At 35.9% G+C, this 144,179-nt stretch overlaps 4 protein-coding genes and 2 long non-coding RNA genes across 15 annotated transcripts; 3 read left to right on the top strand and 3 right to left on the bottom strand.

The window, feature by feature from the left end:
• Positions 1 to 23,771: 23,771 nt before the first annotated feature.
• LOC110816223 (DNAse I-like superfamily protein) lies at positions 23,772 to 28,263 on the top strand. 3 transcript variants are annotated; one of them, XM_022044333.2, is made up of 12 exons: positions 23,773 to 24,200; positions 24,296 to 24,383; positions 24,785 to 24,853; positions 25,003 to 25,090; positions 25,175 to 25,279; positions 25,356 to 25,983; positions 26,077 to 26,270; positions 26,397 to 26,505; positions 26,627 to 26,775; positions 26,939 to 27,235; positions 27,335 to 27,404; positions 27,752 to 28,263. In XM_022044333.2, exons 1-10 carry the CDS (start codon positions 24,171 to 24,173, stop codon positions 27,162 to 27,164), a joined length of 1,686 nt encoding a protein of 561 aa, XP_021900025.2. In that variant the 5' UTR covers positions 23,773 to 24,170; the 3' UTR covers positions 27,165 to 27,235; positions 27,335 to 27,404; positions 27,752 to 28,263. The 3 variants fall into 3 exon arrangements, with proteins under 3 accessions (XP_021900028.2, XP_021900025.2, XP_021900026.2); XM_022044334.2 differs by having other exon boundaries at positions 27,332 to 27,404; XM_022044336.2 differs by lacking the exons at positions 27,335 to 27,404; positions 27,752 to 28,263 and having other exon boundaries at positions 23,772 to 24,200; positions 26,907 to 27,043.
• Positions 28,264 to 44,582: 16,319 nt separating this feature from the next.
• LOC110816211 (serine/threonine-protein kinase 54) lies at positions 44,583 to 63,742 on the bottom strand. Of its 4 annotated transcripts, XM_088220841.1 has the most exons (8): positions 63,538 to 63,742; positions 57,077 to 57,256; positions 54,938 to 55,247; positions 46,627 to 46,748; positions 46,077 to 46,285; positions 45,749 to 45,923; positions 45,399 to 45,533; positions 44,583 to 45,089 (listed from the first exon to the last, which is right to left on the bottom strand). In XM_088220841.1, the coding sequence occupies exons 3-8, from the start codon at positions 55,176 to 55,178 to the stop codon at positions 44,883 to 44,885; spliced, it is 1,089 nt and encodes a 362-aa protein (XP_088076967.1). In that variant the 5' UTR covers positions 55,179 to 55,247; positions 57,077 to 57,256; positions 63,538 to 63,742; the 3' UTR covers positions 44,583 to 44,882. The 4 variants fall into 4 exon arrangements, with proteins under 4 accessions (XP_088076967.1, XP_088076966.1, XP_088076965.1 ...); XM_088220840.1 differs by lacking the exon at positions 57,077 to 57,256 and having other exon boundaries at positions 54,938 to 55,280; XM_088220839.1 differs by lacking the exon at positions 57,077 to 57,256 and having other exon boundaries at positions 54,938 to 55,277.
• A 1,266-nt stretch (positions 63,743 to 65,008) lies between these two features.
• On the bottom strand, positions 65,009 to 92,754 carry MCCA (methylcrotonyl-CoA carboxylase alpha chain). 4 transcript variants are annotated; one of them, XR_015819253.1, is made up of 17 exons: positions 92,351 to 92,754; positions 91,774 to 91,895; positions 91,535 to 91,682; positions 91,128 to 91,265; positions 90,754 to 90,849; positions 90,615 to 90,674; positions 90,091 to 90,183; positions 89,899 to 90,010; positions 69,389 to 69,493; positions 68,915 to 69,051; positions 68,044 to 68,278; positions 67,793 to 67,959; positions 67,425 to 67,541; positions 66,628 to 66,867; positions 66,420 to 66,515; positions 66,127 to 66,220; positions 65,009 to 65,244 (listed from the first exon to the last, which is right to left on the bottom strand). XR_015819253.1 is itself a non-coding variant. In XM_088220332.1 (16 exons), exons 1-16 carry the CDS (start codon positions 92,696 to 92,698, stop codon positions 66,212 to 66,214), a joined length of 2,223 nt encoding a protein of 740 aa, XP_088076458.1. In that variant the 5' UTR covers positions 92,699 to 92,754; the 3' UTR covers positions 66,008 to 66,211. The 4 variants fall into 4 exon arrangements, 3 of the variants coding, with proteins under 3 accessions (XP_088076458.1, XP_088076459.1, XP_088076460.1); XM_088220332.1 differs by lacking the exon at positions 65,009 to 65,244 and having other exon boundaries at positions 66,008 to 66,220; XM_088220333.1 differs by lacking the exon at positions 65,009 to 65,244 and having other exon boundaries at positions 66,008 to 66,220; positions 91,774 to 91,935; positions 92,351 to 92,490.
• A 15,143-nt stretch (positions 92,755 to 107,897) lies between these two features.
• On the top strand, positions 107,898 to 110,446 carry LOC110824983 (uncharacterized). Its single transcript, XR_002541686.2, has 2 exons — positions 107,898 to 108,229; positions 109,857 to 110,446. It is a non-coding gene; the product is annotated as an uncharacterized LOC110824983 (long non-coding RNA).
• Positions 110,447 to 114,030: 3,584 nt separating this feature from the next.
• Positions 114,031 to 116,383, top strand: LOC148253771 (uncharacterized). Its single transcript, XR_015819207.1, has 3 exons — positions 114,031 to 114,877; positions 115,081 to 115,176; positions 116,138 to 116,383. It is a non-coding gene; the product is annotated as an uncharacterized LOC148253771 (long non-coding RNA).
• Positions 116,384 to 116,671: 288 nt separating this feature from the next.
• On the bottom strand, positions 116,672 to 130,613 carry NET1D (kinase interacting (KIP1-like) family protein). 2 transcript variants are annotated; one of them, XM_088221219.1, is made up of 5 exons: positions 130,415 to 130,613; positions 130,012 to 130,090; positions 129,641 to 129,911; positions 123,958 to 128,186; positions 116,672 to 117,988 (listed from the first exon to the last, which is right to left on the bottom strand). In XM_088221219.1, exons 3-5 carry the CDS (start codon positions 129,735 to 129,737, stop codon positions 116,852 to 116,854), a joined length of 5,463 nt encoding a protein of 1,820 aa, XP_088077345.1. In that variant the 5' UTR covers positions 129,738 to 129,911; positions 130,012 to 130,090; positions 130,415 to 130,613; the 3' UTR covers positions 116,672 to 116,851. The 2 variants fall into 2 exon arrangements, with proteins under 2 accessions (XP_088077345.1, XP_088077346.1); XM_088221220.1 differs by lacking the exon at positions 130,012 to 130,090.
• Positions 130,614 to 144,179: the final 13,566 nt, after the last annotated feature.

Here is a 144,179-nt window from a genome sequence, read left to right as displayed (position 1 = left end):
AAAAGTTTTTCAATACCGATTTTGGTCTTTTGGGGTATTTTTGGGTATATGACGAGCATTTTAATTTTCACAGGGAAAATTTAAAAAACCCAGGGACTATTAAGAGGCGCAGTAAATAGTACAGTGTTTCAAAACTCGATCTGGGTAAGGATCTCTCACCCTATTCCCTGTTACGGTAAATTGAGACTTAAATAATCAAAAGTCTTGTGTTTTGTGAAAATTAAAAAAACTCTAAAAATAATTATAGGTCACTAGTGGAGTCAGAACTGGTCAGTTCATATTAGCCTTGATTCACTGTTTATTTTTCTGTACTGCTTAGATTGCTTACTATTATATTATGCGTACTAAATTGATAGTTTTAATTATTTTATCGGTTGTTTGGTTTACCTCATTACACATTCTTTTTTTTTGTCTTGTAATAAATGTCTCAATTATGTTCTTGATGTATGTATCGCCTATTTGCATGGTTTATCATTAATCTGAAAAATATAAGATACTAGCACATAGATGGTAATTAGTTTGTGGTGTGATTCCATGTAAGAAAAGCTTACTGAATACTCTAGGAAAATGTGGACAGACCTAGTACATAAGGAACCCTACTGTGGGCTTTATCTCAGTCGGACATGACATAAAAATCCCATGCCAAAAGGGTTTGTGAGATATAATTGACCCTCATATCGGACGGGACATCAAGGCGATGGTATGTTTGGTGCCCATTACCGGATGAGGTATAGAAAATGACCGAGTTAATTGATAAATCTAGGTGTTGGGTTCATGAGTAGGGGAATATCCCTATGGACTCCCAGTAGTTCTAGTAAGCAAGTAAAAATAAGAATTGTTGATCTCGTTCACTTGTACAAAAATCATAATGTTATATGAGTATTTGTCATATTAGGTTGATTTTGGTAAACTTGTAGTGGAAAGTATGAAATAAATGTTTTAATGTTAAATGAAGTTACTTAAAATAATGGCTCCATTAGTTGTTTTGTGATTTTTACCAATCTTCGATTTTCCGTATAAGTGATTAGTGTGATATTCTTATTAAAGTAGTGTAACTCACCCTTATATTAAAAAATTTAGATAAAAAAGATCAAGATCTAGATCCTAATTAGTAAGAAGTGTGAGTAGTTTACCTCATGAACTCCATCAAGTGATAGTAGTGGTTAACCTCTTAGGATATTTATTTAGCTGTTTTCAATCATTTATTTGTTTTTTTATGAACCACTGTAGAAGGGATGTTCTAGTAGCTCTATTGAGCATTTTAATTTACCGTGTAAGGAATGTAAATATTAAATTTATTGTTTATTTCCATATTTAGAATTATTCATTTTCTTTAAGTTCTGGGCCTTTACATATATATGCATATATATAAAATATTAGTATAATAATATATTAATACATACATATATATATAATTGTCAATGTAATAATATATATAAATTGTTTGTGCAATAATATATATATAGAAACTTTTAATACAATAATATATAAATAAACTGTTAAAGTAATAATATATATATATAAACTGTTAGTGTAAAATTATATATATATATATAAAAAAAATTGTTAGTATAATATATAAATAAACTGTTAGAACAATAATATATATATATAAAAACTGTTAGTGTAAAAGTATATATGTATATAAACTATTAGTAATAATATATATAAATATAAACTTTAGTATAAAAGTATATATGTATATAAACTGTTAGTAATATATATGTATATAAACTGTTAGTAATAATATATATAAATATAAACTGTTAGTATAATATATATAAACTGTTAGTAATAATATATATATATATATATAATGTTAGTATAATAATATATATATATATAAACTGTTAGTATAATTTTAAGATGTGTGAATTCAAGATTGCTTTGATACCAAATGTGAGAAATTTTTATGCTGACATTATCTTTTTATAGAATTTCACACATCTTAAGAAAAGAAAGACAACAGAAAGTTAGAGCTACATATCCTTATGAGATGATGTAGTCATAACGTGATTGAGAGACTCATTGAAAAAAATCTTAATTCTCTGATTCGCTTCTTCTCTCTATCTAATTATTACGCACAAAACTTTATAACTTTAGCTGATAGAAGAAACTTTGAAGTAAGAATTTGTGCTCTTTTTATAAATGATATGAGATACCAAAATATATTCAAGATAATTGAATGTGTTGATAACCGTTTCTATTATTGTAGATTAATACCCATAAAATACAATAATTGTATAATTTATTTTAAAATTACCCACTCCATAAAGGTATATATATATTTTTTATAATGGTTATCTATTATTTTGGATGTCTTTTAAGTTGACTTTAATCATTATAAGTAGATGAGAAAATAAAATATTATATTAGTAGATCATCTATTTAATTGCTGAAATTAACATATTTTAGTTGTAGCGCCCGGGGAAATTGAAGAGGAAAAAAAAAAAAAAAAAAAAACGTGCGTGCCACGTCAGCAGACCCAGTCAGCAGGCCTGGCCAACCAGGACCTGCCACGTGGCAAAACTACGTCGACCGGGGACGGGCCACGTTGGCGATCCGCGTGCGCGCGATCGGACGGCCCAGATCAATCGCGCGCACGGACGGCCCAGATTTAATCGCACGGACGACCCATATTTAATAAAAAACGGACGGCCCAGATTAAATCAAAATGGACGGCTGAGATCAAAGGGCAAAAGGGTATAAATAAGACCCCCACACTAGACCCCAAACCCTAGCCGCCTGCCATCGCCGGAGAAGACGAACCAGAAGCCGGCCGCCGCCACCCGCCGCCGCACCGGAGGAATTTCCGACCGCTGATCGAGGTAAATTTCATACCCCCGACTCGTTTTTCCACGCTGATTTCTCCAGTGGCCAAATCGGAGCCAAAATCCCGGCAAAACGGCCGGAAAACAAGGTCAAAAGCCAGCGGCGCCGCTGCGTCCCTTCTCGATTTTTGCCTCCGATGAGGCCCTTCCCGGCCTCCGTTTAATGCAATTTTTATATCACCGTGATCGCCATTCTTTTCTCTACAGGTTGATCGGAGCTGAATCACCAAAACACGAACTTCACCGGAGAGCCGCCGCACCCGAGAGCACCACCGCCGGTAAGCTTCGGTTTTTCGTAAATTTTCGGCCCCCTGAGGGCCGTAGGGTTGTTTTATCGCAGGAACCAATGCGAGTGTGGCCGAATTCGGCTAGAAACGGCCGAAAACGGCCAACCCGAGGCGAACCGCCGCCGCAAGCGGCGGTGGCGTCGCCGGAACACGCCGGAGCCGCCGTGCCGGAGTTGCGATATTGGCCGAAAGGGGCCCTGGGCTTAATTTGGGATTTTTTGGAACACGTGCAGGTACCAGTAGTGCGTTTCAGTTCCCCAAGAAAAATTCAGGGAAAATTAGAGACAGCCTGCAAGCGCACCGTGAAGCCGTGTTCGGACCCCGAAACGGGTAAGGACCCCTCACCCTATTTCCTATCACGGTTTTAAAGTTCAATAAATAATAAACGGTATTTCATGAATCAACGAATGTGTGAAATTGCTTAAGGTCGCTAATGGAGCCCGAGTCTAGTGTGTTTGTCGGTTAATTATTTTTTGGCCTGTTTTACAGTTTTAAATGCAGTATGAGGTTTGATGTTTTCATTTTATAGTTTCGTGTGCATATTGTACTTTTTTATTGATTATTGGTTGAATGACTGGGATATTGATACTGTATGTTGTCTGTTTGGCATAAATTACTGTTTTGCTTGTTCGTATGTGGATTAATGATGCTGACTGAGGAAAAAGAGAATGAAAAATTATGTAAATGGGTAATGGTATAATGTGGTCAGCCTGACTAGATATCCTGGGAGATGGTGGACGGACCGGGTCCGTAGGGAACCCTACCGGGATTGTGGTCTCTCATATCGAACGGGGTATGGAGATCTTATGTGTTTTGGCGCCCATACCGGACGGGGTATGGGGACGGCCCGTTTCACCCTCATACCGGACGGGGTAATGAGGTCTATGTTTTGGCGCCCATACCGGACGGGGTATGGGGACGGCCCTGAAATATGATTTCAAGTGTTAAGGGTTAACGGGTAGTGGGATCCCTATGGATCCCCATGGATACTAGTGGACTGGTAAATGAGGAAAATATGTTGTGTAACGATTGAATTACGAAAAGTTTTATAGGTATTATGTTATACAGTTCATATATATGTTTTCATGATGATGATGATGTTTTTGCTTTCGTATATTGTTTTATGAATTTCACCGAGGTAAGTGAGTGGTAAAGGTTTTATTATTAATAAAAGGATTTGTTGTAAATTATGCTCTATTGGTCTTTTTGTATTTTCTACCCACCTTTACCTCCGTGACGGTGAGATATCGTGATGTCTTTACTGGGCTAGTGTAGCTCATTCCTTATTTAATCATTTCATATCAAGAGGACATCGTTCCTGAGCCGGTTCCGCAGGAGGACGACGAAGGGGATGCCTAAAGACTCCATAGTCATATTCGTACCTTTTACTTTCAAGTTTTTCCTTTAGGTAGTTTGATATTTTATATTTTGTGAGCACGTTTTTGGTTTTAGTGTAAGGGATGTTATTCAAATTTTGACTTCGCTTCCGCATTTGATATTTATAATATAAATTCCATTTTAAATTTCCGAGACTGCTACAGTTGGTATCAGAGCCGCATTTCCTCGGACCCATCCCTTACACTAATGTGCCTTAGAGAAATACTCACCGATATATTGTTACTCAATCATTCCTTGTGAATGCAGGTACACGGGAATGAGGAGAGGAAGGCCCCCACTAAACCGAGCGGCCCTAGATAATTCACTTCGGGAGGATTTAGATAGACTATTCAAGATGGTGGAGGCTCTCGCAGATGCCCAGCGAAGGCAAGAGGAGAGAAGGGAGTTACCGGGACCTCCTCCGCTAGCGCAGGTTGAGCCCCTGCTACAGCAGGCTGATCCCGAGCCACCCCGGCAGGAGCCTGTTCCTCCACGGTACCACCCGGCACCAGAGCCGCGGTACGATCCGGTACCACAGCCACAGTACCAACAGGTGCCGCCACAGCACATTCCAGTGCCCCCACCACATCAGCAGGCGCCACCACAGGGTCCCCCAGTTCACCCTCAGCCGGCCCCAGTCCCTCTACCTCGGGACCCCGCTCCCTCCTTGATCGACCCCGGCTTCATAGAGAGGTATAGGAGACTGAACCCTTCTACTTTTTCAGGGGGATCCTCTTTCGAAGAGGCCCAATACTGGCTGGCAGAGACTGAGAGAGCTTTTGAGACCTCGGGAGTAGTTCCTGAGCAGAGGGCTGCCATTGCCTCCTACATACTGGTAGGGGAAGCAGTACGCTGGTGGGAGCTCAAGCGGGCCACCCTGCCTGTACCAGTTACTTGGGAGCAGTTCCTAGCGGCCTTCCATGCGGAGTATCTCCCTAAACACATCCAACATTTAAAGGAAATGGAATTTGCTCAATTGGTCCAGGGTAATATGACAGTGTCGGAGTATGCCCGCAAGTTCTTGGAGCTGGGCCGACATGCCCCGGAGACATTGTTGGATGAGGGCCGAAAGGCCAGGAAATTCCAGTGGGGTCTCCGCCCGGCGATCAGACAGCACTTATTGGTGATGGAGCTCGAGACATATTCGGCAGTCCTGGCAAAGACACAGATCATAGAAAGGAGCTTCGACACCCGCCCTCAGCTAGCGGGAAGTTCCCGACCCTCAGCCCCGCTCCGCAGGCCAGCGCCTACCATGCCTGTCCAACCCAGTAAGAGGCCCAGACCTGCCGTCCAGGCCCCTCCTCAGGCTATGAGGGCAGCACGTGGGAAGATCTGCCAGTACTGCGGCAGGGATCATGGGGACCGACCCTGCTACCGCCTCAACAACACCTGTCGCATATGCGGCAGTGCCCAACACTATGCGAGGGAGTGCCCTAGGAACCAGAATCAAGGGAGGCCTCCAATCCAGGGCAGAGTTTACAACCTTACCCAGAAGGATGCCGACGCAGACCCGGACGTGGTACATGGTATGTATACTATCTCTGGCCACATTACTCATGTTTTATTTGATACTGGTGCATCACATTCTTTTATTTCACATGTTCTTGCTTCCAAAATTTGTGTATCACCTAATAGACTTGATTCATTATTGCTTGTATCTACTGCTGGGGGGGGAACATTGCTAGGAGAGGTTGTCTACAGGGCATGTGCCGTGGAGATAGCAGATAGAAAATTGAGGGTAGACCTGATAGGGTTAGACACAGGGAATTTTGATGTAATCCTAGGAATGGATTGGCTAGCGGCGTATCACGCCACCATAGACTGCTTTAACAAAAAGATTGTATTTAATCCTCCCAACGAGGAGCCATTTACAAGTTAATAAAATTATTCGGTACTGATTTCCCCTAATGGCAAATTCTTTTCTTCTTAATTCCCAGTGCCTTAATATTGTATTTTCTCTAACTAGGTAAACCCAAGAAAGAAGTTTGTATCCAAGAGATTCCAGTAGTCCGAGACTTTTCAGACGTATTTCCGGATGAACTGCCCGGTCTACCAGGGGACAGAGAGGTCGAGTTCACCATAGACTTACAGCCAGGAACCCAGCCCATCTCGGTAGCTCCTTACCGAATGAGCCGCATCGAGATGGAAGAGCTAAGGAAACAAATCACTGAGCTACAAAACAGTGGCTTCATTAGACACAGCATTTCCCCATTGGGTGCCGGGGTTACTTTTGCAAAGAAAGGGGATGGAACGTTGAGACTGTGTATTGATTATAGAAGGATAAACAAGGTAACAATTAAGAACAAGTACCCTCTTTCCCGGATTGATGACCTTTTCGATCAGTTGCAGGGTGCACAGGTCTTTTTCAAAATAGATCTACGATCAGGTTACCATTAGGTAAAAGTGAGAGCCGAAGACATCCCCAAGACGGCATTCCGAACTAGGTACGGACACTATGAGTTCTTGGTTATGCCATTTGGGCTAACCAACGCCCCGGCCATCTTTATGGATCTAATGAACAGAATCTTCAGAGAATTCTTGGATCAATTTGTCATCGTGTTCATCGATGATATCTTAGTCTACTCAAAAAGTAGGGAATAACATGCTCATCATCTTGCCCAAGTCCTACAGGTATTCAGGGAAAAGAAGTTGTATGCGAAGTTGAGCAAGTGTGGATTTTGGCTCGAGCAAACCGCCTTCCTAGGACATGTTATATCGAAGGAAGGGGTGTCGGTGAACCCTGAAAAGGTTGAAGTGGTACTTGGTTGGGAAAGGCTGACAACAGTTAAGGAAATTCGCAGTTTCCTAGGGATGGCAGGTTATTACCGCCGGTTTGTCGAATGGTTCTCTAGTCTAGCAGCTCCTCTGACCCGACTCACAAAGAAGAATGCAAGGTTTGAATGGAATGAGAACTGCGAAAAGAGTTTTTCAGAGTTGAAAAAGCGACTGACTACTGCACCAGTGCTGGCTCTACCGAGTGGATCAAGAGGGTACACGGTTTACAGTGATGCCTCCTATCTGGGTCTGGGTTGTGTCCTAATGCAGCATGGAAATGTTATAGCATATGGGTCTAGACAGCTAAAGAATCATGAGAAGAACTATCCTACCCATGACTTGGAGCTTGCCGCAATCATACACGCCTTAAAAACCTGGCGCCATTATTTGTATGGAGAGACCTTTCAGATCTACACCGATCATAAGAGTTTGAAGCATATCTTCACTCAGAAGGATCTCAACATGCGTCAGAGAAGGTGGATGGAACTCCTCAAGGACTATGATTGTGACATCCTATACCATCCAGGTAAGGGCAACGTAGTGGCCGATGCCCTTAGCAGGAAAAGTGCAGGCACCCTAGCCCATCTGATGGTTTCAGAATGTAGGTCCATTGGGGCCACACAGCAGGTTCGCCTGCGAGATCTGAAGAGAGTCACATGTTTGGGCCACCTAGCCGTCCAACCCGAATTAATCCAAAGAATAAAGGAAGCCCAGTTAGTCGACCCTGCCCTAGTAATCCGCAAGAAGGATGCAGAACAGGGAGTGAGCTCAGAATTTCAGATCTCTGCCGACGGTTTGATTCGTTTCAAGGACAGAATGTGTGTCCCAGACGATAGTGAGTTAAAAAGAGACATCATGACAGAGTCCCATAGTTCAAGGTTCGCCATGCATCCAGGAAGTACGAAAATGTATCAAACTATGCGACCTCGTTTCTGGTGGAATGGGATGAAGAGAGATGTAGCCGACTTTGTATCTAAGTGCTTGGTATGTCAGCAAGTCAAAGCAGAACATCAACGCCCGAGTGGGTTACTTCAGCCTTTACCGATTCCAGAGTGGAAGTGGGAACACATCACCATGGACTTCGTATCGGGACTACCCAAGGCACGATCGGGACATGATGCTATATGGGTAATTGTTGACCGACTCACTAAGTCTTCCCACTTCCTGGCCATCAGAATGACTGATCCTTTGGACAAGTTGGCAAGAATGTATATCCGGGAGGTAGTCAGACTGCATGGAGTTCCAGTGATAGTAGTATCCGACAGGGATCCCAGATTCACTTCTCGGTTTTGGAATAGTTTCTAGCAAGCTATGGGAACAAAGCTGTCTCTTAGTACTGCTTTCCACCCCCAAACCGATGGACAATCAGAGAGGACAATTCGTACGCTGGAGGATATGCTCCGAGCTTGTGTCCTTGACTCCGGGGGCCATTGGGACGACCACCTACCCCAAATAGAGTTTGCTTACAACAACAGTTACCAAGCAAGCATCGGCATGGCCCCATACGAGGCGCTATACGGGCGTCCGTGCAGGTCACCGATCTGTTGGAAAGAAGTGGGCGATAGAAGATTGTTTGGCCCGGATTTGGTAGAAGAAACCACGTCCAAGATAGTTAAGATCAAGAAGAACATCCAGACAGCTCAGAGTAGGCAGAAGAGTTATGCTGATACCCGGAGGAGAGACCTGGCCTTTGAAAAAGGCGACCGGGTGTTTCTTAAAGTCACCCCCTTCAAGGAAATTAGTAGGTTCGGCAAGAGGGGAAAATTAAACCCCAGATATATTGGACCCATTGAAATCTTAGACAAGATTGGTACCACTGCCTACAGACTTGCACTGCCTCCTGAGCTCTCCCGGGTTCATAATGTGTTTCACGTATCTATGCTACGCAAGTACTATCCGGACCCTTCTCATGTCTTGGCTCATGAACCGCTTCCACTCCGAGAGGACTTGTCTTATGAAGAAGTACCGGTCGGTATCACGGACCGAGAGAGCAGAATACTCCGCAACCGGAAAATATCATTTGTAAAAGTCTGTGGCAGAACCACACGTCCAGGGAGGCCACCTGGGAACTGGAATCAGAATTTAGGGCTCAATATCCTCATCTGTTCGATCAAGAGTAACGAGGCAAATTTGGGGACCAAATTTCTTTAAGGGGGGGAGAGTTGTAGCGCCCGGGGAAATTGAAGAGGGAAAAAAAAAACGTGTGTGCCACGTCAGCAGCCACGTCAGCAGACCCAGTCAGCAGGCCTGGCCAACCAGGACCTGCCACGTGGTAAAACCACGTCAACCGGGGACGGACCACGTTGGCGATCCGCGTGCGCGCGATTGGACGACCTAGATCAATCGCGCGCACGGACAGCCCAGATTTAATCGCACGGACGGCCCATATTTAATCAAAAACGGACGGCCTAGATTAAATCAAAATGGACGGCTGAGATCAAAGGGCAAAAGGGTATAAATAAGACCCCCACACCAGACCCTAAACCCTAGCCGCCTGCCCTCGCCGGAGAAGACGAACCAGAAGCCGGCCGCCGCCACCCGCCGCCGCACCGGAGGAATTTTCGACCGCCGATCGAGGTAAATTTCATACCCCCGACTCGTTTTTCCATGCTGATTTCTCCAGTGGCCAAATCGGAGCCAAAATCCAGGCCAAACGGCCAAAAAACAGGGCCGAAAGCCAGCGGCGCCGCCGCGCCCCTTCTCGATTTTTGCCTCTGATGAGGCCCTTCCCGGCCTCCGTTTAATGCAATTTTTATATCACCGTTCTTTTCTCTACAGGTTGATCGGAGCTGAATCACAAAAACACGAACTTCACTGGAGAGCCGCCCCACCCGAGAGCACCGCCGCCGGTAAGCTTCGGTTTTCCGTAAATTTTCGGCCCCCCGAGGGCCGTAGGGTTGTTTTATCGCAGGAACCAATGCGAGTGTGGCCGAATTCGGCCGGAAACGGTCGAAAACGGCCAACTCGAGGCGAACCGCCGCCGGAGCACGGCGGAGCCGTCGTGCCGGAGTTGCAATATTGGCCGAAAGGGGCCCTGGGCCTAATTTGGGATTTTTTGGAACACGTGCAGGTACCAGTAGTGCGTTTCAGTTCCCCGAGAAAAATTCAGGGAAAATTGGGGACAGCCTGCAAGTGCACCGTGAAGCCGTGTTCGGACCCTGAAACGGGTAAGGACCCCTCACCCTATTTCCTATCACGGTTTTAAAGTTCAATAAATAATAAAACGGTATTTCATGAATCAACGAATGTGTGAAATTGCTTAAGGTCGCTAATGGAGCCCGAGTCTAGTGTGTTTGTCGGTTAATTATTTTTTGGCCTGTTTTACAGTTTTAAATGCAGTATGAGGTTTGATGTTTTCATTTTATAGTTTCGTGTGCATATTGTACTGTTTTATTGATTATTGGTTGAATGACTGGGATATTGATACTGTATGTTGTCTGTTTGGCATAAATTACTGTTTTGCTTATTCGTATGTGGATTAATGATGCTGACTGAGGAAAAAGAGAATGAAAAATTATGTAAATGGGTAATGGTATAATGTGGTCAGCCTGACTAGATATCCTGGGAGATGGTGGACGGACCGGGTCCGTAGGGAACCCTACCGGGATTGTGGTCTCTCATATCGGACGGGGTATGGAGATCTTATGTGTTTTGACGCCCATACCGGACGGGGTATGGGGACGGCCCGTTTCACCCTCATACCGGACGGGGTAATGAGGTCTATGTTTTGGCGCCCATACCGGACGGGGTATGGGGACGGTCCTGAAATATGATTTCAAGTGTTAAGGGTTAACGGGTAGTGGGATCCCTATGGATCCCCATGGATACTAGTGGGCTGGTAAATGAGGAAAATATGTTGTGTAACGATTGAATTACGAAAAGTTTTATAGGTATTATGTTATACAGTTCATATATATGTTTTCATGATGATGATGATGATGTTATTACTTTCGTATATTGTTTTATGAATTTCACCGAGATAAGTGAATGGTAAAGGTTTTATTATTAATAAAATGATTTGTTGTAAATTATGCTCCATTGGTCTTTTTGTGTTTTCTACCCACCTTTACCTCCGTGATGGTGAGATATCGTGATGTCTTTACTGGGCTAGTGTAGCTCATTCCTTATTTAATCATTTTAGATCAAGAGGACATCGTTCCCGAGCCGGTTCCGCAGGAGGACGACGAAGGGGATGCCTAAAGACTCCATAGTCATATTCGTAGCTTTTACTTTCAAGTTTTTCCTTTAGGTAGTTTGATATTTTATATTTTGTGAGCACGTTTTTGGTTTTAGTGTAAGGGATGTTATTCAAATTTTGATTTCGCTTCCGCATTTGATATTTATAATATAAATTCCATTTTAAATTTCTGGGGCTGCTACATTAGTATACTCGACTTTGGTTTTTTTAAAAAAAAATGTTTTAGTTCAAACCAAACAATATCCAAAAATACTGATTTGAGCAATAATTAAAATAGTTTGGTATTTGCCCCATTAAACTAATTCTTGATCCTGTTTGATTACAGACTTATAAACACCCATATTTTATATAGAACGTATTTATAAATTTATATTTAGTCTAAGTAAAAATAAAAGCTTCATCTAAAATGATAAAAATTAAGATGATATAGAATCTAAGATAAATTGAAAAAGTATAGTTCAAATTGAATCAATTTTAATAAATTTCGGAATATGTGTTCTGATTCTGCATAATATTCTTTGTACGTCAAATATTTGTTATCTTGATACAGTTTACATATTCTACTAATTAAACCAATATTATGTTCAAAATAAATTTAAAAATTACACGAAATTTATTTACACGTCTGCATTCAATTTAACTAGAAGAATAAGTAAAGTGTATTAGGGCAAGTAAAAATTTAAATATATATATATATATATATAATGTCGTGTGAAATTAAGACAAAATATTCTCAATTCTATCAATTTTGACAAAAACTAGAGTATAATTTTTAATTCCTAAAATTCACTTTATCAGCTTAAGTAAAATTATCATGAGTTTAAAGTTAAAATAAGCATGAATTTGTAAATAAATTATATAAAAATTCTGAATATCTTCTAAATTCAGCTTTTAAGCATGAATTTGCATATGAATAACACATTGGTTTTAACTTTATTACACAATTTAGCCATAATGAACAGTTTTAACAAAAAAAAAGTTGAAATGTTTTTTATGTTTAAATATTTTTTTAATAGGGGAAACAAACAAGTAGATGAAGACATTTGTTATATGCTTATATATATATTTATTATATTTTATTTTTTAAAAGATTTGAATTACAAACTTAATTTTTAGATCTTCGAAAATCGAGAAAATGGTTAATAATTATTAAAAGAAAGACATCCCTTGTGAAACTTAAAACATGGAAAGTTAGTGTTGTGGTAATTGATAAATTAAAAGTATGCAGCATCAACAGAAATTGGGAGCCCTCATGAAAATGGGGTGGCTTGTCCCATAACGAGTTAAAAAGAAATGTTTCCATAAGCCTATAATATGGTAGCTCTTGTTTTCATAAATTATAGCTGTAAAATTAAGTTATATATTATGAACAAAATGATATAATAGTTAAAATTTTTATATTTTATTTGTATTCAAGAATTATAAATTTAAATTTTTAATGATAATATAAAGTTTATTACTTTATAAATATATTATGAATTAACAGCAAACGATTTATAATATTTAATTTAATAAAATTAAAAATTTTAACTCATTAATATTTTAATGTGTTAATGAGATTGTAGTAATTAAGTTGACTTCCAATAAATCATAATGTATGTAGATAAATAAAATATTCTGTAATAACAAAGTGAAAAATTCAATCTAACATTTTTATTCTTTTTTAAAAAAACAAACTGCAAGAGGCATATTGTTGAATTTATAATGGGATATTGAGTAGTAATATAACGACCTCGGAAATTCCAAATGAAATAAACCATAAATTAAGTGCGGAAACAAAATAATCAGTTAGGGTTTACATTCCTTACATAATAACTTAAAGTCCCAAATAGTATTACGAGAACTACCCTTTTAAGGAAATACAAAAAAATAAGGAAATAAATGAAAAATAAATAAAACTGACATCCTACTCGCAACCATCTTGTGGATTGGGCTCTAGATCTTGATTCTCTTAATATGAAATTGTTAATAAAGAAATGAGTTACACTAGCCCAGTAAGAATATCACGCTACTCACCGACACAGAAATAACGTTTGGTAGAAAAATTAAAATAACATAACACATATCATGATTGCATATTCAATTAACCAAAACAACAACTTCCCCTTTTTTGATGCCTACTTGTATCTATTGGAGTTCATAGGGATATATATCCCCACAACGCGTGAACATTTTTCTTCAACATTTTTAATTAACCAGCTATCCCCATAACTCGTCCGGTATGAGTGCCAAATTACAAAACCTCAATACCTCATCCAATATGAGGGTGAAACAGGCCGTTCCAATACCCTATATGGTATGAACACCAAATTATAAAGCCTCGATACCCCGTCCGGTATGAGAAAACATTCACGGTAGGGTTCCCCATTCACCCGATTCGTCCACCATCTCCTAGGATATCCAGTAAGAGTGTTGTTTCATCCATTCTCTTAATCACACAGTTCTCATTTACCTTTAATCTCTAGTTTTCCAATTCAACCGTAATCACATAAAACAAACAAAACATGCATAAGAGAATGCAATCACATCTCAGTTTCTCAATTTAACAGTAATCACATAACACAACAATACATACATTCAAAATTATATAATTAATCAATCAGATATTATCTTGCACTTAAATTGTAAAATAAATCAATATAAATAGTACTATAAGAATTACCATTTGAAGTAAATACAAAAAAATAAGAAAATAAACGAAAAATAAATAAAACTGGTATCCTACTCGCAACTCTCTTGTGGATCAGACTCTGGATCCTGATCGTCTTGATATGAAATTGTTAATAAAGAAATAAGCTACACTAGCCCAGTAAGAATATTATGCTACTCACCGACACATAAATGAAGGTTGGTAAAAAAATAAAAATAACATAACACATATCATGATTGCATATTCAATTAACCAAAACAACAATTTTTCCTTTTTTGATGCCTACTTATATCCATTAGGGTTCATAGAGATATCCCAACAACGTGTGAATCCTTTTCTTTAACATTTTCAATTAACGGACTATTCCCATACCCCGTCCGGTATAAGGGTGAAACGGGCCGTCCCCATACCCCGTCCGGTATGAGTGCCAAATTACAAAATCTCGATACCCTGTCCGGTATGAGGCAACATTCATAGTAGGATTTTCTATGCACCCGATCTATCCACCATCTCCCAAGATATCCAGTAAGGTTGTCGTTTCATCCATTCACTTAATCACACAGTTCTCATTTACCTTTAATCTCTAGTTTTCTAATTTAACTGTAATAACATAAAACAAACAAAATATGCATCAGAGAATGCAATCACATCTCAATTTCTCAATTTAACAGTAGTCACATAACATAGTAATACATACATTCAAAACTATAAAATCGATCAATTAGATATTATCTTGCACTCAAACTGTAAAATAAATCAACAGAAATCAACATGGAATAATTTCTGGTTTTGTCTCCATTAGTAACCCATAATTAATTATAGATATTTTTTAAATTGCACAAAACACTGTGTTAATATTAATTTGACTTCAATTCTATAACAGAGAATAGGGTGAGAGATTCTTACTCAAGTCGATGTTTGAAAAGTTAAACTTGTTAACTGCACCTACTGGCGGTCCTCGGGTTCTCTGAATTTTTTTTTCGAGGATTAAAATGAGTTACAAATACCTACAAATATCTTAAAAATCCAAAATCGGTGTCAGCACCTCTTTTTGGCCAATTTTGGAATTTTGGCACGGCACCTCCGCCATGCTCCAGTGACGGCACCGTTGCCCGCATCGGTGATTTACCTTGGGTCGGCTGTTTTCGATCATTTTCAGCCGAATTCGTCCGGTTTTGCATCAATCCCTGTAAGAAAACAAGTTAAGGAGCATCGGTTGGTAAAAAAATGAAAAACCAAAACTCACCAACAACAGAGTTCTCCGGTGCGGTAGCTCCGCTGGTTCACCTTTGTGGTTGGGTGTTTTGCTTCGGTTAACCTGTAGAGAAGAAAACGGTGGTTAAAATGGTGAAAGAATTACACAGAACGGGAATTCGAAAGGACCTCAACGGATGCATTTTTTTGTAATTTCCGGCGTTAGTGTCTCCGAGCTTTGCCAGCGGTTTTTGACCAATCTGCCGGTCTTTTGGTTTTGATTTGATCATAGGGGTGTTTAAAATTGAATTCCAAGCAAATGAGAAATTTTTTACCTCTTTTGGCAGTCAGAAGTTGCTCTGGACTGTTGATCACATTTAAATCTGACCGTCCAATCACGTTTGGAGAGGTAACGCATCCGGGTCGTCCGTGCACGCGAGAGTGAATCTAGGCCATTCGATCGCAGGCATGCGGACCGCCCGTATGGCCTCCCGCATGGCACTACGTCAGCATCCGTTGCCACGCGGCGCATTCTGGTTTGTCAGGGCTGCTGACTGGGCATCCTACATGGCACAACTTTTTTAAATTATATTTTGACCCCCAGTTTTCGATTTTTCTTTCAAAAATATCCCAAGAACCCAAATTTTTACTCATTCTTCCCAAATTTATTTTTAATTTCATTCCCCTCCTATTTTTCTTCATTTTTACATTAAATTAAAATTCAAAAAATTCAAAAATTATATTTATAGATTAATTTAAATTACAATTAAATTAATTTGGGTATTATAACTCTCCCCTCTTAAAAGAAATTTGGTCCCTCAAATTTATCTCTCTCTCACTCATTCAAACAGTTGGGGGTTAGGCTTTGAAGTCTGATTCTAACTCCCATGTGACTTCTCTTAGTGTATGATTCTGTCATAGGAACTTAACAAAGGAAATTTTTTGGTTGTGGAGTAATATGCTCTTTCAGTCTACAATACAGACCGATACTTTCTCATAGGACATATATTCTTGGAGTGAAAGAGGCTCGTGGGCAAAGACGTGAGAGAGGTTCAGGTTGTACTTACGTAGCATGGACACATGAAACACATTACGGACTCTGAAAAGTTCTGGAGGCAATGCCAGCCTATAGGTGGCGGTACCAATTTTGTATAAGATTTTAAATGGCCCAATAAATCGGGGATTCAACTTTTTCCTCTTGCTAAATCTACAAATTCTCTTGAAAGCGGTGACTTTAAGGAACACCCGATCGCTTTTCTCAAATTTTAAATCTCTCCTCCGGGTGTTCGCATAACTCTTATGCTTGCTCTGAACCGTTTGAATGTTCTTCATGATTTTATCTATTTTGGTTGTAGTCTCCTCTATAAGATTTGGGCCGAATAGTTTCATATCACCCACTTCTTCCCAACATATCGACGACCTGCATGGCTGGTTATACAACGCCTCATATAGAGCCATGTCAATACTTGTTTAGTAGCTGTTGTTGTAGGCGAACTCTATTAAGGGTAGATGGTCATCCCAATGGCCCCCAAAGTTAAGAACACAAGCTTAGAGCACATCCTCAAGTGTGGGGATCGTCCTTTCTAACTGTCCATCGATTTGAGGGTGGAATGCAGTACTAAGGAATAGTTTTGTTCCCATGACTTGTTGAAATCTAGACCAGAACCGAGAAGTGAACTTGGGGTCCCTATTAGACACTACTATTACTAGTACTCCATGTAATTTAACTATCTCCCGGATATATATTATTACTAACTTATTCAAGGGATCAGTCATCCTGATGGCCAAGAAATGGAAAAACTTGGTAAGCCGGTCAATAATTATCCAGATGACATCATATCTTGAGCGTATCCTAAGCAATCCTGTCACGAAATCCATGGTGATATGTTCTCACTTCCACTCCAGAATTGGTAATGGCTGAAGTAGCCCACCTGGGCATTGATGCTTTGCCTTGACCTGCTGACATACCAAACACTTAAAAAATAAAGTCAGGCACATCTCTTTTCATCTCGTTCCACCAAAATCGGGGTTGCATACTTTGATACATCTTAGCGCTTCTGGGATACATGGAAAACTTTGAGGTATGGGCCTCTGTCATGATATCCCTTTTTAACTCATTGTCACCTGAAATACACACATTGTTTTAGAATCTGAGCAACTCATCGGTAGAGACTCAAAATTCTGAGTTAACTCTTTATTCTGCATCTTTCATGAGGTCTGCTTAGGTGGAATCGACAGACTGAACTTCCTTTATTCTCTAGATTAACTCAGGTTGAATGGTCAGGTGGGCCAAACATATGACTCTTTTCAGGTCCTGAAGTCGTACGTGTTGTGTGGCCCCTATTACTCTACATTCTGAAACCATCAAATGAGCTAATATACCAGTACTTTTCATGCTGAGTGTGTCAGCTACCACGTTGTCCTTACCCTAGTGATATAAGATATTGCAATCATAGTCCTTGAGGAGTTCTATCTACATTCTCTGATGCATGTTGAGATCATTTTGAGTGAATATGTGTTTCAAGCTCTTATGATCAGTATAGATCTGAGAAGTCTTTCCATACAAGTAATGGCGCCAAGTCTTCAATGTGTGGATAATTGCGGCCAATTCTAAATCATGAGTGAGGTAGTTTTTCTTATGACTCTTCAACTGCCTAAACCCACAGGCTATGACCTTTCCATGCTGTATCAAAACACAACCCAACCCCAGGTAGGAGGAATCACTATAAACTGTATATCTACTCGATCCGCTCGACAAGGCTAACACATGTACGGTAGTCAATCGTCTCTTTAGTTCTGAAAAATTTCTTTTACAGTTCTCGTTCTACTCAAACTTAAGGTTCTTCTTTGTGAGCCGAGTTAGAGGAGCAGCTAGGCTAGAAAACTCTTCCACAGATCTGCGGTAATAACCTGTCATCCCCAGAAAGCTACAGATCTCCTTAATCGATGTCAATTTTTTTCAGCCAAACACTGCTTCAACTTTTTTGAGGTTCACCAACACTCTATCTTTTGATATGATGTGTCATAATAAGATAGTTTATTCAAGTTAGAAGGCACACATACTCAATTTTGCATACAACTTCTTCTCTCTAAGAACCTGCAAAATCTGAGTCAGATAGTGAGCGTGTTCCTTTCTGCTTTTTGAATAAACTAATATATCATCGATGAACATAATGACGAAATGATCTAAAAATTGTCTGAAAATCCTGTTCATCAAGTCCGTGAAGATGGCTAGAACATTGGTTAGTCTAAATGGCATGACCAAGAACTTATAGTGTCCGTACCTGGTTCAAAAAACTATTTTGGGAATGTTTTCTGCCATGATCTTTACTTGATGGTAACCTAAATGCAACTCTATCTTGTAGAAGACTTGGGCACCTGCAACTCATCAAAAAGATCATCGATCCTGAGGAGGGGGTACTTGTTCTTGATCGTGACCTTGTTCAGGCCTTTATAGTCAATACATAACCTCAACGTCCCATATTTCTTTCTTGTAAATATGACTCCGGCACCCCAAGGAGACACACTATGTTGGATGAATCCACTATCCTACAATTTAGTGATTTGTTCCCTCAGTTCCTCCATCTCAACACGACTCATGCGATAAGGAGCAACCGAAATAGGCTGGGTGCTTGGCTGAAGGTCTATGGTGAATTTGACTTCTCTATCCACTGACAGTCCAGGTAGTTCAACCGGGAACACATATGGAAAGTCTCAGATTATCGAAATCTCTTGAATACAAATTTCTTTCTTGGGTTTGCCTAGTTAGAAAAAACAGTCGGGTTAAAATACTTGATAATAAAATAATTTGCCATGAGGGAAACAAATGTTAAAGAATTTTATTAATTTATAAATGACTCCTCATTAGGAGGGTTGAATACAACATTCTTGTGAAAATAATTTACAGTGGCGTGATATGCCGTTAGCTAATTCATTCCTAAAATTACATCAAAGTTCTCCATGTCAATCTATATTTGGTCAACATTCAATTTCTTATCTACTATATCTATGACACAGACTTTGTATATAACTTTTTCCAATAGTGTCCTACTCCCAAGATTAGCCACAAAGAACATAGAATTAAGTTCTTTAGGTAATATAATTAATTTTGATGTAAAAATATGTGAAACAAATGAATGCGATGCACCAATATCAATCAAAGCATGAGCAGAATGGTTATAGATAGTGTATGTTCTGTACCACATCCGGGTCGGCTTCTGCATCCTACTGAGTGAGATTGTAAGCTCTGCCCTAGATAAGAGGTCTGGCCTGGTTCTAGTTCCTCGGGCACTCCCTTGCATAATGTTGGGCACTACCGCATATGCGGCAGGTATTATTGAGACAATAGCAGGGTCGGTCCCCATGATCCTTACCATAGTGCTGACAGGGCTTACCGCGCCCTGCTGCTAGAACTTGAGGAGGAGCCTGAGTCATTAGCTTGGGTCTCTTATTATGTTGAACAGGTGCAGTAGGTGCTGGTTTGCGGTATGGAGCCGAGGGCCTGAGGTTCCCTACTGCTAGGGGGAAGGTGCGAAGGTTACTCTCCACTAATTGTGCCTTGGCCAAAACAGGCGAATAGGTTCTGAGCTCAAGCACAAACAACTACTGTTTGATCTCAGGATAGAAACCCCACTTGAACCTTCTAGCCTTCCTGCCTTCATCTGTCATGCTCTACGGGGAATACTGGCCCAACTCTAGGAACTTGCAAGCATATTCTGATACAGTCATGTCTCCTGGACCAAGTGTGCAAACTCCATCTCCTTTAGATATCGGAGATGCTTTGAAAGGTACTCTGCATGAAAGGCCGTCAGGAACTATTCCCAAGTGACTGGAACGAGCAGGTTGGCCTACTTGAGTTGTCACCAGCGGCTTACTTCTCCCACCAGCATGTAGGTAACAATGATGACTTTCTGTTCGGGAGTCAACCCAAGTGTCATGAAGGCTTTCTCTGTCTCAGCTAACCAGTACTCGGCCTCTTCAAAGGAGGATCCTCTTACAAAAGTAGATGGATTTAGTCTTTTATACCTCTCGACGTAGTCTGGGTCCATCATGGGAGGAGTTGAGTCACGTGAAAAAAGGGACTGGACTGTGCTGAGGATGTACTAGATGGCCCTGTGATGGTATTGGATGATACAGTGGGGGCACCAGATTGTACTGTAGTGGTACCGGGTGATGCAGTTGAGGCACCGGGCCATATTGTGGTGGTGCCGGGTAATGCGGTTGGGGCACCGGGCCATATTGTGGTAGTGTCGGGTGATACTGTAGTTGGAGCACCGGATCATACTAGGGTGACATCGGGTGGTACTGTGGAGGAGCAAGGTCGTACGGGGGTAGCTCGGGATCCTCTCGCTGCAGAGGTGGCTTAACATGTGGTAGCGGAGGAGGGTCAAGTAGCTCCATCCTTTTCTCCCGGGCCTGCTGGGCATCGATGAGTCTCTCCAGTATCTCAAATAACCGGTCAACATCCTCTCATAGCAAATCCTCCCGGGCTACTTAGTTTAGTGGGGGTCTTCCTCTCTTCATCTATCTGTACTTATATTGCACAATGAACAGTTGAGTGATAATTCATTGTTTTTGGTGTTTCCTAAGGATTTTGTGTAAGGAATGGGTCCGATGAACGTGGCTCTGATACCAACTGCAACGACATCAGAAATTTCAAATGAAATAAATCATAAATTAAGTGCAAAAACAAAATAATTAGTTAGGGTTTACATTCCTTACACAATAACTTAAGGTCCTAAATAGTACTACGGGAATTACTCTTTGAAGGAAATACAAAAAATAAGGAAATAAATAGAAAATAAATAAAACTGGCAACCTACTCGCAACTCTCTTGTGGATCGGGCTTTGGATCCTGATCCTCTTGATTTAGCTACAATACCCCAGTAAAAATATCACACTACTCACCGGCACAGAAATAAAGGTTAGTAGAAAAATCAAAACAACTAATTGAGTTCTTAATTAAACAAATTCATTTATTATGGACAAAATCATTTACCGCCTACTTACCGTAGCGAGATTTACCAAAACAAATTGTAGAATCAATAACATAACATATATCATGATCGCATATTCAATTAATCAGAACAACAACTTTTCTTTTTTATCAACCTACTAGTATCCATAGGGGTTCATAGGGATGTCCCCATAACGTGTGAACCCTTTCCTTTAACATTTTCAATTAACGAGCCATCCCCATACCCCGTCTGGTATGAGTACCAAATTACAAAACCTCAATACCTCGTCTGATATGAGGGTGAAACGGGCCATCCCCATACCTCGTCCGGTATGAGTGCCAAATTAAAAAGCCTCGATACCCCGTCCGGTATGAGGCAACGTTCACGGTAGGATTCCTTATGCACCCGACCATCTCATAGGATATCTAGTAAGGCTACCATTTCATCCATTTACTTAATCACACAGTTCCCATTTACCTTTAATCTCCAGTTTTCCAATTCAACCATAATCACATAAAATAAACAAAATATGCATAAGAGAATACAATCACATTTTAGTTTCCTAATTTAACAGTAGTCACATAAGGTAGCAATACATACATTAAAAATTATAAAATTGATCAATCAGATATTATCATGCACTCAAACTGTAAAATAAATCAACAGAAATCAACATGGAATAATTTTCGGTTCTGGCTTCATTAGTAACCCGTAATTAATTATAGATATTTTCTAAATTGTACAAAATACCATATTATTGTTAATTTGACTTCAATTTTATAACAGAGAATAAGGTGAGAGATTATTACTCAAATTAACGTCCAAAAAGCTAAACTTGTTGACTGCGCTTATTGGCGGTCCTCGGGTTCCCTGAATTTTTCTTCGGGGATTAAAACGCACTTCAAATACCTACAAATATCCCAAAAACCTAAAATCGGTGTCAGCACCTCTTTTTGGCCAATTCTGAAATTCTGACACGACAGCTCTGTCGTGCTCCGGCGATAGCACTGATGGGCGGTTTGCCTCGGGTCAGCTGTTTTCGGTCGGTTTTTCATCAATCCTTGCGAGAAAACACGTTAAGAGGCTTCAGTTGGCCCTAAAAAAAATGAAAAATCGAAACTCACCAGCAGCAGGGTTCTCTAGTGCGGTGGCTCCACCGGCTCACCTTTACGGTTAGGTGTTTTGCTTCGGTCAACCTGTAGAGAAGAAAACAGTGGTTAAAATGGTGAAAGAATTACGCATAACGGGAATCGGGAAGGGCCTCATCGGAGGCATTTTTGTAATTTTTCGCAGCGCCAGCGCCTGGTTTTTCCCGCAGTTTTCAGCCAATTCGCCGATCTTTTAGCTCCGATTTGGCCATGAGGATATTTAAAATTGAATTCCGAGCAAATAAATTTTTTTTTACCTCTTTCGACAGTCGGAAGTGGCTCTGAACCGTTGATCGCGTTTAAATCTGACCGTCCGATCACGTTTGGGGAGGGAACGCATCCGGGCCGTCCGTGCGCGCAGGAGTGAATCTGGACCGTCCGATCGCAGGCACATAGACCGCCCGCGTGGCCTCCTGTGTGGCACCGCATCAGCGTCCGTTGCCACGCGGCGCATTCTGGTTTGTCAGGGCTGCTGACTGGGCATTCTACGTAACACAACTTTTTTAAATTACGTTTTAACCCCCAGTTTTTAATTTTTTTTTTAAAAAATATCATCATAACTTAAATTTTCACCAATTTTTTTTAAAATTATTTTCAATTTCATCCCCCCTCCTATTTTCCTTCTTTTTAGATTAAATTAAAATTTTAAAATTATATTTATAAATTAATTTAAATTATAATTAAAATAATTGGGTATTACAAGTAAAATTTAGAATAATAATTTACTATTCATATATACATTTTCTTAAAAAAGATATCAAGAACTAAAATATTCCAAAAATGGATACTAATATTATAAATAATTAAAGAACTACTTGTCTTTGAAGTAAATGTTGTAAATATTAATATTACAATTAAAACCAATTAATTAAATTAAAGGAAATGATAATAATCCAATGAATTGTGCAATTTATTACATGGCACTTGGGATTTAGGAGGATAAGAAAAGGAGGGGGATTTGAGGTGTTATGGTGTCAAGTAATTAATTAGTATAATCCTAGAACACATAAAACCTTGAAATATGAAAAGTAAAGAGTTGGGTTGTAGGGCTCAGTCTCCCACATTTAGCATGTGTGTTAAGATTAGTGAATTAAACACTCCAAGAAATTACTTTATTTTTTAATTAATATAATAATCAAGGTTGGCCTAACAGGATCCTACATTTATGTAAACCAAGTAATTTTGCACATGAAAATTAGCAAATATCAAAACAACAAATCAAGACCTCTTTTTTGTTTCTTAAATGCAAGGAACATTCTTCTTTAACTCAAAACTCCTATTTATGCATTGTTAAACTCTATACTCTCTCTCTCTCTCTATATATATATATATATATTGCTCCTTGGAAACATACAAAATAAAGTTTTAAACTTTAACGTCTTCTGAGTTTTGGGTTATTGGAGTCAAGGGGAGATCAGTCTGATTTGAAGTAAAAAGCTTTCTCTACTCCTCTCTTGTTTCCTCCACTTTATTCTCCTCAAATTCCATTCTACTCTTTCACCCTACATTGTCTTATTTCTCAATTTCTTTCTTCCCATGAACAACCTATTTTCTTCTCTTCTTCCTCTTTTTTATTTCACCATTCATCTCTTAAATTTCGGGAATTGGCAGTTCCAGTAACTCCTGCTTTCAGTTGTTCAGATCTTTGTTTCTTCTACATCTGCATTCTGTTGTAAGCAAAACCCACAAAATCATATACTTCAACAACATCCATTATTGGTATATCAGGATACCCACATGAAGTTGTGAAACAATGAGAGATGGGAGCTCCAACAAAAGCAAGGTTTTGATAAATCTCTTTCTCTATGCATTTTCTTTTTCTTCCAGTTTCAATTTCAATCACTAACTCTCCCACTTTTCTCTTTTATTTCCTCGAAGCTTTCATGGACCAAATCACTCGTGAAGAAGTGGCTCAATATCAAGAGCAAAGCCCAAGACTTTCTCGCCAATGATGTCGATTATGGAGGTCATTGTTCTGTTACTAACATTCCTTGCTCATTTTCACATCAATTTGAGTTTCTTCCCTTCCCAATCTTACCTTCTAAAGCAAAAACAAAAATGGGGTCTCCATACATTGTTTCTCTGACATTAAAAAATTACATAGCGTTTTTTTGTTTGTTGTGTTTTGATCTTTAACGGGTTTTACTTTGCAAGCAAGAGTGTGTTATTTGTTTTCTTCCCCTTTCATCTGTTTCAACTTTCAATCCCATTTATTTTTGTATGTTTTAATTTTAGTTTTTTTTTTTAAAAAAAGAAAAAAATTTGGTTCAGCTTTTGTTTCTTGTGGTGTTGGAATATGTGGAATTGATTCATTTTAACAGTGGGTATAGCAGAAGCTTTAACAACTTTATGGTACCTCTTTTTCAGGTGGTGATGAATATTGGAAGAACAACTTCTCTGAGAGGGAAGCATGCACCACCAAGAAAAGCAAAACAGGTTCAGCATCAGACACCACCTCTGTAATCAGTATCAATATTGCCTTGGACCACACTACTCCTTTAACCTTCATATTTTAAACTAAACCCAAATATTAAAATGAAAATCTTTTAAGCTTTCCTAATACCCAATACAATGGATGTTTGCAGAGAGAATGAATAAAAGAAGCTCTGATCGGGTTTGGCGAAGTAAGATTGATCTTGATCCCTCACAGGTCACAGATGTGCATAATTATAGGTATTTTTTTTTTTAATGTTAGGCTGATTAGTATCTTTTCAAGCTTTGATTTTTACTGTTCATTTTCATTTCATGTGGGCTCAGGATTTTTGTTGCTACATGGAATGTGGGGGGAAAATCTCCCCCAAGTTATTTAAATCTTGAAGATTGGCTTCACACCTCCCCTCCTGCTGATATTTATGTTCTTGGGTATGCTCCCATTTTGCTGTTTATGGAATTTTTATTGTGATCTCTGGATACCCTCGTTGATAAATTTGGCTCTCAGGTTTCAAGAAATTGTTCCTTTGAATGCGGGTAATGTGTTGGGTACCGAAGATAATGGCCCCGCAAGAAAATGGCTCTCTCTTATTCGAAAGACTCTAAACAGTCTTCCTGGAACTAGTGGGAGTTGCCATACACCTTCTCCAATCCCTGATCCAATTGTTGAACTAGATGCCGATTTTGAGGGATCAACAAGACAGAAAGCTTCGTCTTTCTTTCATCGCAGGTCATTCCAATCCCTGAGCCGCAGCATGAGAATGGATAATGACAAGTCAATGTCACAACCACGACTTGATCGTAGATTTAGCGTATGTGATCGAGCTATCCTTGGTCACAGGCCTAGTGACTGTGACCAAAGTTATAGATGGGGTTCCTCTGATGATGAGAATGTATCTGGGGATTCACCAGTTACTGCTCAGTATTCTCAATATTCACCAACATCCTACAGTGGATCATTTGCCATGGAGGATAGAGACAGACAGAGAGGGCACTCAAGGTACTGTTTGGTTTCTAGTAAGCAAATGGTCGGAATATATCTAACGGTATGGGTGAAGAGTGATCTCAGGGATGATGTTCGCAACATGAAAGTGTCTTGTGTTGGCAGAGGCTTGATGGGTTATCTAGGAAACAAGGTACAGTTTGCTTATAAAATTTCACTTTCTGAGAGTGAATTTTTCTCCTGAATTAAGAAAAAAATGTCAATCTCATTGTCTTGGCTTTTCCAGGGTTCAATTTCAATCAGCATGTCTTTGCACCAAACAACATTTTGCTTCATCTGCAGTCATTTGACCTCTGGGCAGAAGGAGGGAGATGAGCTTAGAAGAAACTCTGATGTTATGGAGATTCTGAGAAAGACAAGGTTCCCCAGGGTTCATGGCATGAGAGATGAGAACTCTCCTCAAACAATTTTAGAGCATGAGTAGAGATCTTACACATTAAATTTTGGTTATTCTTCCATTTTAGTGTTTCATGTGCTTTGGTAGTGGAAAATCCATATGAATTAATATTCTGGCTTAGATGAGTTCTATTATTTTCTCTTGTACAGTCGTATCATTTGGCTTGGGGATTTGAATTATCGGATTGCAATGTCTTACCGTTCTGCTAAGGCTCTTGTTGAGATGCACAATTGGAGGGCACTGTTAGAGAATGATCAGGCATGTCTTATTTTGTTTAGCTGTTTTCTAGAATGTTCGTTATAATGTTTGAAGGATGTCCTTGGCTATTTTGATCTCTTTTTGCGCCTTCTTAATCTCAACAGACCGTTTTTACTTGCAGCTCCGGATAGCGCAGAGAAAAGGACGAGTGTTTGAGGGATGGAATGAAGGGAAAATATATTTCCCTCCCACATACAAGTATTCAAATAACTCAGATAGATATGCAGGTGATGATAGGCATCCAAAGGAGAAGCGAAGGACTCCAGCATGGTAATCTCAATCTCTCCTAAACAAATCTTTTTACTGAGATAAATATTGGAACATTAAATTGGCACGCCTTATGATACATGGCGCCGGGCATAAGGAATCATGTTACCTTATATACCATAAAATTCTGACAGAATTTAGGGCTAAACACGGGTTTTACATGAAGGTGTGATCGTATATTATGGTACGGAAGAGGCCTAAATCAAGTATCTTATGTTCGTGGAGAATCAAGGTTCTCAGATCATAGACCCGTGTACAGTATATTTCTGGCAGAGGTTGAATCTATAAACCGTAACAGAATCAAGAAAAGCATGAGTTCTGCCAGTTCAAGGATTGAGGTCGAAGAGCTGTTGCCATACTCTCACGGATATACTGAACTCAATTTCTTTTAAGGGTCAAATTCCTTAGTATGCTCCCTCAAGACATCAAAAGCCAGATCCTTTGTGCTGCACTTTTGCACAAGGTAATTTATTTTTAAAAAAGAGCATGATATCTTTTTCAGCAGTGTAAGCATGTGACTTCGCTTGTCATTGAAAATGCTTTCCTATGATGTTGACAGCAGTCCAAGATCATGTGAAGTAGATGGGGTTCGGTAGGAGTTTCAATACTGTTTTGCCATCCCAGTCAATCAGGTAAACTTTTGTATAGTTCATCGAATTGATATTAAGAATATAATTAATAAAGATATAAAAAAAAAGCAAAAGTTTTTATAAGTACGATCATTTAGATATTACGGGTAGATTCGAGTACCAATTTGGAAGGTAAATAGGATGAATCCTCAAGACCCCATGGGGCCAAACAGTTGAAGAACCTACATGGGTGATGTGGTATGATTGAATCCAACTCTCTTATGCACAACAGTTTACTACAGAGTGTATGCAATTATAATTTTTGTTTATTGAAACATTTGTAAGCAGAGATAATGTGTTGCTTGCTGGTATTATTAACTTTTATCAATTCTGGTTCCCCATCTTTGCAGGGTCCAAAGAAGCTCGATAGCGATAGGGACACATGCCTACAACCCGAAGAGAAGGATTAGTCCATGATTGTATTGATTCCAAATATGCATATTTTGAAGGCTTTTCCTCTTTTACAACAGGTACAGATTTAATTGTGATGATAATAAGTTGTGAGTCCACAAACTCGATGGCCTGCAATTGGTTTCATGATGCGAAAAGCATACAGTCTCTAACTAGGTAATAGAAGTTGACTAATTGGCCTCAATTATTGTTTGGTGTAAATGATGGAAACAGCCATATCGATTTGTTGAATATGTAATACGTAGAACGAGGGGGGAGAAATGTTAGTCTTGGCGATTTTGGGTTTATTGACAGTTGTTTATTAGTAGAAATAAAAATAGAGTTGTTTGATGCGAAAACAAGATAGAGAATGTTTTTCAGGAATTTTTCCAGAGGAAGAGGAAGAAGGAAAAGAAAATCAGAGATGTATTTGATACTCATTGCGACTGATAAAAAGAAGCTAAGCTGTGAATCTCTTTTTTTTTTTTTTTTTTTTTTTTGAGATGAAAGAAAATGATTATTTATTTTAAATTTTCATATTTTGTGTCAAGTAAAAAAGGAATATTGAAATTGAATATGCACACAAAATAAAGAGTATAATAAAATATAAAATAAAATAAAAAATAAAAAACTAAAATTGAGAAATTTTTTTTTTTATTATTTTAACAATAAAAAAAATAAGGATATACAAAGAAATTAAAAAAGAAAAATAAAGGAAACGGGAAAATCTCTTCCTCTGTGCCCCCCAACTTGATCTCTTTCCTGTGCTTACACTGGACGCGCCCATCGGCGCGTGCCGGAGAACCTACAATATGATTGGTGGTTTTAACTCTGCCATGTGTCTTTTCAAATAATAAAAATAGGAATAAAATAATCCGTGCCATGTGACAACTCAAACCTCCCTATCCCTCTACGTTTTTAAATCTGACATATCATTTATAATAATTGGTCACTGACACGTGGCATTAGCACCTTCATATATTTATGAATAAAATATATATATGCCTTACCTTTTTTTTTTTCTTTAGTATTTAAAATTTTGTTTTCCCTGTTAATTTTAATTTTGAGAAATTAATTACTGAAATTTTAAATTGTGGGATTAATTATCAACTATAATATTTAATATCGTCTTAAGTCATGTGTTAAATAAATTCAAACAATATACTATATTTTATTTAAATGGTAACTAAAATAGAAAAAGAATAAAATTAAGTTAATCAGATAAATAAAAATATCAAAACTTCACATTATTATTAACGAAAATTCAGATGAACGTTGGAGCCAGTAATCTGTTATTATCTCGCCTTAATTCATTTTGAGTGGTGCGCTAATTAATATAAAGTATTTTAAAGTTATTATTTTTAAGAAATTAACACAAATAATAATTTAAAATATTGAGAAAGAGGGGCCCACTGTACTTGTTTGTAGCTCCAGAATTTAAGGATGAAATTGATGTACTAACACTCTTTCACATCTTTTTAACACTTGGTTAAAAGTCTTTCATGTTATTCTGAGTTTAATATTAATATTTTCTCTAATAATTTAATATATTAAGTTACCTGAAATCGCTTTTATTTTAGTGCTTTAAAAAAATTCTATTCAAGATGAAAATTACAAAGAAAAAGAAAAAAATTACATCAAAAAATATTATTAATTAGAGAACCCAAAGTTCAACCTATTTGTTCAAGTCCAAACCCAAATTGAAAAATTAATGTCTCCACAAATCCTAGTTTTCTCATATTCTATATGTATACTTTACAACACTAGTATTACATAAGTAAAGTTAGTGATGGACATGGTCAGATTTTATTTTATATTTGGATAATTCAGTAAAAGATTTGGTATGATAGCTCGAAAATACTTCCGAGTTAATTTTTCACGTTTAATATTTTTAATTTAATTTTTATATGTGTTTAAAAATATATAATAAAATTAAAGATATAGTTTAGATTCAAATGGAAAAATGATGAATAAGTATGAATAAACTAGAATAAACATGAACATGCATGGAAAAATGTGAGAATCTTTTAAATGAAGTGGTATAATGACAAGTGGTAACTTTTAGATGAATTGATATACTGTAAAATGATAATTTTTAGATAAAGTAACATAACAGAAAGTAACAACTTTTAAATAAAATGACATAATATAAATTGACAACTTTTAGATAAAGTAATATGTAAAAAGTGATAACTTTTTAGATAAAACGTCATGTGAAAAGTGATAACATTTTAGATGGAGTGACATGATGAAAGGTGACAACTTTTAGATGAAATGATATGACGAAATGATGACAACCTTTCTCTCATTGCTCACCACTCCTATAAATAGGGAATGAGAGAATGGAGGAAGAGACATTACAGATGAGAGAAAAATAGTGATAAGCATAGAGATGAGGGAAGAATAAGGAGTACAAAGTATGTGATTTTTGAAAGTATTATAAGGTTTTAGATAACAATCTTAGAAAAACTCTACTAAATTTGTGAGAGTAAATGAAGAGGAAGAGAAGAGGAAAAAAGCTCACAGTCAACAGAAGGTTATAAACCATTAGAAAGGTAAGCATTTTCTTAAGTTTTGAAGTTCGATTTCTCTTTAACTTTTGGAATTAATTTTTGAGTATTGTATTGGATATTTTTTAGTCAAGAAAGTGATAAAAAATTATCCTGAAACTCTTTCAGATTTTTAAGAGAAAAAAGTCATAAATAAAAATAGAACTCTATTGGAATTAAGATTATGACTGGTAAGAATCTAAGGTAAGTGGATATTATGGATTCATACTCTATGTAATTTTGAAGTATTTTACGTATTTTCAATATAAATATATGAAAGTGTTCGATTTTTTTTTTTCGTATTTACTAAGTAAGTATTTGTTAAAGTTTTACTTTGATATAAGTATTATTTCACTTTTTATTTTTAAAGTGTGATTTTGATATGTGTGTATCACTCCTTATGAAAAGGAGTTGTTCTGAGAGTACCTCCATTATGGTGGCTATCAATATGGTCATACATAACCATTTTACGTTCGAGTGTATTGACAAAGTGATTAGTGTGTACCAATACATAATCATTCTGTATTCAGGTGTATGGAGAAATAGGTATAATATTTATACCTAATTGTTCCGTGTTTGAGGGGTAACAATATTTCAAGGTGCTCATGTATGTCGTTTCGTGTTCGGATACATAGGGAACCAGTGATAAATATGTATGCCTATGCATAATGTATGGTAACTGATTGATCCCCCATAATAGTGATGAAGTATACAGCGAAGCAATTGTGAATTTATTTTCTGATTTGTGCATTCCTCTTCTAATTTGTATGAGTTTTTTAAAGATTATATTATATATGTTTTGTTGTGTGTAGAGAAACTATATATTGTATGTATTATAATGTGATTTCATAATATCGCTTGTTGGAATATTTTATCTCGCTTCCTTTATCATCCTACATATACCAAAGATATTGTTGTAAGTGAACAGTGATATGGAGAAAATTTTTGAAGATAGACTCTAAGATTAAGGTTACTTTTTCGTTCTTTTATTTAGTAATGTAAGTAAAAAAATTTAAAATATCATATATGTTTATATTTTACATTTAAAGGATGTAACGCTTTTGTGACTCTATTATGATTAATAAAGTTTAGTTATTATGCTCCAATCATTACCGTATAAGATGGAGTATAATCCATGACAAGTGGTATCAGAGTATTATTCCAAAACATCCTTTGTATATGAGACTTAAAATTACATGAGACTTAGATAGAGTTGTGAAATATAGTAAGATGCCTTTAAGTTCGAATTTCATGAGTGTAGAAAATGACAAGGATATCGAGAGAGTAGGCATATTAGGTTTCTGAAGATCAAATCAAGTAGAGTCTAAATAGACTCATGTGTATATAAAAAACTTGGCTATATTAGTAGGGTAACACGAGTACATAGTCAAAACACTACTAACAGTAATAATGCTAGTACTAGTAACACTCAGCTAATGGAGAAAAATAATAGAAAATTCATTGAAAGACTCAAGAGGATGAACCCACCACTATTTACTGGAGCAACAGATTCGATATTAGTCGAGTAGTGGATCATGGAGTTGGAGAAGATGTTTGAGGTTCTCACCCCAATTTTAGAGCAAAAGATACAATTAGTTACATTCATATTCAAGGGAGCTGCAGAACACTGATAACACTTGAAGAAGGGACTCATAAGGACACCAATCCGGTGGGAAGCATTTGGAGTGACATTCTGTGATAAATATTTCTCTGACTTTGTTCGAGAAAAAAAATAAATAGAGTTTCTAGAGTTAAAGTAAGGGAATATGAGAGTGGTAGTTAATGCAAAAAAGTTCATAGAGTTGGCTCGGTTCGCACCCAACTTAGTAGCAAATAGAAGCCTAAGAGGTAAGAAATTTCGAAGAGGCCTGCATAAGGAGATCTTCGATAAAATCTCAATTTTGAAGATTAATGACTACCAAGAAACACTAAAATGAACGTAGATTACATAAAAAGCTATAAGCCAGTCCCACAATAGATCTAGCAGGTTCGACCATTCATACCAAACAATAAGATGAAGGATCATGAGCCACAATAACTATATAAAAGGCAGAAAACAGGTTTCCTAGTCCCAGCACAAGGGCCAAAGCAAATATACCCCCATTATGGAAAGAGCCATGGTAGCAAACCTTGCTGTAAGTTGACAAATAGATGTTTCATATATGGTAATACTCAACATCATATTAAAGATTGTCTTATCAACAAAAAGTAGACCATGCCAAGAAATCAAGAAATAGTATATGCCTTTACAAAGAGAGATGCTGAAGCCTCGCAGAATGTGATCCAAGGTATGCTCACTATCTCTAGTGCCTTGGATAAGGTCTTAATATACCTAGAATCTATACACTCTTTTGCATCACATGAGTTTACTCAGTATCTAAATATTGAACATCACCGTTAGATTATATATTGGTAGTCTCTACCCTAACTAATAAAGACTTGATCACAACTACACTTTGTTGAGTATGTATTATAGAGACTGCCAACAGAGAGTTGCTAGTAGATCTCAAATTTTGACGTCATACTAGGAATAAACTGGTTGACAGTGTACCATGCCAAGGGAAGATGGTGACCTTTAATATTCCTAATGACAAGGCCTTCAAATTCAAAGGGATTAGGGAGCCTCAACATCCATGTCTCATATCTTGTATTCAAGGTCAACGATTACTTGAGAAACAATGTGTAGGTTATTTGACTTACATAGTAGAGAATAAAAGTAAATAAGTCAATCTACAACAGATACCAATGGTAAAGGAATTTTCTAATCTTTTCTTAGAAGATCTTCCAAATCTACCTTCAGATCAGGAGATCAAGTTCTTTATTAACTTAATTCTTGATATGAGCTCCATCTTTGAAGCTCCATATCGAATGGCAAAAGTCAAACAAGAGGAACTCAAGGAACAATTACAAGAATTATTGGATAAAGGTTTTATCAGACTAAGTGTATCACCATAGGGAGCCCCAGTACTATTTGTAAAAAAGAAGAATAATATTATACGGCTCTGTATCGATGATAGGTAACTGAACCAAGATACCATATATAATAAGTATATGTTGCCTCGTATCGATAATTTGTTTGACCAACTTCAAGGAGCCCAAATATCCTTAAAGATTATCCACATTTTGGATACCATCAATTAAAGATTAAGAAATAGAATATTCCCAAGACTGTCTTCAAGACCAAGTCTGTCCATTACGAATTCTTAGTTATGTATTTTAATTTAATAAATGCTTCTGCAATTTTTATGAATTTGATGAATAGAGTATTCCAATCATTCTTGGATAAGTTTCTCTTTATCTTTATTAATGATATACTGATCTATTAACGGAGTAAGGCTAAATATGCGGAGCATCTAATAATAGTTCTTGGGATATTTAAGAAAAAAAAGTTATATTCAAGTTTAAAAAGTGTGAGTTTTAGTTAAAGAATGTTGCATTTTTCAAATATATAGTTTTAAAGGACAGGATATCAGTAGATCTAAATAAAGTAGAAGCAGTAGTAAACTGAAAAAGACCTACAACTGTAGCTGAAATTTAAAGTTTTCTCGGTCTAGTTGGATACTATAAGAATTTTATTGAAAGTTTTACAAAGATCTCTACTCCACTAACGCAACTCACTAGAAAGGACACAAACTTCAAATGGAATGACAAGTATGAACAAAGTTTTCAGAAACTGAAAAACAGCATAAGTATTGATTATTCCTAACGGTACTAGTGGATTCTTTATCTATAGTGATGCTTCAAAGCAAGGATTAGGATCCGTGTTAATGCAACATAAAAAAGTGATAACATATAATTTTAGATAATGAAAGAATCATGACCAGAACTATCCTACCCATGACTTAGAATTAGCCGCCATCATTTTTGCCTTAAAGATTTGGTACCATTATTTATATGGTAAAAGTTTTGGGATTCACACAAAGCATAAAAGTTTGAAATACTTGTTCGTGCATAAAGAACATAATATGTGCCAAAGGAGATGAATGAATTTACTTAAGAATTATGATTGTAAGATCTTATACCATCAAAGAAAAGGTAATATGGTTGTAGATACACTTAGTAGGAAAAGTACTTGTACTCTTGTCTACATGATGACCTCAAAGTAGAGACTCGTAGAGGAGTTTTAGAAATTGAACCTGAATGTCTGACATAAGATATCAGGAGGATACCTAGCCAATATAAAAGTACAACCCATTTTGGTGCAAAAAATAAAAAAAGCTCAACAGTCTGATCTTACCTTGAAGTCAATTATGAAAGATGTCAGTAAGGTACTTAAGCAAGAATTTAGACTATCAGAAAATAGTGTGTATTAAGGATTAAAAATAGAGTATGTGTGTCGAATAATAATACTATGAAAAATGAGATATTAGAAAATACTATAGATTTGCTATACACCCTAGCAGCTGTAAAATATATCAGAACTTGAAGACCAAATACCGGTGGAGTAAGATGAAAAAGGATATAGTAGAGTTCATTTTTAAATGTCTTACATAATAACAAATAAAGGCTGAACATCAGAGGCCAGTAGGACTACTTCAACCCTTGCTAGTAGCACAGTAGAAACGAGAACATATTACCATGAATTTCATGGTGGGTCTTCCTAAAATAAGATCCCAACATGATGCCATTTGAGTTATCGTTGATAGACTAACTAAGTCTGCTTATTTCCTGGCTATTAAAGTGAGTGACCCACTGGATAAGCTGGTCAAACTTTATATTAAGGAGATTATGAGATTGCATGGAATTTCAATTACAATTATCTCAAATCAAGATTCTCGCTTTACTTCAAGATTTTGAACTACTCTACAGAATGCCATGAGGACCAAGCTATACTTTAGTACGACTTTCCATCCTCATACGGATGGTTAATTAGAATGGATAATCCAAACTCTAGAGAATATGCTACGAGCCTACGTCATTGAGTTGCAAGGTAATTAGGATGATTACTTACCTCTAATTAAGTTTGTGTGTAACAATAACTATCAGTTTAGTATTCAAATGACACTCTATGAGGTTTTGTATGGAAGACCTTGTAGATTGCCTATCTGTTGGGAAGAAATTGGAGAATGAAAACTGGTTGGACCTGAATTAGTAAAAGAAATTACAGAGAAGGTGAGTTAATTAGGAAACATCTTTTAATAGCTCAAAGTAAACATAAAAATTATGCTGGCAATCAAATAAAAGATTTAGAATTCGAAGTATGCGACTATGTATTTTTGAAAATCTCACCAATCAAAGGGATCATAAGATTTGGGAGGAAAGAAAAACTCAGTCCTAAATTTATCGGAACTTTTGAGATATTAGATAGAGTAGGAGCTGTCGTTTGCCATTTAGCATTGCCAACTGGATTAGCCAACATACACAATGTCTTCCATGTGTCGATGCTAAAGAAATATTACCAAAATCCATCACATGTACTCCGATATAAATCCCTTACACTTCAGAACAACCTATTGTACATTGAGCTTTCTGTGTAGATAGTGGATCACAAAGAAAGGATATTATGGTTCAAGATAATTTCTTTAGTAAAGGTACTATGGCAGCATCATTCGATTACAAAAGCCACATGGGAGCCAGAAAAGGAAATGAAAGGCAAATACCCACATCTGTTTGTGACCACTGATAAGTCTAATTTGGAGGATCAAATTTTTTTTTTAGGGGGGAGGGGGGAAATGATGTGATAGCTAAAAAAAAACCCTAAGTTAATTTCTCATGTTTAATATATTTAATTTAATATTTTTATATGTCTAGAAATATATAATAAAGTTAAAGAGATAGTTTAGAGTCAAACAAAAAAATGATGGATAAGTATGAAGGAGAGATATAAAAAAATGTAAGAACTTTTTAAATGAAATAGTATAATAAAAATGGTAACTTTTAAAAGAAATGACATAAAGGAAATGACAATTTTTAGATGAAGTGACATGTGAAAAGTGGTAACATTTTAGATGAAGCGACATGTGAAAAATAATAACCTTTTAGATGAAGTAACATGATGAAAGGTGGTAACTTTTAGATAAAGTGACATGACAGAATGGTGGTAACCTTTTTCTCGTGGCTTCCCATTCCTATATATAGGGGATGAGAAAATAGAGGAAAAGACATTCCAGATGAGAGAAAATTAATGAAAAGCATAGAGGTGAGAGAAGAAAAAGAAGTACGAAGTATGTAATTCTTGAGAATATTGTGAGGTTTTAAATAAAAATCTTAGAAAAACTCCGCTAAATTTATGAGAGTAAAGGAAGAGAAAGAAAAGAGAAAGAAGGCTCATGGTCAAAAGAAGGTTATAAACTGTTAGAAATGTAAGCATTTCCTTAAGTTTTGAAGTTTGATTTCTTTTTAACTTTCGGGATTAGTTTTTGAGTATTGTGTTGGATATTTTTGAGTTAAGAAAGTGATAAAAAAATCATCCAAAAATTATTTTGGATTTTAGAGAGGAAAAAGTCATAAATAAAATCAAATTCTATCGAAATTAAGATTATGACTGCTAATGTAGCACCCGGGGAAATTGAAGAAATTGAAGGAAAAAAAAAAAAAAAAACGCGCGTGCCATGTCAGCAGAACCAATCAGCAGGCCTGGCCAACCAGGACCTGCCACGTGGCAAAACCACGTCGACCGGGGACGGGCCACGTTGGCGATCCGCGTGCGCGCGATCGGACGGCCCAGATCAATCGCGCGCACGGACGACCCAGATTTAATCAAAAACGGACGGCCCAGATTAAATCAAAATGGACGGCTGAGATCAAAAGGCAAAAGGGTATAAATAAGACCCCCACACCAGACCCCAAACCCTAGCCGCCTGCCCTCGCCGGAGAAGACGAACCAGAAGCCGGCCGCCGCCACCCGCCGCCGCACCGGAGGGATTTCTGACCGTCGATCGAGGTAAATTTCATACCCCCGACTCGTTTTTCCACCCTAATTTCCCTAGTGGCCAAATCGGAGCCAAAATCCTGGCCAAACAGCCGGAAAACACGGCCGAAAGCCAGCGCCGCCGCCGCGCCCCTTCTCAGTTTTTGCCTCCGATGAGGCCCTTCTCGGCCTCCGTTTAATGCAATTTTATATCACCGTGATCACCATTCTTTTCTCTATAGGTTGATCGGAGCCGAATCACCAAAACACGAACTTCACCGGAGAGCCGCCGCACCCGAGAGCACCGCCGCCGGTAAGCTTCGGTTTTTCATAAATTTTCGGCCCCCCGAGGGCCGTAGAGTTGTTTTATCGCAGGAACCAATGCGAGTGTGGCCGAATTCGGCCGGAAACGGCCGAAAACGGCCAACCCGAGGCAAACCGCCGTCGCCGGAGCACGGCGGAGCCGCCGTGCTGGAGTTGCGATATTGGCCGAAAGGGGCCCTGGGCCTAATTTGGGATTTTTTGGAACACGTGCAGGTACCAGTAGTGCGTTTCAGTTCCCCGAGAAAAATTCAGGAAAAATTAGGGACAGCCTGCAAGCGCACTGTGAAGCCGTGTTCGAACCCCGAAACGAGTAAGGACCCCTCACCCTATTTCCTATCACGGTTTTAAAGTTCAATAAATGATAAAACGGTATTTCATGAATCAATGAATGTGTGAAATTGCTTAAGGTTGCTAATGGAGCCCGAGTCTAGTGTGTTTGTCGGTTAACTGTTATTTGGCTTGTTTTACAGTTTTAAATGCAGCATGAGGTTCGATGTTTTCATTTTATAGTTTCGTGTGCATATTCTACTGTTTTATTGATTATGGATTGAATGACCGGGATATTGATGCTGTATGTTGTCTGTTTGGCATAAATTATCGTTTTGCTTGTTTGTATGTGATTGATAATGTTGACTAAGGGAAAAGGAGAATGAAAGATTATGTAAATGGAAATTGTATACTGTGGTCAGCCTGACTAGATATCCTGGGAGATGGTGGACGGACCGGGTCCGTAGGGAACCCTACCGGGATTGTGGTCTCCCATACCGGACGGGGTATGGAGATCTTATGTGTTTTGGCGCCCATACCGGACGGGGTATGGGGACGGCCCGTTTCACCCTCATACCGGACGGGGTAATGAGGTCTATGGTTTGGCGCCCATACCGGACGGGGTATGGGGACGGCCCTGGAATATGATTTCAAGTGTTAAGGGTTAACGGGTAGCAGGACCCCTATGGATCCCCATGGATACTAGTGGGCTGGTAAATGAGGAAAATATGTTGTGTAACGATTGAATTACGAAAAGTTTGATAGGTATTATGTTATACAGTTTATATATATGGTTTCATGATGATGATGATGTTGTTGCTTTCGTATATTGTTTTATGGATTTCACCGAGGTAAGTGAATGGTAAAGGTTTTATTATTAATAAAAGGATTTGTAGTAAATTATGCTCCATTGGTCTTTTTGTGTTTTCTACCCACCTTTACCTCCGTGACGGTGAGATATCGTGATGTCTTTACTGGGCTAGTGTAGCTCATTCCTTATTTAATCATTTCAGATCAAGAGGACATCGTTCCCGAGCCGGTTCCACAGGACGACGACGAAGGGGACGCCTAAAGACTCCATAGTCACATTTGTAGCTTTTACTTCCAAGTTTTTCCTTTAGGTAGTTTGATCTTTTATATTTTGTGAGCACGTTTTTGGTTTTAGTGTAAGGGATGTTATTCAAATTTTGACTTCGCTTCCGCATTTGATATTTATAATATAAATTTTATTTTAAATTTCCGGGGCTGTTACAGCTAAGAACTTTAAGGTAAGTGGATATTATAGATTCATAACGAACGTAATTTTGAAATATTTTACATATTTTAAGTATAAAAATGTGAAAGTGTTCAATTTTTTTTTTCATTTTTACTAAATAAATATTTGTTAAAATTTTACTTTGATATAAATATTATTTCGCTTTTTGTTTTTGAAATGTGATTTTAATATGTGTGCATCATTCATTATAGAAAGAAGTTATTTCGAAAACATCTGCATTATACTAGGCGTCAATATGACCATACATAACTGTTTTCCATTTGAGTGTATTGGCAAATGATAAATGTGTACTTATATATAACCACTCTGTGTTCGGGTGTATGGAGAAACAGTCTGATCTATGTGCCCTAACCGTTCCGTATTAAGGGGATAACAGTGTTTCAAGGTACTCATGTATGTCATTCTGTGTTTGGGTACAAAGGAAACCAATGATAAGTATGTGTACTTACGCATAATGTTAGGAGCTAGGACTAACTACTATGAAACTTAGGAATGATATTTAATATAATTTGACATTAATGGGATGAGAGAATTATAAACTTTAGGCTTAGAAGGAAGTAACCAACCTTACCTCCATAGAATCTTCATGCTATGATTAACACATGCTCCCTAAATATCAATGAGATTGTAAGAATTTAACCATTGTTCTAGATTGGATATGCTTTTGAATAGTTCTTCTTAGAATTTTTCCCCCATTTCCCGTCCAGATATGTTGGAGGCATTATAAGAATCTACTTGACTAACTTTTCTTTATGAAAAATTATAACTTATAATTTTCCCTTAAAACAGTCTTTAGCATCATGACCAATTTTTCATAGTTATCAAAATTCTATAATATTGTTGTATTCAAATATAATTCAATAATTCTCACCATTATTCTTGGTCAATAGAACATTGGGGTTGATAAGGTTGTTGAAGTTTATTTCAACTTTAACTTAAATGTAGTTTGTCTATTTCATTTGTTAAATTGACTGTAGTAAGTTCCTGCCTTGTTGGCAATCTACTCTACATTTTTTTAGTTGAGCATGCCAAAGGGGAGACCTTTTATTCTAACCCAAATTATACCTATTGTAAAATCAAGATCCCCAACTTTTACACCAAAGAGGCAAGTTTAGTGGTGATTCTTTGATATTCCAAACTCATTTGGATTCTAGCTATAATTATAGGTTGAATAGTTGAAAATAAATATGAAATTATTTTAAAGTGAAGACTTCATTTTAGAGATTGAAATAGGTTTCAAAATGTAGTTGACTAATTGTTGAACTACTTTTGCTAAGATATTCTTTACAAAGAACACTTTACCTATCAATACTTTTTCCATTTATTAATTTCTTTATCTTCATCTTTCGTGAGTACTATTTCTTTACATAATATTTTGTTTGTTTTTCTAATTATTAGATCCAAAGCATGTAAGATTGCTCAACAAGCTACTCCATAGATTTATGAAAAAAGAAATAGATTGATAAGGTCATTAGAGGGTAAGTTAATGAGAGGTAGGGGAGGGATTAATGTTAAAGACTGGAATAGAGAATGAGGCTTATATGTTGATTATAGCTAAAGGATCTTAAATTCTTAATAAAGGAAGCGAAACCATCAAAAAGAGATTCTATCTAAATAAACTAAACCTTTAATAATTCAAAAAGAACCAAGCATAATATAACATTCAAGTCCAACTGAATTATCTTTTAGAAAAAATATATTTTTTCTAGTTATTAATTGTAACAAGCATATTTATGAATTTTTTTTCCCAAATTCCTAAATATATTCTAGGTTTTACAATATATATATATATTGAAGTTTTTATGAAATATTTGAGTTGTTGAAAAGGAATAAAAATGTTATTAAATTTTTTATAATACCCGGGCCCAAAATTTGACTTGGGATTAATTTTAAAATTATTAATAATAATAAATAAAAATATAATTTATAAATTTATAAATTTTTATTTAATGTAAAATTAGGAAAAAAACTAGGTGTAGAATGAAATTGAAAACAATTTTTGAGAAAAAAAAGGTGAAAATTTGGGTTCAGGGGTATTTTTGAAAGAAAAATTAGAAACTGAGGGTTAAAACGTAATTAAAGCACGTAGGACTGCCCAGTTAGCAAATCGACGAACCGGAGTGCGCCGTGTGGCAAGGCACATTGACTCGGTGCCACGTGGAAGGCCAAGCTGGGAATCCGTGTGCCCCTGATCGAATAACTCAGATGCGTTCCCACGCGCGTGGACAATCTGGATATGTTCCCTCCTCAGGTACGATCGGATGGTCGCAATTAAACACAATGAACAGTTCAGATTTATTTTCTCTTTAAACGCGATCGTATGGTTCAGATCAAATCGCGATGAACGATCTAAATTTATTTCCTATTTAAATGCGATCGGACGGTCGAGATCAAAGCCGATGAAAAGTCCAAATTTAGGGAAGACGGGTATAAATATCTCACATCATATCAAACCCAAACTCTAGCCGCTAGCCCCCCTGTCGGAGAAAAAGAACTAGTCGCCGGAGAAATGAGTCGACTGCCGCCCGCCACCGCGCCAGAGCCACCTGCAACCGTCAAAAAAGGTAAAAATTCTCCTATCCACTTGGAATTTGATTTCGAACACCCTCATGGCCAAATCGAAGCAAAAAGAATGGCAGCTGAGCCGAAAATTATGGGTAAAGCCCGACGTCGCCGCAGCAAGCAAAACCAAAAATCGTCTCCGATGAACCCCTTCCTGATTCTCATTTCGTGCGATTTTTTCACTATTGTGTTCACCATTCTGTTTTCTACAGATTGATCGAGAAAAAATGCCCAGCCACGAAGGTGAGCCGACAGAGCCGACGCACTAAAAAATTCTGCTGCCAGTAACTTTTTGTTTTTCGACTTTTTTTTGGCCAACCGAGGCCTTCTAACATATTGTCTCACAGATATATGTATAAAACTGGTCAAAACTGGCCAAAACTAGTCGAAAACGGCCAGTTCGAGGCAAATCGCCGCCGCGGGTGGCGGTGCCGTCGTCGGAGCACAAAATTGGCTGGAAAAGGTTTTTAACATTGATTTTGAATTTTTTGAGATATTTTTAGGTACGTGAAGCGTGTTTTAATCTCAATAGAAAAATTTAGGAAACTTGAGAATCGCCAGTAAGCGCAGCTGAAAGTTCAGTATTTCAGACGCTGATTCGGGTAAGAATCCCTCACCTTATTTCTTGTTATAAAATTAAAATTTAATTATCAATTATACGGTATTTTTTATAATTTAGAAAACTTCGAGAATTAATTACAAGTTACTAATGGAGGCAGAACCGATTATTTATTATCGTTGTTCTGTTTAACCGATTGTTTGATTTTACAGCTTTAAATATATGATAATATACTGAAATTGGTAAAATAATTCAGTTGTATTTTCTTGATGCATGTATTGTTTGTCTTGTGTTGATTTACGGTTAAATTGTGAAATTAAAAATTAAATGCAAATGAAAAATTAATTGGTTAAGTGAATGAATGAATGGTAGCCTTACTAGATATCTTGGGAGATGGTGGAGGATCAGGTACATAGGGAACCCTACTGTGACCGTCGCCTCATACTGGACGGGGTATCGAGAATTTGTATTTTTGGCGCTCATAGCAAACAGAGTATATGCACGACCCGTTTCGTTTTCATACCGGACGAGGTATGGGGACGACACGTTTCACTCTCATACAGGACGGGGCATTGAGGGATGATATTTTTGGTACTCATATCGGACGGGGTATGGAGACGACCGGTTAGTTGACAAGGTTGGATGTTGGTCATTCGTAGTGGGACATCCCTATGGACCCCCATGGATACTAGTAGTCAAATAAAAAGTGAAAGTTGTTATTCTTGCTTATTTGAATATGAGATTATTATGTTGTTGAGTTATTGTCTCTATAGGCCAGTTTCTGAAATTTTGCAATGGTAAGTATGCAATAAATGATTTTATTTATGATAAATGAATTTACTTAAATTAAGAGCTCAATTGATTGTTTTCATGATTTTTACCAATCATCAGTTTTTGTATCGGTGAGTAGTGTGATATTCTTACTGGGTTAATGTAGTTCATCCCTTCATTAACTATTTTAGATCAAGAAAACTAAGATCCAGATCCCGATCAACAAGGAGATTGTGAATAGTTTATCATTCGGACTCTTTCAAAAGCTAGTGAGGTCGTGCTAAAATGCTTAATTATTTATTTTCATTTACTTATTTAATTTTCGTTTGTTCTTTTAGAAAAGACATTCTCGTAGATTTATTGGGTAATTTAAACTATTGCGTAAGAAATGTAAACCCTAACTCTATTATTCCGTTTCTGCATTTAATTTATAATTTTTTTTTTTTAAATTCTGAGTCATTACGTTTTTACAATATATTTATAAATTTAGTTTCTTCTTCTAAGCTTTTGTATTCTTAACTACATTTTTAATCATATAGGATACTTAGTGGATATTTTAGGGGAGTGGATTTTCTAGGGGATAATGATTATATTTATATAAATAATATTTTAATGTCCAATACAAATAATCAAACGAAGACCTTAGATACGACTGCAATTCAAATTACATTTGAGAAAAAACAAAATCAATCAATTCTAATAAGAGGACAAATTTTTATACATTGCATTTAGTTTTAAAATATTATATTTTCATTCAATTTCTAAATTTTATTAGTTGTGTAGGTAGAAGTTAATCCTGATGCATAATTAGATCTTATCATAAATTCCACAAACATAAATTTTATATTCACATTGTTTAAAAAAGTAGATTTTATATTCCAACTTATTAACAAGTAAATATAAAAAGCATATAGTTTAAATTAAACATATAGAATTAATACAAAGTTAGACTGCTATTTTTATTTAAACTTTCTATTATTATATGAAATTTGAAGTAAACTACTATTTTTATTTAAATAATTAGGCTATTACATAACAATATGCAGTTTTATTTGATTCTTGGGTATAAAATATATGGCCTAGGAGAACTATGGAAGACAAATTTTATTGATATATAACACTTTCAATTATCTATATGTGTGTGTATATATACATATATATATTTGATGAGATATGTGTATATATTTTTGGAAGTAGGGTGGGTTAGCCCCACCAAATCCTCAAAGAAAGATAAAAGCGGAACCAAATTGGTCGGGAGCAGTGAGTACCAAACAAGAAACTTCTCTCATTGAAAATACAAAAAGAAAAGTTAGCAGTTGACTACAAGTAATTATATTAAATTACCAAAATGCCCACAATATTTAATAATTTAATTAACTAAAAAATTAATTTACCAAAAATAAATCCATTAAATATAATAGTTTAATTTAGTAAGACAAAAAAATTGCTCAAAATGGAATGAATAGACATTGCGGGTATCCGTGAACAAGACATGGCTTGCCAAAATGTCACCGTACACTACTACAGGCTTTATTGGATTCTCTTTAACCAGTAAACCCACTTCAATCTTCATTTGTAAACTACTTGAACCTAAAAATTATATATATATATATATATATATAAAACAAGAACATGAGGCACCAATAGATTTTAAGTAACTGTAATGAATCCTGAGTATTTCAAGCCAACCAATATAATTACAGTAAAGTAATGGCAATATTCCATTCAAAATTTCTTTATAGAAAATGACAAAAATATATATAGATATAGGCAACATAACAGAGCAAATAAAACCTTAAACCTTAAAATTACTATAGCTAATTTGCAACAGAAATTGGTGATCTACTTAATAAAAAATCAACTGCAGTATACTAATCTGATTCTTGATATGCACAAAAAGCATGTATGAATGATCCAATGGAGAAAGCAAATGTCATGGACCTCGCACTGGGTAAAAGCAGAAACAGCTGCGAGCTTGGTCCTCCGGTATCATCCCACCTCCCTTGCTTGTATCTACTGCTTCTAACAACCTCACTACCTCATCCATTTCTGGTCGCTTTTCTGGGTTTGCATCCCAACATTTTCGCATTATACTTGCCAATGAACTGGGGCAACATCTTGGAATTTCTGGCCTCAAATTCTGTGAAAACAGAGTTTCAAACATTCTTCGTTCAAACATGATAAAAATCGTGTCTTCTAATTGGAACCATGCCAGGAGCTATGTATTTTCCACGTAGTTTCTTAGGAATCAATTTTCCAAAGATCAATACATACCTCCTGGCCTGTCTTTCATGCTTTCCATTTAACCTCATAATGGTATAAAGGAAAATGCAAGTTTCAGGGTTCATTATCTATTTAATTAAGATTTAAGTGCAGAACTTGCACCAGTGAGTATGGTATAAAAAACTGCTTCATAGATTAAATTTTCACACTGAAACATCAAACATACCTGTCGGACAACCGCAGATGAAACTTCAGCAAAACTAAGGTCAGGATAAGGCATGTCGCAGCAATAGATTTCCCACAAGCATATACCAAAGCTGTAGACATCACATTTCCTATTGTAAGGCTTGCCATCCAGTACCTACAAAATATTCTGCTAAGAATTCCTTTCAAACTTTTAAGGGAAAGAACTTTCATCCAGTGAAAAAAAAGTGTGAAGAACTAAGAACAAATGCTTTTGACCACTTTAATTCCCATGTTAAAAGATCCAAGTGCGCATATGAAACTCTTTGGTAAATTTTGAAGTTAAAATTTGTATTATAAGAGATAATTCCATATATAAATAAGAGCTCATACCTCTGGGGCCATGTATCCAAGAGTGCCAGTTTCCCCAGTCATGTCCCTTGGATTCTGAGCTTCAACTCGAGCAACACCAAAATCGGCAATTTTTAAAGTTCTATGGGTATCTAGCAACATATTTTCTGTCTTTACATCACGATGTACAATCTTCTTGGAGTGAAGATAACTCAAGCTGCAAAATATAGACAAATTTAAACCAAAATTCATTGATTTAAACCCTAATAGACAACAGCTTATTCACTATTTCTAAAACCCCGACAGCACAGTTTATTCATTAATTTAAATCCCAAGAGCAAGCTTCTTAACCTGTAAAATCTACACTCACCCTCTGGAGAGGTCCAAAGCAAGTTGAATAACAACCTTAATGGCGAGTTTCTTCCTCCTATTTCTGATCAGAAATTTCTTTAAGGTCCCACCTGGAAGGTACTCAACAACAACACAACATGCTCTAGAAGGAAGGGGGTTATGCCCATCACTTGTAGCATCTTTTGGAGGGATTTTAAGATTAGACGTTCCCATTGAAGCTCCAATAAACTGTAAAATGTAATTTAATTTATAAATAATTAGGAACAAAATGTAAAAACAAATACATGTGCATAACAACCTCGTAATAGCCTAGGAAACAGTACTTACCACAGCACTATGAAAAACCTTGAGAAAATATAAAAAAATAGCAAGATAGCAAGTCAAAGATAACAAATCTAATTGAATTGGTTCCTCTCTCGTATCTCCCTCCCTCTTCCCCGCATTGAGTAGATAATGATGACATAAACAAGTGTTTTGTGTCTAAATGCAAAAATCCAAACCACATGATATGGTAGAATACGAATTAACAAAGACAATTCTAGTGTAGGAGAAAAGAAATAAATCTTCACCTTGGTAACATTTGGATGGTCAAGCTTATGCCACACTGCAACCTCTTGCCGGAATGATGTCCGAAGTGCAGCAGCTTCAGCAGCTGTGGCAAAACCATCCTCTCCCCAATCCAATACTTTCACTAAAGCACCAAGAGTAACAGCAAAAATGGTTAGTATATCTGGAAGAAAATAGCCGCTTAACCATCAATAATAAATGAGAAGAGCAATTCACTTTCTCAGATATACTACTGTACAAAGATTGTAATGTTTACTGATACAGTTGTCATCACCCTAGATGCTTCTAGTAATTAAGCATCATAAAAAGTATTTGTACCATCGAACTTGGTATTATGAGATCTATGATGTTTCTCAAAAAATGCAGATGAAGAAATATGCATGGTACCAAATATTAGAAAAGAGGTCTTGACAAAGACTTTTTAGCATTTAAAACTGGGTGTTGATTTTGGAAAAAAAAAATAATTTTATTTTCTCACTCTTAACGTTGTTATATTTGGAGTATTTATAAAATTTCTATCATATTATTAAGGAAATTTTTATTCTACTAAGTTTCTAATTATATAACATTATTATTTTCATAAAATCTTAATTATATAATACCAACTAATTAAATAATAAAATATACTACTAAACATAGAGTAGTACCACAAAACAAATATTTGAGAAAATAAAGAAATTCATTCATAAAACACCAAGGAATTACCATCAAGCTCGAAAATTTACACAGAAGAGGGCGACAAATATCTTACTTTCCCTAGATTATCCCTATCAAGGAAAAGAGTGGACTTCAAACAAAATATACAAGATTTGGAGCCAAACATCTCAAAGTTATATTAAACGAAGATCAAATGCCTTCAGATACTTTTCTATTACAGTTCCATTTTGTGCTTTCTTACGTTAAACAAGCTCAAGCACGAAGCTCATTGGCAAAATAAAGTGATTAAACACTTCCTTTGCCAGAATAAAGAGAAATGCTGGAAAGAGGTTCGTCCTATCGACAAGCTCTAAAGACTTGACAAAATTTGATTGAGCCCCATTGATTAAAATAGAACGAAACTAAAGAAATTATGAAGCTATTTTGAGGGAAGTTTTTAATCTAATTTATGCTTACTTTTTCCAGCTCCAAATGAGCATATTTATACACAAATGAATAACAACTTTTCTACAGGAGAGCCAGATTTTGTGAGGTAAGAGAATATTCAGAATTGGTGTAGATAACACACCACCAATTTTGTTATTCTCCTTTCTATGGTACACAAGAAAGGACAAAGGAGATGACAACTATTTTCCTTCTAAAATAACAGTTATTTTCTACATTTTCTACATTCCTCCTCAATCTAAGTTTACATCTATATCTAAATTGAATATAATATTTTCACATACATGTTTAGGAAAAGCTTTGGTTAGTATATCAGCAACTTCTCGATCTGTGGGAACATGAATGATGTCTGTAACACTGTTTTCGATCTTCTCTCTGATGAAATGCCGGTCTATCTCCACATGCTTTGTCCTATCATGATGGACTGGATTCTTTGCCATTCGGATAGTTGATTGATTATCACACCATACTTTTATGGGCACTCCTGGAGTCAGGTTTAGCTCTTGCAATACTCTCTTTAACTAGACATATTCACATATACCATGAGCAAGTGCTCTGAATTCAGATTCTGCACTACTCCGTGATACCACTGATTACTTCTTACTTCGTTATGTAACAAGGTTACCCCAGACGTAGGTGCTGTACCCTGAAGTTGACCTCCTATCATTGATTGAACCAGCGCAATCAACATCTGTATAAGCTTCTATCTCTATGCCTGTGTTGTTTTGGAAAAATAGGCCCTGTCCTGGTGTTTTCTTTAGATATCTAAGAATCCTGTACACAGCTCCCATGTGTGTGCCAGTTGGTTGACTCATAAACTGGCTTGCTGTGTTGACTGCAAAAGTTATATCTGGTCTTGTATGTGCCAAATATATGAGTTTTCCAACTAACCTCTGATACCTCTCCTTATCAGTTAACTTCTCACCCTCACTCTTGCCAAGTTTCACAGTAGAATCCATGAGTGTGTCTGCAGGCTTGCAGCTGAGCATTCCGATCTCCTTTAGGAGATCAAGTACATATTTCCGTTGAACCATGGAAATTCCCTTCTTTGATCGTGCAATCTCCATGCCTAGAAAATATATGAGTATTCCTAGGTCTTTTATCTCAAATTGTTTGGCCAGGAACTCTTTTAATTTCTGAATTTCTTCACCATTGTCCCCTGTAATTATAATATCGTCAACATAAACTATTAAGATAGACTTCTTACTCGAGTCGCAGTCTTTGACAAATAAAATGTGATCTGACTGACACTGTTCATATCCCACTTGCTTGACAGCTTTTGTGAATCTTTCAAACCATACTCTTAGATACTGTTTGAGTCCATAGAGTGCCTTTTTGAGTCTGTACACCTTGTGAGAATTGTCGTTTGTCTCAAAAACCGGAGGGATGTCCATGTACACTTCCTCCTCCAAGTCTCCATTAAGAAAAGCATTCTTCACATCTAATTGGAACAAGGGCTAGTTTAGATTTATTGCAAGAGAAAACAAGATCCGTATCGTGTAGTGCTTGGCTACAGGAGCGAAAGTTTCTTGATAATCTATTCCATATGATTGTGTGAACCCCTTTGCCATCAGACGGGAGTTGTGTCTGTCTATACTGCCATCAAGATTATATTTAGTTGTGAAAACCCATTTACATCCTACCTGGCGCTTGTCTGAAGGTAACTCTGTCAATTCCCATGTCCCATTCTTTTCAAGAGCTCTCATTTCTTTCTGGATAGCTGCTCGTCATTTTGGAATTCTGAGTTCCTCATGAACTCTCTTGGGCTCAGGTGAGCTCTCGTCTAGTTGTTTACCAAAGCATGATATTCTATAGACAGATTACCAAGTGACAAATAATCCTGTATAGGGTAGTTAGTATAGAATCTGTTTCTTTTTCTCAAGACAATAGGTAAATCATCATCAGTAGTAATAGTCTTACCAGTCAGGTCCAGGACGGTTGGAGGCGGAGTCGAGTGATGGTAGAACTCAGTCTCTGCTGGAACACTACCTTTTTGGGCCTTGTCCTCCAAGTGTAGACACGTAACTCCTTTGTTGTAGGTAATGTACTTTCTTATTTAGGCTCATTTTGTGTGGGTGATATCTGGTGTGTGTGGACAAGTGGTGAAAAAATGGTAGCTTCCCAAATATGACATTCCCGAGTATGTTTCTCCCCCTGAATGTCGCTTTTGGAATAAAATGGTTTATCTTCAAAACAGATAACATCCATAATGTTATAGAACCGACGAGTATCCGGAAAGAAACATTTGTATCCTTTTTTATGAGGAGAATAACCCACAAAAATGAACTTAAGGGCTCTAGGATCAAGTTTACCACAAAAATGCACTTAAGGGCTCTAGGATCAAGTTTACTCCGAAGGTGTGAGTGAACATGCACATATGCGGAGCAGCCAACAACCTTTAATGGTAGGGAATATAGGAAATGGGAATGTGGAAAGGATTCTGAGAGAAGATTAAATGGGGTTTGGTACTTCAAGACTCGGGAAGGCATTCTGTTTATCAAGTAAGTGGTTGTGAGTACAGCTTCCCCCAAAAAATGTTTTGGTACATTCATAGCAAACATAATGAATCTAGTGACTTCCAAAATGTGTCTATTTTTTCTCTCAGCAACACCATTCTACTGAAGGGAAAAGACGCATGAACTCTAATGAATTATACCATTTTCAACAAAATAACTATTAAGGGTTGATGTAAAGTAGTCACAAGCATTATCAGATCTTAACACTTGTATTGTTATGTCAAATTGGGTTTTGATCATTTTGTGAAATTTTTGAAATATGGCTCCTACTTCTGACTTCCCTTTCATAAGGAATACTCAAGTGATCCTTGTGTGATCATCAATGAATGATACAAACCACTTATTTTCGGATATGTCAGTGAGTCAAAAAGGTCCCCAAATATCACTGTGAATAAAGAAAAATGGTTTAAATGACGTATACTTGATACTAGAAAAAGTATTTCGAACATACTTCAAAAGTTGACAAGTTTCACAACAATATAATAAAGGGTCTTTATTAATGAACAATGACGGAAACATTTTCTTTAAATACATAAAGTTTGGATGTCCCAAGTGAGAATGCCATAACATGATTTCATGGTCACAAGTACTATTAACAGAAATAGAATTAGTACATACTACATTTGGAGCTTGTCTACTAGAAGGTTCAACACGGAGGAGGTAGAGTCTGGTATGCACACTAGCACTGCCAATCATCTTCTCCGAGTTCGAGTCCTGAAATTCACACAAAGTTGAACCAAATTTAACAACACAGTTGAGATCAGTAGTCAGTTTTCGAACTGATAGTAAATTATATGCTAAATTTGGAACAAAGAAAACTGATTCCAAAACAATTGAGGGTGACACGACAATTGAGCCAATACCAACCACTCTAGATACAGTTCCATCCGCAACCCTAATGATGAAATACTCACTATAAGGACGATAATCTTTAAATAGAGAAACATTACCAGTCATGTGGTCAGTTGCACCGAAATCAACTATTCATGCTTGTTCACTTGTAGAACATGTTGTAAAACAGAGTACCGGAGGATAATTACCTTTTTGAGTGACTGTTATATTAGCTGAACTTTGGGACAATAATTTTTTAATGGCCTTTTGGAGAATATCAAGTTGCCCAGGGGTAAAATGGTCTTTTCCAAAACTTGAGGCAGACGCAGACCCTTCTTCATTTGTTGCTGCGACTACAGCCGTGTTACTTTGCGATTCTGTGGAGCTTTCAAATTTCAGAGTACGACGGTCGGTTGGCTTGCCATTAAGCCGCCAGCAACAGTCGCATACGTGGCCGGGCTTTTTGCAGTAATCACAAAATGGTCTACCCTTTTTCCCGCGACTCTCGAAATGCATCATTAGAGCCAACACACTCTCAAATGACCTTGCTACAACACGGTCCTCACCCATCATAATTTTCTTCTGGCTCTCCTCTCTTCTGACTTCTAAGAAGGCTTCGCGAATGCTGGGCAGGGGCTTTTGACCCAGAATGTGTCCTCTTACATCGTCAAGGTAGGGATTTAGACCCAACAGAAATTTAAACATCCTCTTTCGTTCAACCAAGTTCTGGTAGGTTTTGGCATCTTCAGGGGAGACCCATTTCACCTCTTCAAACGCATCAAGCCGTTGCCAGCTTCGCATAACAATATTGTAATATTGTGTCACGATGGAGTTGCCTTGGTGCAGTTCGTGGAGGGCTGTTTCCACTTCAAACACAGCTACGGTATTGTCTTTGGAGGAATAAAACTCCTTGGCAGAAATCCAAACGTCGTGAGCAGTTTCGTATAGGAGGAAATTGTCTCCTATTTCCGACGTCATTAAGGTGACGAGCCAAAACATGACGAGCCTGTCCTCCATTTTCCATGTCTTCGCGTTTGGATCAGTGGCGAGTGGTGGTGCTGCTTTTCCGGTGATATATTCCTCTTTACCCTTGCCCCGGATGAAAAGCAGCACAGAAGAGGACCACTGTAGATAGTTGTTTTCAGTTAGCTTGTGGCCATAATCTGTGAAGAGGCTTGCTCTCCGAGGCTGTGCGTGACTGCTGAAGAAAGGAGAAGTCCTGAAGATACCTCAGGTGAAGATGAGGACGACGTACCTCCAGAAGCCATAACACTTGTTGTATTATGCTGGAACAGGGTTTGTTGAATGTGGAATCAGAACCGAAGAAGCTCTAATACCATAAAGAAATTCTGAAGCTATTTTGATGGAAGTTTTTCTTCTATTTTCTGCTTACTTTTTCCAGCTCCAAAGGAGCATATTTATACACAAATGAATAACAACTTTTCTGCAAGAGAGCCAGATTTTGTGGGGTAAGGAAATATTCAAAATTGGTGTAGGTGACACACCACCAATTTTGTTATTCTCCTTTCTACGGTACACAAGAAAGGACAAAGGAGATGATAGTTGTTTTCATTCTAGAATAACAATTATTTTCTACATTTTCTACATTGAGATGCATCAACAAATCCATTTACACCATCCTCTCTTGAATCCCTTTCTTGGTGTCAAATATAAGGAAAGACCAGTGATGCAAGACGAGTACGGAAACTAACTTGTCCTACAAATAATCTAAGAACAGAGGATATTTAAGTGAGAAACAAAAAAATAAAGAAAGAGTAGAGGAAATTGAAGATCAATGTGAAAAAATATATGGAGAAGTAGAATGAAAGTGAGAGGTAACACAAAATAATATCCAGAAAAATAAAAATAGAGAGGTAACAATGAATACCCTAGAATAGAAATTCTTAATCATTCATTTTCTGTTCTCTTCTTTGTTGATAGCTATTAGCATTTAAACATTAGTTACAACTAATAAAAAAATTATAAAAAAGTAAATCTAAAATATTCTAATTCCAATAATACTTAAAATCTACCTAAATAGTGCAATTATTTACTTATCTTGAAAGATACCTAAATAAGCTAAAGAAAGTAAAATTATTCCAATTTAGGGTTCTCTTGTTATACATCAACCAGGATACATGATAATGCACGTTTCTAGTATGCGAATCACATATCAAGCCTCAGTTTCTACTCTTCTTAATCGAATCAACAACCTCTAGCCACTAAAACAACATCAAGGATTTTAAACCTTACCAGGAAAGCATGTTGTGCGTCTCCCGCCACCTAACCAACCACCTAACTCAATCTGTTAGACAAGACCTAGAAGTAAGCTAATAGATACTATCCACCACACTAATCAGTCTGAAGTCCTTAATATCACCTACACTATCAGATTTAGCAATTAATGCCAAAAAATAGAGTTGAGACTACGAAAAAAACTCTTTGTTCTCATAAAAATCCTCAAAAAGCTTCCCGGAGGATCAGAAAGCCAATAGCTGCACCTATTTCTGGAAAATGAGAACACATCACATCTGGACTGCTCAGGCAGAAGTTTAGCTGTTTCTTAAAGGCACACCAAATCTCCAGTGCATTTCTTCAGAGAACCCTTGATAACTATCGTTTTATTATCTTAATTGCTTCCTCTCACATTCCTGAGATTATTTAATTTACTTTACGCCAACTGGTATCCACTTGCTTTTCTTGAAAACTTGTCTCCCCAATCTCAAAACAAGTCCATGTTTCAGGCTGCTAAATTTTCATACGTTCCGGAGGAAGATGAAGAGGAACATGAGGATCCCCTCAAAACATATTGGCTGCTCCCCTTATCTCCAATTTTAGAGCATACAACCACAAGGAAGATGGCCTTCTTACAGAAGCCTGTACCAGCCACTAGCCCTTGTCAGATTCAGGAATAGACATTCACCTTATTTACACCTTTTCATTCTTCTCTTTCAACTCCAAAGTCCTTTTTGTTTCTTCCTAACACACTGAATTTCATTTGGTCATTTCCCTCATGCTTGTAAATTACCCCTAACTCACAGGAATTCGCACAGTCTGAAGATTGCAATTTTCTAGATCATAGAAGTAAATGGAAAATCTGTTGTCTTTCCCATTCTCAATCATCCTGAGTGGTGAACTACTTGAATTGATTTTTGATGGATAACAAACTTAATATTATGCTAACAGATGTTTGAGCTTAATTAAAACAATTATTACAACAAAAATCAAGCATTAAATGTGAAGTATGAAGAATCCATGACTTGGAGCAAAAAGAGAAGAATGGTAAGCTTGAAGGTTTGAAGACAATTTAAATTTTATTTACTTAGAAAAATCTCAATATGACTCATGAATATTTGCTTAGAATTCTTTTAGTAGGTCTTTTTATTGATCTTTGACTTGATTTTTTATTCGATTTTTCATTTAATTTTTAATTAGATTAGGAATTTTTCTAATTCAGCTTGACACTTATAACTCCGAAAGCGGTACAATGCTGATGGCATACTTAATCACTAAAACGGTTCAAACTTTATATCAATTTAATTTTCTTTCGGCATCAGCATACTTAATCACTAAAACGGTTCAAACTTTATATCAATTTAATTTTCTTTCGGCATACAGACATGGTAGCACTAGGAGTGATGTGCAATATTCTAAAATAGGTGGAGCCACATTTAGTTAGCCAGACATATCAAGCATTAAACACCTATCGAATAAGAAAGACTAACATGTGAAAGTGCACGAATTACTTAAATTTAAGATTGACACACGAGAATCCAGAAGCAGATAAGCAACTGAAATTAAATCAACAGAAATAAACCTTAAATATAAGATTGAGTGCTATAACGGAAGCAAGATGGACAAGTACCTGCAACATCTTGGGCATCATAAACGCCCCGGTAAACAGTCCCATAAGTTCCATGAGCTACAACATGCCTTATATCAAGCTTAGCTAAATCAATTTCCCACTCTTCCCTTGGAGCAGGAACTTCCCTATCTTTTGACCAAACCCGGCTCAAGTGCTTCTCCAGCTGCATATCCCAGCTCTTGAAATCGATCTTATCTGCTCTGAAGAATGTCTCTTTGTTGCTATTGCTATCTGTGGCCATTGCTTGGGACTTGGATTTACTCAAGGCAAGACCTCCAGGTTCTTGTGTTGCTGCAGCACTTTCTACTACCTGAATGTTGCTTGATTCCATTCTATCAAACTTCTAACAAAAAGAAATATTCAAAAGACCAAAATAGAAAGTAATAACTAATAAACAACAAATATTTGAAAGCTTCACTTATTTCCTTTCCCAACTCGGAAAATAAACGTTCCAAGCTTTCACAAAAAGGAAAATAATAGTAAACACTTGGAGAACAAGAAAATCATGCTGCAGTAAACCAAACATGGGAAGATGAATAAAAGTTCAGCTCCAACAAAACAGGGGGGGGGGGGAGAGAGAGAGAGAGAGAGAGAGAGAGAGAGGCGAAAGGATATAAAGCATAAAGCAAATGAAGTTGGCGAATGAGGAGAAAAGTAGAGTTTTCTAGAGGAGGAAGGAAAAGCAAAGAGAAAGGTATTGGCTAACCAGATCCCATATGGTAATAAGCAATCAGAAGTGAAACTGCGACAGAGGAGTTTGAGGAAAAAAGCAACCCATTTTTACAAATCAACCTGTGCTGTATTTTGCAGGCACAATGTTGCAGTTGCAAACAGAAGAAACTAAGCAGGAGAACAGAGGATCACCGACGGGTGCATGAAGAAGAGAGTGGAACTGAATGCAGGGGATTGAATTGCCTGAAAGTGTATGCAAGGAGATTAAAACACGTGGCACAGATTGAGGGAACTGTGAGATGCATGGCACCTTCCAAACCAAAGGATCCGGCATGCATCTATGTCGATTGAGAGAAGGATTCTGACCATTCGACCTTCAGACTCGGACAGGTTGATGGCAACTGCGAAGGGTATTTAAGGACAATAAGGATAGGGTTTTGGAACCGACAGGTTCATTTCCGCCGCTAGGTTTTATCTGAATCTGGCTCTCGGTTTTTCGGTGATCTTGGGTAGATTTATAGCATTTCAAGCTTTTTTCTTTGTATATAATCCCATATTTTTAAAGATATAAGCATGGTATGAAGTATCTTGAGTATCATTTCTTCATTCTCTCTCTCTCTCTCTCTCTCTCTCTCTCTCGGTCTCCCTTAAGTTTCTGTTTCTCTTCCGGTTTCCCTATCTTTTCTATTCTAATCTATTCTTTCTCTTTGTTTCACAGGTTTTATTGAGGTACATGTCACGACAAGCTCCTAACAACTTGGTATAAGAGCCAGTTGAATCAGAGGAGACACTTGTAAGCTTTGTGGCTATGGCAAAAAACAACGGAAAAACCGCGGTGGTTGAACCTCAAAAGATGTGAACTTTGGAAGAAAATGTGCATGAAGTGGACCAACTCCTCTTGGATTTTATGTTTGAGATGTATGAATCCCAGCAGCAAACCTGAGCCATAATCGACCAAAAAATGGCTCTGTTCAGCCAATGGATGGAGAGGCTCACCGACCTAATACACGATCGCGCACGACTAGGTGAAACACGGTAAATGTAAGCCCCTTCCCCTCTGTTTTGTATGTGGATAGATGAATTTTACCAAACCCTAGCACCAGAGAAATATGGGTCAGCAGTGGATCGAACAAGAGAGATAACCTCATGAGAAACCCTATCTCAAAAATTAAAATACCTGTTTTTAAAGGGAAAAAACCCTAAACTTTGATTAAGAGATGCAACAAATATTTTCATGTTTTTAATATTCCAGGAGAAAATAAAGTAGAAACAACAATGTATCTAAGAGGCAGGATGAAGATTTGATTTCATGGGTTAGCAAATGACCCTAGATGTTTGAATGAGAAATATTTGTGGAAAGATATTGACTGAAAACCCTGGACTTTTTGAAAGATATTTTCTCTCCACTTTTGTAAGTGGCCTAAAAGAGGAACTTAGACCGATGGTGAGGATGCACGGGCCACTCACCTTGACTTATGCATTTGAACTGGCTCTATGGTGAAAACAAATGGTAGATGTCATCAACCTTTACAATAAACCAAAGAACACAAATGTCTCTGCAACTTCATCCAAGTCACCTAGTTCCAGAGGAATTCTCCCACCACTGAAAATTTCTTCAAGACCCAAAACTTTCAAAAAGTATCACACCTGCGGGGTGTCCAAAACATTTGAAACTGAGGAGAAGCAATCTAAGCTACAAATGCGCGGAAAAATACTGCCCAAGACATCAGTGCAAAGAAAAAATAGTCATGGAAGTGGAGAAATGTGAAGAAGAAGAAGGAGAAGGTACAGAGAATCAATCTCTGGCGGAAGGGAAACAAGATGATGCAGAAGATCCTACGACCCTATCCCTGCAAGCCATAGCAGGGGGTTCTTCTGTAGCATAGTTAAGCAGGGGTTGTTGAATGGAAAACCCATTATAATATTATTGGATAGTGGAAGTTCACATTCCTTCATGGACAATTCAATTACGAGGGAAGTAAGGATTCTAGTGGTTCCTGGCAAACCTCTTATGGTGATGGTAGCAAATGGTGATAAGATAGCCAGTGAAGGAGATGCTAAGGTATCCAGTGGAGATGCATAATTATGAATTTTGCTACAATTTCAGAATAATTCCCCATGATCCTGGTTATAGATTGGATGAAACTCCCAATTTCCAATAAAGAATAAAGATTGGATGAAACTCCATAATCCTATTATTTTTTATTTTGCTCAATCAAAAGTCAATTTTGGAAAGAACGGAGAATAGATCACTCTGCATGGAATAAAAGCATCCGAACCTTTGGTTATAGTCAAAGAAAAGAACCTTGAAAAATTAGTGGCGGGCCAAGGGCAACAATGCTCTATTTACTACATTCGGTCCTTAGAAACCGAAGGTAGATGGAGGAAGAAAGATGCAAAGGAATCCTTGGAGCAAGCTTTGCAAAACTTCAGGAACTTTTTTTCAGGTGAACCAGACGGACTTCCACCTGCTCGAGGAATGGACCATGATATTCCCTTAGAAGCAGGGAGCTCTCTTGTCAACCTTCGACCTTACTGATACCCATAGTTCCAAATATGAGAAGTTGAACAGTAAGTCAAAAGATATTGGATGCTTCTATCGTTCAACCCAACCACTCTCCTTTCTCATCTCCAGTCTTGTTGATGAAAAAAATAGATGGATCATGGAAATTCTACATAGATTACACAGAGCTCAACAAATGCACAATCAAAGACAAGTTTCCCATACCAGTCATTGATGACTTACTTGATGAATTATATAGGGCAATAGTCTTTCAAAAATCGATCTCCGATCAGGATACCATCAAAGCAGGATGAAGGATGAAGACGTGTAAAAAACGACATTCAGAACTCATCATGGTCATTATAAGTTTCGAGTAATGCCTTTTGGCTTGACCAATGCTTCTGTCACTTTTCAGTCTAAGGAAGTTCGTGCTGGTATTCTTTGATGACATTCTTCTTTACAGTCCATGATTCAAGGAGCATTGCCAGCATCTCAAAGCAGTGCTAGAACTAATGCGACAAAACAAACTGTTTACCAACAAATCTAAATGTCTTTTTGCCCAATCTGAAATAGAATACTTGAATCATCTCATTTCCAAACAAGAAGTCCGAACCGATCCAAAGAAAATAGAAGTTGTGGTAGCATGACCTCTACCAACGAAATTAAAAGGTTTGAGAGGATTCCTAGGTCTCACAAGATACTACAAAAAATTCATCAGAGATTATGGTATTATCATTAAACCTCTTACCAAGATGCTCAAAAAGAGGGGATTCTAGTGGACTGATGCATCCAATCAACCATTTGAAACTCTGAGAGAGAAAATGTCCAACATGCCACTATTGAGGTCACCCGACTTCTCCAAAACCTTTCCTCGAAACAGATGCTTACAAAACTGGAATTGGAGTAGTATTGATGTAAGAACAACAACCAATCACTTATATCAGTAAGGGATTGAATCAAAAGAACCAGGCTATGTCAATTTATGAAAAAAAAAAACTCTTTGCTATTCTCCATGTAGTTAAGAAATGGAGACATTATCTTGAAGGAGGTTCTTTCATCATCAAGACCGACCAGCAGAATATTAAACACTTCCTAGAGCAAAAAGTCACTACCATGTTGCAACAAAAAGGAATAGTCAAGCTGATAAGCCTGAATTACACAATTCAGTTCAAAAAAAGGCCTAAAAAACAAGGTGACTGATGGATTATTTGAAAGGGAACCCAACTACGAGTCTGATCTCCAGCTACTTTGTCCGCTATCACAACCAGGGTACCTTCTTAGTTGGAGGAAGTTTCAAATAGCTACTTGAATGATGAATATATGCAAAAACTTTGGAAGAATTGATGATTAGTCTGGACAGCAAACTTGGGTATACAATGCAATTCAGAATTCTCCAGAACAAAAAAAGATTAATCATTGGGTCATCTAGTGGATTAAGGTAGAAATTAATCCAATAATATCACAATACTCACATAGGAGGGCATTTCGGAATTAGAGAGACGTATCAATGTCTGAAACATCATTTCTGTTGGCCACGAATAAAGGATGTAACAAAGTGGATTCAAAAATGTAAAATATGCCAAAGGTGCAAAGTGGAACGTATACCCATTCCAGGACTGCTACAACCGCTCTCCTTAACCAAACAAGCATGAATACAGACTTCATCAAGCAATTACCAGGTCAAACAATAAAGAAACTACTCTGGTAGTAGTGGACCGATTGACCAAGTATGCTCATTTTTTAACTTTGAAGTGTCTTTCCACTATAGTTAAGGTGGCCAAAATTTTCTTGGATCAGATTCACAGATTACATGGATGCCATCAGATCATTGTCTCTGTCAGATCATTATCATTGTCTCTGATAGGACAAAACTTTTACCAGTCTCTTCGAAAAGGAATTAACGAGATTAACTGGAATCCCGCTCCACTATAATTCCTCCTGCCATCCCCAAACCAATGGTCAAACTGAACGACTTAATCAAATGCTTGGAAGGGTATCTTCGGTGTATGGCTCATTGCAACATCAACTCTTGGGCCCAATTGATCGGGCTAGAGAATGGTGGTATGATACCACCTACCATTCAAGCATAAAAATATCACCTTTTAAGGCTCTCTGCAGGTATCCACCTCCACATTTTATGGATACTATTGACATTAATACTCCTTTCGCCAACCTTGAAACTTTCTTATAAGAAAGACAATAAGTGAATAGAGCCCTCAAACAGGCTTGGCTTGCCTCCCAAAATCATATAAAGCAATATGTAGATGGCCATCAAATTGAACACCAATTTGAAGGTGATTTAGTCCTTTTTAGGCTTCAACACTATCCGCAAGTTTCAATCGCTACAAGAAGCGGTAATAAACTGCTTCCTAAATTCTACGAGCCTTATCAAATCGAGAAAAAAATCAGTGTGATAGCCTACAGGTTACAACTTCCCCCTAAGGCCAAAATGCACCCCGTCTTCAATGTATTCTTACTCAAGAAATATTATCCTGGACCCACGCACTATGAATCCGACTTAACAAAGTTTGCAAAACTTGAGACAATAGAACTGGAGGAGGTCTTATAGACATGAATAGTTACAAATCAAGGGCAAGAAAAACAGTAGTGGCTGATCAAATGGAGAAGAACACAAAAGAGAACGTGCGAGAGCACTGCTCACATATCCCAACAATTTCCTTACCTTAACCTTGAGGACAAGGTTAATTCTCAAGGGGAGGGAATTATTGCGACCCGGTTGCAAACAAAAGAAAATAAGCAGGAGAACAGAGGATCATGACAGGTACATGAAGAAGAGAGTGGAATTGAATGTAGGGGAATAGATCGCTTGAAAGTATATGCAAGAAGATTGAAACAAGTGGCACAGATCAAGGGAAGCATTGGGCGCGTGGCACCTTCCGAACCAAAGGATCCGACACTCGTCTCTGTCAATTAAGAGAAGGATTCTAACCATCCAATCTTCAGACTATGACAGGTGGATGGTGATTATGAAGGGTATTTAAGGATAATAAAAGTTAAGATTTTGGAACCGACGAATTCATTTCCACTGCTACATTTTCTCTGAACCTGGCTCTTGATTTTCCAGTGATTTAGGGTACATTCATAACATTTCATGCTCTTTTCTTTGTATATAATCCCATATTTTTTAAGATGTACGCATTGTTATTAAGTATTTCAAGTATAATTTCATCATTCTCCCTCCAGTTATCTATCTCTCTCTCGGTCTCCCTTAAGTTTCTCAAACACTATCTCCCAAAATTGTTTTGATTTTTTTTTTCATGGTATAGGCATCTATATATCCTACTTTGAAGAACACTTCATCCAGTTAAGTACTATCTCTGATTAACTGTGTGCCAAGACACATTATGCAAAGAAGTTCAAGTGTGGTTTTACAGGGAACTCAATTGAACATCTAGACTACTACATATCAACTACAGGTGTATCAATGGATCCCAAAAAGAATCAAGCAATCAAGGACTGGCCTTAGCCACAGAATGGGAAACAGGTATTGGGTGACTTGCTGCAAATTACTGAGAATTTCTTAAAGGATTCAAAATGATCAGTAAACCCTTATTGTATATGACTAAGGAACACTTTTGCATGGACTCCAGAAGAAGTAGAGGCTTTTAAACTTCTCAAAGACGTACAGATCACTGCTCCAGTTCTGGCCTTATCTACTTTCAGCAAAACTCTTGTGGTTGAAACTATGCTTCCAAAAGTGGCCTTGGAGCTTTAATTGCAAGAAGCTCACCCATGGCATTCCTCAGAAAGCACAGGGACCTATCAGTGCATGATAAACGATTTCTAGCTTTGGTTTATGCCATAAAATGGTGGGACAACTAACTTAATGGAGACATTTCATCAACCAAATTAATCACTGGAGTCTAAAGTATCTCCTCGAGCAAAGACCACCAGCAATCAGCAGCAGAAGAAAACATTGCTGCCAATGCTTTATCAAGGATTTTGGGAATCAAATTATTGAATTATTTGCTACGGTTGTCTTAACAGCTTATTCTAGTTTACTTCCAGATATTTAACCTTCACGGGACAAGGATCCTCACTTAAATAGTTTTAGACAATATCAGCGCTGGCATGCCTCTCACTGGGTCTAAGACTTCAGAAAGGGAATTACTATAGAAAAAGGAAAGGCTGGCTGTAGACGAGGAACTACAGCACAAGTTCATCACCTTATTTCACTCTTAACCCTGCAGGTAGATATTTGGGTCAAACAAAATTTTTTTTTAGAAGACTTCAGTCCTTCCTCATTAGTTCCGGGATGGATAAAGACATTAGGAACTTTATACGCCACTGTCAGGTCACCGAAAGAAGCAAACCTGAAAAAATTCGTATACCCTTCCAATCTTGAGTACAGTTTTTGAATTTATTGACAGTCTCCCATTCCACCTTCCCAGGGCAAAGATTCTACCTTTGTTGTTGTTACATTATGAAAGAAATATGCCTACTTCCCAGCCCTTAAACACGCCTATACTGCCAAGACAGTTGCACAAGTCTACCTAGACAACATCTTCAAACTCCATGGCCTTCCCACCAGTATCATTAGTGATCATGACTATTTTCTCAGCAACTTTTTGGAAATAACTACTTCAGCTGCAGGGTATTAAGGTGCTTCACTCCACTGCCCAACACTCCCAAACTCCAGTTGCATAAATATGGAAACTATTTCCGCTGCATGACCAGTGAAGACCCTAAACGATGGGCCAGTTAGCTATCGCTTGCAGAGTACTGGTAAAACAGCACAGAAAACTGCTACACGCTCTACTCTCTCGAGGTCCTATATGACTAGACCCTTCCACCATATTTGTCCTATTTCCATGGTGATTCCAACGTTGATTCAGTGGATCGTTTTCTTACTTATCGTGAGCACACCCTCTCCCTACTCAAATACAAACTCACTCGAGCTCAAAATCGTAAAAAACAACAGGCTGATAAACATCGGACATATCGCCACTTTGTCCCTGCTGACTTTTTCTACTAAAGCTTCAGCCTTATCGCAAACAATCCTTCCACTCTCGAGCTAACGACGAGACATCCCCTATGTACTATGACTCTTATCGAGTAGTCATGGAAACTTACAAGGCTGCTTATAAGCATCCAACTCGAAGACAGCCACCAGTACAATAACGTCAACTTCCCCGAAGTGGATGACCTCCACAACCCTAAACCAACAGCCATGTTCACTGGCAGATTGGTCAACAGGGTCGTGTAGTAGCAAACAGTGAACAGGCGTGAGGCCCGAGGATGCCAGTAGACATGAGGTTTTCGACATCCAACAAGACTATCAAACATCCTCAGCCTTGAGACCAATAATGATTATACAAAGGGAGATGCGATAAGTAAATTCGAAGGAAGAGTTGAGAGCAGTAAATGAATGAGTAAAGGAAATTCGTAAGAAGGATAGAATTACCTGAATCGATGAAAGGAAAAGAAAATTGACGAGTGAAGAAATCCTCCACCTTCTCCTCTGTTGCGATTCCTGTAAGTTTTTGGGTGGAGAAGCAAATTGAGACAAAAAGGCGCAGAGTTTATATGACTATATGGATGGAGATACGGGAAAGTAAAAGCGCGGGGATTCACTCTCCCTTCCACCGATTGATTTATCCGGAAAAAAATCAAATAAATTAATATATATATATGTATGTGTGTGTGTATGTATACATATTTATAACCGCAAGTGTATATATATATATATATATATGTATACATCAAAATCGCGAGGACGGCACGCAACTGGCTTTTTTAGTTTTTTTAAAAAAAATTGGACTAAGAATCTTATGTGGTACGGGAGATTAAGATGAATATATAAATTATGTTGAAATCTAATATGTTAAGATTAAATGCTATATTTAGAAAAAATTATATATTTTATTTCTAATTTTATAAGCATAGAAATTTTTTAATAACTTATAAATTTTGATGAATTATTGGATGCTTTATTTTAGTAAAAGTTTTTGAAAAATTATATTTAAACTGAATACATACAGTAAAAATAATAAAATTAAAAATTGATTGTTCTTACATTCTATTTTAAAATAAATTTAAAAATTTTGGTACATTTTTTGAAAATAATAAAATTAATAGTATAATAATAATTTTTAAAAAAAATTTATCTAAATGAATAAAATTTAAAGTAACATATGAATAATTCTTTTTTACAATAATAAAATTTCATAGAGTTAATCAGGTGGCGAGAGAGGCAAGAGATTATGAAATAGAAGGCATGGCCCGCCGGGAACATATTCCACTCTGACCAACTACGTTGACAATAACTTCATTCCAAAAAAATAAATCAACTAAATTGCGTTGACTGAAAACAATTTAATTATTATTATTAAATTTATTAAAAATTTTATTAATTACTCTTTTTTTTTCTAATAATAGAAAATGGAAAAAAAATAATAATAAAAAAATATTTCTTTTTTTTTTGTGAATAAATAACTAACGTCATCTCGTCTTAAAAAGACATTAAAATAACGTATTAGAACACACTTACTTATCAAGTCAATTAATTAATTAATGGGTGATATCATTTATTTGCAAACATGTCGGTCTACAATAATATTTGAAATATTTAAATATATATAATTAAAGTTATAACATTCTTTAATTTATTTAAAATAATAAATATTTTATTTAAAATTTATCAATTGTAAAAATAAATAAATAATTATTCTTTAAAAATTTATTAGCAACATTTGATAATGTTAAGTCAATATCAAGAAAATAGTTAAGTAATGTTATTAATAAAAAATACGAATTACATGCTTACTATTTACATTTTTTAAAATCACTTTTGAGAACTACATAAGCACCTTGATTTTATGTTACAAACAAGAAAATTCAAATAAGGTGTTTAAAAAAACAATTCAAAATACCCTCTTAAGCGTCCTTGACTTTGGGGGTTTTTTTAATAGATTTAAAATATTTATTTTGGAAAACATATGCGATATTCTCTTTACAAATAGTGTAATAGATATTAGTATTAATTTTCAGAACTAATATATTCAACCTTTTCGCAGTTCCAACATTTTGACCCGTCTTTTGGCTGCGTCTGCATTTCCAATCGGCACCACTTTGGCGACTACAGAGCTTTAAAACGAGCTGGAAATTCTGACTATGGAACAAATCATACGTAAGCAATCTCTTCAGAATTATTTACAAGATTGCATTTAGACCAAATGCATACAAAAAAGAATGACAAAAAGAGTAGGAACAATAAATTCCCAAATGAATTTTACAATCTTTTTGCAAAATTTATTAGAGTAAATGGCATAAATGGCTTTCTTCCAGCAAAACATGAGGATTCCAAAGCTTGTAATGCAAACAATTTTCATTTTGTTTACCAAATTGGAAGGTCATTGGATCTCCTTCGACGAATAAAAATTCATCTTAACGCAAAAAGGACTCTGGTTCATTACCTTTTATCTTTCACAAACTTAAAGTCAGCCAAATCAAATGTTATATTATGGATGTTCCAAAATGATCTTATCTGAGTATCATCAATAATTTTTCCTGAACCAAACCCTCAAATTAACCACATTCCCTTTTATTGGTAGGCTCTCTACAGCATTTTCCTAAGGTATAACGTCAAAGGTTGACCAAGAAAAACTTGGCAATACTCATGACCTACTTGACTTATGACGTACTGTGACTCCATGCAGGAGGAGAATACTTATAACCCAAATAGATAAAAATGTCAACTACCTCAACACATCCAATCATCTTTGCGTGGTTTGCCCGCAACAATTTGCTTAGTGGGAATTAAAAACCAACCACAAGTATATCTTCCATCATCATGCTCATGACTTCACCTTTTTTCCAGTCGTTCAGTAATGTCAGATTTGACAGGATATGTTATTGTTTCAGATTAATGGCCATTTAGTAAATAGATGCATTTTATTTGCCTCCCAAAATGTATGTTTACAGCACACGACTTGCAGTTTTTCTACATATAAAGCCAGATTTTATTTCCTCTTATCATAAATTTGCCTCTTACCATATACATATACATTGCCTGGTAAGTCGGCCAACTTCGTTGAATGTGTCCAAGTGCACCATTAGATATAACCCCACAGTGGATTCTATTTATCCTGCCCAAGTACAGAGCACCCACATCTCAGTATTAATTCACCTAAACATCTGTCTTATTTTTATATATAATAACCATGTCTATTATTACCAACAAACTGCAAAAAATCATGTTATTGCTCTTTATCGCTTTAAATAGGTGATAAATTGTACTAGAGTTATATCTTCTACCTATCAGAAATTAGTTTAAAAGTTGCTAACCTCGATCCTGAAGAGAATGCTACCATCAGAAACCTGTTGACCAGCTGCGACTTCAAGGCCATGAACATAACCAGCAGATGGTGCCTTCACTACATGCTATTGACACAAAAAAAAAAAAAAAAAAAAAAAAAAAGATAAGATAATCACCTCTTTGCTTTAAGGAAAGAGATAAAAAAAATGCAAAAAGGTAAGTATTTCCAGAACAAACCTCCATCTTCATTGCTTCTAAGACTAATATTGGTTGCCCTTCCTCCACTTTCGTTCCATTATTCCCCAGAACCTTGACCACTAGACCAGCCATTGGTGCTACCACAGTCCCTGGAGGATGTGATGTCTCAGAACTGACGTTATGTCGCATTTCTTCTTCTTCACAAAGCTCAAAGCCTAATTGTTGTGTGAAATGATGATGTTGTGATCCATGCCATATATGAATGTGCTTAGTTTGATCCTGTTATACATAGCGTTATTGAAGCCGTAGTTCATGGATGATCAGAGAAAGAACATGGAGACAACATCATTATCAACATAAACAATAGTCGACAATGAACACAGGAAGCTATCAAACTGAAGGGAATGCTCTATGACATGTATGGTAGGATGTATCACAATGGATGTCTGGACAAAAACATGGTAACTGATTGAGTTGTAGACTCTGTTTTATTAAATCGACTCAATAAGAATGAGTCGATCACTCTTCCTTCCCATTGGGACGGATGGGGATAAAATAGAGCAGGTCAACAAAGTTCTATTCCTTTATTTTTTTTTATTACGGTTACTGGACTGCTCGCTAAACAGATTATCTGCAAAAATAAGTAAATCCCCCAAAATGCATTCAAATTAATCGGACAATGGCTGGTTTTACTGCAAAGAGTTTATCAGTGTAAAGGCTATATGGTTGATATTGATAAAATTAGAGAACACGTAAAAAGCCCGATGAAATCCATGCTTATGGCATTAAAATCCTATGTGAATCCTTGCACATCATGAACATTGGGAAGAACTGACCTTAGAGTAAGTAGCTAGAGTGACATTGCTGCCTACACCATCAACTTCAACCCTGTAATCTTGATCACCTAGGAGTGTTACTTTGACTTCAAAAACAGTAGAGCTGTTTCCTCCCACCTGCACCATCCACATACAAATTCCTAAAGTGATGCCACAATGTGAGAAAAGATTAGTCAGACAATACGGAAAAAAACAGAGAAGTGTAGAAGAGGACACGAGGAAAGAACTAAAAGAACTAGAGAAGCATTCTTGGAAATCATATAACAGCAACTTCATGAACCACATAGGCATATCTTTTTGGGAAAAAAACAGATAGGTACATAAATCACATAGGTATCTCTGCGGAAAAAAGACAGAGGTAGGCATGCCTTAACCAGATAGTTTCCATCTGCCTGGTAACTGATGGAAATTGGTAAAAGCTTTGAGCCATTGCTATCATACATGCTTTCCCACTGAAGGTCCATACTACGCTGCGCAAAATGATGGACTCTAAAAGGAGGATGAGAACGCCATAAGGAGAGTAATTTGTCAACCCCTGGATAAGTTTTCATGGAAAGATATTAAGTGGGCCAAAGTAAAGACTGACCAGTTGTCAAATATAACACAGGCTTCTACTTACCAGGGGGACTTTCCTTCAAAGTAGAATGTCCGTTTTTGCAAACACAAGCAGCTACCATAGCTGCACTAACCTTAGCAGCATCATATGCCTCCTTTGCTGCAATTGAATTACTAGGATCAACAAAGAGATCATTTCTATGGTGTTCAATAAAATGAGTTTCCACATTCCCATCTTCAAATGCCTTATGGTTGGTAAGCTTTTGAAGGAAATTTATATTGGTCGGTAGCCCTGCAACCTGCCAAAAAAGAGAAGGTGCAAACAACTCAGTCAGAATTTGAATAGAAGATGGATATATCTTGGACAGAAATTAACACCTCCAGTTGGTACATGTGCTACTGAAGTATGAAATCCATTAGGCATGAGGTAAGACAGTGAAAAAGAAACTTGTAATCAGATACAATGTACAAATTAATCAGGTTAAAAAATAAATTACTGAATGCAAAATTCAGTATGCAGAATGTGTTGGAAATAAGATCTCAGTGATCTTCCAAACTGTTTCCTACAATAATTCATCACTCGTCCAAAATTTTGGAGCAATTTTGATTTTTATTTTCTCAGATATTTTATTAATTTTAATGATAAATTGATTTATAAAAATTTCAAAACCTTATGGAAGTATACTAGAATTTTTTCTTCTAAAGAAAGTAACTTTTAAAATGTTTTGATGCCATAATGACATAACACTACAAAGTATAGTTAGATGGGCAGTGCACAAAAATAAAAGTACAGGACAGAACGAGCATGACCAACAGTCAGCCCTCCTGTCTCTCCTCACCATTCTTGCTAGGTCATTTCTTTGGTATGGGAATTAGGAATAACTGGGCAAACTTGAGGGCCACTAACAACGCTGAACATTCAGTGAATGACTGACCTGAAACTTAGATAGACAATCTTTTAATTTGACCAACGCTGCAGCTCGGTTTTCTCCCCATACAATAAGCTTTGCAATCATGGGATCGTAGTGCATGCTAACAGTGTCTCCTCGTTCAACTCCAGTTTCAACTCGAACTGCCAAATGATAAAACATACAGGATAAGAAAAAGTTGACAGAGATACAAAAACGCGACAGGAAACAACTGCATTTGGAAGAAGTGTTAGACACAATTCAAAACTAAGACTACTATTCATTTTTGCCAAATCTTTTTAACAGCACCAACAGCCAGTGTGTAAAACTAAATTCTCTCTTATTTGAGCACGTCAATTCTGCTAGAGATAACTACCACTTATTGATCCTCCCACAGTTGAATCAATAATACATGCATGGTAGAGACCAATGGTCTATGGTGTAGCTTGTGGTGTTTATTTTGAGTATATAAAGATACTTGACTTTTGTATCTAAGTGCACCTGCTGATGTAACTGAAACAGGACGATAATGATGGAGGACTCCAGTTGCAGGAAGAAATCCCTTGGGAACGTTTTCAGCATATATTCGAGCTTCAAAAGAGTGACCTATCAAGATAACAAATAATCTTTCATGAGAAAAGAAAACAAATAAATTCCAGTATAATACACTTTCCTCATTTAGACACTAAGGACTCGAGCATGCAAGAGAGAACTTTGTGCAGAGATTGCAATCAAAGAGGCAAGATGAGAAAATGAATTTTGACTCCTAAACAATATATGCACGGCCTCTTGAACGTTTCGCTGTAGGTACCCATTCATACTAATAGGAAACAGGAAGCAAATGTTGATCAAAAGATAGAAGCCTAACCAGGTTGTTCCATTTGGGGGCCAAGTCTACAAATGATACACTCATGGAAAGAAGAAAGCTGACCTGACAAAGGAGATCAGAATCTAATCTTTTTTACTTTATCTTACAATTATCCCAGTCTTATTAGAGTAGTTATGTCTCTATTTCTTCTGTAACTTAGCAAGTAGATTCTTTTCAGTTTATTTTTCAATTTAAATTTGTAGTTCTGCTTTTAGGTAGCTATTCTTCAGTTGTAACTGATGATAGAGAACTTTTTCAGAAAAGAAAAGAAAAAAATTAGAATTTATCCATCAAAAGTTAGTTTTCTCCTGAACTCTAAAATCCTAGGATTCTCTCCAGAAAGCCCTCAACACACTATCAAAATAGGTAAAACAGGAAGAAAAGCTTTCAAGCTCTCTTTATCCAGTTTCTAGATCCATAACCAGATCATTCACCTGAGACTAACAGAATGGAATAGGAGCCAGTAGTTATGGATGATTTCATGCTTAAATCAGCAATTCAACTTCTTCATGCACATATTTCAGGGAGATTGAGCAGCTTTGCATGTGAAACAACAAGTTACGGCAGATCAGTCAAGAGTAACTCACACAGCATTTGTCTGTCATTAGAGTTGAAGGTTGTTATATTGCTGAAGGCCGTATGAACCATGGACATCAAGATCATAAGGATGCTAATAACACTAGAAAAGAGAAGATGTCATGGAAAACAAATATTTCCAAAATTTTCAACATTGATTTTCCTCGGTTTGACAATCAGTTGACTGTTTGAGGTAACATACTTGATGAGCCCACCTCTTTCACCACCAAGGAACTAATGAGGAATGCAAAAAAAGATGTGGAACATGTAGCTGAAAACTTGGACAATAAATAGAAAATGACTCAAGCCCCTGTTTTGAGACATCTTGATTTTCTAAGGCTTTTGAAGTCACTTGTGATGCTTCTAGCATCCTAAATGTTGGAACTTTAAATCCAAAATGACACCTGATAGCATTCTTTAGTGAGCAACTCAATGGAACCAAGCAAAAATATTATGCTTATGATAAGAAGCTTTGTGTTGTGGTCCAATCTCTGTCACTAGAGGTATTATCTTCCCCATCAAGAATTTGTTCTATATTTTGATCGCTTAGCATTGCGACACTTAAGTTCTCACAAGAAATTAAAATCAATGAATGCTAGGTGAATTAAATTTTGATGGGGGTACACATTTGTTCTTAAACATCAATCTGAACGTTGAGAATAAGGTGGTTGATGCCCTTAGTCAAGTGTCCATACTTTTCCAAAGCATGAGCACTCTAGTGATTTTTTTTTTGACAGATTGAAAGATAAATACTCCACTGATCTGGATTTTGAATTAATCTATCAGCAGATTCAGGAGGTAGTCACTGGCACCATGTGGATTTTGTTATTCATGATAGTTAGCTCTTTAGAACCAGTCAAATAGGTATACCTCGTACCTCTCTTGGGAACTTTTTAGTGTGGGAAACATATGTTTGCATCTCGCAGGTCAGTTGGGACATGATAAGACCGTCGGTCTCGTTGAAGATAGGTCCCATTGGCCTTCTTTAAAACAAGATGTTTCCATATGGTGTCTCAATGTTATACTTGTCAACCAGAAAAAGCAAAGAAAGAGTATAGAGGCAGGTGTCCTCAATGTTATACTTGTCAACCAGAAAAAGCAAAGAAAGAGGACACCTGCCTCTATACTCTTTCCCAATTCCTCATAAACTCCCACTAGAGATAAGTACAGATTTTATTCTTGGCTTGCTTAAGACATCCCGAGGACATAATCCTGTTTTGGTGGCTGTTTATAAATTTTCCAAATGGCACACTTCATTCCCTGTCGTAGAGCAGTTGATGTTTTTCGTATTGCCAAATTGTTCTTCTGCAAAATTGCCAAATTTCATGGATTACCTTCATCCATTGTGTCCTGATAGATATTTAAATCTATAGGTTAGTTTTGGAAGAACCTTTTGCAAATTATGTGGAAGTAGTTCAAAATTTTCATCAGCTTCCCATCCTTAGAGTAATGGTCAATCGAAGCTTGGGTGACCTACTCCGATGTCTGGTAGAGGAAAAACAAGATAATCGGATTTAGTTTTATCCGTTGCTGAATTTTCCAATAATAACTCTGCTAATAACTGGTAGAAGTCCTTTTGAAATTGTTAATAGATATTCTCCTCGAACACCTCAAGACCTTCTCCCAGTACCTCCTAATAGTAAAATTTTTTGCGCTTGTTGAATCTTTTGTCAAACATATTCATGACTTACATGTTGAAATTAGGTGAAAGATTGCTTTAAGTAATATGGATTATAAACTTGCAACAGACTTGCACTGTAAAGCTACAGAATGCATGCAGATGTCTTTATTGTAACTTGTATCCATCTTGAACAATTTTTTTAAACAAATAGTATGGAATGTATCATTAATTATAAACACCAAGGGAGTGTAAACTCATGTACAAAACTATTTACACGTCAAACAGGATATCAATAAGGTCCCCTCACTCCTCTATATAATACAAAGGATGACCCGTGATTAAAAGCCAAGGTCTGAAACCATGTATCTCTAACTTTATCAAAATTACCACCCAAACTATAGAAAAGGGAATGAGACTCATGTTTTTTTCCACCACTAATAACCTTTATGGCCCAAATCTCATCCCTTACACTATACCCCATTACCCGACTAATCCTCAGGAGCCCATACACCACTGTCCATGACTTTTACACAAGTGGGAACCACAGTATGTTGTGATTATAAGACTCCTCTGCCTTCCTGAATAGAAAACATCAATTCACCATAATCTTTCCTCTAGTCATTAACTTGTCAATGATGAGAATGCATCCCCTCTCTACCTCCCAAGCAAAAAAGAAAAAGTAATTATGAGAGGAGCATTCACCTTCTAGATTTGCTGGAAAGGAAAGCTGGACTCTGGGGTCTTTCTTAACCAAGTAGTTACAGAAAGACTTAACTATGAATGTCCCTGCCACATTGAGGCCTGAGACTGGTTGATCATTACTACCATTCAAATAGGTTAGAGATAGTGATCTGAGAAGGGATTCATACTGGTTAATCTCTCAGTCATTAAGGTTTCTCATCACCTCCACATGTTATTCCCTTCCCCCCTAATGTCTCTGAGTGACTCATTAACTGAGATATTTTTGTGTTTTGCAATAACAAATATCTGAGAAAACTGATCTCTGAGCACTCCCCCTCTAAGCCAAGAGTCCATCAAGAAACTAACTCTTTCCCTATTGCCAACTCTCCATTTGATGCATTCCTGAAATTTATCTATTCCCATGCATGCTCTTTTTCATAGCCCCTTCCCATGCAGTTTAACAATATTTTGGAATATCATCCTCTATCCATAGTATGAAACTTTGAATCTATCATCCTTCGCCAAAAAATGTTCTTTTCATTCATAAATCGCCAAAAAGTTATTTTTCTTGTAGTGTCAGATTCATCTGTACAAAAGATCCCAACCCCAACCCACCCTAATGCATCACTTTTCTAATCTCATCTCATGCCACCAAGTGATATTTTCTTCTATCTTCAGAGTCGCTCCAAAAAAATTTGCATTGAATTGATTTCAATCTTTTGACAACACTCATTGAGATTGTTAAAACGGACAAGTAATAAATGAGAAGGTTGGCCATTTTATGAGTGTGAATCTTGAGCAATACTCCAAAAATTAAGCACTACATATCTAAGCCTTAGACCTTTTTCTCATTATTTGACCTTTTGGATCTAATGCATATTCAATTGACTCAGCTACTCGTATGAATATTATCGTGAAATATTTAGCCCTTTATTTTTAATATGAAAGATTTAGCCCTTTATCGACGTACCTTTGAGCGTCCTTTTATATCTTCAACTGTTCCAATAGGAAAGGAGTTGCCTAAGGCTCCTTCATTGTCAAAACTATAAGGAAAGATTGAGGTTGTCCTTGACGAAGCCTTTGTTACTTCTGATTGTTAAATGGTGGTACTCATTGTTATTTAGTTAAATGGTGGTACTTGTCATTACCTAGTTAAATGGTGGTACTCATTGTTATCTAGTTAAATGGCTTAGATGTCTAGATTCTGACAATTCTTGGATTTCTGAGACCCAATTTTGTAAACTTGATCTAGATATCTTGGAGTGATAATCTTCAGTCTCCATTGTTCAAATCTTCTTTTCTGGTGAGGGAGAATGACACAGAACAAAGCAAAATACACATTTTGGGAAATTCTTCACTACAGAGGGTAGGGGGAATTAATTTATTTTTCTAGTAAAAATAAAGTTTTGGAAAGTTCTACGACAACCATAAATAAAAAAAAATTAATTTTCTTTTGCTAGGTATCTCCTAGTTATTTTTATTTAGTTTATTTTCTTAATATTTAGATTTTCTACTTTAATTGTATGTTTATGCCTATAACTAAGGTACTCTAATTTAATTGTGTAAAGAATTAGAGAAGAAAAATACTACATATTTCTTCTATTTCATTCCATAAGTTTATGGATATATATACATAAAAGAAATATCTATACATGAAAATATAAATCGCCATATTAATGATAGAAAATCAACTAATAATAACGTAAAAATATTCTAACACTCCCCTTCAAGCCGAAGTATATATATTAATCATGTTCAGCTTGTTATGAAGATATTCAATTCAGTTTTCATTCAAAACCTTTATGAATATATCACCTACTTGTTCCCCTGTTTTCACATAACTGGTAGAAATCAAATTCTCTTAAATCTTCTCACAAATGAAATAACAATCAATCTCGATATATTTGATTTTTTCATAATACACCGAATTTGAGACAATATGAAGAGCAGTTTGATTATTACACCAGAGATTTTGCATGTAGTATGAGATTCAAACTCACTTCCGCTAAGAGGTGTTGTATTCATTAGACTTCACATGTGCACTGGGCTATATCTCTATATTCGAACTCTGCACTGGTCTAAGATACAACGGTCTGTTTCTTACTTTTCTATGATACTAGGTTCCCACCAATGAAAACACAATATAACCTGTAGTGGATCTTTTATCAATTTTGAATCCACCCCAATCAGCATCTACAAAGCATTCAATGTGAGTGTGCTTATGATTGCTAAACAATATACCGAGTCCTGAAGCACCTTTTAGGTAGTCAAGATTTATTCCAACGTTTTTTAATGTTTGATTGTAAGTGCAGACATAAATTGACTAACAACACTGACAGCATATGCAATATCTGAATGAGTCACTTTGAGATAATTTAGTTTTCCAACTAATCGTTTGTATCTTTCTTGGTAATCAAGGGGGGGTTACAATCATCTTTAGTAAGGTATACATTTGGTACTATTGGCGTGTTACATGGTTTATCTCCAAACTTTCCAATTTCTGCAAGTCGATCAAGCACATATTTCTTCTAAAACAAGAAAATCTCTTTCTTTCTTCTTGTTATTTTTACTCTCAAGAAGTATTTTAACTAAGCTAAGTTTTTTGGTGTGAAACTTGTTATGTAGGAATGATTTGAGGGAGAACATTCTTGTACAATCTCTTGTAATAACAATATTATCAACATATACAACAAAAAATATAAAATCAGTTGCTGACTATCTATAAAAGACCGAGTGATCACACTTACTCTTTTTCAGCTCAAATTCCAGAGCTACTTCACTAAATTTGTTAAACCATGCACGGAGACTCTGCTTCAAACCATACAAAGATTTTTTCAAATGACAAACTTTTCCATACTCCCCCTAGCCAACAAACTCAGGTGGTTGTTTCATATATACTTCTTATAGGAGACTGTCATAAAGAAATACATTCTTAATATCCAACTGGTGTAAGAGTCAATTTCGAGATGTCGCAATAAAGACTAATAAACGGACATATGTAAATTTGGTCACCGGAGAGAAGATATCAGAATAATCAACCTCATAAGTTTGAGCATAGTCTTTTACTACAAGTCTAACTTTAAGTCTTACTACTAAGCCATTTGGGTTTACTTTGATTGAAAAGACGCATTTGCACCACATGACCTTTTTTTTTTTTGTAAATCCAACAAATCCCAAGTATGATTTTCATCGAGAGCATTTATCTCTTCTAGTATCACATTATATCCGTAAGGATTATTCAAAACTTTCTTAATTGTTTTGGGTATGGAAATCGAATCTATAAAAGCAATGAAAGAGCTAAAAGAAGGAGACAAATGGTCATACGAAACAAAATTAGCAATAGAATAAGTTGACTTAGGAATTGTGTACTGACGTTTACCTTTACGAAAACCAATGAGAATATCAAGATCTTGTGAAACAGAATCATATGACGATGGATCTGGTGCAGTCTATTGTCTTCTAAAATAAATATGAACAATTGGTAGTGATACTTGGATCAGATGTAACACCCAACATTTATTTTTTTATTTTATTTTATTTTTTAATAAATCTAATTATTTATTAATTGTATTTAATTTAAATTATTTTATTTTAATTTGATTTAATAAAAACAATAATAATAATAATAATAAAAAGGGTGAAAAATTAGTTAAGGATTTAATTGAAAACAATTTTGAGAAAAAATGGTGAAAATTTGAATTCTAAAAGTATTTTTGAAAGAAAAATGAAAATTGGAGGTCAAAATGTAATTTAAAAAAATTGCGCCACGTAAGATGTCCGATCAGCAGCCCCGACCAACCAGGATGCGCCAGGTGGCAGAGGCACTAACGCGAGAGGCCATGCGGGGGGAACCACGTAGGGCGATTCGCGTGCGCACGATCAAACGGCTGAGATTTATTCCCGCGCGCATAGACGGCCCAAATTGCATCGCGCACAGACGGCCCAGATTAAGTCACGTACGGATGGCCCAAATTGAGTCGTGTACGGACGGCCCAGATTGAATCGCGATGAACGACTTAAATTCACTCCCTATTTAATCGCAATCGGACGTTACAAATTAAAAGCGATGGACGGCCCAGATCAAAAGCGGATGGGTATAAATAACCCCATCTGCACCCAAACCCTAACCCTAGCCGCCAGAGCCCCTCGCCGAAGAAAACAACCCAGCTGTCGGGGAGCTGACCGCCGCCACCCGCCGCCGCATCGAAGCAATTTCCAATCGCCAAACGAGGTAAAAAAAATTTCTCTTGCACGAAATTCAATTTTAAACCCACCCATAGCCAAATCGGAGTGATAGAACCGATTAATTGGTCGAAAAACGCCGCCGAAGGTCGGCAGCACTGCCGTATTTCGGAAAACGCCTCCGATGAGGCCATTCCCGATTCCCGTTCAATGTAATTTTTTCACCATTGTGATCACCATTTCCTTCTCTACAGGTTGACTGAAGCAAAATACCTAACCGCAACGTGAACCAGAGGATTCGCCGCACCAAAGAGCCCCATCGCCGGTGAGTTTCGATTTTCTACATTTTTTTGGCCCATCGAGGGCCTTAAGTGTGTTTTCTCGCAGGAACCAATGCAAGTTTGGTTGAATTCGGCCGAAAACAGCCAACCCAAGGCGGGTCGCCGCCGCCGTGCCGGAATTTCGAAATTGGCCGAGTAGGCCCTGAGTCTGATTTTTGGGTTATTTGGGACATGTATAGGTACCGTGAGCGCGTTTTAGTTCCTGAAGAAAAATTTAGGGAACCCAGGGACCGCCCGTAGACACAGTAACCATTTAGTTTTCGGTGTCAAATCAGGTAAGAACCCCTCACCATATTTCCTATCATAGATGTGAAGTTTGAATAAATAATAATATGATCTTTTGTACAAGTTAGATAAATATGCATAATTAATTACGGATTGCTAATAGAGCCCGAAATCGGACATTGTTTTCTGTTGATTTCTGTTGATTTATTTTACAGTTTAAATGCATGATGGTATCTGATTTATCTATTCTATAGTTTTAAATGTATGTATTACTGTATTACTGAACCACTGTGTGATTTTGGAATTTAAGATATGATTGTAATTACCGGGTGCATGTTCATTGTTATGTGATTGTGTTTAATTTGGTAATGTAGATTATGGATAATCAGGAAAGGAACATGATTTAATAAACAGATAAAATGACAGCCTTACTAAATATTCTGAGAGATGGTGGAAAGACCGGATTCATAGGGAACCCTACCGTGAATATTGTCTCAAACTGGACGGGGTATGGAGACTTGGTCATTTGACGCTCATACCGGACGGAGTATTGAGGTTTAATGTCTTGGCACTCATACCGAACGGGGTATGGGGATGGTTCTGGAATTAAAATTATTAAGGAAAATAGTTCACATATAACGAGGACACTCCTATAGATCCCTATGGATACTAATAAGTTGATAAAACGAAAAAATGGTGATGATTAGTTATTGTTAATGAATATGAATTTATGATATGTTCTATGTTACTGATTGTGCATTAAAATTATAATCTGTATGATGTTATTGTCTTTATAGGTTATTTCCACCGATTCCTCAATACTAAGTAAAATGGAAAATGGTTTTATTTTTAATGAATGTATTGGTTTAAAATTTGTGTTCCATTGGTTGTTTTTGGTTTTCTACCAACTTTTACTTCTGTGCCAGCGATATAGTACAATGTCCTTACTAGGTTAGTATAGTTCAGCCTTTATTTAACCATTTCAGATCAGGAGGACCCGGTTCCCGAGCCCAATCCGCAAGAAGGCTACGAGTAGATGCTAGATACTTTATAGTTTCCTTTATTTTTTTCCATTTCTCGTATTTTTTTCAGAAAATTTGTTCCGTGATATTTGTTAGTATTTTTAAATTATTGTGTAAGGGATGTTAACCTTAACCTTTATTTCGCTTCCGCACTCAAATTATTATATGCAATTCCTTTTAAATTTTCTGAGGCCGTTACATCAGAGACATACTAACACTATCATCAACTTGCTCAAGTAGGGCTGGAGGCACATCATCTGGAAAAATACTATTATCTGTTTGTTTAGTGGAGGCACCTGGCGTGAAACAATAGATGAGTCATTCATCGCCCGCCCCCTGACTTGTAGACTTGGACAATGAGAAGAAAAATTGTGTATTCTCTAAAAATACCACAACAGTTGATTCCAAGTATTTTTTAAGATTTGAAGAGTAGCACCGGTATCTTTTATAAGTGCGAGATATCCCAAAAATACACACTTTAAACCCTTTGGGTCCAATTTTTTCACACTAAGTCGCACATCTCGAATATAACAAGTGCTACCAAATATTTTAATTTGCACAGGAAACAAAGACTTATTTGAAAACAAAAAATTGTAAGAAACATCTTCATCAAATACTGTAAATGACATACAATTAATCAAGAAATAAGTTATGAAAACAACATCAGCCCATAATTGCTTAGGGACTTATGTTTGGAACAAGAGGGCTCAAACTGTTTCAAGTAAATGTCTGTTCTTCCTCTTAGAGACTCCATTTTGAAATGGTGTATCAACACAAGAAGATTGGTGAATAATCCCGTGTTGAGTCATATAAGTCTAAAATGAGTCTAACATATGTTTTTTTACATTATCACTTCTCAATACATGCACATAAATATTAAATTGTGTCTTGATTTCAACACAAAAAGTACAAAAATGAAAAAATAGTTCAGAATGATTTTTTATAAAATATATTTAAGCCATTCGAGAAAAATCATACAAATAGGTAACAAAATACTTAAAGTCTGTTTTAAACGAAGCAGGACATGGGCCCTAAACATCAAAATGAACTAACTCAAAAACAGATTCAGCTCATCTATTGACCATTGGACTTGACGGATTACGGTAATGTTTTGCAAATCAACATGACTCGTAATCCAGTAAAGGCACACCATGAAACTAAAAATATAACTTTTTTAACACAGGTAGAAAAGGGTGTCCTAATTGACAATGTGCTTCAAATAGAGTGATAACATTAAAGCAGACAACCGATTGAAACACCCAAATATTAAGAATGTAGAGACTATCTGATGTATTTTTTTTACCAATAATCTATTTCGTTGTAAGATCTTTAAGAACACAGTGATCAAGAAAGAATGTAATACAATAATTCAAATATTTAGTCAGTTTACTCACAGAAATCAGATTGAAACCAAGTTTAAGTACACTTAATACAGATGACAGAGTTATAAACGAAAATGGTTTTGTGATCACAGAACCCACAATGTTATAGGTCGACCCATCAGCAATGGTCACAGGAAAAGGTGGTTTATGTAGTCAAAAACTACAAAAAAATATTAGAATTATTTGTTATGTGATCTGTGACACCAGAATCAATTACTCATCTATTTGAGCAGATAAAATATTTTTTCTCTGATTCAACAAGAGCAGAAAATTTATTTAAAAATTTTGAATACTGAGTGAATTTAGCATATTCATCAACTAAAATCATAACAGTTGTCTCAAAAAATAAGCTAGCAGTAGCAACAACAATATTAGTAGTCCATATCACCTGACTGCGATTCTGTAATTTTTTACAGTATCGCTTTATATGTCTTCATTCATAATAGTAATAGCAGACAATATTATCACCCATTTTAATCCATAAATTTACAAAAATGTTATCAAGAATATCCAAATACAGTAGCCGAAGATACACGGAAAACACTACAAATAAACAAGAAATTCTAAGAAAACAAAGTATCTCTTATCACACGGAAACCAAAAGAACCACACTGCCACCACCGGAGACTAATTGCCGCCGCATGCACCGCCGATAGAGAGTCATGCGCCGTTACCGGAAAACCGTCTGCCGCTACCAAAAACGCCAACTAACCTCTCTTCGGCTAGAAATCAGCACATAACTAAAATACACACCTAAATCCGAAATGTAACTCCCAAAATCGCCCCAAATTGCGCGAACTAGAAAAGACTTGTTGTCGCGCGATCTGCTCAGCCTCGGCTTTCCTCCACTCCGACCTTCTACTTTCATGCTCAGAACTGGCCGGCTAAGCTTCCCTTCACCTTCTGTCTTGGCACGAGATAGACACAACACCGTAATTTCAAATCGTCGCACAAACAGCTGGCAAACCCGACTCTGCAACTCCAAATAGCCACCCAAACGGCCTCCTCTTCTTCTGCGTACACCACCGTGCTGGCCGCATTTTGAACTGGCCGGATACTGGTGGTTGACTTCCTCCGGCATCGAGAATGAGTTGTTTAACCTTTCTTTAATCTAATATATGTTGATCCCTAAAACCCTAACCCTAACCCTAACTCGATACTATGTAAAGAGTTAGAGAAGAAAAATACTACATATTTCTTATATTTCATTCATAAGTCTAAGGGTATACATATATAAAAGAAAGATCTACATATGAAAATATTGAAAGTCGACCTAAAAATGATGGGGAAAAAAACTTCTTTCTTCATTTTTCAAGCACAATAATATGCTTATTTATAGAGAATTCTGTAACAGAATTCTGGAAAAAGATGCCTACAGCAAAAGTGGTGGCACGCCTACCTGCAATTCTAACAAAAGAAAAAAAAATATTTTTAGAAAAATCCTTCCCAATTACAGACTGTAAATAGTAAATTAACTTCCTACAAATTAACTTCCTACACTATCCCTCAATTTATTTTAGATATATGCTAAGTAAACCTAAATTGGATATGATTTTCTCAAATATTGGTCTCGGTAGTGCCTTTATGAGGATATCAACAACTTGTTGATTTGTTGGAATGTGCATAAGGACTACGGTTCCATCTTCTATCTTCTCTTTGATGAAATGTCGATTGATCTCCACATGTTTAGTCCTATCATGATGGACTGGGTTCTTGGCCATACTGATAGTTATTGATTGTCACACCAAATTTTCATAGTAGTGTCAGTAGGTATTTTTAGTTCTTAGAGCACACGTCTTATCCATATTCCTTCACATATTCCGTGGGCGAGAGCATGAAATTTTGATTCTGCACTACTGCGAGAGACAACTGATTGTTTCTTACTACGCCAAGTGACTAAGTTTCCCCAAACATATGTACAATAGCCAGATGTAGACCTTCTATCTGTTTTTGAACCTGCCCAATCAGCATCTATAAAGGCTTCAACTTCTCTAGTCACTTTCTTCTGGAAGAATAAGCCCTGTCCTGGTGTCTTTTTTAGGTATCTCAGAATCCTGTACACTGCTCTCATGTGTATCTCAGTCTGTTAGTTCATAAATTGACTCATTGTACTAACTGCAAAGCTGATATCTGGTCTTGTGTGTGCCAGATATATGAGTTTTCTAACCAATTTTTGGTACCTCTCTCTATCAAGTTTGTCACAATCTTCAAAACCAAGTTTTATAGTAAAATCCATAGGCGTGTCAGCTAGCTTACAACCAAGCATCCATGTTTCCTTTAGGAGATCAAGTACATATTTTTGTTGTGCTACAGAGATTCTTTTCTTTGATCGTGCAACTTCCATGCCTATGAAGTATTTGAGTGCTCCAAGGTCTTTGATCTCAAATTCTTTTACCAAATATTCTTTCAGTCTCTGGATCTCCTCATAGTGATTTCCTGTAATAATAATGTCATCAACATATATAATCAAAATTGACTTCTTACTTGAATCACCATGCTTGATGAAAAGAGTATGGTCAGACTGACACTGCTCATACCCAACTTGCTTTACTACTCTTATGAACCTCTCGAACCATGCTCTTGGTGATTACTTGAGTTCATAGAGTGATTTCTTAAGTCTGTACACCTTATGAGGGCTCTCAGATATTTCAAATCCTGGAGGAATATCCATATAAACCTCTTCTTTCAAATCACCATTAAGAAATGCATTCTTCACATATAGCTGAAACAAGAGCCAGTCAAGATTTGATACAAGATAAAACAGTATCCGTATCGTATTATGTTTGGCAACAGGGGTAAAAATCTCTTGATAATCTATCCCATATGACTGTGTGAATCTTTTTGCAACAAGACGAGTTATTTATCTGTTTATACTATCATCAGGATTATATTTGGTTGTAAAAACTCATTTAGATCCTACCTGGTGTTTTCCTATGGGCAGTTCAGTCAGCTCTCATGTCTCATTCTTCTCAAGAGCTCTCATCTTTTCTTGAATAACTGCTCTCCATTCTGGTATTTGAAGGGCTTCATGAACAGTTTTCAGTTCTGGAGAGCTTTTATCTAGTTTACTCACAAATGCATGATATTCTGAAGACAAATTGTCAAATGACACAATCTTGTATAGGATGATTAGTGCAAGATCTGGTACCTTTTCTCAATGCAATAGGCAAATCATCATCAGTAGTAAGGTTTAAAGCATTATTACCTAGTGAAGCCTGGACAATTGGAAACAAGGTTGAGTTATGATAGAGTTCGGTCTCTTCTGCTACTTTCCCTTTCTGAGTCTTGTTCCTTCTAGTATAGACACGTAACTCATTTATTGCAGAAAATGTGTCCTTAGTTCCTACCACAGATTCTGGTTCAGGCTCATTCTGTGTGGATAGTATCTATGAAGGGTTTGAGTGGACTGGAATAAGTGAAGATATGATGGCATCCCAAAGGTGATATTCCTCAGTAACTTTCTCCCCTTGAATATCACTTTTGGTATAAAATGGTTGATTTTCGAAAAAGATTACATCCATAGTGCTGTAAAACCGACGAGTATCTGAAAAAAAACATTTGTATCTTTTTTTATTGGAAGAATACGCAACAAAAATACACTTGAGAGCTCTAGAATCAAGTTTGCCCCGTAGATGAGAATAAACATGAATATAGGCAGAGCACCCAAAGACTTTTAAGTGATAAAGAATTTAGAATGTGAGAGTTTGGAAAAAACTATGAAAAAAGCTCATAGGGTGTTTGAAACTGTAGTATACAGGAAGACATTCTGTTTATTAAATAGGTGGTAGTAAGTAAGGCTTCCCCCCAAAACTGTTTTGGAACATGTGAGGTGAATATAATGGATCGGGCAACTTCAAGGATGTGCCTGTTTTTCTTCTCGGCTACACCGTTTTGTTGAGGAGTATAAGCACAAGAACTTTGGTGAATTATCCCATTTTCTGCAAAGTAGTTTTGAAGGGTTAACTTAAAATACTCACATGCATTATCGGATCTCAATACTTGTATGGTAGTACCGAACTAGGTTTTGATCATGGTGCTGAACTTTTTGAAAATTGCACCTACTTCTGATTTTTCTTTCATAAGAAACACTAAAATGACTCTAGTATAATCATCAATAAAGGATACAAACCACTTATTTACAGATATATTAGTAATTCTGGAGGAACCCCAGACATCACTGTGAATTAATGAAAAGGGTTTTGAAGGTTTATATTTTAGACCAGGAAATGAACTTTGAATATGTTTAGAGAACTGGCAAACTTCGCATTGAAATGAAAGTGGATTTTTATTCGTGAATAATAAAGGAAACATTCTTTTTAAATATAAGAAATTTAGATGTTCTAAGCGAAAATGTCATAACATAATTTCATTATCACTACTAGGGCTTCTTGTAAAAACTGAATTAGCACATACTGCTTTTGAGTTTGTCCACTAGAAAGGGCAGCTTGAAGTAGGTAGAGACCAGATTTCATCCTAGCACTGCCAATTGTCTTCCCCGAATCCAAGTTCTGAAATTCACACAACGTTGAACCAAATTTAGCAACACAGCTAAGTTCTCCAGATAGCTTACTTACTGATAGCAAGTTACAGTCCAAATTAGGTACAAAGAGAACAGAATGTAGAGTCATCTTTGATGATATAATAACAGACTCGATTTCAACCACTTTCGAGATAGACCCATCAGCAATTTTAATTGTAAAACACTCAGAGCACGGTCTGTAATCTTGAAATAAGGAAGCATTACCAGTCATATGATCGGACGCCCCGGAATCAACTATCCAGATCTGTCCACTTGTTGAGCAAGCTGTAAAACTGAGACTATGAAAATTCTTACCTTTGTGAGCAACAATCAGATTAGCAGAACTCCTGGAAAATAATTTCTGGAGCATCTCAAGCTGCTCAGGAGTAAAAGGACACTTTTCCGCTACTGTCACCAAATTTCCCTGAAGCTCGGTAGCATTTTCTAGTCTTGAAGGGTTTCGGTCAGCCAGCTTTCCATGGAGTTTCCAGCACCGATCGCACACATGGTCGGGCTTCTTACAATAATCACAAAAGGGCCGACCTTTCTTGCCCCGACTGTCCAGACGTGTCATGAGGGCAGACGCGTTCTCAACTGCAATTGTCGTGATCTGTCCTTCTCCCATCATGACTTTCTTCTGACTCTCCTCTCATCGGACCTCAGAAAAAACTTCACGAATATTGGACAGCGGCTTCAAGCCCCATATTCAGCTGCGCACGTCATCGAGATAAGAGTTCAAACCTAGCAAGAACTTAAAAATCCGCTTATGTTCTGTAATTACTTGAAAGGCTTTTGCATCGTCCGCACAACTCCATCGATGTTCTTCAAACATATCAAGTTGTTGGCAACTGCGAGTTAGAATGTTATAGTATTGAGTCACAGTATACTCACCTTGTCGAAGATCAGGGAGGGTGGACTCAATCTCAAAAATTGTTGAAGTATTCTCCTTTGTTGAGTAGAACTCTCTCGCGGATATCCAGATTTTGTGTGTTTCATAAAGAAGAAAATTTTTTCAAATTTTCGGTAACATAGAATTTACTAGCCACGACATCATGAGGTTGTTCTCCATCTTCCATGTTTGCGCATTGGGGTCGGTTGTCGGGAGCAGCGTTTGTAGCGCCCGGAAAGGAGGAGGAAAAAAAAAAAAAAGAAAAAAAAAAAAAAAAAAAAAAAAAAGGGGGGGGGGCCACGTCAGCAGCCACGTCAGCAGGCCCGGTCAGCAGTCCCGGCCAACCGGGGCCTGCCACGTGGCAAGATCGCGTCACTCCAAAAGGAGCCACGTTGGCGATCCGCGTGGGTGCGATCCGACGGCTCAGATCAATCGCGCGATCGGACGGCCCAGATTCAAACGCACGGACGGCCCAGATTCAATCAAAAACGAACGGCTCAGATTAAAATGAAATGAACAGCTGTGATCAAAAGGCAAGGGGTTATAAATAGAACCCCCACACCAGACCACAAACCCTAGCCGCCAGCCGCTCGCCGGAGAAGACGAACCAGAGGCCGACCGCCGCCTCCCGCCGCCACTCGCCGCCGCACCGGGGAAATTTCCGACCGCCGATCGAGGTAAATTTCATACCCCCGACTCGTTTTTCCCCACTGATTCCTCCTATGGCCAAATCGAAGCCGAAATCCCGGCCAAACGGCCGGAATACGCGGCCGAAGCCCAGCGGCGCCGCCGCGCCCCCTCTCGGTTTTTGCCTCCGACGAGGCCCTTCCCGGCCTCCGTTCGATGCAATTTTTATATCACCGTGATCACCATTCTTTTCTCTACAGGTTGACCGAAGCCAAATCACCAAAACACGAACCTCGCCGGAGAGTCGCCGTACCCGAGAGCGCCGCCGCCGGTAAGCTCCGCTTTTCCGTGATTTTTTGGCCCCTCGAGGGCCCTAAGGTTGTTTTCTGACAAGGACCAATGCGAGTGTGGCCGAATTCGGCCAAAAACGGCCGAAAACAGTCAACCCGAGGCGACTCGCCGCCGCCAGCGGCGGCGCCATCGCCGGAGCACGGCGGAGCCGCCGTGCCGGAGTTGCGATTTGGGCCGAAAGAGGCCCTGGGCCTAATTTGGATTTTTTTTGGAACACGTGCAGGTACTGTTAGCGTGTTTCAGTTCCCCGGAAAAAATTCAGGGAAAATTAGGGACAGCCTGCAGGCGCACTGTGAATCGTATTCGGATCCCGAAAACAAGTAAGGACCCCTCACCCTATTTCCTATCACGGTATTAAAGTTCAAAATGATAAAACGGTATTTCTTGAATTAACGCATGTGTGAAATTGCTTAAGGTTGCTAATGGAGCCCGAGTCTAGTGTGATTAATGATTTACTGTTGTTTGGCATGTTTTACACTGTTTTACAGCTTTAAATGCATTATGGGGTTTGATGTGTTCATTTTATAATTTCGAATGCATATATTACTGTTTTATTAATTATGGGTTGAATGACTGAAGAACTGATACTGTATGTTGTCTGTTCGGCATGAATTACGATTTGCTTGTTTAAATGTGAATTGATGATGCTTATTGAGGAAAAGGGAAATGAAACATTGTGTTGACTGATAATTGTATGATGGGGTCAGCCTGACTAGATATCCTGGGAGATGGTGGACGGACCGGGTCCGTAGGGAACCCTACCGGGATTGTGGTCTCACATGCCGGACGGGGTATGGAGATCTTATGGTTTTGGCGCCCATACCGGACGGGGTATGGGGACGGCCCGTTTCACCCTCATACCGGACGGGGTATTGAGGTTTATGGTTTTGGCGCCCATACCGGACGGGTTATGGGGACGGCCCGTTTCACCCTCATACCGGACGGGGTATTGAGGTTTATGGTTTTGGCGCCCATACCGGACGGGGTATGGGGACGGCCCGTTTCACCCTCATACCGGACGGGGTATTGAGGTTTATGGTTTTGGCGCCCATACCGGACGGGGTATGGGGACGGTCCTGGAAACTGATTATGAATGTTAAAGGTTAACGGGTAGCGGAACCCCTATGGACCCCCACGGATACTAGTAGGCTGGTAAATGAGAAAAGAGATATGTTGTACAATGATTGAATTACAAGAGGCGTGATAAGTGTTATGTTTTACAGCTTAGATTATTCAATGATTATGATGATGTTACTGTTTTTCTCATATTGTTTTCATAAATTCCACCAAGGTAAGTGGATGGTAAAGGTTTTCATGTTAATAAACGAGTTTGTTGTAAATTATGCTCCATTGGTCTTTTTGTGGTTTTCTACCCACCTTTATCTCCGTGACGGTGAGATATCGTGATGTTCTTACTGGGCTAGTGTAGCTCACTCCTTAATTAACCATTTCAGATCAGGAAGACATGGTTCCCGAGCCCGTTCCGCAGGAGGACGACGAAGGGGATGCCTAGAGACTCTGTAGTCATACGCATAGTTTATTTTCGAGTTTTCTTTCTTAGTTAGTTTAACCTTTTATATTTTAAGTACGTTTTTTTGGTTTTTCGTGTAAGGGATGTTAACTGAAATTTTGATCTCGCTTCCGCATTCGATATATTTAAATACTCATTTCTTTTTTAATATTTTCCGGGGCCGTTACAGCGTTGCTTCACCGGTGAGATATTCCTCACGGCTTTTGCCCCGAATGAAAAGCAACACTGAAGACGAAGGGAAGATAGGCCCCGAAGAGACCTCGGGTGGAGAAGACAATGTTCGACCAGAAGCCATTTGCAATTCTGGCTAACCCAAAAAGCAATGGACAAGGATCAGAATGGCTGCTCTGATACCGTGAAGGTTGACCTAAAAATGAAGGGGAAATAAACTTCTTCTTCCTTCATTATTCAAGCATAATAATGTGCTTATTTATAGGGAATTCTATAATAGAATTCTGAAAAAAGATGCCTACAGCAGAAGTGGTGGCACGCTCCACTACCTGCAATTCTAACAAAAAAAAGGAATATTTCTAGAAAAATCTTTCTCAATTATAGACTATAAATAGTAAATTAACTTTCTACAAATATAAATCACCCTATTAATGCTAGCAAATCAACTAAAATTACATAAGAATATTTCGTGATATATTTTGAAATTTTCTAACAAATTGTTTAGTAATTTTCTTTTCCTAGGTACTCTCTTAATTATTTTTATTTAGCTTATTTTCTTAAAATCTAGATTTTCTATTTTAATTGTATGTTTGTGTCTATAAATAAGGCACCCTAGTTTAATTGTTTAGTAAACTATTCATTACTATTCTTCGAATATTTAATATTGTCTTGATTATTGAGATCTAAAATCTCCTACTTTTAATTCTTAATAAAAATTTCTCTAGATTTTGCTTTCAAGCTATCTTTATTAGGCATCACTACATTTTGAAAGAGTTGAAGATAAAGAGTCAATCTGCTCTACTAGCAAGAGACCATCATCTACAATGATCATAAACTCAAAATCTAACCATCATTTATTATTGTTTGAAACTTATAATGATTTTTAAGTTTATGTTGAAAGTTTCAAACTGAAATCTACAATTGTATGTTAACTTTAAACCTATAGTTAAGAATTATTTTATTTTTCTGAAAGAGTTATTAGGAATTAACATTAGTTGTTGTAAAAATTATAAAAAATAAACTATTAGGTAGTTAAACTCTAAATATAACAGTAGCTGTTAAAATTGTATGAGCACTAATTTTAGTTATTGGAACTTACAAAATTCTAGCATAATAACCTTAAATGTGTGACCAAAAGTTAATATTAGTTGTTTGAAATTGTAAAAATTGAATTTTTTAGGTAGTTAACTTTTAAAATTTAACATTTTTGTTAAATATTGTATGAGAACTAATTTTAGTTATTGGAATCTATAAAAATAAAATTATTAAGCTTATACATTACTCTATGTTTGAAGGGAAATAAGAAGAAAGAAAAAGAAAGGAAAGGAACTGATACTCACTCTATTTCCATTGTTTGGATAAAGACAAAATTACTAAAGGTAAGAGAAGAACGGTGAGCGTCCCCCTTTTCCCCTAAAATTCAATTTTTCTATCTCCTCTAAACTGGGGGAAGGAAGGAAAAAGAAAGGGATTGAAAATTTTAAAGAAGCATTTTTTATTTTATCCTTAGTATCTAACTTGTCATTCTACTAATAAAAAATAGTTTTGATTATTTTCTCATAACTAATCATTTTCTTTTTTTGATAGAGCTAAAAAGAACAAAATACAACAGGAATCCTTTCTTTTAATTTACTTTATCAATTTTTAGTCACCAAACAAAGGAAAATGTTTCTTTCCATTTTCTTTTGAAACTAATATTTTTCTTCGCTTTCCTCTCTATTCCTTTGCTAATGTTTATCCAAACATACTGTTTTAAGCTTATCTTTTAAGTATGAATCATAATATAGCATTTTATTATTTGACTACAAAGCATAGTAAGAAGAAGAACAATTTCAAACTAAAATATCATACTGATTATTGAGCCTACTCTAGACCAAAACTAGATATCTACTGAATTCTGTGCCCATGACTTAATGCCCTCTTGTAACAATTAATTAAGGGACAAAACTATTTTCTTGACAAACAAGGGAGCAAGGAGGCCTCCTTACTGCAATTAGCAAATCAATTTATGAGTGGAAAAATTACCTGATAATGGTACTTGCAATTGATTAATTGGAAGAGACTCCCCATTTGCAACACGGATTTGCCATTCTACAAGATCTTGGCCAACAATCATCTCAGTCACAGGATGTTCAACCTTCAAAAAGATTATGCACGCTCCTAAGGATCCAAGTTTATGACATTAATGAAAATACTCCTATAACACAATTGGAGTACCTGAAGGCGGGTGTTCATTTCCATAAAATAGAACTGGCCCGTTGTAGTGTCAACTATAAACTCCACGGTACCGGCATTATAATAACCAACTGCCTTCAGATAGCATATTGATATGAGACAGGAGTATAAGATGAAAATAGAATAGCAGAACAAAGTTTCTGGAACATTAAGAGCAACATTAACAAACAGGCGTTTAACGAAAAACACCAGATACAGTTATATATGTACATGTACAAATTGAATGATCCCCAGACAGATTTTTAAGGAAAATGAATATCACTTAATTCAGGTACGACATCACAACATGAAACAATAAAGACAATCAAGAAGAAATATCCACTGCAAGACCCAGAAACCATGCTGGGAGCCTGCAACTGTAGATGTAAAAAACTGTCATCATAGAGAAAAGCACATGATGCTGGACTATCCTAAAGAGATCCACAGTAAAATAAAATATAGGGCAGTCATTGCCGCTAATGCATTTATAAACTGCCACTACAAAAATTAAATTCGAAATACATTACCTTGGCTGCGGATACAGCAGCCTGACCTATTTGGAAGCGAAAATCGTTGGTTATATTTGGCTGCATGAATAGAAACCCAATCAAAATTTCTGAATCCAATTGCAAAGCGCGAAGTCAAAACATAGAAAGTGATCCTTACAGCTGGAGCTTCTTCTATTATCTTTTGGTGTCTTCTCTGCACACTGCAATCCCTCTCATATAAATGCAGAACATTGCCATGTTGGTCTCCAAATATCTATAAAACAAAAAAAAAAGAGGATGATATAAATTACCAAGTGAACCTGATAAAAAATCAACTTCATCATCACACCTACATCAATTTACTGAATTGATCTGCAAATAAATGGAAGATAAGTTTACATAGAATAGTATGGACAAAGAGCATGAAGCAAATTCGACAAATATAAAGAACCAATTTTATATACTAAGTACAGTTCTCTTTCGATGAGACGTCTTTAGGAATGAACTGACTCCTTGATGGTAGAAGGAAGGACACAAAAACCACTATGCTACCTGGACTTCTATATGTTGAGGTTGAGTGATGTACTTCTCTAACAAAATTGTGTTGATTCCAAAAGAGGCAGCAGCCTCACGTTGTGCTCCCAAGAAAGAGTCAACAAATTCATCTTGACTTTGCACAATTCTCATTCCCTGAAAATTTGCTCATGGTTAGGATGCTGCTCCAAGAGATATGAATATACATCTATGAATAATGCTAACCTACTGCAATTTTTTGTCTACAGTAAACTTCTTTTATTTTGGAGAACTAATACAGTTCACTTGTAATTCTATCAAGTAGCAGGACAAGACTGAAAAATCTTGCAACCACATCTTGAAATGTTATATGATACTTATTGCACCAATTTCCTTTGATAAACACAAAATGATCGAGTATATCAAGGTCTGACATTATTACACACCTTTCCTCCGCCACCATGAGTTGGCTTTATCAAGATAGGATATCCAATCTTATCTGCTTCTAACTTCATAAGTTCAATATCTTGTTCGCAGCCATGATATCCTGGCACGAGAGGAACTCCAGCAGCACCCATTATTCTTTTTGATGCACTATTTAATTTACAGAAGAACATCAATTAGAAGATCAGTAGTATCAGGGGAGGGAGAGACCCAACCAACACACATATACCGTAGTTAATACCTTTTATCACCCATGTCTCGTATTGCAGCTGCCGGGGGTCCAATAAATGTAAGACCTTTATCTCCGCAAAGTTGGGCAAATTCAGCACTCTCCGATAAGAAACCATAACCAGGGTGGATAGCCTAATTATCAAAAGAAGACATCCACTCTGAAAACCATGTCCTTGCATTTAAAAAGAACGATAAATAATTAACCATCTCGCAATGCAGCGAAGCTGAATCCAACAAAATACAAGCGATAACAATGTGTAGAACCTCAAGCAACAACCAAAGACGACAAAACCAACACAACCACAAAGTTACTGAACAATACATGAACAGGGATACTCACCAGTCAGTAAGGTTAACTAATGGAAAACAAGAAGAATAATCATATAAGTCCAATTGAAACTTCGCAATTAGCACCGCTATTGACTAATGCAATACTCATTAAAGATGCTAAACAAACTCTTAAGTGGGACTTCACCATTCATAAACATAAAAGATAGCCACAGATTCCAAACAGACAGAGTCATCCATACACCAAACAGACAGAGTTCATCCATACACCAAACAGACGGAGTTCATCCAGTGCCCACCTGCGCACCGGTACGAATGGCGGCCTCAACGATGGAAGAACCACAAAGGTAACTAAGCCTAGCCGGTGAAGGACCGATGTGGACGGCCTCGTCCGCGGATTTCACGTGGAGTGAATCTTTATCGGCGTCGCTGTAAACGGCGACGGTTCGAATCCCCAACCTCTTCGCCGTCCTCATGACTCTGCAGGCAATTTCGCCTCTGTTCGCTATCAAAATTTTCTCTATCTGGTGCCATTTTTGTTTCTGTGCAGGTAAACGGGGAGAAGTAGAGCCGCAGAAGAGTCTTATTTGGAGTAGTAAGTGCTCGCTGTGTCGCTTTCGACGGAAGATTGATGCCATTAACGACATGATTGAGCTCTGAGAGTGAAACTGTGAATGTACTCGACCAATGGGAAAGATGATACAGTGTACATATAACATATAAATAAGCGTTCTGCTGGGGAGACTTTAGTAATTTTAGAAGGTCAAACTACGGATAATTTTGGAATTAAAAAAGTCAAAGTAGTTGCTGGTGACGTGGGGAGATATGTATTATCTGATGTGTTACTTGCCGTTGTTGGTAACGTAGACATACTTATCTCTTCCTACGGGAACGTGGTTTTTTTTGGTTGGGTGTGGCGCTGCATAAAACATTTAAGTGAAGCAAAACTTAAGCAAATAGTAAATCATATTTTATTTATGAAATTTGTTATATTATATATGTTTTAAAAAATTTGATAATGAATATTTTCTTTTATAAATATTATAATGTAATTATTTTTCAGTAGTTTTGTTAAAAATTGATTTAATTTTTAGTAACTTTTAATATATTTTCTTAATGTTAACAATATCATCACAAACTTGTAAAAAAATAAAACATTAATAATTCTTAAAAGTAGAAAAAATAGCTACTATAATTTATTTTTAGCAAGCCCCATTAATTTAATGTCACGTGTGATATTTTTTAAATAATAAATAAAAATAATGTGTTAATAGTAGTTATAATAAAATTTTTATCTTGCATTACATAGGATCATAATTCTATATAGTAATTATATGATATACAAATCATAGTTAATTAAAATTAATGTTTATTTTTATTTTTATAAATATTAAATGAATAATAAATATATATAATTAAAAAATTTACATTTAAAGAATTATATAATTTATAATTTATAATTTATATTTAACTAAAAATTAAATTTTATTATTAGTTTTTAAAAATTCAAGTAAGTAATTAATTTTAATTAGAAATATTAATATACTTTTATATATTATATAAAAATAAAATTATAGATATTAATCATTTAGATATTAAAATATGAAAATATAACAAATATGTAATAATTATCTACTTGAATTTTTAATATAAAAATATAATATAATTTTTAATTGATTATAAATTATGATTTATATAATTTTTAAATAAAAATTAATTTTAAATATAACTAAAATATAATTTTTAATTAATTATAAACTATGCACTATATAATTAGTTTTTCAAATTATAATCCTTGTGTAACACATGACAAAAGATCTAATATGCATGTATATACATAAAGTATTGGGAATTAATGCATGTTAGTTTCATAATATGTCGGGATCATTTAAGTATAAAGTTCAATAAGAAAAAGAAGAAAAAAATTAAAATTTATTAAAATTTTGATTATTAATTATTTTGACGATAATGAAAGGATTACTAGTAATTTGTGTTGCTCTCACTATTTGAAATAATTTTATTTCATTATTTAAAATAATAATTCAATTATTTTAATTAGTAATCAACTAAAAAATTTTATCCAAAAATAAAAACTTTTGGTATGGAAGGTTCATAAGCACTTTAAAATGTTACTTCTACTAATTGGCTAATTTTGCAAAAGTTTCATTCGGAGAGGAAACGAAATGGTTACCAATTGGTATCCATATAGTAGATTCAAGGACACATCCTCAATTTTTGGCATGTTTAAGAAAAATAAATAGATTCAAGCTGGATTAGCTACTAAGCATTAGTCGATGTGGAATACATATGTACATATATATATATATATATATTACAATCTCTTATTATTAATTTATAATTAACTACAAACTCTTAAATTATTTTGCTATGTAAATTCTATTTTTAATATATTTCTTTTCTCACACCTCATTCATTTTACAAACCTTTTACAACTAGAGATGACAACAAAAAAAAGTTTGTATCTCGTTAAACTCAATTTGATCTACTGAATCCTTTTAAGTTCTAAACTGGATCACATTCGAACCAGAGAATGACAATATAGATTTTTTATTTCACATAATTAAAATAAATCGAATTCGAATTTAATTGTAAAAATTCTGTGCGAATATGATCTGATACCATATATATAAAGTATTATATATTTAAATTTTTAATTAAAAATAAATATAGTTATATATACAAATATAAAACCCAAAATATTTTTTTATATACAAAAATTAAAATTTAAAAGCTTTCAATTTTAGTTTATATGTATATATATAAACTTATGGCTTGGTGAGAGGGATAGGTTTAACATGCAAACTGCATAAATATGAATAAAAATTATATTTTTGAACTCATTTTGGGTTCGAGTTCATGTATTATAATTTGGATAGAGTTCAAGTTTCATGAGATCCACCTCAAACCCAACCCATTGTTATCTCTATCTACAACATATTAAGTTATGGTTAGTGTAATCGTTGTATGTTACCCATTGTATTTACTTGTACTGTGATGAATTATTTAAGATTCTTTGTAACAATTATAGTATGATGTATATTGTAATGACCCACATTCTCTTTTGAGAAATGAGCATTGCTACACATATAAAACCTGATAAGTTGTGTAACATCATGCTAAAATTTAAAATTCAATTATATATCTCCTGTACAGAGTTACAAATTATGAGGCTCACAAAATTCTTTATTTTACATTGCAGTAATATAATTAAATCTATTTTATAAAACAATACTTCCAAAGTCACTAAAAATTCATTCATATTTTTTTTCGACCTTGAACATGCTCCTGATCTAAACTAATATGTAAATGAGGAGTGTGAATTAGGATGAGTTTCACATGTTTAATAAAGAAAATGAACAATGTCCATAACAAAGATGTGTATACACTTAATTGCATAAGATTTATAAAGTAGATGCAAATTTTTATTTAAAACCAATTCTCAAGCATAGAAGGCAACACAATAGCAATGATTCCACACGTTTTAATAATTCTCTCATTCGAATGTGATTTTTCTAACATTACAAATATTCTAACATTATATTCACATAACCATGAACTTAATTGAAGTAACACTCACTGATTATCACATAAATATATCACATATTCATCTCACATTACAGTCACATTCAAATTATCATAGATTATTCTATCTTTTTTGAAGATCACATTCATTCATCAATTTCTTTCGTTTTACTTAACAATTTCGTTGCACGATGCCCATTTTTCAGTATCATATAAGGATCTCTTCTACATATGGATACTTCAAATATTTTTCTAACGAGATATCGATCGTCCTCAACTCACAACCTAGGTGAACGCTATAAATATCGATCATCCTCATACTTTAACCTATATGGGCGCTATAAACATCAGTCATCCTCACCCCTCGAACTAGGTGAACGCCATAAATATCAGTTGTCCTCATACCTTAACTTATATGGGCGTCATAAATATCAGTCATCCTCATCCCTCAACCTAGATAAGTGCTATAAATATTTGTTGTATCCACAATAGTGTTCACCATGCATAATCATCAAAACATAATCTCACATTTACCTCCTAACTCACATATATACATATTGCCTTATATATTTATTTAAATACTCTATTTGTATACGAGCTCATAAATATCGATTGTCCACATGCCTCATCTTATATGGGCACCATAAAATATTGGTCGTCCTTATCCCTCAACTTAGGTGAGCATAATAAATATCAATCGTGCCCATACATCATCTTATATGGGTGCCATAAAATATCGATTGTCCTTACCCCTTAACTTAGGTGAGCGCCATAAATATGTCATTTCCACAATATAGTTCACCATATATAATTATCAAAACATAATTATCACATTTATCTGCCAACTCACATACTATATATTGCTATATACATTTATTTAAATACTCTATTTGCATACAAACTTTTTATATAGTTCATACATGTATACATACAACTCATAACGCATATACATGCACATACAACAACATACATATATATACATCAAACACAGGTTCAACATATTAATCAAACAACATAAATACTTATAATTAGCTTCAATATAATATTACGTACGTAATCATGTGTACAAATTACATACCATATCTATTTTCGCATAGATTTACACATACATAGTTTAAGTGCATGCATGTTCTCATTTTATACTGTAAATATTAAATAATCTGTACAATACTTATATAAATATACTAGGCATACATATAATTTAACAATGTCCATCCATTGTACACGCACATAAGCTAACATTCATTTATATGATGAGTTTATGGGAAACATATTATAGATCTTAAACAATTTGTAAAGTTTGTACATAATTCATTTTAAATAAAATAAAATTTTATAAACATGAGAGTCTTTGAAATGAGACTAACCCAATCTCTTACCTATAGTTTGATAAGAAGAGTGTCAGAATTCTCATTAGTTTAGGTTACAATCCTTTCTACTTTGGTTACTGTTGGAATAATTCCCCTATTTACAAATAGAAAATATGTGCATTAAACAACGAACAGTTTTGAAATTAAATATAACACAAAGGCGGATCAATTTTTACCTTGGGTATGCAATTCTGGTTGCTGGTGTCACTGCATGTCACCAAGATCACCACGCGCCCAACACGCACCTCTATGCGCCACCAGCTGGACCACCACATGCCACCTATTGGACCACCACACGCTTAGACACGCGCCACCTACCGAACCACCATGTGTCACCACCGAAACTGCTGATTGCCACAACAAACTAACTAGAAGTCTCCACATAATCGCTCGTGCACTCAAATTTGGTATGGATATGGTTAGACTGTGTTGAAAAATGCATGGATTTGTGTGTGGCAAATTGCCACACTCTAGTCATCTCCTTCGGTGTTCACTACCATGCACATTACCTTTCTGTCTCTCTTCTCACTTGAGATATGTTTTCTCTCCTCGTACAGATTGGGAATAGATCTAGACTGCTGTGTTGCCGCAACATGATCCTCTTGTTTTCACAACTGCATGCATGAATCTGTTTTTTCCTCTTCAGCCGCACTAATTCCTCTTTCTCTCTCTCAACTTCCTTCCTTTCTCTTCACATACAACTCTCTTTACATAAATCCCTCTCTCCTGACTCTCTCATTCTCTTTTACAAACGGCATCGGTTGAATCCCACATGCCTTTTATTCCTTATTGATTGGCTTTTATGTCAATCCCTTCTTTTTTTACTAGAGGAATGTACGCCTCCGATTTTTCTCTTTTCTTTTCTTTTTCCCTTTTTTTTGTATTTATTATATATTTTTTTAATAACACCCTGTGGGTGTCATAAATCCCCCCCTTAAAAAAAATTGATCTTCCAAATTTGTAGTGACTAGGTGATTCAATACATCCTTACTCGTTTATGGGTTTCCTTTTCAACCTAATAGTCTCGTTAGAATATTATAAATGGTGGGATCCCTTTAGCTTGTAATCCCTTCTTTTCTCACTCTCATAAGTAGGTGTAATTGCTAAGAGTGTGTCTCTCAATTCCAAATAGTTTGATATTTAGGGCTTGTTGGTATCTCAATATAGTTTCGTTAAGAATGCTTGACTCAGTAAAAAGAATACCTTTTTAGACTATAGAGATCCTCAAAATTCCTTATAGCTTAGTGTCTTCCAATCATATTGCATGCAATTGTTATTACTATTTCACCTGTTTTGAAAACATCATTTATAGTTTATCTATCATTTTAAAAATCTCTCAACAATATATATCATATCTAAATTTCATCATACGAATAAATTCTAATTATGTAGGAAACCTCAACGACATGATATGTTTACAAGCTCTCAAGTTTCATGTGCCTCTTTTAAATTATTATTTTTCAATTTTTAAAACTTAATACGTGATATTTGGGATATATATCATCTTTGGTCTTTAACAAAATCCTTAATTATCATTACAACTATCTTTATCCTCAAAATGTATCGAAGCCTAGCTCTCACCGTTATATTGTATGTGATTATTATTTTTTATCTGACACAACTTGGGAACATTATTCTCAATTTAATCATCGTCTTAAGAATTTCTCAAAACTATATATATGGTCTTTTAATTCATCCCAAGACTAAATTCTTAATTACCTAAGTAATCTTAGTGCTTACTTTTCCAATCTTATAATAACATGTCATATCATTATTTTCCATAAAAGTGGTTTCTCAATTCCCTAAGCAACCTCCATGTCATGATAGATTTAGGGTCTCCTAAAATTCATATGTCTAAATTATTTTATTTATTTTCTAATCTTTAAAAATTAGTACATGATTACATAGAACTGGTTCTCTCTATACTCTCTAAATGCACCAACATACATATTGTCTTTAGAGGATTAGAATTTTGAACTATGTTTGGTGTAGTCGTACTTAAATATAAAGATTTATCGATACGAGGGTTTAACCTTAGTATTTCATTTCCTGCTTTAATTCCTTTAGGATAGGCGAGTATTAAGATCTAACAGGTGTGGTAATTAATTTTTTTTATTTCCAAATATTATTTATAAATTTGGTACGAGATTAGGATTTTCAAGATCTTTTCTCTTTTGTATTTGATGACTTGATATCTGTGTGGATTATCCTTTAGCTAAATCGTATTATTTTGTTAAACCCATTGTAGGCTAGATGTTTTCCTATGTACCTCAAAACTTGATCAATTTTTTTCCCAAAGTCCTCTAAACTATACGTAGTGAGCTGTAACATCCATAATTATTACTGAGAATCATTGAAAATTCTTTAAATAGAAGGGGTCATTTAATAGTCTTGTTAGTAATGCATAACTTGGCTTTAAATTCTTCCAAGGCTAGGTATTATACCTTTTTTTTTTGCTTCTATAATCTTCGTGTGATCATTCATAAGTGGAGCCTTATGACTTGAACCTCATGTTTATCCCATCACAATTTCTCTTTGTCAATTCAAAGAAGAAGCTTTCATGTGTGGTGGTTCATGGGTCTACACCACGTTTCCACTATGCCACTCTGATAATGTTCGTTTTAAGGGTTTATTTAGGTATATTGCATCATTTATGTTTCCCTTTTAGCATAAGGGAAACTATATTATGGGTTTATCGTTATATTATTAATGATTTAGGGTCGTGACATGTCCCTAGGGCATTCTCTTATTCCTTGGAAATTAATTAGGAGGAATAAGGACTTTCAGGAATTAGAGTACTAATAAGGCATACTTTGTCTCATTTACTACAAAAGTTTTTCTATTTGTCAAACATATGATGAATTATTGCTAAATGTTTTCAAAACTATCATTTCCTATATGGCATTCTGATAAGAGTTTTTAAATAAATATAATATATTTTCTTATAAAGGAAAAAAATAATAAAGCACCTCAAAATCTATTCAAATCTCGATGGTTACTTAATCTTTTGAATGTTTTAATATTCAGTTTACTAATTTCAGGAATTGTGTTTGTTTTGAGTTTGTAGCAGACTTAAGGAAATCTTAATTAGACATACTTTGTTTTACTTACTAGAATTGTTTCTTACTCACCAGGCACATGATTTATTCAATCTCCTAAAATACTATTATTCATCAAGCATATATTTGTTTAATACTTAGAACATTGAATCATTATAGTAAACCCTATGCGGAACCTTGATAAGAATTTGAACAGGTAGGGCACTCACTCTTCCTAGAGGATATTCATAATGGATTCTTGAAAACCATCAAAGTCTTAATAATTATTTCATTACTTTTAGGATGTCTAATCCTTTTTGGTCTTTACTGGATCTAGAAGATGTTCCTTGAAAACTTACCTACTTGGCAGGTCTTCCTCCACTTTATGAAATTTTCTCTCATTTAAGGGTTTTTCTTCCATCTGGGAAATTTCTTTTCTTCTTAGAAAATTTTTTCTTGCTTTGAAATTTTTTTTTCTCCCTATTGGGGAATTTTCTCCCACTTTGGGGGATTTTTTTTCACTGAGGGCTTTCTTCCTGGTTGGGAGATTTTTCTCCCGTTTTTGGTGATCTCCCCCCTTTAAGATTCCTTTCCTAAACTCAAGGAAAATTCATTGCCCCTATGGGATGATTTCTTTGGTAACATTTAAGCTTTCTATGGTTCCATGTGCTATGATTGATTATGTTTGTTGCTTATCCGTCATCCCGAGTTGGCTTTAGAGTGAAACCTTAATTCTTTGATTCCTAAATATATCATATTTCAATCCATGGAATTCTTATATCTTTGGACTTTTAAAATTATAATCTTGCTTTCTTATATTCACACATGCTTCAGAGGAAGTTCCAAAACATCTCTTAAGGTGTATATCCCTTAATTCCTTTTGACTCTAAACTTCATGAGAACCCTAAACCTCATGATACAAGGGATGGTTCCAAAGAACCTGACTTGATGCCAACTGTAATGACTCATATTCTCTATTGAGAAAGGAGCGTTGCTACACATACAAAACCTGATAAGTTGCACAACATGTTAAATTTTAAATTTCAATTATACATCTCCTGTACGGAGTTATAAATCATGAAGCTCACAAAACTCTTTATTTTACATTGTGGTAATAAAATTAAATTTATTTTACAAAACAGTACTCCTAAAGTTGTTAAAAGTTCATTTAGAGTTTTCTTACAATCTTGAACATGCTTCTGGTCTGAACTAATATGCACTAGGAGTGTGAATTGGGATGAACTTCACGTGTTCAGTAAGAAAAAAGGGCAATGACTAGAACAAATATATGTACACATTCAATCGTATAAGATTTATAAATTAGATGCAGATTTTTATTTAAAACTAATTCTCAAGCATAGAAGGCAACACAGTAACAATGATTCCACATGTTTCAATAATTCTCTTATTCACATATGATTTCTCTAACATCACAAATATTCTAACATCACATTCACATAATCACTAACTTAACTGAAGTACCAGTCACTTATTATCACATACATATATCATATATTCATATCACACCATAGTCATATTCAAATTATCACAGATTATTTGATCTTTTCAGAAGATCACATTCATTCGTCAAGTTTTTTGTGTTACTTAACAATTTCATTGTGCGATGTCCTTTTTTACTAATATCATATAAGGATCTGCTCTACATGTGGATACTTGAAATATTTTCATAACAAAACATCAGTCGTCCTCATCCCTCAACCAAGCTAAACACTGTAAATATCGGTCGTCCCCATACCTTAACCTATATGGGTGCCATAAACATCGATCGTTTTCACCCCTTAACCTAGGTGAGCGTCATAAATATTGGTTATCCCCATACCTCGATCTATATGAGCACCCATAAACATCAATCGTCCTCACCCCTCAACCAAGGTGAGCGTCATATATGTTGGTTGTTCCCATACCTTAACCTATATGGGGGTTATAAATATTAGTCGTCCTCACCTCTCAACCTAAATGAGCACCATAAATATTTGTTGTATCCACAATAGGGTTCACCACACATAATCATCAAAACATAATATCATATTTACCTCCCAACTCACATACATAAGTATTTCTATATACATTTATTTAAATACTTTGTTTACATACAGGCTTATAAATGTTGATCCCATACTTTAATCTATATGGATGCCATTAAACATTAATCTTCCTCATCCCTCAACCTAGGTGAGCATCATAAATATTTATTATGTTTACAGTAGAGTTCACCGTGCATAATCATCAAAACATAATTATAATATTTACCTACCAACTCACATACATATATATTGCCATATACATTTATTTAAATACTCCATTTGCATACAAGCTTTTTATATAGTTCATATATGTATACATACAACTCATAATATATATGCATGCACACACAACAACATGCATATATGTACCTCAGACACACGTTCAACATATTAAGCGAAAAATATAAATACTTATAATTAGCCTCTACACAATATTACGTATGTAATCATGTATATAAACCACACACCATATCTAGTTTTGCACAGATTTACACATGTATAGTTTAAGTGCATGTATTTTCTCATTTTATACTGTAAAAGTTAAATAATCTATACAGTACTTATATAAGTATATCTGGCATACTTATAATTTAGCAATGTTCATCCATTCAACAAGCACACAAGATAACATTCATACACATGATGAGTTAATGAGAAACATATTAGAGATCTTAAACAATTTGTAAAGTTTGCACATAATTCGTTTTAAATAAATGTAAGAGCCTCTAAAATGAGATTAACTCAATCCTTTACCTACAGCCTCATCAGAAAAAGATGTCAGAATCTTTATTGGTTTAGGTTTACGATCCTCCCTAATCCAGTTACCGTTCGAATAATTTATTCATTTACAAACAGAAAGCATGTGCGTTAAATGACGAACACTTTCAAAATTAAATATAATATAAAAGCAAATTGATTTTTACCTTAGGCACTCAATTCTTGTTGTTGGGGTCATCGTGCACTACAACACGTGGATCACCAAGATCATCACGCACTCAACACACACCTCCAGACATCACCTACCAGACCACCACACACTTAGACATGTGCCACGTGTCGGACCACTACGTGCCACCGCTAGAATCGTTGTTCATCATTGCAAACTAACCGAAAATCTCCATAGAACCGTTTGCGTTCTCAGATCTGACATAGATACGGTGAAACCACGTCAAAAAATACCTGGATTTTTAAACAGTGTGACTGGCCACTGTGCTACGGTCATTTCCTTTGGCACTCACCACCACACACAACACTGATTTCCTCTCTTTCTTCTCACTTGAGATCTGCTCTCTCTCCTCACATAGACTAGGAACAAATCTAGATTGTTGCGTTGTCGTTGTATGGTTCTTTTATTTTCACGATCGCATGCACGAATCTACTTCTTCCTCTTTAGCCGCACCGGTTCCTCTTTACCTCTCTTGGCTTCATCGCTTTCTCTTCACGTATGACTCTCTCTACACAAATTCCTCTATTCTAACTCTTTGTTTCTCTCTTATGGGTGATAATGGTAGAACCCTACAGGCCTCTTATTCCTTCTTAATTGGTTTCTATGCCAATCCCTTCTTCTTCTACCTTATGCCTCTAGTTCTTCTCTTTTTTTTCTTCTATTTATTTATTTATTATATATATTTTTTTTAATAACACCTTACAGGTGTTACAAATATTCTCTATTTTTGTTGTTACAATACAATTAATGTATCTATATTGGATAATTTATAATATATTTAAGACAATTAATTATAAGAATTAAAGAAATATATAATTATTTTATGTAGCAAAAACATGAATTTATTCAAAGCAACTATGTAACTTGTATATGCATATAATTTATCATTCCTTACCTTATGTATATAAATTATAAATACTTGTATATCATTTATGTTGTAGAGGATTCGACTCTTTGCTCTAGACTGACTCCTCTAATTTGTTTCCTTTAATTCCTCTATACACAAAAAAAAAAAATCATCAAATCTATATCAAAATCGCATTTTCTACAACTCTTCATCGTGCATTTATCACATACCTGCCAAGAAATGCCTCACCAGTTCACACATAATCAACTTGACATTATATTACAATTATATTATAATTGTATTATAAGTTTGCTTTTAAAAGGAAAAATAATGTTGATTATTGCCTTAAGTTGAATAACATCTCTTCTCCTAGAATGGAGGGTAAAACGATTCACTCTAGATTTATTATTCCTCTAAATGTCACTAAAGATTCAATTTGCAACATAAAACAAGGAAGTCCTTTAGCTTATTTATTAATTAAAAACAAAAGCTTATTATTTGGGATGAGACTCTTATGATGTATGTATTCTGTTTCAGAGCATTTGATAGAACCTTAAGAGACATGCTCATATTTTAAAATCTAAATAATTTAGAATAACCTTTTGGTGGTAAAGTTATTATTTTTGGATGAGATTTTCAATGAATCCTTCATGTTGTCGCTGAAGGTCACATAAGAAATTTTTGTCTCAACCATTAATTCCTCATATTTATGGAATTATGAGGTTTTGAAATTGACAAAAAATACAAAACTTCAAATGGATCTTTTAATTTAAATTTGGAAGATCTATGAAATTTTTTATAAAGGATTTTGAATATTAGAGATTGTCAAGAGGTGACCCTAATAGGAGTGAAGTAGTGGTGGAAATTTATGAAGATATTTTCATTATAAATATAATAAATATACATAAAATTATTGTAGATAGTATATATTTGTCTCTATTACAAAATATAAAAAAATCCTCAATAGTTTTAGAAAAAGCCATTTTTACTTATATAAATGATAGAGTCAAGAAGTTAACAGTTATATGTTTTGTTTACTACTAGGCAATGAAAATATAAATAGTCTTGAAGACAAAAAAAAAATAGTATAAATAGTCTTGAAGATGCTTATGCACCAGAATTTTTAAAATAACATCAAGTGTTTGAGACTTTGAAACCACATTTTAAAGCTTAAAATAAGTGTTATAGTTATATCACATTTTAAACCACATCTTCATAAGTGTTATGAACCTGTCATAAGATAAAATTGATCTAAGTATAAATTTGTAAATCAGGTTTAAGATATGTATGGTTTAGATGATCCTAAAGTATGGTCTTCTAATTTTCTGTAGAGACTTATTTGGTATTTATTATGGATGCTTGGTGGTTTCCCTTGATACGGATTGATATATTCGAAATGGTTGTATGTATGATCATATATATGTATGCGTGTAGGAGTGTGACTTTGTGAGTTCATATAAATATGTGAAGTGTATAGTGTGTGTATGGGCCACCTGCTTGGGTTGAGGGGTGAAAACCCGAATGGTTATGTGTGTTGCCCCACCTGCTTGGGTCGAGGGGTGAAAACCCGAATGGTTATGTGTGTTGCCCCACCTGCTTGGGTCGAGGGGTGAAAACCCGAATGGTTATATGTGTTGGCCCGCCTACTTGGGTCGAAGGGTGAAAACCTGAATGGTTATAATTGTTGGCCCGCCTGCTTGGGTCGATGGGTGAAAACTCGCATGGTTGTGTGCATTAGCCCACCTATTTGGGTCGAGGGGTTAAAACCCGAATGGTTATGTGTGTATTATGCATACGTTGTTACAGCAGAATATGCTGGAAGGGATTGGTGTGGTTGTGGTCTCTAGATTGTTGGGTACATACTTATTGAGTGATTCTTAACTTTACAATAAGGGGGAGGGTGAGCAAAGATGATCTGGGCATGTTATGGAGCATTTTCAGTAAAGGATTGGGAAATAGGTGTTAATGAATGTGACAGAAGCTATGAAATTAGAAATTGAAGGTTGATGATCATAATAAAGTATGAATGAGACCCAAAAGAGTCTGAAATGGCAAATGAGATGAATTTAAGAAATGTGGGCAAATGGGTAGATAGTGAAGGGTAGGAGATGGCAATAGGAATTTAGAAGTTGAAACCAGGGAAGTAAGGGGAAGGGAACTATAGACTTGTTGCTTCTGGGTAAATGAGAACAAGAAAATATGAGAATGAGGGTACAAAACTTATGGGTAGAAAATGATTGAGGAAAATTGGAGTTAAACCTGATGAATTAGGGAGATAGGGTCTGTTGAAGTAGCATAACAATATCCCAAAAAAAAGTATATATGTAATAAAAAAAATAAATAGTAAATAAATAAAAACACAAACATTTATTTAAGAAATGAAGGAGAAAGTGGAAACATTCTAGTGAGATCCTTGTATAGTCAATGACCCCCATAGTTATAATTTTTCTAGTTCACGGATTGTAAATCTCAATAGACTTAGATTAAGTCATTCTCAAGATAATCGACCCTGTTGAATTTGAAAATAATAAGAATCAATAAGGGGGAGTAAATTGCCTGCATAACAAATCATTGAGCAAGAAGGAAGAATTTTGATGACACAAACACCCACTTCCTAAAATCCACCAACATTTATTTTAGGAGCCAATAGAAAGCACCACTGAGGTAATATAATTAGTTAGGGTAAAATGTAAACATGAAGATGATGCTGAGGTTACTAAGAAAAATAAGGAATCACCATGGTATTTGGGAGCCAAAAGAAATTAGATAATATGCACATTAGGAGAGGTTTTGGGATTTCCTCCGAAACATATAAGAATATGAGAAAGTAAGATCGCGATTTTGAAAGTTCGAAGAAATAGGAATTGTGTGGGTTCAAAATGTAATAAACTTAGGGAATAAAATGTTAGGACTTTACTCCAAAGCCAACTGGAAATGGTAAATAAGTAACAATCATAACTAGTCTTAATACTTGAAACCATAGAAAGCTTAAATGTTACCAACCCTTAGATATTAAATTCTCATATACTTGGTAAATAAAAATATTCTTGTGTGGGATGAAATAGAGTTTGCCAAATTAAAACTCTCATTCTTGACACTTCTTGTTCCTTCCACAGTACATTTTTGAGAAAGAAAGAGAATGTTATAGGGACATGTTCTAACAATAAGTCATTGCTAATGTGATGATAAATTTAGAGTAAGAGTTCCTTATACTTAAAAATAATACAATATACCAAGATAGACATCCAAAGTGAACATCATCAAAATAGCACAATCGAAGGGTGGAGGACCCATAGCCCACCAATTACAAAAAATTTCTCTTCAAACCAACAAGAAAAAAAAAATTGATGATGTGATAAATAGGTAACCTATATTTTAAGACCAAACTTAAGCTTGGATACTTGAAAATTTTGAAAACTCATGGTATACTTGCAAGAGCTAGAACTAAACATAACCACTAAAAAAAACTAATAAATGAGTCTTTAATCAAAGGACCTCCCAAGGATCTTCGGTAATGATTATGGATTTCAAATTTATTAGATACAGACTAGAGGACATTATGAAAAAGTATTTATGTATATTTGGAATCCTTTAGCCTTTGATGGATTTTGAGGGATAATACAAACTAGTTAAAAGATAATTTATCGAATATGAAAGAGGATGAGATCTTGTAAACCCTAATGTCGATAGATCTTCATAGTTAAGTACAATCGAACCAAATATAAGTTATAAAAAAACTTTCCAAGACTTTAAAGACAAGGTATATGTTGGTGTATTTAGGGTATATAGAAAGAACATATCTTATCTAATCACATCCTAATTTTAGAAAGTTAGAAAATAAATAAAATAATTTTGACACTTGAACTTTTGGGAAACACATAAGGATAATAATTTTCAACTCTCTGATAAATTTGGAGGACCAAATTTTTTAAGAGAGGAAGTTTGTAACATTCAAAAAAAATGGAGAAAAATGGGGTAAGTCAGAGATTTTGAAATAGAACTGAGCGGGAAATAAATAGGGGCTACTTTATAAATATTTTAAATGGGAAAGGGAAAAGTTAGGAATTTTAAGAAGATAAAAAATAATAATTAATCCATGGTCTCAGTTCTATTGTTGGGATCAAATGGCCCCATTACCCCATATAAATTCCTCTCTTTGATTCCTTCAAAACATAAGGAACCCTAGAAAGAAGAAGGGGTTGTGAAAGAGAGGGCCGAAAAAGGAAGCCCGAGAGAGAGAGTGAGAACAGAGAAGTTGAGCAAAGATGACGAAAGGCAGCATGATTCAAGGAGGATTAGAAGGAGGAATCGTTGACAAGAATCCGCCGAGACGAGAGGGGTCCGAAGAGAGATAACTGTTGTAGGCAAATATTCAGGTGGAAATAACAGGTAAGATAAATTCAGAATTTTAAACATTGAATTTGAAATGTGTATTTCAATTCCTTGTTTCAAAAGATGAATGCACGATGAGGAGTTAGGAAAGTGAAAGGATGAGGTGAAATATTGTAGTAGGACTATGATTCGTGTATCATATGATTTATTTATATACATTTACATGACGATTATTCTGAAATAGGGAAACTGTGAGTAAATACTAAATGAGTGGAGGCTGTAGAAGGTGAGAGTAATGCTAGTTAAATCAAATTTGGTGATGAACTGGATATATTTTAGAAATGACCAGATCTAAAGGGGTTGAGTTGGGAGAACTGAATAGGATAGCCGGGTGAGGAGAGAACATGAACGGATACTGAGAAGCGGAGAAGAAAGAGAATGAGTAGGTTATATTATGGAGAAATCGGGGAAAAAGGGAATGACAGGGCTGGATCCAACATAGAGACGAGAGAGAACATAAATCTGTTAGCCTTATACAGAAACTAAGTAGGAGAAAAGGGTAAAATATAACAGAAAACCATCGGACTCAAATAGAGGAGAACTGATGAAGAGGGATAGCAGATAGATAGAATGTATAAGAGTTTAATGTGAGGAAATTTGATCGGGCATGTAGGGGAACTAAGCCTAAGCTAGGGAAATAGAACCTGAACAATTTGTTGGTTATTTCTGGTGTGTAGGATGACTGCGCGTGAGTGTGTGGCTGACTGGTGGCTGAGATATGCTTGATAAATAAATGCATTGTATGTTGGCTGATATTTGCTATGGTCACACCTGATATACATATTGCATGTGTTAATAAAATTGATGTGAGTGGCCCGGTAAGGGTCGTTTATTTTGCATTCTGTCCTGATTCTGTAATGACATCTGATTGAGTAGTAATGTAAGGTGGGAAGGGGATCATCAGAAGGTCAGTAGGTCTAATGCAATATGTTATAGATGATACTTAATACTATTACCTCGTCTGCCAATTTATCTGCAGGTTATGAGCCAACTAAGTATGAGTTTACAGATGAGAAGGGAAAATTGATGTTTGGCTGTATTGTTGTAGAAGAAATGGGTTAGGTATAGGAAGGGTGTAAGGGTTCTGAAATACCAAAAGAGCCACGTGGTTGTTGAATATGGGAGCAAACCGGGAAAGAGCGAGGGATTTAACTTGTTATTTTGGGAGAATATTGTGTTGACAGACAATGGAGACAATTCCTACCTATTTAAGGAGTCGGTTTGGGTAAAAAAGAGGTAGGAAACGTAGGGATTAGGTGTTGGGGAATGCTGAGGTACATGTGGGTTGAACTGAAAAGAAGATCATGGTGGTGAAGTTTTGGAAACCTAGCAGAAAGAAAGGCCAGCGACTGTTATAGGTGGGAGAGCGTAGAGAGAGATTCTGTGATGTTCCACAAGCATCACAGAGGAGGGCAGTGGGCTGTTTGAATGAGAGAGGGGTAAGAATGATTATGAAAAAAAGAATATGGAGGTATAATAGAAGACAAGAAAACATTATTTAGTAGGAGAGTCTTAAGGAGGATTCCGGTCTAGGAATTATAATGATTTCAGTACGTTGTTTTGATTTCTAAATTTGACTTACTGGGCATGTGTAGGCTCATTACATGTTTATTTACAAATACAGTGAAGCAGGAATCAGAACAAAAATTACCGTTGGTGGATCCCAATACTTAAATAAGGCGGAGGGTTCCGAGGGAGACTAGGTAGAAAACTAACCCATATTATACACACATGCACGCCAACCTTAATCAGCATTCGTGTAATAAGAATACTCTATTACAAGTCCAATTAGTATATAATACACAGGTAGTATATGAAAGGAATTGGATGAATTTATGTTAGACATATATTGCAAATGAAATTCTAGTTACTTGATTTTGAGAAATAATGTTATAAAATAGCTTAATATGGCAGGTTACATTAATGCCTCATCCAAATCATTTTGGGACATTATAGTATAGATGTGGATGAGGTCATGGTTTGATGTACCCATTAGAATGAGATGTTGATTTCATTACGTTGAATGATTACATTTCTGCGATACAATATCAGAAGGTAGAGACAAGTAATAGTAATGCCCTAAAACCATTTGGACCTCGGGCCATTTCACTATCAGATTCAAAATTGCCTTTTAAGCTTCAACAAAAAAAATAGTTTTTTAGCTATTTGTTTTACTATTAACATAAATAAGAGTCAGATGACAAATTTCTCTTTTATGTTGGTTTACATCTTTTAAGAAGTGTATTCAGTCATGGACAACTTTAAGTTACAATATTTAGAATGATAAGTAAAAGAAGATTGAAAATATTATGCAGTAAAGAAGGTAAGATAATATAAGTCTGTTGTTAATGTTGTTTTAAATAGGTGTTTTGAAATGTTTCGTAACTAAATAAGTATTTCTATACTTTTAATGTGATAGTGAGATCACGTACTCTTTATTTATACTGTAAATCATGTAAAATAATCTACTTGAGTATGTGATACATATATCATTCTTTAAATAATTCTAAAAAATTCCATTTAGTTCATTCTCATAAATATACAATCCATTAAAGTTGACCTATTACTATAGATATATTTAGATTTTAATTTCTTCGGGACTAGTTGTGTATTATGATAATATGATTCTCAAATTTTAAATATTTATTTTATGTTTCATAAAATAAATGACAAGGTCGAAATTTGTAAAATTTGAATCTAATATACAATAATTATATGAAAATCTAAATTTGTTCTAATTTTGGGACCAAATTATTAATTACTACATAATTCCTATGTATTTAAATATTTTTAAATTTTTAAACTAATCAACTGGATATATAGGGACAAATTAATTAATTGGTTAAAATATATTTAATTAGAATATTATTTAATTAATAAATTAATTCAAGAGTATATTAAAAAAATCAACAACATTGTCATGGATCATATCTTGTCTTGTAGGGTAATGACTAAAGTATACTTAAATTACATAAATTCGAATTAATTAAAATAATTTAATTTTATTAATTATTACAGAGTTTTAGAAAAGTTACTTTTTTTAAATATAAAACATAAATATATGTCTGAATCTCTAAATTTGTTTATTTATATTACAAAATAAAAGTACGAAACAAAAATTTAAATATTTAGATTAAGTTTTAAAAACTTTTCTTTATATTACCGTTCATTTTGCAATAATATCTTCGATATTTGAAGGATAATAGGAAGTGAAATAAAATATTTCAATAATCAATATTATGAAATCACAACATAGTATAAGTTTTATAGTTTTTCTTACACACAACAAAAATATATATTATATACTCTTTTTAAAAATTAAATATACGAATAAGAAAACAAATACACAAATCAGAAAGTTGATGCACAATTGCTTCATTATATACCTCATCTCTATTATGGAGTATTAATCAGTTACCATACATTATGTATATGCACATATACTTATCACTAGTTATCTATATATTCGAACACGGAACGACATACATGAATACCTTGAAATACTGTTATTCCCCAAACATAGAACCATCAGAGCGCACAGATCATACTATTTTTTGATATATACTCGAACACAGAACAATTATGTATGATCACAAACTTATCACTTTATCGATACACCCAAAAATAAACCGGTATGTTTGACCACATTGAAGTTTAACATAATGCATGTGCTTTTGGAACAACTCCTTTCCATAATGAGAGATGTTCATATATTAAAATCACATTTCGAAAACAAAAGTGAAATAATATTTATATCAAAATAAAACTTTAACAAATATTTACTAAATAAATATGAAAGTGCAAAATAAATATTTTGTAAAAAAATGTAGGTCATAATACCACAATATCTACTAATATATTTTTATACTAAAAATACGTAAAATACTTTAAAATTATATAAACTAATGAATCCATAGTTTCTATTTACTTTAGGTCCTTAGCAGTCATATTTCAAACTTTTCCTTTTATCTATCGCTTTATGTATCCACTCGGATAGAGTCTTCCCTTATATTATTTCAATTTTCTTGTGAAACATATAATCTTAATTCTGGTAGAGTTCTGGCTTTATTTATGATATTTTTTCCTAAAAAAATTAGTAGAGTTTTGAAATGATATTTATCACTTTCTTGATTCAAAAGTATTTAACATAATACTCAAAAAATTAATCTCAAAAATTAAAGAAAAATCGAATTTTAAAACTTAAGAAACGACTTACTTTTATGACGGTTTATAACATCCTTTTGACCATGAGCATTCTTCCTTTTCTTTTCCTCTTCTTTGCTTTTACAAATTTAACTGAGTTTATCCAAAGTTTCTATCTAAAAATCTCATAATACTCTCATAAAATCATACACTTCGTACTCTTTTTTTTTTCCTCACCTCTATGCTTCTCACTATTTTTTTTTTCCATCTACAAAGTCTCTTCCTCCATTCTCTAATCCCCTATTTATAGGAATGAGGAACTACGAGAGAAATGTTGTCACTATTCTGCTATGTCACATTATTTAAAAGTTGTCACATTTCACCATGTCATTTCATCTAAAAGATTACTATTTTTCACATTCTACTTTATTTAAAAAATTATTATTTTTCACATGTCAGTTTATTTAAAAAATTATTACTTTTTACATGTCACTTTATGTAAAAAATTATCATTTTTACATGTCACTTCATTTAAAAGTTGTCGTTTTTTATTATATCACTTTATCTAAAAGTTATCACTTTTTATTATGTCACTTTATTTAAAAAGTTCTCAATTTTTTTTATGTTTCTTAATGCTTATTCTTATTTATTCATCTTTATCTATCATTTTTCCGTTTAACTCTAAACTATCTTTTTAAATTTATTATATATTTTCAAATATATATCAAAACTAAATTAAATATACCAAACACAAAAAATTAACTCGGTTACAAAGATAATATAGTTGTAATACAAAAATTTATATATATATATATATATATATTCCTATCTATGTCTAATAATTATCCCAATACTTTTTCAACACTTCTATATTAGCCTTTGAAAATTTTTTATATTTATGGGTTTAACTTTGATTATAAAAATTACAAGAGGAATTCAATAGCACGAAAAATTTAAAGAACATAAAATTTAAATTAAAAAAAAAAGAAACCACACGTACACACGAGCAGACCAAAAACAGGCTGGCTCTAGGGCCAACAAAATGGATGATCATATTGCATCACACATCATGATGGTTGCACATGGTGCTTTAATTTATTCAATAAATTATTAATTTACAGTAGATTGTATTCTTGCTACTCAATTTATAATTAGTAAAAATAAAATTATTAAATTATATATAATTTAAAATTCATACTGATTGAAATTACCTTAATAATTCATTATCCCAGAAAATTGTAGTATAATTATTAATGGTTCTTGATTCTTTTCTTGTAAATATGAAACAATCTCATTCATAAATTAATCCCACTACGTTACTTGTAAGTTTTTTTCCTATAAGAACACAGTTAATTTTTAATTAAATTTGTTATTGTTTACTTAAATTAAATGTTGAATTATAATTTCTGAAAAACACTAATTTAGAAGTATTAGTATTTTGGTAAGTATACAAGATATGTAACACCCAAAATTTTCTTTTATTATTTTGTTATTTATTTTTATTTTATTTTAATTTTTATTGGAATTTTTATTTAATTTTATTCTATTTTAATTTTTAATTTATAAAAATTTAATTTAATTTAATTTAATTTAAAAGAAATAAAAATAATAATAATAATAAAATAGTGTAAAATTATTTTTTGGATTTAATTGAAATTAATTTTGAGAAAAAAGGGTGAAAATTTACATTTTAAGAGTGTTTTTGAAAAGAAAATCGAAATTCGGAGGTCAAAACGCAATTTAAAAAAATAGTACCACGTCAGCAGTCACGGCAGCAGCCCGGTCAGCAGCCCCGGCCAACCAGGACACGCTGTGTGGCAGGGACGCTGATGTGGGACGGAGGCACGTTGGCGATCTGCGTGCGCGCGATCGGACGGCCCAAATCCGTTCCTGCGCGCACGGATGGCCCAGATCAAAGGTGCGCGTGGACGACCCAGATATCACGTGTGCGGACGGTTTAGATTTGATCACGCAAGGACAGCGCAGATTGCATCGCGATGGACGGTCTAGATTTATTTCTAATTTAATCACGATCGGACGGCCCAGATTAAATCATGATGGACGACTCAGATTAAAAGGGGAGGGTTATAAATAATCGCATCCACACCCAACCCCAAAACCCTAGTCGCCAGAACCCTCGCCGGAGAAGACGACCCAGCCACCGGAGGAACCGGCCGCTGCCACCCGCCACCGCATGGGAGGACTTTTCGGCTGCCAAACGAGGTAAAATTTCTCGCATTGGCTCGTTTTTCAATGCTGACCTCCCTGTGGTCAAATCGGAGCCAAACCACCAGCCGATTGGCCAGAAAACACCGCCGAAGTCCAGCGGTGCCGCCGCAAATTTCTTCGATTTTTACCTCCGATGAGCCCTTTCTGTTTTCCGTTCGATGTATTTTTTATACCACTGTGACCACCGTCCTTTTCTCTACAGGTTGACCGGAGCAAAACACCGAATCGCAACTCGCGCCGGAGGAGCCGTTGTACCCGAGAGCTTCGCCGCCGGTAAGTCTCGATTTTCTGAAATTTTTTGGCCCACCGAGTGCCTTAGGGGGTGTTTTATCACAGGAACCAATGCAAGTTTGGCCGAATTCGGCCGAAAACAGCCAAAAACGGCTAACCCGAGGCGAATCGCTGCCGTGCTAGAGTTTCGAAATTGGCCGAAAGGGCCCTGTGTCTGATTTGGAGTTTTTTGGGGACATGTGCAGGTACCAGAAATGTGTTTCAGTTTCCGGAAAAAAATTCAGGGAATTTAGGGACTGGCCGTAGGCGTAGTGAGAACCCGATTTCAGACTCCGAAACAAGTAAGGATCTCTCACCCTATTTCCTATTACGGCATTAAAACTTAATAAATGATAAAACGATATTTATGAATTAATAGATATGTATAATTAATTAAAGTTGCTAATGGAGCTTGAATTTGATGTATTTTTCGGTTAGGTCTTGTTTGATTTATTTTACAGTTTTGAATGCAGTATGGTGCCTGATGTATTTATTCTATGGTTTCATATGCATGAATCACGATTTCATTTATTATACTTTGAATTATTGTGAATCCGATGTTGTGTTGCCTTATTTGGTGTCTATTACTGGTTTACATGTTTATGTTTGATTGGATAATTGAGATTAAGAAAAATGGTAAAAAAGTATGTGAATTGATAATGAATAATATCGACAGCCTCACTAGATATCCTGAGAGATGGTAGACGGACCGGGTCCATATGGAACCCTACCGGGAACGTGGTCTCTCATATTGGACGGGGTATGGAGACTTTGTGTTTTGGCACCCATACCAGACGGGGTATGGGGATGACCCGTTTCACCTTCATACCGGACGGGGTATTAAGGTTTATGGTTTTGGCGCCCATATCGGACAGGGTATGGGGACGGCCCTAGAATTAAGTTATTAATGTGAGTGGTTCACGTGTAGCGGGGACTCCCTATGGATCCCCATGGATACTAGTAGGCTGAATAAAATATGGTAATTGTTGTCTGATGATTGAAATACAAAAGCATGATATGTGTTATGTTGCAGAGTGCGCGTGATCTTATGATATTTATGATATAATTATTTTCATAAATTGTTTTCATGAATCTCACCGAGATAAGTAGACAGTAAAAGGTTTTATTATTGATAAATGAGTTTGTATAAATTATGCTCCATTAGTCGTTTTTGTTTTCTACCAACCTTTACTTCTGTGACAGTGAGATAGTGTGATGTTTTTACTGGGCTAATGTAGCTTATTCCTTACTTAACTATTTCAGATCAGGAAGACTTGGCTCCCGAGCCCGTTCTGCAGGAAGACGGCGAGTAGAAACCAAAGAATTTATTAGTTTTCTTTACAGCATTCATTCATAGTATTTTCTTTAAGTTAGTTTATTCTTTCATACTTTAATTCGTTTTGGTTATTGTATAAGGGATGTTAATCATAATCTATTTTATTTCGCTTCCGCACTTAAAATAAATATATATATTTTTTTAATTTCCGAATTCGTTACAAGATACTTAAATTATTTCATGTTATTTTAAATTAACCATATATATATATATATATTTCTTCTACCTTCCCTGTTTTGGAAATTGCCCTTTCTTCTGAAGGGTTTTATCCCAAAGACGTAAAAAAGTTCTTTCAAGACGCTATGGAATATAGTTTTGTGGATGGGTAAAAACTCTGGAAAAGGAACAATCTATATGATGAAATAGCTTCACTTTCACTACAAAAACGTTCAAAGGACTCCTTAAGAAAAACATTCAAATTCATTTCTATACTTCAAGAGGGGGAAAAAGAAAGAAAGAAATAAAAGAAAGAAGCTCCAAAAAGCAGCTTCTCTTCATTAGACGGGACCTGAAATTTACAGCAAGATCTCTAAACTAAAGAAGACCAAATTGTCTAAAAGTAAAAACATGGACGTCTAAAACAATCCTAATTAAATAGGAAACTTTGCAAACAACACTGAGTAATTATAATGATAAAGGCCTCAATCTCCCTTTGTTGGAGGTTGCACACATGCACAAAATGGTTTCTTCTTTCGTTTTTGGTTACTTCTTAGCCCACCATAGAGATAATCCCGCAGAAGCACTCTGGTTTTCCTTTCTGGGATTCTTGTTTTTGCTCGGCTTTCCTTTTCATCATCAAGTTTTAGCAAAAGAAACTGTATTTTCTGAACCTCCATTTGCAAACGTCCAATTTTTTCAGAACCTCTTCGTGCCTGTTCTAATATTTTTCGTCGTTTCATATTCATATTTTCGTCTAACTCACCAGATTTGGTATCCCATGACAAGGAACCATCTTCAAGATTCATCATCAGTTTGCGGTTCCCATCAAATAACTTCCTGATCATCTCTTCAGATTCTTCAAGCTGAGACTTAGCAGAATCATATTCATTTTTTCCCTTCTCACTCATCTCTACTTTCCTCTTTAAATCTTGTAGTGTGATTTGCAGGTTTGTCAACTTTTGTGCATCAGAATCAAGTCTTTCAAGAATTTTTCTCTTGCTTCCTTCTTGTTGAAGCCCTGAAAATCTCTTAGATATCTCCAATTTGTCAATACCCAACTCCTTCTCTACCAATGATTCTCGGGAGGGTTTTTTTCTCTTTTGTTCCTTAGATGTTTCAATTTGAGACTTCTGAACTTTCAGGTCAATGCTGCTTGACTGCCCAGTGGTTTCCCACATTTCAAGCATCTGATTATCGATCTCCACAGTTTCTCTCCTGCTTATCCCATAAGAAGAACTTTCCGATATTTGATCCAGCATGATATCTTTTGTTGTCACCTCATTACCCTCATCAGGGATTTCAACTTTCTGTTTCTGCAAATTGAAATCATTATCAACCACAATTTCTTCTTCCTGTTGGTTCCTTGGTTGAACGTATACTTTCTGCAAGTTGCTTCCATACTTTAACTCTTCAATCTGTCTCATTGCAGCTTCTAGTTTGGAATTTGCATTTAAGTTTTCCTCCATTTCAACCCTTTCCACTTCCACTAGTGCATCTTCAATAGCTTTTATTCTCATATGCAAATCCTGCAAGTCTGAAAATCCATCTGGCACCATGGAATTTTGATCTTCGCTCTTTTGTTCACAGCTTTCAGCATGCAGGTTACCCAAATTAGCATCCTGGAGATTAAAACTCATGACATTAATTATCAATGATATCCTCAAGCAATAAAATGATCATAAAGATCATCTAAACCTGCCAATTGGAACGCGAATCAAAACAAGTTTATGATTTTATTAATTTTCTACATGTTTAGATACTCATTTTAACTTATGTAACATCAAATAAACTGTTTACTCCTTGGACATAACCCAAAATCATCTAAAGTTAATAAAAATAATATTTTGGTCCTCTTTTGTACAGGAAAAAATAATGTTCTAACAATATAAGAATATTTTCTATAAATTGCTCCCACTAACTTTGTCAATATTGATGCTAAAATATTTCAACAATAAATAATTTTATAATGTTGTATCTAATAATTCTTCAGCTTTACCCCTTATTTTGTTAAATAGCTTTTGAATTTTCAAGGAACAAGGGTCATGGTTAATGCTAAAGTTGCAATAAATAGTAAGTAAACCATAAACACATTTCAGAGAAAAAGAGAGACTTGCTCAATGTTATCCTGTTCCTGTGTTTCTTTCTTCTTTATTTATTCAGGTTAAATTTATAACACACAGGATATTTTTAATTTTTTTGTGTGTAAAAAAATGGGGACTAGAATTTTTTATTAAGTTTAGGACTTTTTTTTGTTACTCTCCAAAATGTTAGATATAGGGAACTCAAGTGTTTTATTTGACAAATTGTGAACTTACAATATATATATTTTACAATTTAGAGGATATTTTTTCAATATCCGCCTAAAATACCAGATCTTTAGTTTGTACTAATAAGCCCAAAATCTTATGACTTCATTCCAATGAGAACCGAGTATCCGGAGCTAACCATTCAAATGAATTTAAAACAACAGCTGCATGATACTTTTAATAATACCATGGAGCTGAACATGGATTCAACCAATATTCAAATAGTAATTATGAAAAGAGACAATGATTATAAGCATAAATATGCATGATTTTTTTTCATAGGGTAAAGATTTTGAGAGTAGGAAAAACTCCTTTTTTCATCTTATTTCATCAATGGTTTTGTGCCTCATTTTATAGGCAAAACAGAAAGAAAAAACAAAACAAATTAACAACATTCCCTACTAAATGACAGCTAGGATTCTATTACGAATGCTTGGTTGTCTAACAAGACTAAAATAACAATGAACAGTAACAATAAATATAACTTATTCTTAATATTTCTACACTCCTCAATTTAGGTTATATAAATATTGAGTAAGCCTAGATTGGATATCAATTCGTTGAAGGATCCTTTGGGAAGTGTCTTTGTTAAAATATCTGCAGTTTGCTAACTAGTAGGAACATGAAATATTGTAATAGTTTGATCTTCAATCTTCTCTTTGATGAGGTGCCGATCTATCTCCACATGTTTAGTTCGATCATGATGTACAAAATTTTTAGATATGCTGATTGTTGATTGATTGTCGCACCATACTTTCATGAGAGTAGTAACTAAGAATTTTATTTCCATTAGAATCCTTTTTAACCAAATCCCCTCACATATTCCATGAGCAAGTGACCGAAGTTTAGCTTCTGCACTACTTCGTGATACAACAGATTGTTTCTTACTCCGCCAAGTGACTAAATTTCCCCAAACATAAGTACAGTACCTAGATGTGGATCTTCTGTCAGTTACAGAACCGCCCAATCTGCATCTGTGTAGATTTCAATATTCTTGTTCATTGTTTTCTGAAAAAATAGTCCTTATCCTAGAGTTATTTTAAGGTATCTTAGAATCCGATATACTATATTCATATAATCATCAGTAGGTTGATTCATGAATTGACTTGCAATACTAACAGTAAAACTGATGTCAGATTTAATATGAACGAGATAAATAAGTTTGCCTACAAGTTTCTGATATCTTTCTTTATCAACTGGCTTGCCATTGGTTTTAAAACCAACTTTTGTAGTCGTTTCCATGGTGTTTCTGCTGATTTACACCCAAGCATCCCTATTTCTTTCAGTAGGTCAAGAACATATTTCTGTTGTGACACATATATTCCCTTTTTAGAAGGAGCAAATTTTATTCCTAAAAAATACCTGAGTGTTCCAAGATCTTTATCTCAAACTCCGTGGCAAGAAAAATTTAGAGTTTCTGAATTTTCTATATGTTATCACTTGTTAAAATAATATCGTCAACATAAACAATTAAGATCGCTTTCTTACCTGAGGCACTGTTCTTGACAAAAAAAGTATGATCAGACTGATACTGCTCATAATCTATATGTTTGACTGCTTTGGTGAATCCGTCAAATCAAGCTCTCGGAGATTGTTTTAGACCATAGAGTATCTTTCTGAGTTTGCACACCTTGTAAGATTCATATATGGTCTCAAGGTCCGAAGGGGCTTCTATATATACTTCTTCTAAATCACTATTGAGAAATGCATTCTTTACATCAAGTTGACAAAGAGGTCAATCAAGATTAGAAGCAAGAGAGAGTAATACCCGAATAGTGTTGTGCTTAGCCACGAATGTCTCCTGATATTCTATTCCGTAGGACTGAGTGAAGCCTTCAGCCACTAGACGAGCTTTGTACCGATTCACACTTCCATTAGGATTGTGTTTTGTAGTGAATATCCATTTGCACCCCACATTATGTTTTTTAGATAGAAGTTCTGTCAGTTCCCAATTCTTGTTCTTTTCTAGAGCTCTGATCTCTTCTTGAATAGCACCTCTCCACTCTGGTAGTGCAAGGGCTTCATGAATTGTTTTAGGTTCAGTGGAGCTGCCATCAAGCTTACTTACAAATACATGATACTTTGAAGACAAGTTGCTGAATGAAACATAATCCTGTATAGGATGTCTAGTACAAGATCGAGTTCCTTTCCGCAAGGCAATAGGTAACTCAGTATCATGGTCTGTAATAGTAACAATATCAGAAATTGTGCCTGAAAACTCATTACCTGATGTGTCCTTACTGCTCGGAACTGGAATAGACTCATAGCAATATGTAGTTGGTTCAGAATCTTTATCAACTGGAGTTTTGTTTCTCCTAATATAGACACGTAACTCTTTGTTCATAATAGTAGGTACAGGTTTAGGTTCAGACTCTTTGATAATGATTTCAGAAAAAATTGATGACTAGGGAATAGACTGGGGAAGAGAGGTGAGAGATGGTGTACTCATATCCCATACTTGATATTTCTGATTAATACTGTCCCTTTGAATATCAGTAGTGGGATAGAATGACTGGTTTTCAAAGAAAGTAACATCCATAGTGTTGTAGAAACGACAGGTCCTGGAACAAAAACATTTGCATCCTTTTTGATTTGGTAAATATCCAACAAAAATACATTTAATGGTTTTTGAGTCAAGTTTACCCATGAGGTGAGTATGAACGTGGACATAGACTGAACAACCAAAAACTTTGTAGGGAAGGGTATGAAGGATATGAGATTGTGGAAAAGCCTTTAAGAGTGTATTATAGGGTGTTCGAAATACGAGAGTTCAGGAGGGCATGCGGTTTATCAAGCATGCAACGGCGAGAATAGCCTCTCCCCAAAGAAATTTTGGAACATGAGTAGTGAACATGATAGATTGGGTTACTTCAAGAATGTGTCTATTTTTTCGTTCGGATATGTCATTTTATTGTGGCGTATTAGCACAGAAACTTTGATGAATAATGCCGTGATCAAAAAAATATTGTTTCAAAATAGTTTCAAAGTATTCACACCCATTATCTGATCTCAATACTTCAATTTTAATGTGAAATTGATTTTGAATTATAGTGTGAAATTTTTGAAAAATTTCACCAACTTCAGATCTTTCTTTCATGAGAAAGATCCAAGTGATTATAGTGTGGTTATCAACAAAGAATACAAACCATTTTATTGCGGTGATATTAGTAACCCGATAGGGACACCATACATCACTACGGATTAATGAAAAAAGTTTTGTGGGTTTGTAAACTGAACTGGAAAATGAATTTCGAATATGTTTGGAAAGTTGACATACTTCGCATTGAAAGAAAATTGGATTTTTATTTCGAAACAAAGTAGAAAATATCTTTTTCAAGTACAAGAAATAGTATGTCCTAAACGGTAATGTCATAACATGATGGGGCATTCCCTATTTAAATTGTTTACAGATTCAAAATTAGTACATACCGCATGATGAGTTTGTCTACTAAGAGAAGAGTTGTCAGCTTTCAGTAGATAAAAACCTGAATTCATACTAGCATTGCCAATCGTCTTCCCCGAGTCCAAATTCTAAAATTCACACAGTTTATAGTTAAATGTAGCTACACAATTCAAGTCCTGTGATAGTTTGCTTATTGACAGGAGATTACAATCCAAATTTGGAACGTATAGAACAGAATACAAAATTAGCTTGGGTGACAGTGCAATTATTCATGTTCCTTCAACTTGAAAACTGGAGCCATCAGCAATTTTCACTGATAATTACCTCTGCAGTTACTGTATTCCTTAAATAGTGAGATATCCCTAATCATATGGTCGGAAGCACCCGAGTCAATAATCCACATGCCCCTTTTTGAGGAATAAATTGAGAGACCAGAAAAATTATCTTTATGAGCTGTGGAAGCATTACCAAGAACCATATTGGGAGAAAGCATTTTCTGAAGGAGGCTGATATGTTCAGGACTAAATAGAGGACTTTTAGTAGGAATGGCTGCAGCTGATTCCTCCTCTGTTGAGAAAAAATTGCCCCGATGAGTCTCCTGCTTTGGTGACTTCTTTTCAGCTGGCTTCTTGTGAAGCTTCCAGCATCTTCTACGAACGTGCCCAAGTTTTTTACAGTATTCGCACCATGGTCGTCCCTTCCGCTCAGTCACCCGACTTGTGAGAGCTACACCAGCCTCGGATGAGAGAGAACTGCTTTCAGTAAGGTTAGGGCTTAGTTGCGATTCACCCATCATCACCTTCATCCTACTTTCTTCGCGTCGCACCTCAGAGGACACCTCTCTGATGTTCGGGAGAGGTTTGGTTCCAAGGATGCGTCATCTTACCTCGTCGAGGTATTTATTCAATTTGAAGAGAAATTTGAATATCCATTTCTGTTCCACGATGCTTCGGAATCTCCTGGCGTCCTCGGGACGGCTCCAAGCATGTTCCTTAAAAGCGTCAAGCTGCTGCCATTTTCGAGTAAGAAAATTGTAATATTGAGTTACTGCCTTTTCTCCTTGGTGCAGGTCATGAAGACTTACTTCGACTTCGAAGATAGCGGAAGTGTTGTCACGAGTGGATAGAACTCACGAGCTGCGATCCAGATATCGTGCGCAGCCTTATAAAGGAGAAAATTTTCTCCAATCTCGGTGGTCATTGAGTTCACCAACCAAGACATGACAAAATTGTTCTCTACTTTCCATGCCCGAGCATTTGGATCATTCGCGGGAGGTGGTGAGAGCTCTCCAGTGAGGTATTCGTTCCGCCCTTTCCCTCGGATGAACATTAACACCAAGGACGACCATTGTAGATAGTTACTGTCATTTAGTTGATGACCAGTAACGAAAGAAGGAGCCGAATCAGTGAGAGTATGGTTGTCAGGCACCGGAAGATAGGAGCCCAAAAGAACTTCGGGCAGAGAAGAAATCTGTTCATCCATTGCCTATTGAATGCAAGAGGGATGCCGAAGAATTTGAATCAGGTATGCTCTGATACCATGAAGATTTTGAGAGTAGAAAAAACTCCTTTTTTCATCTTATTTCATCAATGGTTTTGTGCCTCATTTTATAGGCAAAACAAAAGAAAAAACAAAACAAATTAACAACCTTCCTTACTAAATGACAGCTAACATTTTGTTACGGATGTTTGGTTATCTAACAAGAATAAAATAACAATGAGCAGTAACAGTAAATATAACTTATTCCTAATATTTCTACAAAATGCATGCCTGGGTTGTGGTTTAGACTCATACAGACAGTCGTGCAGTATCAAGGCAATCAATGACTCGAGTTTCAATAAAAAAATCAAATAATTTTCATTTATGGAAAAGTAATTACCTTTTCTACTTCTCCTTCAGGTTTATAAAGATGCGCATGCAAGAGAGCATGGTTCTCCAGAGAAGAGATGCTGTCCTTCAAAAAAATAATTGCTGGGGCATATGTAGCTAACTTTGTTTTTAATCCTTTATTTTCACCTTCCAAGGTGCTAACTTTTCCACTCAGTTTATCAATCTCTATATCTTTGGACATGCTTTTATCTTCAAACATCTTACAAGCTTTGTTGAGTTCACTAGTCTTTCCTTCAAGCAATGCTTCATGAACAATGGATATCTGCAGTTCACCAAAGAAAGCAGCAGCTTCAGTCTCCCATAACTCCAACTCTGTTCTTTCTTTAAGCAGCTCATCTCTCAGCCTTTCCACCTCATGTTTGATTTCTTTAAGTTCGAACTGCAGTTTTGACAACTCTGTGTTCAACTTCCCATTTGCTTCCCGCAAACGTTCAGCTTCCTTAATCTGATGATTGCAGTCTCCAGATAGCTTCGAAATCTGTCTCTTTTGATCTTCTTCTATCCCTGTGATTTTATTGTATTTAAACTTCAGAGCCTCCACTAGCTCATATAGTTCAGTTCTATCATTCTCTGCAGCAGCCAGCTTCTGTTCTGCTTCCAAGAGCTCCTTTTCCTTCTGGGATAAGAGATCCTTTCCGTTTAAAATTTCACAAGTTAATTTATCACGTACAGATCCTACTGAAAACAACTCATGATTTGAAATTTCCAGTGATTCTTTGAGCTTTGAACTTTCCATCTGTATGTCTTCTAACTCCCTCTCCATCATTCTTACCTTCTCCCCAAGCCCATCATTGATGGAGTGAAGTTTGACCAGATTTTCACTGAGCTCTTGCATTTCCACAAGCTTTTCAGCTAAAATATCCTTGAATATGAGAGAAACACTGCTTTGACATACAGTTTCAGAGAATATTAGAAAGTTTTCCTCTTCCAGATTACGTTTCTCTTCCTCCAACATTACGACAGAATTCATCAAGGAACTTTTCTGATCAATCATCTTGCAATTCTCTTCCTGTAAATTATTGCATATGCCTCCCAAATGCGATAGTTGCCCGCGGAAATGCTCTATTTCAGTCTTCAAAGCTTCTTCTTTGCAGTCTCCTTCAGCGACTTTCAACCTCAATTCTTCATTTATCTGCATAAGTTTCTGTATCTCACTCTGCAAAGATATGATTTGCTTACTCTGGATATTGAATTCCTTAGCAACAATGTTTTTCTCTGATGCAAGATCTTCTGCTTCTATTTTCAATTGCCTAAGCAATGCAACAAGAACAGAAGTCTCAATGACTGCCTGGTGGTTTTCATCCTGAATCTTTGAAAGTGAATTTTGCAACTCTTGAAACCTGCTCAATATATGATGCATAATAGTTTGGTCATGCTCCAACTTATCTTCATACCCAAGTTCTGCATCAATTTTAAGTGTGTTGAATACTTTATGAAGCCCCATCCTTAATAGTTGAATTCGATCAACTAGAGATTTCATCTCCAACTTGTATTGATGATTTTCACATTCCAGATCAGAGATCAGTTTCCCTGACAATTTAGATGCCTCCACAAATCTCTGACACTCAGCAAACAGAGAGAAATTCTTTTCCTCCAAATCTTTTACACATTTCTGAAAGATGAAAATCTCAATTTTTGCATTCAAAGATTTGTCCAGCTCTTTCTCATATTCTTTCTTCCTGCACTGACTATCTTCCTGTAACAAGCAGATCCGCTGTTCCATGTCAACCATCTGGGTTTCACTTAATTGAGTGAAACTAGCATATTCTTGGTTCTTAGCATCTAATGAAACTCCTAGCTCTTCCATTTTCTGATATGCCGACTCTTTCTCTTTATCTAATGCTAAATACTTCCCTTCTAGTTCTCCATATTCTTTTTCCAGATCTTCCAAGCTTTTCCTGGTGATCTCTAACTGGGAGAGTAAGCTTTCTCTTTCAGTTGTCAAGTCAGAATTCTTGTTATCAAGTAATAAGCAAAAATCTTCTAGGCTCTTCAGTTTTACCCTTACTCCTTCAAGTTCAGCATTGGCATCGAAAAGGGAATTCTCCAGAAAATCTTTCTTCTCAGAGAGTTTCTCCAAATTTTCGTTTGCAATCTGTAACTGACAAGTAAGTGTGTTCTTCTCAGCAGTAAGATTGGATTTCTCTCCCATGAGAGACTGACAAGATTCTTCTAATTCCTTCACCCTCTGTCTGATTCCTTCCAACTCATCATTAAGATCTGAGATGGAATTCTCAAGAAGAGCATTTTTCTCAACGAGCTTTTGCATGAGCTCCAACTTCTCCACAAGTTCTGCCTTTTCACTCCTCTCTTTCTCGGTGGATTCTTTGAGGTTTAAGTTCTCATCCTGCAATTCCTTCACAGATGACCCAAAGCAGTCTGGATCCAAGCCAACTGATTCCACCTGGTCCGTCATGGCTTTATTTTGCTTGCTAAGTTCATTCAGCTCCTCTCTCAGACAATAAATTTCTTGCTGCAGGGCATTTCTTTGGTCCACTCTAAGTTCAACTTCAGCTTCAAGCTTACCTATTGTCTTCTTCAAACTTAAAATCTCATCTTGCAAATTTTTAATTGACATAGCTGACGACAAATTTAGTTCATTCAAGTCCTTGTTTTCTTCCTTTACTTTCTGGACTTCATCATGTAAATCCCGATTATGAGTTTCCATGTCCTTCAGAATTTGAGCTCTGTTCTGAAGCTCTGTAGCCAGAGATCTTAGTTCTTCCTGAGACTGAGAGTGCAGATGCTGCAAAGTTTGGAAGGCAGTCTCAGCCTCCACAAAGCGCAAGCGCTCTTCTTGTATGCAACTCCAAAGTCTCCCCAATTCTTTCTGTTTCTCTGTAAGTTCTTGACTTTGACTTCCCATTTTTTGCACCAAAGATTCTAACTCAGAATGCAGACTTTGATTTGATGTTTCCAACACGAGACACCTTCCTTCAGCATCATTTAATTTCACAAGCCCATCTTCTATGTCATGGGTAAGCCTTTCAACCTCCTCTTGGGCACTAGCAAGATTATGCTCCAGATTAGCAATTGTCTCCATACACAGCTGGTACTGAAGAGCAGATGCATCCTTCTCCTCAGTCAGTCTAGAAAGTGCTTGCTTGAGGATTTCCACGTCCTCTTCAGCTTTTTCTGCTTGCACCTCAGTCCTCCTGGCATCTTCCTCAGCATGTCGTAGTTTTTCATTCAAGTCAGATATCATCTCCAAGCATTTTTCACATTGAATAAGAGCAGCTTCCTTCTCAGTCTCTACTTCAACAAGGTCTTCCTTTAGAGCTTGATTTTCAGTTTCAGCTTTACTTGCTCGTTCATTAAGTTCTCCAATATCCTTCTGGGCATTAGAGATACTGTTCTCCAAGTGAGTTATTTTTTCCATACACTGTTGGTATTGAAGAAGACTAGCCTCCCTTTCAGCCTCAAGTTTGGTGAGTGCTTCTTTTAAAGTTTGAACTTCAGCTTCAGCTTTCCTGGCTCGTTCATTTAGCCCCACAGATTCCTCTTGTGCATGAGACACTTCTGACTCTAAATTAGACAACCTCTCCAAACTTTGCTGATACTGAAGTAGACTAGCTTCCTTTTCAGCTTCTAACTTAGCTAGTGCATCCTTTAAAGCTATGATTTCTGTCTCAGCTTTGCCAACTTGTTCAGAATCAGAAAGAACTTGAGCTTGGATATTGGGACTCCAATTGCTTTTTACATTTCTTCCCGTCTCCTCTGCATCATGAAACTTGAGGCCTTTCCTTGCCTTCCCATCTCCAGAGCCAAACAAATCATTTAGCTGTTTCAAACCCTTTCTGGTAGTTACGGAATCATGTTCATCGGTAAAGGCTCCATTCCTTTTAACAGTATGTAAATGAGATGGAGAAAGTCCCAAAGCATCCTTTGGAAGCTCATCAGGGTCAAATGAAGCACGTATCAGGGCTGGCATCTCAGGTGTAACAGGATCCTCCATGATCAAAGGACCTGCAGGTGAATCATCACCAAACATCAGAGGGACTTGGTTAGGAAATGCTTCAGCCATTGTCCGATGGGCCTGGCGAAGCACCCCAGTTGCATGATCATATCTTTCAGCTAATGCACGGTATGCACGATAAAACTCTTCAACCAATTTCATAAGCTCAGGTCGTTTCTTATAATACATCTCTGCCCTCCTAGCAAAGGAATCTGCATCTTCTTCAATGAGCTTGATCATTTGTTTGACTTTAGCATCCATATCTGTTCAAAGCAGAAGAAGAACTTCTATAGCAACCACAATATTAGATAGACATCATATATTTAAATAAACACTTTGTTGGGGGGAGGGGGGGGGGGGTATATATATTTGTGTGTAGATAGAGAGAAAGAGAGAGAGCAATTGATGCTTAGAGTTAGAATGCTTGAAACAACAGCAGGATTACTCATAAAAAATTCAGATCCGCACTCACATTACCACCATGTTGATGATAAGGACATCCCTTTATTATTAGAGAAGTTGATTTGACAATTTACTTCAAGAGTTGTTCAATCAAAAGATGTGGCAAGTGGTAAGAAATTTTTCAGAAATACTGTGACAAATGGATCAGTAGGGATTCTCAGAGATTTAGTGAAATAGACCATTTGACATAGTTCTTTTCTGTGTATGACGCGAGGCCGTTTGGTCTAGATTCATGTAACAATGAAGACCAAACTGGAGAAGTTAATAATTGTAATTGAAAGGTCGGAATTCAAAGATGATTCTCAATATGGTATAGTCACCCTAATGGGCTGAGGAGTAGCATAAGGTTATGAAGAACTATATCTAATATAGGAAATGAGATACGATACCACATAAAGGAGAATTCTCCTTTTCCAGAAGTGGATAAGAGTTCATTCAGATGTGATTTTTTTGTTTTAGAGGAAAAACAAATAATGCTTCTTGGGAAGCACATGACCAACCTCTTGCCTACAACTTCAATATGCACCTCTTCAAAATTACAGGACTGCTATTTTATTTACTGTCATAGCCATTGCAGGTAAAAAATATCTCTTAATGGTTCATGATGAAAGAAACATGAAGAAACCACAATTCTTCCGTTTATAGCATCTATATCAATTTTAGGTGTTAGTGAAGTTGTGGTGAGAGAAGACAAGAAAATGGAAAACTAATCCCTATCTGTAAAAAAAGAAAAAATAACAATAATAAAATGCTTCTGATTTTCCAGCGCTCCAACTTGACTAGATACAAAAAATTTAAGTATAACCAGGACAAACCAGCTCACATAGTTTCCAACAAATACTTCAAAGAAAACCATTTTTGGATAAATGGAAATTGGAATACCTGTCTCATTTCTTAAGCAGCTAACCATATGGGTACATGAATCATGTGTCAACTATTGAACTCCCAAGTTAGATTCAGAAATTACATATGTCAACAATCATTCAAAGTTTACAGCAAGTGTAAATTGAGGATAACATGGGACACCCTCACCAGTAACAAATTTTGAGAAAAATTTTCAGCACTTATATTTACATTCAACTACCAGAAACTCATTTCTAACGCTTTAAGTTAATCACTGAAAATTATGATGCAATATCTATGAACTCATATTAGATGAGATTCCCGCAGGTAGCTGCGCCAACTCATGAAGTGCCAAATTAACCATGTGAAACAATCAACTCACACTGTAGCCATGTAATAGAATGCACAATACCTGTAAGATTCTCCTGAAGCCATTTTGAATTCTTGGGGCTTATGTGGCTATCCCACCACCAAGAATATTTCCGTTTAGAATCGGCTTGCGCAGCCATAACTCCAGCAAAAATCACCACTAACTTTCAACTCTAATCACGAATTTCAAATAGTAGCCAATTCTCGCTATTGAATCACAACCAAAACCAGTGGATACCACTACAGAATAAATAAATAACCAATTCTGTAGTGGTAGATAATATAAAAGCCGCCTGTCTCTCGTTACTTATAGCCTGCGTCATTGATACCAACAAACAAGAAGCAATTACGGAAATGAACTCATTAAGATTGAGCATTAGATCTCCGAAGATGAACACAGATGATCAAAATTACCTGATCAAATAAAAAATAAATCCCAAAGTAGAGTAGAAAAAAAGTTTACTCCGCTATTTTCAAATTGTGCAACAATTTCCTGATCAAAGAGAAATCACATAGGTAGAAGCTTTTAGATAATGAGAATTCGATCAGCACACTAGACAATCTCATGCTTGATCCAAGGAAACAAAGAATTCACAAGCGTATAGTCAGAACTGTATGATCGCCAATTATAATGTCAAGTGAGGAACAGAGATTTAAACAGTGAAAAACAATTGATAGATTATACAGCTTAATGGATCAAAAATTATAATTGAAGTCCGCAAGTAAGAAGAAATGGTAAAGAAAAAGATCACAAAAAAAAAGAAAAAAAAAAGCATGGAAAAGGATGATGAAGAACAAACAGAGTTTAGAAGACTACCGCCGGGAGAGAGGAAAAGAAAGAAGCACGCAATCAGAGATGTGTTTATCAGCAGCTGCGATAAAACAAAATTCAGCTGCTGTGTAGTTCTCTCTCTCTCTTAACCCATGTCTGGTTAGATCTCTCGCCTTCCCTGAAACGTTTGGCTTCTGGTTCACTTTTGTTTTCTTTTTGGTTGCTTTTGATGCTAGAAACTGTCAAAACAGTAGAGAGGGAGTAAAAGAAATTAAAAAAGAAAAAGGAAAAACACAGGTGTAGTTGACCTGTACCGTATTTTACTAAATTACAGGAGGAATTTACTAATTTGCCCTTCCAATTTACAAGAATGTTTTTTTTTATTGGAAATCTGCAGGTTTTTGAGTAAAGATTCTTATTAATTACAGAGATTTTTTATGTTTTTGAGAAAGATCCTCTTTGCCGCAATTACCGAAGAATTGCAAATTACTGATTTGCAAAAAGCCAAATGTCATTTTTAACCCCTTTTTATAATAATTTATTTTAAGAAAAAAAAAAAACTCTAACAGCTTTTGTATTAATTCATTTTTTTTTTTCATTCAAGCTCATGTATTTTTTTTCTTTTTTAATTTTATATTTTCAAATTTATATCAAATTTATTTTCAATATTAATTATTATTTAGAGAGTATTAAATTCAGAAGACATTGTCAGATGATATTAAAAATTTGACATCTGATTGACAACATACTATATAACATGATAGTCATGTTAATTTATAAAATTTAAAATTTTCATCTTAAATATTCATTCGTTATATTTATTCTTTTCTTCTTTCTACTCTCTTTAAGCTTTAATTTAAAAAAATTTAAACCCCTAATTTTGAAATCATCTCCTCATTATCTCATTCTTCTGTCATTCAAGTTCAAATTAACTTCAAATAACTTTTTAATAATTTTGAAATAAGAATTCTTGATTTTTTTGAAATTAAGGATTGAATGATGAAGGGGGTTCAAAGGAAGAACTGAAATTCAGGAAGACAAATGAAATTTTGAGTTTCATAATATCACGTGATTGTCACATTATATGTTTATTATCTCTTGCATATCATAATTTTAAACCATTATCAACTAAGTGTCTTTGATTTAAGGGTCTCCAAATTATATGTTGAATGCGGATGTAGTAAAGAATTAAAAGGGGATAGTTAAAACAGATAAAAAAAAAAAAGAACATAGATTTAGATTTTTTTAAAAAAATCAAATAGCTGATGGGTTATTTTAGCCTTATTTTTAGTGTTGATTTTGATTTAAATTTATTTTATTTCTTTTTAATGTTTATATTTTAATTATTTAATTTGGGTAAATTAATCATAGTATACTTGGTTAATATATAATTACATCAATTCTCTTTTATATTAAGTTCTACAAATATGACTTTTGTATTTCTATTTATCAAGAAAAATTATTAAAGTATTTAGTTTAAATTGAATATGAAATAAGGCAATTCATATTTTTATTAAAACTTTATCATAATTAATTTAATTTAATTTTAAATTTTCAATTGTAGATTTCATATTTTCATTTAGAAAAAGAATTTAAGCAAAATATATAATCAGAATTGGATCTCACTAAACTTTTTATCATATTTATATTATGTCTTATTCATATTTTCATAGAATTATAATTTTGGGACAAACTTAATGTTATGTGCAATTGATTTTGAGTAAAATCTTATCGTCTCTAAAATTTGAATAGTTTTGAAAAGTACTTTGAAGTAAATTAACTTTTAGTTACCATCATTTACAACTTAAAAATTTTAGAAATCATTAATTGCATTTTTTTATTCAAATTATAATTAAATTGAACTTAATTGTGTTATGTTTTATTTAATTAAATTATTTAAAAATAAGCCCATATTTTCACTTAAATATTTATAAAATATTCTATTTTAATAATTATTCATAAATAAATTTTCAAAACGGTTTACGCATTCCTTTACAGAAAGCATTAATTAAAATTAATTCCTCTCCATTTTCCAAACAAATATAGAATATTTTAGAGTTTGAAAATACGTATAAGAAGTTTTTAGTTATAATGTAACAAGTGATGGGTTCAATATGATTTTCATTGTTATGTTAATTTTTAGTTAATTCAAAGGAAAAGTGTGATTTTTTTTATAAAAAATTTTAAGTTTTAGATTGTCAGAAAAAATACAAGTGTTACCGATATCGAATTTAAACTATAAGGTGTTTTTTCAGATTTTTTTTTAATATTCTGTGTAAATTATAATAAAAAGTACATATAATAATTGATATTAAACTTAAAAAGTAGATGATAAGTTTTTGATAATTCCTTTATTCATTTTTTAAACAAAATTGGACTTAATTTACATGCACTAAAATATTCCATTATAAGAATCAATAATAACTCATTATTCTTTATTGACTTTTTATTTTTGTTATTCTATTAGTTTTTTAGCTTCATGTATTAATTTCACCACATGCTTTATGGCTTGTTTAGAGATTTTAAGTTAGAAATACTATATTTAACTTAAACTTTTAGCTATTAAAATTTAAAATGGTTAAAGAGTAATTGAGATTTGGACATGATTAACAAGGACATTTTTTAAAGTTAAGAATGATAAGCTTTATTACAAGAGCTTACAAGCTGTTTAAATTCTTAGGTATTCATTAAATGCATAAAAAACAAACTTAAAGTATAACTAGAGAACTTATAAGTTAAATATAACCTCTTAGATATAAAAATTAAAATAATTTTTATGAGCAATATTATCAAATGAAATAATAATTTATTTTTCATAAAAAATATTTCTTTCAACTAAATTCCGTCAAGAGTTTTTTTTTTTTTTAAAAAAAACTACAATTAACCATTTATTATTAATTTTATTATAATTTGAGTTTAAGTCCTAAAAGAATTTGTATAATATTCATATTGAGATTAATAAAAGATTAGAGAATAAACTAAAGAAAAAAAAAGGAAAAAGAGTTTTAAAGAACCAAAAAGAGAAATCATTTTTAGATAATTAAAATTTTCAAATAATTTCTAATATATATTTTATTGATCTTTTTTGAAGAAAATAAGTAATTAATTATATGTTTAAATTATCTGTAATAGTACTTATTTATGATGTTGAGATATTTATATTGATTTTGATGATGTCAAATACTTAATTTGTACTAATAATTATTTTATGAGCTCTTGAAAGTAAGATACATAGCAATGACCAAGGAAAAGTACTTTGATTAAAGATAAGGAAAATTAAGAACACAGAAGTGCAAGAGAAGATTGAAATTGGTAACAACTTTATGTTCCAATTTTCTATAAAAAAAAAAAATTCAAATCTATAGCTCAAAAAATTTAAGTTCAAGCATTTTTGAAAACCTTTGTCATAATATTTGAAAAATGTTTGAGAGAAAATATACTACCTAGACCCAAAAATCGGTATTGGATAATTTTCTATTAGATTAATTATCTAATAATTATATAAAAATAATTAGTTAATTTATTTTATATTTATTTAATTAATTTTTTGAGAAAATAAATTAGAGACGAGATTGAAATTCATTTTGAAAAAAATAGATAACAATTTGAGTTCGATGATATTTTTTTAAAAAAATTAGAAACAAGGGGTTAAAGTACAAAAAAAAAAAAAAATTCGACCACGCATGATGGCCCAGTTAGCAAACCTGACGAAGTAGAGCACGCCACTTGTCAAAGCACGTTAACGTCGGTGACACCGAGAGGCCACGCGGGCGATCCGCGTGCCTAGCGATCTGAAGACCCAGGTTTGATCTAGCGCGCGTGAACGACTTAGATTCGTTTCCTTCTTAGGTGCGATCGGACAGACGAGATCAAACACAATGAACAATCCATATTCGCCCACGCAATCAGCCTAAATAGGTAAAGATTGGACGACCCTTCGCCCTCTACATTGATGCGAATGGACGATCCAGATCGATGCGAGATGGATAAAAATACCTTGCGTCGCAGGAAAAACAAAACCTTAGCCGCTAGCCCCCGTCGGAGAAGAAGAACCAACCGTTGGATAAGAAGACCGACCGTGGATTGCCGCTGCACCGGAGCCACTGCCGACTGCCGTCGGATCGAAGCCATCGTCGACCGCCAAAAAAGGTAAAATTTCTCCCTACCGGTTTGGAATTCGATTTTGAGTCTCCTTATGGCCATATCAAAGCAAGAAGAATGACGGATGAGCTGAAAATCATGGGTAAAGTCTGGCGGAGACACCACGGCCAAAACCCAAAAATCCCTCTGATGATCCCCTTCGCACTTCCCGTTTCACACAATTTTTTGATCATTATGTTCACCTTTCTTTTCTGTGCAGATTAGCCAAAGAAGGAACCCCAACTGCGAGGAGGACCGGCGGAGTCGCCGCACCTGGAGACCCCCTGCCGGTAGCTTCGGGTTTTTGTGATTTTTCGGCCAATCGAGGTCCCCTAACGTATTTTTTCGCAAACATACATGTAAAATCAGGTTCGTCCACGAAGGTGAGTTAGGGCCTAAGATTAGGTCGAAAGGCGTAGTCGATAGACAACATGTGAATATTCCTGTACTACGCCTTGTTGATCACGAGGGACGGAGGAGGCTAGGTTAGCCGAAAGATGGTTATCGATTCAAGGACGCAAGGTGCCCCTATTTTTTCAGGGTAAGAAGGGGTAGAGAAAATGCTCTGAAATCGGCCAGGTCAGAGTGAACTGCCGCCGTGTGTAGCGGAGCCAGCATTGGAGTATGGCGGCGACGCCGTACCAAAATTCTAAAATTGGTCGGAAAGAGTTTTGAACACCGATTTTAGATTTTTTGAGTATTTTTAAGTACATGATGAGTGTTTTAAATTTCACAAAAAAATTCAGGAAATCTGAGACCCGTTAGGAGGCATAGTAGATAGTGCGACATCTTGAAACACCGATTCGGGTAAGCATCCCTCTCCCTATTTTCTGTTACGGTAAAATGATACTTAAAGATGTATAATTTTGTATTTTTGTAAAAATTTAGAAGATCCTAAAAATAATTACAGTTCACTAGTGGAGGAGGAATCGGTTAGTTCACAATTGTCCTAATTTTTTGTTTATTTTTTTGTATTGTCCTATTTGCTTGTTATCATATTGTGCATATTCTTAATTTATAGTTTTTATGGTCTTAACGATTTATTTAGTTTATTTGGTTATCTGGTTTCTCGATCCCTTGTTATGATAAGCTATATTGTCTACATAAATATCGTCTAATTGATATATAAATATAATATGAGATATCGGTATGTATTTGTTGGTTGTTTTGTTGATAGAAATCTTTAAGGGAAAGACTCACTGGGTACAAAAAAAGGGCAAACGGGCCTAGTATGTAGGGAACCCTACCGTGAACGTTACCTCAGTCGAACGGGGTTGGAAAGTCCCTTACTGGAAAGATTCAGGAGATATGATTCACCCTCATATTGGAAAGGGTATCGAGGTGATAGAATGTTTAGCGCCACCAGACGAGGTATAAGAATGACTGGTTAATTGTTAAAATTAGACATTGGGTTCACAAGTAGGGGGACATCCCTATGGACTCCCAAGGGTACTAGTAAGCAAGTAAGAGAAGAAAATTATCGTCTCTTATTCCCTTGTGCATGAAAATAAAAAGTGGTATGGATATGGGTCTCTATAGGTTATTTTTTAAAAAACTCGTAACGGTAAGTATCAAACAAATGTTTTTAAGTTAAATGTATTTAATTAAAATAAGGGCTCCATTAGTTATTTTTCTAATTTTTACCAATTATCAGTTTTTCGTATTAGTAAGTAGTGTGATATTCTTATTGGACTAGTGTAACTCATCCTTTCATTAACTATTTCAGATCAAGAGGACCAGGATCGACCCCGATCAGCAAGAAAGCTGTGAGTAGTTTACCTCCCGGACCCCTTCAAGAGCTAGTGGAGGTTAACCCTAGGACATTTATCTATTTATTTTAATTTTTTTTTTACGAGTCACTGTATTAGGGACATTTCTGTATCCCTATTGGACATTCTAATTTACTGTGTAAGAAATGTAAACTTTAATATATTATTCGCTTTTGCATTTAAATTATAAATCCATTTCCTTTAAGGTTATAGGATTTTACAGTTGGTATCAGAGCCGTGTTCTTCGAAATTATTCCTTACACAAAGACTTAAAAATACAAAATACAAACTATCACTCAACCATTCCTTGTGAAATATAGGTATAAGGATATGAGGAGAGGAAGGCCCCTACTAAACCGAGCAGCTTGAGATGGTTCACTTTGAGAGGATATTGACCGACTCTTTTAGATGCTGGAGAGACTCATCTCTGCCTACTAGGCTTGGGAGGAAAGGAGGGAGCTGTCTGATCCTCCTTCACTGCCACAATTTGAGCCACTTTTGTAGCTGAAAGATCCGAAACCACCCCGGTACAACTCTACTCCTTCATCGTATCATCTGGAATCGCCACAGTACAATCCAATGGCTCCAACGTATCATCCGGCATGCCACAGGGTCACTCGGTCCCTCCACAGCACAATCCAATCCTTCTTCTACGGGACTCAGTTCTAACCATGATGGACCCAAGCTACATTGAAAGGTACAAAAGACTAAATCTATCTATCTTTGCAGGGGTATTCTCGTTTGAAGAGGCCGAGTATTGGTTAGCTGAGATAGAGAAAGCCTTCGTAACTCTTAGGGTGGTCCCTGAATAGAAATTTGTACTTGACACCTACATGCTTGTGGGAAAGGCAGGTCATTGGTGGCAACTCAAGCAAGCCACCCTGCCCGTTCCAGTTAGTTGGGAACAGTTCCTGATGATCTTCAATGTAGAGTACCTCCTAGAGCACATCCGACATTTAAAAGAAATGAAGTTTGCACACCTACTCCAGCCCGAAGGTTCCTAGAGTTGGGCCGGTATTCCCCTGAGAGCATGATGGATGAAGGCAGGAAGGTAAGGAAGTTCAAGTGGGGCCTCTATCCTGATATTAGACGGCAGCTGTACGTATTTAAGCTCAATACCTACTCAACCATTTTGGCAAGGCACAGATAGTGGAGAGGAACCTTCGTATCTTTCTTCCAGCAGTGAGAAATCGCAGACCCCTAGTTTCACACCGCAGATCCCTAGTTTCACACTGCAAACCAGTACTCATTGCACCCGTTTAGCAGAACAAGAAGCCTATGCTAATGACTCAGGCTCCTCCTTAGGCTCCGATAACAGGACTTGGTAGGACTTGCTAGCACTGTGGTAAGAATTATGGGACCAGTCCTTGCTATTGTCTCAACAATACCTGCCGCATATGTGGGAGTATCCAACACTACGCGAGACAGTGCCTGCAAAATCAGAACAGACCAGACCTCTTATTTAGGGTAGAGCTTACAACCTTACTCAGCAGGATACTGAAGTCAACTCATACGTGATATAGGATACGTACACTATCTGTAGTCACATTGCATATATTTTGAGTGATACTGGTGTTTCACATGTTCTTACACAAAACTTGAATATATCACCTGAAAGACTTGATTCTGTATTGTTTGTGTATACTTTTGGAAGTTTGACACTACTAGGAGAGGTTATATACAAATCTTGTATCATACACATAGCATATAAGAAATTGAGTGTGGACTTAATAGAGATTGACACGGAAGACTTTGATGTAATCCTAGAAATGAACTGGTTAATAGCATACCACGCTACTGTAGATTTTTTACACAAGAAACTTGCATTCAATCCTCATAACGAGGAGCCATTTATAAGTTAATAAAATTTTTTTAAAATGTTATTCCCTTATGACAATTTTCTTATTATATAATACTTTAACTCAGTTATCTTTTCTATATTAGGAAAACCTATAAATGAAGCTTGCATTCAAGAGATCTCAATAGTCCGATATTTCTTAGATGTGGTCCATGATGAACTACCCAAATTATTAGTAGATAGAGAAGTTGAATTCACCATAGATCTCCAGCTTGGCACCTAGCTTATCTTGATTGCCCCTTACCGCATGAGTCGGGTTGAGATGGAAAAACTGAGAAAATAGATCAATGAATTGCAGAATAGTGGGTTCATCAGATATAGTGTATCTTCTTGAGGTGTTGGAGTCATATTTGCAAGAAAAGGGGATGAGACGTTAAGATTATGTATTGACTATAGGGGATTGACTAGGGTCACGATCAAGAACAAATATTCCCTCTCCATAATTGATAACTTTTTTGACCAATTGCAGGGTGCCCAAGTCTTCTCCAGAATAGACTTGCATTTTGGTTACCATCAGGTAAAGATCAGGGCAGAAGACATTCGCAAGATAGCTTTCAGAACTAGGGACGAACATTGTGAGTTTCTTATCATGCCTTTTGGACTAACCAATGCACCATCCATTTTTATGGACTTGATGAACATGATTTTTAGACAATTTTTGGATAAGTTTGTCATTGTGTTTATCGATGATATCCTAATATATTCAAAAAGTAGAGAGGAACACGCTTAACACCTGACCCAAGTATTGTAGGTTCTTAGGAAGAAGAAACTGTATGCAAAATTTAGTAAATATGGGTTCTACCTTGAGCATACTACATTTCTAGGGCAGTACATCCCAAAAAAGTTGAGACAATACTTGGTTGGGAGAAATTGACCTTAGTTAAGGAGATTCGTAACTTTTTGGGTATGATAGGTTATTACCATAGGTTTGTGAAAGAATTTTCTAGCCTAACCGCTCCTTTGACCTAGCTCACAAAGAAGAACGTTAAGTTTGAATAGAACGAGGATTATAAAAGAAGCTTTACGGAGCTCAAGAAGCGGTTGACTACTACACCCGTGTTGGCTTTACCAAGTGGGACGAGTGGATATACAATATATAGTGATACGTCCTACCTGGGGTTAGGTTATGTTCTAGTGCAGCATGACAAGATCATAACCTATGGTTCCTGACAGTTGAAGGGTCATAAAAAAAATTACCCCACCCACAACTTAAAACTTGGAGCCATTATCCATGCTTTGAAGATCTGACACCACTACTTGTATGGGGAGACTTTTGAGATTTATACCGACCATAAGAGCTTGAAGTACATATTCACTTAGAAGGATCTCAACATGCGTCAGAGGCGTTAGATGGAACCCCTCAAGGACTACGATTGTAATAATTTGTATTATCCGGACAAGGGCAATGTGGTAACTGACGTGCTCAGCAGAAAAAATGCAGGTATGTTAGCTCATATAATAGTTTCTGAATACAGGGTAATAGGGGCTGCACAACAGATACAACTTTAGGACTTGAAAAGAGTTACATGCTTGACCCACCTGATTGTTTAACCAGAATTGACCTAGAGAAAAAAAAAGCTCAATCAATTTATTCCACCATAACAGCTCTTAAGAAAGATATAGAATATGGAGTAAATTCAGAATTTTGAGTTTCTATCGATGGGTTGCTCAAGTTTCAAGATAAGGTGTGTGTTTCAGATGACAGTAAACTAAAGAGGGACACATGATAGAGGCTCACAGCTCAAAGTTCGTCATATGTCTTGGAAGTACTAAAATGTATCAAAATATGCAATCCTGATTTTAGTGGAGCGGGATAAAGAGAGAGAGAGCCGACTTTGTCTCCAAGTGTCTAGTATGTCAACAAGTTAATACAGAGCATCAACGTCCAGGCGGAATACTTCAGCCATTACAGATCTCGAAATAGAAGTGGGAACATATCACAATGGACTTTGTGATTGGGTTGCCTAAGGCCCGCTCAGGACATGATGTTATCTGGGTAATTATCGACCAGCTCACCAAGTCCTCTCACTTCTTGGCTATCAATATGACTGACCATTTGGACAAGTTAGAAAGAATATATATTCGGGAGATAGTCAGGTTATATAGAGTTTCAATGACAGTGATATCTGATAGAAAAACTAAGTTCACATATCGATTTTGGTCTAGTTTTCAGCAAGTCATGGGAACGAAACTGTCCCTTAGTATAATATTCCACCCACAAACCGATGGATAATAAGAGAGGATGATCCGCACACTAGAAGATATGCTATGAGCTTGTGTTCTAGACTTTGGGGGCCATTGGGACAATCACCTACCTTTGATAGAGTTTGCCTACAATAACAGCTACCAAGCAAGTATCGGCATGCCCATACGAGGCACTGTATAGCCATCCCTGTAAGTCGTAGATTTGTTGGAAAGAGGTGGGTGATAGAAGGTTGTTCGACCCATATCTTATAGAGGAGACTACAGCCAAGATAGTTAAAATTAAGAAGAACATCCAGACAGCTCAAAATAGGCAAAAGAGTTATGCAGACATCTAGAGGAAAGAATTAGAATTTGAAAAAAGTGATCAAGTGTTTCTTAAGGTCATTCATTTCAAGGGGATTAGTAGGTTTGGCAAGAGGGGAAAATTAAATCCCCAGATCATCGGGCCATTTGAGATCTTATACAGGATTAGTACGACCGCCTACAGACTAACACTACCTTCAGAGCTATTCAGGGTTCATAATATATTCCACGTATTAATGTTAAGCAAGTACAAACCGGACCCTTCACACATCCTGTCCCACGAGCCCCTTTCATTTTAGGAGGATCTATTCTATGAGGAGATACCAATAGGCATTGCAGACCGGAAGACTAGAGTATTTTGTAACTAAAAAATTTTCTTCGTCAAGGTCCGATAGCAGAACTATACGTAGTAAGAGGTCACTTGGGAACTAGAATCAAGCTTCAGGGCCACTACCCCCCCGGCTGTTCGATTGAGTGAGAGAGTGACCAATTTGAGGGATTAAATTTTTTTTAAGGGGGAGAATTGTAATACTTGGGCCAGAAAATTAGCCTAGGATAATTTTTCTATTAGATTAATTATCTAATAATTATATAAAAATGATTAGTTAATTTAATTTATTTTATTTTATTAAATTTTTGAGAAAAAATAAATTAGGGACGAGATTAAAAATAATTTTGGAAAAAAAGGTGTGAAAATTTGAGTTCGGAGATGTTTTTGAAAGAAAAATGAGAAACGGGAGGTCAAAGTATGAAAAACAAAATTGGCCACATAGAACGGCCCAGTCAGCAGCCTTAACGGAGCAAAGCACGCTGTGTATCAAAACATGATGATGTCGGTGCCACGGGGGAGGCCACGTGGGCGTTCCACATGCCTAGCGATCCGACGGCCCAGGTTTGATCCCATGCGTGTGAACGACTCATATTCGTTTCCTTCTTAGGTGTGATCGGATGGACGATATCAATCGCGATGAACGGTCTAGATTCGCCCACGCAATCGGCCTAAACAGGCAAAGATCAGACGACCCTCCTCGCTCAATGTCACCGAGAATGGGCGGTCCAGATCAACACAGGATGGGTATAAATATATCACATCACAACGGAAGCCAAACCCTAGCCGCCCTGTCGGAAAAGAAGAACTAGGCGCCGGAGAAGAAGACTGACCATCGATTGCCACCGCACTAGAGCCACCGCTGACCGTTAAAAAAGGTGAAATTTCTCCCTACCCATTTTGAATTCGATTTTGAGCCTATCTGTGGCCATATCGGAGAAAGAGGGATGATAGGTGAGCCAAAAGCTACGGACAAAGCCTGGTGAAGCCGTTATGGCCAAAACCCAAAAATCCATCCGATGAATCCCTTCCCGCTTCCCATTTTACGTAATTTTTTGATCATTTTGTTTACCATATTTTCCTATGCAGGTTAACCAAAGAAGGAACCCTAGCCATGAAGGAGGACCGGCGGAGCTGCCGTATCCAGAGACCCCCTTACTAGTAGGTTCAGTTTTTTATAATTTTTCAGTCAACCGAGACCCTTTAACGTTTTTTTTATTGGGATACGTGTAAAACTAGCCAAAACCGATCGAAGCCCACCAAAATTGGCTAGGCAGGGGTAAACTGCCGCTATAGGGGGCGGAGCCGACGCCAGAGCATGACGACAGCACTGTTCTGGAACCCCAAAATTGGTTAGAAAGTTTTGGACATCAATTTTAGATTTTTGGAGTATTTTTAGGTACGTGATGAGTGTTTTGGATTCCATAGGAAAAATTCAAAAAATCTGAGACCCGTTAGGAGGCGTAGTTAACAGCGCATCGTCTTAAAACACTGATCCGGGTGAGGATCCCTCACTCTATTTTCTGTTACGATAAAATGAGACTTAATAGTATATAATTTTGTGTTTTTGTAAAAATTTAAAAAATCCTAAAAATAATTACATGTCATTAGCGGAGGCGGAACCAGTTAGTTCACAATTATCTTGATTTCTTGTTTATTTTTCTGTACTGTTCTACTTGATTGTTATCATATTGTGCATGTTCTTAATTTATAGTTTCTATGATCTTATCGATTTATCTAGTTTATTCGGTTAACTAGTTACTCGATCCCTTATTATGATAAGCTATATCATCTGCATAAATGTTGTCTAATTGATATGTAAATATAATATGAGATATTGGTATGCACTTGTTAGTTATTTTGTTGATGAAAATCTTTAAGCAAAAGACTTACTAGGTCCCAGAGAAAGGGAGGATGGGACCGGTACATATGTAACCCTACCCTGAACGTTATCTCAGTCGAACGGGGTTGAAAAGTCCCTTACCGAAAGGGTTCGGAAGATATAGTTTACCCTCATACCAGACGGGGTATCGAGACGATAGAATATTTGGCATCCATTACCGGACAGGGTATGAGGACGATCGGTTAATTGTTAAAATTAGATATTATGTTCACGAGTAGGGAGACATCCTTATGGACTCCCAAGATTACTTATAAACAAGTAAGAGAGGAAAATTATCGTCTCTTGTTCTCTTGTGCTTTAAAATGAAAAGTGGCATGAATATGAGTTTTCATAGGTTGTTTTTTGAAAAACTCGTAACGGTAAGTATCAAACAAACGTTTTTAAGTTAAATGTATTTAATTAAAGCAAGTACTCCATTAGTTATTTTTCTGATTTTTACCAATATTCAGTTTTTCGTATCAGTGAGTAGTGTGATATTCTTATTGGGCTAGTGTAGCTTATCATTTCATTAACTATTTCAGATCAAGAGGATTAAGATCCAGACCCCGATCAGTAAGAAAGCTGTGAGTAGTCTACCTCTCGAACCCCTTCAAGAGCTAGTTGAGGTTAACCCTATGACATTTATTTATTTATTTTAAATTATTTATTTACTTTTTTTATGAGCTACTATAGTAGGGACATTCTCGTAACCCTATTGGGTATTCTAATTTACTGTATAAGGAATGTAAACCCTAACATATTATTCGCTTTCGCATTTAAATTATAAATTCATTTCCTTTAAGGTTCTGAAATTTTACAGAAAATCATTAAATGTATTTTGAAAAAATTATGGGAACTAATTTTTGAGAGTTTTATTTATGGGGATATAGTTGCACATAGCACAATGTGTCGCCGTTATTGAAACACATATATTGCTAGCGGAATTTGAAAAACACAAAAAACAATCATATTTAAGAGCATTGAATGTTATCACCTACCTAGACCTGTGTACAATAGGTAGCTTTGTATGAATAACTTTAAATATCATTCTTCACTTTATTTATTATAAGCTTGAGCATTTAAATATTGAAATTCGAAAAGCATCTTCTTCTCCTCCTTTGAGCCCTAAGTTTGAAAGCTATAAGTTTCAACTTATATATCTATTCTTGAGAGAGAAAGAGAGGTTTAAGCTTTAATCTTCTACTCATTATGTTTAAGTATTGTAAGAAAGGAGAGGAAACTCCTTCAGTGAAAAGTATTTAAGGAAATACTTGTGAGGATAAGTTTGACATCAGGAATAATAAGTTTTATTAAGATGAGCTTAA

Source organism: Carica papaya, chromosome 5, assembly GCF_054855325.1.
Source record: "Carica papaya isolate Zhongbai chromosome 5, ASM5485532v1, whole genome shotgun sequence".
In the NCBI taxonomy this organism is placed as follows: Eukaryota; Viridiplantae; Streptophyta; class Magnoliopsida; order Brassicales; family Caricaceae; genus Carica; species Carica papaya.
Note: the sequence above shows the minus strand (reverse complement) of the source record. Positions and strands in the feature narration are given on the sequence as shown.

Bases quoted from the DNA above. Each gene is read 5' to 3' on its own strand.
- NET1D (XM_088221219.1), bottom strand. From the start codon at position 129,737: ATGGCTGCGCAAGCCGATTCTAAACGGAAATATTCTTGGTGGTGGGAT. The intron at 128,187-129,640 runs GTATTGTGCATT...TGCTTTGAACAG, and splicing joins GCTTCAGGAGAATCTTACAG to ATATGGATGCTAAAGTCAAA. The intron at 117,989-123,957 runs GTAATTACTTTT...TTTAATCTCCAG, and splicing joins CTGAAGGAGAAGTAGAAAAG to GATGCTAATTTGGGTAACCT.
- LOC110816223 (XM_022044333.2), top strand. From the start codon at position 24,171: ATGAGAGATGGGAGCTCCAACAAAAGCAAG. The intron at 24,384-24,784 runs GTCATTGTTCTG...CCTCTTTTTCAG, and splicing joins CAATGATGTCGATTATGGAG to GTGGTGATGAATATTGGAAG. The intron at 26,776-26,938 runs GTAATCTCAATC...TTTTACATGAAG, and splicing joins AAGCGAAGGACTCCAGCATG to GTGTGATCGTATATTATGGT.
- MCCA (XM_088220332.1), bottom strand. From the start codon at position 92,698: ATGTCGTTAATGGCATCAATCTTCCGTCGAAAGCGACACAGCGAGCAC. The intron at 91,266-91,534 runs GTGTGTAATAAT...GCAAATTTTCAG, and splicing joins CTCATGGTGGCGGAGGAAAG to GGAATGAGAATTGTGCAAAG. The intron at 66,516-66,627 runs GTTTGTTCTGGA...TTGTGTCAATAG, and splicing joins TAGAAGCAATGAAGATGGAG to CATGTAGTGAAGGCACCATC.
- LOC110816211 (XM_088220840.1), bottom strand. From the start codon at position 55,268: ATGGAATCAAGCAACATTCAGGTAGTAGAAAGTGCTGCAGCAACACAA. The intron at 46,286-46,626 runs GTGAAGATTTAT...TACATTTTACAG, and splicing joins ACCATCCAAATGTTACCAAG to TTTATTGGAGCTTCAATGGG. The intron at 45,534-45,748 runs GTATGAGCTCTT...AATATTTTGTAG, and splicing joins TTGGATACATGGCCCCAGAG to GTACTGGATGGCAAGCCTTA.